The 144179-nt window shown below is 42.8% G+C and overlaps 1 protein-coding gene and 1 pseudogene across 5 annotated transcripts; both read left to right on the top strand.

Annotated features, from left to right (window-relative positions):
- Positions 1-26045: 26045 nt before the first annotated feature.
- On the top strand, positions 26046-136468 carry MID1 (midline 1; the record flags this gene model as incomplete). 4 transcript variants are annotated; one of them, XM_081080922.1, is made up of 9 exons in its annotated part: positions 26046-26591; positions 69804-69899; positions 96933-97040; positions 103992-104140; positions 113078-113205; positions 118954-119097; positions 128479-128640; positions 130055-130262; positions 135859-136468. In XM_081080922.1, the coding sequence occupies 9 exons, from the start codon at positions 26046-26048 to the stop codon at positions 136205-136207; spliced, it is 1890 nt and encodes a 629-aa protein (XP_080937048.1). The 4 variants fall into 4 exon arrangements, with proteins under 4 accessions (XP_080937048.1, XP_080937046.1, XP_080937045.1 ...); XM_081080920.1 differs by having other exon boundaries at positions 26046-26705; XM_081080919.1 differs by having other exon boundaries at positions 26046-26705; positions 118954-119101; positions 128450-128640; positions 135859-136207.
- Positions 93095-95279, top strand: LOC308536043 (lysine-specific demethylase 2B-like; annotated as a pseudogene). Its single transcript has 2 exons — positions 93095-93265; positions 94112-95279. The product of its transcript is annotated as a lysine-specific demethylase 2B-like (transcript).
- Positions 136469-144179: the final 7711 nt, after the last annotated feature.

Raw genomic sequence — 144179 nt, 5'->3', positions numbered from 1 at the left:
TTTGAGTCAGAGATTTTGCTGGTTTTGGCACGCACTCGCAAAAAGGTTGCCCACCCCTGTCCTAGGCCTTTCAGAGATGATCTGTTCACCTGTCTTCAAAACATCTTCTCACCCAACATCTGCCTCCTAACCCAGGCCCCACCGAGCCTTCAGTAAGAACATGGCAGATAGAACAAGCGCTGACCATGGGCGTCTCACACAAAAAATCAGCTCGCCGCGTATCTGCTTCATAGAAGCTCACCTTCTCCAACTCAGAAACGGGCTGCAATTCATTCCACGTTGATACGTGGAAAAATTTATCTTTTGAATTCCAGCAATGTACACACCACTGTTAAAACGTCTCATCCTGCCCTAACCGGTGTGGCTCAGTGGATAGAGCGTCGGCCTGCGGACTGAAGGGTCCCAGGTTCGATTCCGGTCAAGGGCATGTACCTTGGTTGTGGGCACATCCCTAGGAGGGGGTGTGCAGGAGGCAGCTGATTGATGTTTCTCTCTCATCGATGTTTCTAACTCTATCCCTCTCCCTTCCTCTCTGAAATCAATAAATTAAAAAAAAAAAGTCTGATCCTGTGTCCTAGCCCCGTGGTCGGCAAACTGCGGCTCGCGAGCCACATGCGGCTCTTTGGCCCCTTGAGTGTGGCTCTTCCTAAGCCTTAGGAGGACCCTAATGAAGTGAATAACAATGTACCTACCTAAATAGTTTAAGTTTAAAAAATGTGGCTCTCAAAAGAAATTTCCATCGTTGTACTGTTGATATTTGGCTCTGTTGGCTAATGAGTTTGCTGACCACTGTGCTAGCCAGTTTGGCTCAGTGGATAGAGTGCCGGCCTGCAGACGGATGGGTCCCAGGTTCAAGGTTCCTCCCTGCAGGGGCCCTGGTTAGGGCCTGTGTAGGAGGCAACCAATCAATTTCACATCGATGTTTTGCTCTATCTTTCTCTCTTCCACTCTCTAAAAATCAATGAAAAAATATCCTCAGGTGAGGATTCAAAAAAAAAAAAAAAAGAAAAAAATCACCCAACACATTATGTTTATTTCCTTCCTTCATTCCATCCATCTTTCCTTCCTTCCTTCCTTTATTTCTTTTTTTTTTGTTTGCTATTGCGGGAGGAACCCCATCCTTCTGTTTCCCCCTGCACAGCGCTGTCTAGCAAGCTGAAGTGTTTGTTTGCAAACATACCCGCAGGAGGAGGAAGAAGGGATCCCGGGACCGCGATGGGGCCAGGCTTTCCTCCCTGGCTGAGGCAGCGAGCTCCGAGTGTCCCAGGACCCAGTGTAGACTTGTGAGCATGCGCACAGGGCTGCCGCCCGGCGCCAAGGAAGGTTAATTACTCCACGGCCGAGAGCCGCCACTAGGTGCCCCGTTAGCACAATAGGCAGTGCGTCAGGGTTGTGCTCTGAAGGTGGTGAGTTCGATTCTCACACGGGGTGCAATGCTTTTGTTCGCTCTCGATTCCTCCTCCTGCTGCAAAGGGGCATTTGATTGGCTCGTCTGTGGACTGGGGGACACCAGGCGTCCTCACATTTCCGCTTGGGGGCCACCCTGGTGTGGGCTGCCCCTCAGCTCAGCCTGCCCTCTCTGAAGTACCCGAGCCTCAGAGGTTCACTGTCTACAATCTTCCTACTCTGCCCTGCTGCTCCCCCCCGCTTCAGCCCGAAGGCCGGGGCATGAGGATAAGGGGGGACGGGGACACCGGCGCAAGACTCGTCCACGCGGGGTGGGCCTGCGGGGGACGCGCAAAGCCCGGGGTTGGCGCGAAGTTCATGTCCTAGATCCACTCCCACACTCCACCCCCCGAAGCCTTGGGTGCCTTCATTCACTTCATGCCGGGGGCATTCTCGCATGTCCATCTGATGGAATAGAGGCCAACTGTTCTATCAAGGACACGGTTAGGGCACCGCAATCAGGGCCTGGACTCTGCGAGCGCTTCTCCTTACAGCGCGCTCCGCGTCAAGCTGCCAGTAGGAGGCGCTGCGCGACACGTAGGAGCCATGGGCGTCTCGGCTGCAAAGTGCCGTTTCGCTTCTCCTTGCTCTGTGTCATGGCCCCTCCGTGGTGCGAGTGAGTGGGGCTCGGCCCTCGCCGTGTGCCCAGAGCGCATCATCTCTCAGTGACTCCGCCGTCCCCGCCCAATGACCGCTGTGCTGCAGGCCTCTCAACATGGGCGTGGCGTGTTCCAGGTGTAGTGCCGGCAGCAGCGCCTGACACACTCTGAGCGCCTTGTGCCTTCCGGTGTTGGGTGGCCTGCGGCCTCCTGACATGGCCAGTGCTGGGCAGCATGCCCACCACCCCAGCACTCAGGGTCCTGGTGCCCTGACCTTATGTGCTTTTACCCAACAGCCTTGGATGGCCTGCGCCCCAGACACTGCCCTCCTGAGGCCTGGGGACTGGGGGGTCAGCTCTGGCATGGGCAACCCAGCAACCCCTCAGCTATCCAGTGGTCTGCAACCACTCCTCCAAGGAGGTCTGAACCTGACCCTGGGGGAGGTTCCAAGTTTGTCTTTTCCGTACTTGCCCTCAGTCCTACACACCCTTTAGAATTCTCATTACATCTTTAGTTACTCGCCTCTCATCGTTCAATAACTCTTTTCTAAAAATATACTTTATTGATTTTTACAGAGAGGAAGGAAGAGAGAGAGAGTTAGAAACATCACTGAGAGAGAAACATCGATCAGCTGCCTCCTGCACACTCCCCACTGGGGATGTGCCCGCAACCCAGGTACATGGCCTTGACCAGAATCGAACCTGGAACCCTTCAGTCCATAGGCCGACGCCCTATCCACTGAGCCAAACTGATCAGGGCTCAATAACTCTTTTTGAAATATATTTGTTATTGTTGATAGTATTACAGATATCTCCCATCCCCCCTTCCCCCCCTTCTCCCACTCCATACCCCCCCTTCTAGGTCTTCACTACCTTATCACCCATATCCATGGGCTGTGCATATAAATATATAAATTCTTTGGTTTATCTCTTCTCGTCCCCCCAACCCTATGTCGAGGTATGTCAGTCTGTTTCATGACGCCTGCTCTGGGTCTTATTTTGTTGATCAATTCATTTTGTTCATTAGATTACACAAATGAGTTAGATCATGTGACATTTATCTTTCTCAGTTTGGATTATTTCACTTAGCGTGATATTTTCCAAGTCCATCCATGCTGTCCCAAAGGGTAAGAGATCCCGCTTTTTTTGCCTTTTTACAGCTGCATAGTATTCCATAGTGTAAATGCCCCACAGCTTTTTTATCCATTATCATGGGCACTTGGGCTGTTTCCAAATCTTAGCTATTGTAAATAATGCTGCTATGAACATAGGGGTGCATATATTCTTTCTGATTGGTATTTTGGGGTTTTTAGAATATATTCCCAGAAGTGGGATCATTAGACCAAACAGAAGTTCCATGTTTAATTTTTTTGAGGAAACTCCATACTGTTCTCCACAGTGGTTGCCCCCGTCTGCATCCCCACTAGCAGTGCACGAGGGTTCCCCTTTCTCCACATCCTCGCCAGCACTTATTGTTTGTTGATTTTTTTTTTTTATGATAGCCATTCTGACAGGTGTGAGGTGACATCTCATCCTGGTTTTAATTTGCATTTCTCTGATGATTAGTGACTTCAAGCATTTTTTCATACGTCTCTTCACCATTTGTATGTCCTCTTTGGAGAAATGTCTATTCAGGTCCTCTGGCCATGTTTTAACTGGATTGTTTTCCTTTTGTTGAGTTGTATGAGTACTTCATATATTTTGGAAATTAACCCTTTATCGCATGTATCATTGGCAAATATGTTCTCCCATGCAGTGGGCTGCCTTTTCATTTTGATGGTGGTCTCTTTTGCTGTGCAGAAGCTTTTTGTTTTGTAGTCCCATTTGTTTATTTTCTCCTTTGCCCTAGCAGATGTCTCCATAAACATATTGCTGCATGAGATATCTGAGATTTTAATGCCTATGTCAGCGGTTCTCAACCTGTGGGTCACGACCCCTTTGGCGGTTGAACGATCCTTTCACAGGGGTCGCCTAAGACCATCCTGCAGATCAGATATTTACATGACAATCCTAACAGTAGCAACATGACAGTTAGGAAGTCGCAACAAAAATAATTTTCTGGTCGGGTCACAACATGAGGAACTGTATTTAAAGGGCCAGAAGGTTGAGAACCACTGGCCTATGTTCTCCTCTAAGGTTTTTATGGTTTCATGCCTTACATTTCAGTCTTGTATCCACCTGGCAGCATATTCTATTTAAAACAACAACTTGCAAAACAAAATGTAAAGTATGGCCCCATTTTTTGTGGCCATGATGTCCAGAAAAATGACCACTGGAAACAGAAACCTCCTGAAGGCTGTTTCTTGGTGGTTAGATTCTTCTCCAGCCCTTTCCTTTGGGGAAATGATTGTGTCAAGAAAAATAGTATTCGAAAAGTTACCCCTTCTCTTCGTTGCCGTTACCATTTAGGATTCATGGGCAGCGTAAACTCAGTCATTCACATGGAGCAAAGGGAGAAATACTTGGCATGGCCCATTCATGACTCCTGTAGATCTCCAGAGGGCTTCCTGCCTCAGAGTTTATTGACGCATTCTTCTTAATTCTGCTTGGGCGCATGTACATGATTTTCCGCAAAGAAACCCTCTTAGTCCTGTTTACTTTGGCTATTTTCGGAGTTACTGTAGGATTTAACTGTGGTGAGTCGTTAAGCCCTCTTTTTAAATTCACAAACTGCCTCTAATCTTAGAAAAATGTCAGGTTACACTTTTGAGAGGCTTGGGAACTTGACGTTTTGTAGCCCAGTTGGGGTGTAGGCTGCTGCCATTCGAAGCACCTTGTTCCAATTTGTGTCAGAGGGAATTATACACAGGTCAGGGCTGAGAGCAGGTTATAATTAATGGGGTGGACAAGTGGATTTTTAGTGTTTCATAAAATCAAATGGAAATCATATGTGCATGGAGCTGTTGTGTGTTTTAAAATATTTACATTTGTTCTAGTAAACATTAATTATAACTGATATATTTCTCCTGTGAACCTACTAACTGGGAGGTCACAAGCCATTGTTCACCGAGTAGAAAGATTGGATGACAAGCCATATATATAATTTTTTAAAAGAGTACTTGGGGAGATATTGGTGAATGAACTTGTGGAAGTAATCCAGTCTTAGGTTTTCCTCTTAATTTTCTCTCACGTTTAAAGCACCCACTTGCCAATATGATCCAGATGTCAGTTCTTCTAAGGCAGATCGGGGAGTGCTGAGCTTGTGAAATTCCTGAATGGATCCTAGTGAACACGCGTGACCAATACTTAACTATTAGTCATTTTTTAAATGTAAGTTTAGAAGTAGTGGAAACACATCCAGAATCTACAGCGCCCGCATTTTCTTTACATCCATACATCAGAAATTTCCAATTCCTTGCAGATGTAACAGCAACATGTTGCTGAGGAAAGAGATCTTTAAGAGTCCGAAAAACCCATATTCTAAACTGGACTCTGCCGTGTGCTAGCTGTGTGGCCCTGGGCAAGGTGCCTGAACTCTGAGCCTCCGTTTCCTCATCTGCAGCATGGGGCAAATGATTCCTCCTTTTTAGGGTTTGGGTAGGAATTAGAGACCATTTAAATAAAGTGCCTGACAGCCAAAGCCGGTTTGGCTCAGCGGATAGAGCGTCGGCCTGCGGACTGAAGGGTCCCGGGTTCTATTCCGGTCAAGGGCATGTACCTGGGTTGCAGGCACTTCCCCAGTGGGGGATGTGCAGGAGGCAGCCGATCGATGTTTCTCTCTCATCGATGTTTCTAATTCTCTATCTCTCTCCCTTCCTCTCTGTAAAAAATCAATAAAATATATTAAAAAAAAGTGCCTGACAAATTATAGGTACTAAACAAATAATCAGCTATAAGTATATGAGGGAATGGTCAAAAAAGGGGAAATTCAAATAAAACTACATTCATTGCATTTACATGTCAATCATTTGGGTGTTAGGTATGTTAATGCATTCTTTGTTTGGGCCCAGAAGTCTTCACCTCCCCCAAGTAAATATTCATTCTATTAAATTAATGATTTCTTTTATAGATATTCTTTGTTTCATGCAGTGAAGACTCAATATGAGCACACTGTCTATCGGGACAGAATAGTTAACTAAGTGATGCATCATGAGACCTTTTTGCTCTTTTGTAAGGAAGCTATTTAAGTATTTTTTAAAATTCTTTATTGTTTAAAGAATTGTATTACATATAGTATTACATATGTCTCTCCCCCCCCATTGACCTCTCCCGGAATTAACAGGTAACAGTCTACACTACTTCCTAATTCTGCTTCTGCAGATGAGCCAGCGGAGTGTTTGGTGGTTCTAAATGAGATGGGGCCACTTGTCCAGATGCTTGACCAAAAACATCCTATCCACTCAGTCAACCTGGAAATCACTATAAATCAGTGGTTCTCAACCTCCCTAACGCCGTAGCCCTTTAATACAGTTCCTCATGTTGTGACCCAACCATAAAATTATTTTCGTGGCTACTTCATAACTGTCATGTTGCTACTGTTATGAGTCGTCATGGAAATATCTGATCTGCAGGATGTATTTTCATGGTTACCAATGGAACATCATGAAAGCATAGTGATGAATCACAAAAACAATATGTAATTATAGATGTGTTTTCCGACGGTCTTAGACGAGCCCTGTGAAAGGGTCGTTCGATCCCCAACGGGGTCACGACCCACAGGTTGAGAACCGCTGCCCTAAAGAATACACCGCTTTAGAGTATCCCAGCTTAGGGAGTTTCTGCAGAATTCTCCATGGTTTTAGCTCTATAGTATTCTCGGGGCGGGGAGGGGTGGTCTTTAAAAATGCCTACATTTTGGGTATCACTACCCTTCTTCGGGGCAATACTTGGTGAAAGGATACTGAGAGAAGATAGTGTGAATAGACAAAAAAGGCAAGAAACCACCCCATTGTTTATGGACAAGGTGTCACTGAGTTGTGACCTGGATACAAACATACATTCAACTCAGTCTTTTCCATCTCCTCTATTTATGGTCAAAGGAAAAAGATCTTTATACTGAAGACCCCAAGGAGCAATAACATTTGGAATTACCTAAGAACCTTTAAATTACATCCACTATGTGGTTTGTAGTTGGGCAAATACAGCAGACCCAAGCGTTTTAGGAACATTTCGACAAGGATTAAAAAAAAGGGGGGGTTCTATTTGGGGTTCAGTTAACCAGAAAATTAAATTAATCAGAACTCTTCCATTTCTGAGAATTTCAATTAATTGTGATTTGACTGTACTTTTAGTGTGATCTTAGTTCCCATGCAGAAATGAATTTCATCTGACTTATTTCTTGGGAAGTGCCCAGCACAGTGAACACCCTGAATGAACAAGCCATGCGGCTTTTTGGTTTTGGCTTTTAAATATGACTGTATATCTATGTCTGTACATAGGAATACATTTGTACACTTGATAGAGATAGCGCTCACTCGCTGGCAGAGGTGGTACTGTTTAAAGAAAGGCGAGTAGTTAATGCTGTCACTATGTTTTGACTTCCAACTCCCTCTTTCAAATATATCCTCCCCCCCACCCTACTTAAACCTGCCATTAGAATTAAGAAGGGTTTTTCTAGAAACAGGACAATGCTTTGTACTCTGTTTCTTAAAGTAGTGCACAAAAGGAAATGCATCGTGGTAAAAATAACTTATGAGTGAAATTATAGTGTTTTGCTAAAGATAACCAGGAAGTGAGGAGCAAAACCCCTCAAGCAGCAGAGGCCAGATGGTCGGTCTATTTGTGTGTGATTTTTTGTTTTGTTTTGTTTTTTTGTTTTTGTTTTTTAGTGTGGCCATTAAACGGGAAATTTTGCTTGATTAAGAAGACACTGGTCTTGATTTTCATTCAGCAGTTTTGAGGGTCTTTTTAATGGAGATACACACACACACACAGCATACACACACACACACATACACACACATGCGTACACACACAGCATGCACACACACATACGTACACACACATACACACAGCACACACACATACACACACATACACACTTACACACATACACGCACATACACACACGCACATACACACATGCACAACATACACACATGCGCATACACACATGCACATACACTCAGCACACAGTTTTCACTTAGCCACTTGATCATCTGCGCCATTGTAAGCCAGGTTGTGCGGATGAGAACGTGAAGTTTTAATAATAAAGAAGTAAGTGGGCTCCCAAGTCTCAGCTATGAGAGAACGTGGAATCCGCACACTACCCTACCAACCCCGGTCATTACCATCTCCGTCTGACTGTTGCAGCGTCTGGTGTTTTGTTTTGGTTTCTTTTGCTCACCCGGAATGGAAGAAAGGCTGTGGACCACAGTGGCTAACGGGGGTTTTGTGCGATGCAGGGTAGACGCACAGGAGAAAATAGAGGTTTCGGAGTTCAACACTCCAGGGGGCCGATGCGCATAAAGGACCTGAGTTTAATCCTTGGAGCTGCCAGTCAGGATCAGGAGGAAGGAGCGTCCAGGCAAAGAATTGCTTCTGGATGCTGGGGCGCGGGGCGGGAAGGGGGATCAGAGCGCCCCGTTTGGACTGGGATGTTTTGGCAGTTGATGTTCCCGGGAGGTTGCTGGCAGTGGCTCGGGCACAACAAGCTCCCTTCTGGGAAGTCACCCTCCATTGTCTGGCACCTTTGCCCAGCGCCCCAGGAGAGAGCAATTTCCCAACCTGAGCTCTAAGGAAGAAAAGGAATAGAGTTGGGAAACAGAATCTTTGCATCCGTTGACAAGAGTCACTTGGTGGAATTCGTAATGCACAGAAGAGATGTAGACAGCTGGCAGAACTGTTTGGAACCTTGCCCTGAATCAGGTGTCTGTGGATTTAAAGAGGGTCAAGCTAAAGAAGCTATGGAACAAGGGCTAACCCAGTCTTTACCATGAAGCGATAAATCAGACAGAAAGAGGTTTTTTTCATGCAATGCTTTCTTATATAATTGTGATTCTTCCTCCAATTAACATTCATATTCCTTATCAAAATAAATATATCTCTACTTTTAAGAGCATTTAACCACCTTGAAATCTCACTGTTCTTAAAGCTAGGTATTTTCATAAGTAAATTTTTAACCCTAAATTGCATCTCAAGTCCTAACTCTTTTCATTTTCATTACTTATATTGCAAAAGCCAGCTTCTTATATAACTTGATTCAATGAAAGGATAAAATGTACATGATGAAATTAATACTTATTAGCTTCAAATGAAACTTATTTTAAGGCTCAAATTATCCTAAACAAACAAATAAGACACAAACCCAAACAACAAAAATGCTTAGAGTCAATCAAGTCAGAGCTCTTAATATTCATTTCAAGGCAATGTCTTGAAATTAATATTAAAATTTAAAGCTTCCTGTTTTATAAATCACATTTATAATTTCTCTCAAAGATACAACAGGCAAACACATTTGGATAATGCAAGAAACATTTCTCAGAGTTTAGCCTGCCCTGAGTGTATTTTTAAAAAGATGTTAGAAGCTTTCATGGAATGTATGGGATTTATTTTCATATAGATGACAAATATCTATTTCACATATTTTTGCAGATTATCAGTCCTCCATGGAAACGTCTTGAATCTTGGGTTTTAGGCCAGGAAGTCTTCGGGTTGGGGATAACTCACTCTCTGAGAATTACTTGCTTTAAACCTCCTCTGTGTCTTGCCATTCCATCCTGTCCTAAGCTTTATTTGTTTCACTGGTGAGTAGCTGGCACCCCCCACCCAGACTTCCCAACCTCTTCCCTTAGCCTCTGCTGCAGCCGCCACAGCAACTCCTTATTCTCCCACAACAATTCTCTCTGTGGTCATTTCCCTTCTAGCTCCTTCTTTAAGAAATGGCTCTAAAACTCATGATTCGGCTACGACTGCAGTTTTACCTGGCGAGTGAATGTATTTCTGGGGAGATACCTTCTGTTATTGTCATCAGGACAACAATAGCTCTCTCAGGCGATGGGATCTTTTCGCATTAATTCATCTTTGATCCTCCAGGCATGAAGCCCTGGCTGGACCTGCTCATTTCCCTCCCACGCTGTTACCCCATTTCTTTCCTTCCTGAAAGTTCTTCTCCTAAAGAGGCAAAAGCAAAACCAATGACTCTTGAAATGTCTCTCTTAATTTCCTTCACACCCTCCCCTGTACCCTTAACTGCATGTCCATGGTTACTTTCAACTTTAGGTTAACATCCTGCCATCAAACACTCAGACATTCAGGGAATTTTAAGCACCACAGTTCCTGTTTTCTTTCTTTTTTTCTTTCTCTCTGTCTTTTTTTTTTTTTTTGTCCACCATGTGATCCTGGCTTTTCTTGATCAAATTTCATTGCTACAATAAATAAAGAAGTCGCTGCCTTCCAATAATTCATCACTTTGTCTTTTCCTGTAAGAAATAGTAAAAGTTGGACTTTAATGTCCTTAAAAAGAAATCATTCCTTAAGCAAACCTGAAACTAAACATTTAAGAACTTGAACAATCAATTACAACTCTTTGCCCAAATGCTGGAAAGTTTTATCCTGAAATCAACATGTTCTTTGCTTGTGTATTGGTGGGGGAAGCCAAGTGTCAAGAAAGCCTGCACAGATAGGGGTAGAAATAGACCCATAGCAGTGATGGCGAACCTTTTGAGCTCGGCGTGTCAGCATTTGGAAAAACCCTAACTTAACTCTGGTGCCGTGTCACATAGAGAAATTTTTTGATCTTTGCAACCACAGTAAAACAATGATTTATATTTTTGATACTTATTTTATAGATTTAAATGCCATTTAACAAAGAAAAATCAACCCCAAAAATGAGTTCGCGTCTCACTTCTGACACGCGTGTCATAGGTTCGCCATCACTGACCTATAGCCACCCCTCTACCTTCTATCATGTCATCCTTTTTATTTATTTCATTTTATGGGTGGTTCTTTGAAATTATCATGTTTTCTCACCCATGTGCTGCTTTATTTTATGCTTCCCTCATTAAAACCTAAGCTAGTTTATTTTATGTTTTCCTCATTAAAACCAAAGGACAGGCCTTTGTTCTCATATACATCAGTGCATTGCTCGTGTCCAGAGCCGTGCCCGGCACACGGCAGGTACCTGTTGAATGAAAGAATAATCAGAGAAATGACCTTCTCTATGGTTTTACTCTGCGTAGTTCTAAAATAAAGATAATGCTGAGGTCCTAATGCGGTGTGGCTCAGTGGATAGAGCGCCGGCCTGCAGACTCAAGGGTCCCAGGTTCGATTCCGGTCAAGGGCATGCACCTTGGTTGCGGGCATATACTCAGTAGGTGTGCAGGAGGCAGCTGATCGAGGTCTCTTTCTCTTTGATGTTTCTCTCTATCCCTCGCCCTTCCTCTCTGTAAAAAATCAATAAAATATATTTAAAAAAATAATGCTTAGTTAAAGAAAGGCAAATTAACATATACATAGGATTTCTGATGTCATAAAAGTAACAGAACTAGCTTACTCTTCCAAACTCTTAAAATGAGTTTAGGTTAAGAGTGAAGAGTTGAAGTTGCGGACCAGATACAAGCTGATTTGGGACTAATAAGGAAGTTATTAAGGGCTCTGTTTATTTGGGCAAAATCTATGTGTGGGGCCTACCTGCTCTCTGCCTGTTTTCCCGGTTCATGGGTTCATGGGTTCATCAGCTGATGGTAGAGGATGGTGGGGATGAGGAGCATGGAGTGCTTTCTTGGGGTTCCTTTTGCCTTTGTCTTCCATGGCTCAAGGGTAACTCAATGTCAGTAAACTGCCCCTTTTGTAACTGCTAGAGAGCCCAGTGGTGATATGGTTTCCAGTGACTTCTATTGGCCAGATCTCCAGGAGGAGACAGGAACTGTCTATTGAGAAATAATTTTCCTGGATCTCTCAAGTTTCTGTACCTCTTATAAGCTGAGGTGCTAATGAATGGCCTTTGTTCCAGACTATCTTTTCAAGGATGTTTGTATAGCGAACAGCCTTGGAAGATGGAGATAGAGTGTTTCCATACTGGGTACAAGGCAGGTTTGTTTGTTGTGCATTATCATAAACACTAGAGGCCCAGTGCACGAAATTTGTGCATGGGGAAAGTCCCTAGCAACTGTCGGCTGCCAGCCAGGGCCTCCCTTCCCGCAGTTGGCCGGCTGGCTCTGCCCCCTGGTCGAACTCCTGATCGAGGGGACAATTTGCATATTGGGCTTTTATTATATAGGATAGTGTCTCTCTCCATGCAAATGTCAGGCAGGTTTGCTTGCAGTCGGTCCATAACAAAAGAGCTGGGTTTCCTAAGATCAAGGTTGCTCAGCTCTGATGCAAACCCCCTGCATACGCAGCATGCACCTGGGATGCTCTGTGGGACTTGAGGGGACAGGGGCACTGATGTGAACTTGAAACACATGATGCTTGCTGCGCCCTAACTAAGAGTGCCCTTGGTCTCTGATGCATGGAACTCGTGTATCCTGCCAGCATCCATAAAACTGGTAGACGAATGAATAATTTGCAAGTAGGAAAAATCTCAAACCCTTCACTATGTTTGATGGTCTCACTTGCCCCACCCCTGCCAGGGTCTCTTATTACCTACAAAATAAAAAAATCTGGCAAAGAATCCATGTGGGACTGGGAACAGGGCACTGAAGCTTCAAGCTCATGGGGGTATCCAATGGTAATGAATAAAGGTATGTTAAAGTCTAGGAAACAGATGTGATTGCCAATGTGAAGACAGTTTATTAAAGAGTAATTAATGTTAATTATAGGAATGCTAGTTTATTAGTCATATACTGTTCCTTCACATAAGACACTCCATGAACATTATTGAATAAATAAATGGATTTATGTCCTTCCTGTTTCCAAAAGTGGTTTGAAGAAGATGCCAATAAAAATTAAAGATAATTACTGTATTCAAAGAGGAGAGGGAAGAGGTGGTTTGGGACTAGAAGGGTAGAAGGGTGTGAGATATCCAAGTTTGCCAGGCACCTAGTGTCAAACTTCGCCTCACTTAACTCTCAAAGGACCCTTTGAAATTGCTTGCCTTGTCACATTTTGCAGATAAGGAAACAGTATAAGATATGCAGAGTATCTGTGAGTATAAGATATGTTGAGTAGCTGGCTCCTATCTGCCTTTGCTAGGAAATGGCAGGGTCAGGATTTGAACTCGGGTTTATCTGGTTTCAAGGTACATGTTTCTTTGCACGACACCACACTGATGGTCTCACCCCCAAACTAGACCAATGCCAGTTGGGGCAGTTGACCTCAGGGCCTCACTCCAAGGTTTCTGACACCACATCAAAGAGAAAGCTGGATGAAATGCACCATCTAGCCCTAGCTGGTGTGGCTCAGTGGATAGAGCGTCAGCCTGTGGACTGGAGGGTTCTGGGTTTGATTCCTGGTCAAGAGCACATGCCTGGGTTGCGGCTCGATCCCCAGGAGGGATAGCAGGAGGCAGCCGATCAATGATTCTTTCTCATCATTGATGTTTCTATCTCTCTCTGCCTTTCCCTTCCTCTCTGAAATCAATAAATATATACATGTTTTTAAAAATAAAACAGTGCACCATCTAAAAGCAGACAGCCTCTCAGTTCATCTCTCATCTCACAAAGAGGATGGGAAAGAGAGAAAAGAATAGTAGCAGAACATAGAGAAGAGGAAAAACGCTGCAATTTCAGATGCAATACAAGATAGACTATCTTATTTACTTTTCTGAACTCCATTAGCTTAGAGACTGCAGTCATAATAATCATCATCATTCTTATCATGTGATAAGTCCGATAAACTATAGGAGCTCTGAGAACCCTATTAAATGCCTTGTCATACTAACAGCTTTGGCAGACTTTGCGAAGGAAGAAAAGTAGATGATACAAACCTGACCTGACCAAACCAGTCTGTTGTATTAATGTGGTGATTGTTTCTCAATACAGAAGCCATCACACAGCTTCTCTGGGAGTTCCTGAGAGCTCTATTTTAAGGTTTTCTTTAAAGTGTAAGTTTGAGTATGGAGATTTTTTTTTCTTCTTGTAGAAAGTTCAGTATCCTTAGTCATATTTACTAAGTTAGCTCAGTTATTTAATTAAAAAAGCAACACTCAGTATCAATTTTAGATGGGGCAAAACATAGATCTGGCAGTTTCAAGAAGTGGATCCTGGGTTAAGAAGAGAGTGACTTCATGGCCGAAACCGGTGTGGCTCAGTGGATAGAGCGTCAGCCTGTGGACTGAAGGGTCCCAGGTTCGATTCCGGTCAAGGGCATGTACCTGGGTTGCGGGCACATCCCCAGTGGGGGGTGTGCAGGAGGCAGCTGATCGATGTTTCTCTCTCATCCATGTTTCTAACTCTCTCTCTCTCTCTCCCTTCCTCTCTGTAAAAAATCAATAAAATATATTTTTTTAAAAAAAGGAAGAGAGTGACTTCCTGTGATTTGAGAGCAGTTCTCATTTTATGACACCTGAAATTCCGTGTGTATTTGAGTGATCATCTAATTTTACTGCCCCACACAAAGATCTCTTGCTGCCTGGCGAGCAAGTTCATCCATCAGTGTTTCAATCTGTTCAAAGGATTTTTGCTCGAATTTCTTCCAAGAAGCTCCCGCCTTTGTTTTGTCGGAACTGCGCGTTCCGACTCTGTTCTTAATATCCTGTTTGGGTTGTCGGCGTGGCTGTCCTCATTGCCATGTTCCCAGCGTTCCCCTTCTCATGTGGTGCTTCACAATAACAGTTCGGAACAAAAGAGTCAGTCCTCTTTCTGTTGCCTTAAAAAAATGGCTTCACCGCCCCCCCCCGCCCCCTTCAGTGCTTCAGCGATCAGGGGAAATGTTTAAAGCATTTTCTTCATAATAGTTAACCAGGAGTTGTGAACAAAGGTTACTTTTCTTTATTTTCCACGATCGCAACGTAGCTTCAGGGTATTGTGAGCATGAGGTTTGTGGGTGTGACTAACTTAGAAGTTGAGAGAAAAAGTGACTTCCTTTGAGAAAAGGGGCTATCATATTTGAGAGAATTTTCCAATCGGCTCATACAATAGGAATCAGTTACTATGTAACATTGTCATTATCTCAGTGAGTCATGGGACCGGATTGGTTGTTCCTGTCATTGAACTTAAGCTTTCCAGTGTCCAGGGAACAACTGTGAAATGCCACGTGGGCCAACATCAGCAACTGTTTATTGATGCATTTTTCTCCTGCGGGATCATAAGTGGGAAGGGGGGAGTGTGCACTTTCTCTGCCTTCTAGAAAAGTCTTTTATAAAATAAGTAAGAAAGTTTCCCCAAGTGGCAAGTTTTTTGTTTGTTTGTTTTTGTTTCCAGGTAGAATCTACTTGTGGCAAAAACCTAGCTTAACTGTTCTGTCTTTCAGAGACGTCTTGTCATTTGGCTCACAGCCATGCAACCCTTTTCCCATGTGAGTGGTGGGTTTTGTTTTTTAATCCAGAAATTATTTACAGGTTTCTGGTTTCTCAGAGGAAGGAAAATGTATCTAATGCAGGAGTTCCATGAAGAGTGCATTCTATCAAGTCCCAAGTAATTTTGCAAAGGTGCTTTTGTGTATGTATGTGTATGTGTGGGGGTGTGTACATACATACACGTGCATATTTATAGACTAAAGGCCCGGTGCACGGATTTGTGCACATTAAAAGGAAATTAGTTAGAAGATGGCCAGCGGGGCGGGACTGGGCGAGAGGGGTGAGACATGCCCTGGAGCCAACCTCCCACGGTCCCTCCCTGGCCAGCCGCACCTGGGGCGATGCTGGGGCTCGAAGGGCATTTGTGGAGTGAGGGAGTGAGTGGGGTCACTCTCCAGCAGGTGGGGTCCCTTGCCCTGGCCTGTGGGGATCCAGCCGAAACCGACAGTCTGACATCCCCCAAGGGGTCCCGGAGTACGAGAGGGCACTCTGCAAAGTTGCTGTCACTTGGCAGCTCCTGCATTGAGCATCTGCCCCCTGGTGGTTAGTGTGTGTCATACCTACCAGCCGGTCAGCTGGTTGGCTGGTTGGCCAGTTGCTTAGCCTTTTATATATATAGATGGCTGCAAAAACGAATTCCATTGTAGACAGATGTAGGATTGGATGCAGCATAGAAATAGTTCTCTGAGTGTATATAGAGCTGCCTAGCAAACTTGCAAGACACTTGGAAAAGCATTCAGGGAGCAGCGTTGAAGCGCTTTTCATCTGGGGGTGGTGTCAGAGGAACCAGTGGCTTCCATTTCTGCCACCACCATGCTGTGGAGCCTCTCTCCAGAAGGTTCGCTTTAGACCTGTGTCGGGAGACTCAGTGAGACAGGTTCCTATGCTCTTCCTTGTCCTTCCAGTCTGCTATCACTGCCTTAGAACCGGATGCTTGCCTGACACTGGTACAGCATAGACCGGGGAAAATCAGTCATTTTCATTATAGTGTAACATAGGTTCCATTTGCCTTTAAAACTGGATGCTTTCTTAATGCAAGCTGTGAAAGATATGAAATGGCTGAGCCCCTCTGACAGTGGAAAGTTTCCTGTAAAGGTTGTCAGATTATGCTCCGTAGAAGATTATACGATTTGTTGTTTAGCATTTTCTTTTGTTTTTGAGGGGTGGAGTAAATGTTTGTTTCCGGATGTTTCAACTGGAGATGTTCAGGCTAATTTTCCACTACGATGCCAAACGGCTGAGAAACTGTGACATTTTAATGTTGGTTGAACCAAAGCGGCGCTTTTAAATCTGTTGATTAAAAGCTCTTTCAAATTCTGTTTGATCATAGAAGTGTGTCTCTTCCGTGGACAGTAGGACTTCTTAGGGAAGTCATCTGCATGTGAAATTGAGCAATCCTTTTGTTTATTGTTAAAAGACAAATGAAATTGTGATTTGGACAGACATCAGCCAAGAAAATAGATGTTTGCATTTTGATGTCTAAACATGGGAAGCAGGCTTTGGTTTGCCACGAGGTGTTGCAATGGCATGAAAAGTAGGCGTTGCGATTTGCAAACTGTGCAACACGAGGAAGTAGCTCTTGCCTCCTGTTTGCTCTTAATCAAGAATGTTCTTTAGACACCTTTGGTGGAGTCCAGATGTCTGGTGTAGAAATGGACGCATGCAGGTTTGCCTCAGCGTGTTTGGTTTGGTTTCGTTTTTTTCACTTTCCTGATGATTTACTTTAGTTGCGGTTTCTTGTCTTGCCTGGTGATAAGCAACATCCTTGAAGAGCTGCAGAGCAGGACTTTTTTTTTGCTTTTAGGAAGACTATTTCCTCTTCTTTCTTTAGGCAACCAATTGTTACAAGGTTGCTTGCCATTCTCAATTCACCCTTTCATTCCGGAGACTGAGATTTGGGACAGTCATCACAGATTTGCTCTGTGTGTGTTTTTTGCATATGTATTATATGCATATATACACATACGGTTTGTGTGTATGAGGTGATATATGTGCATAATCTATACATATATGTATGTGGATGCAAAACATGTGTGTGGATACATAGGTTCATATTTCATACACACATATTTTCAATTGCATATCAGGATGGTACATTGCAATCTCTGTTTTTGGAAGAAAAATGGACTGCTTTATCGTGTCTCTGTACAAAGATCATTCTTCCCGATGGAACATTCTTCAAAACTTCTTTCAGATACTGTATTTGAATTCATAAGCTAGAAAATCAGAAGTATGTTCTAAAACATAACAAACCAGCATCCAGACATGATGTGATCCTGTGCTCAGTAGGGCACTGACAGTACCACAGTGCAGGGGAGGCGTGCGCCCATCGCTGCCCCCGGGAGCTGGGCGGGCCTGCTGCTGCTGGCAGCGTGGACAGCTGGCTCCCAGGCCTCAGCTGTGGGCCACTGACCCGCTGCTGGTCCCTGTGAGCAGTGACAGTATCCGGATCCCGATGCCAAGTTGTCATTTTTTGGGAGACAAGGCAGTGGGTGTTCCCCTGACCTGAGCTGTCTTTTCATTGGGTCTCAGTTGAACACACCGAGTGGGCGAGGACCTAGGGCAGCCACGGCGGGGTCTGTGGAAAGGGCATTGGGAAAGCCAGAGGGAGTTTTGCTTCTTCAACTCAGCGGCCCTGGCTGGGTGGATGAGGTGGAGCTGGCCTTCCTGGAATTGTCGCGTCGATTTTCCTGTTGTGTTTCACTGTTGACGCTCTCACAGACACACAGAACTGGTCTCGGCGGCCTGTCTGTCATCTCGTGGGTCCCCATCCTCTCTGCCTACGGCGATGTTTCTTCAAAAAGAACGGGGGTGCTGTCCATCGGTGGGTATGCAAGGCGGTCTGTCTGTCAGAATCTGGAGAGATGCTGAAAGAACTCTTAAGGACAAATGTGCTGCTTCCTGCTTTTAACCTGCTTCTCAGACTTTCGGTAGAATAAATTGTGTTTCTGCGACTGTTACGGGGACTGTCTTCGCTATGAAGACAGTGGGATCAGTCAGTTGAGGATTGAGGAGAAGGGCGGATTGCTTTATTGCATGGTCATTTGTGTCTTTGCTTGTGTGCTCGTGTAAAGGAACTCCAGAAGGTGTGTGTAAGCATCTGTTAAGTAAACTCGGAGGCTAGGTTTCAATGTAAATAACCAGGCAGTGTGACCTAGCTCCCATTTCACCTTAATTTTTTTATCATTAAAGCCTTCATCTCCCTAAAGACATCTGCCATGCTTTCAAACGATTCTTTTCAGGAATGTTCATTCATTATTAATCAGGTTGCATGGTCAAGAGAGTATGTGATTATTTTAAAGAATGTCCTAGAGATCCAATTACTAAGAAATGAGCATGTTATAGACAGATGTGGAAGCACAGAAAAAGGGTTTGTGAACAGTTAATTCAATTTGCATGAATTCCACCAGGTGGATGTTTCGTGAAATTAAAAGCCTTCCCTGGTTCTCACTTCAGGTATCAGGTAAAACATTTTAACGTTAACACCCCTTAGACTAAAGATGAAATGACAAGTATCAAAATGATCTGTTGTCCTAATTAATTATTTTAAAACGAGGCTAGTGCCTCAGTGCTTATCTGCTTGTCATGTTTCTTTTCAATCAGTCCCTCTGGTGCCCTAAAATTTGGCTGGCAGAAATTCTTAGTCATTCGTCACTGATGAAGGGAACGAGTTTGAGTGTGTTGACAGTTGGAGGTTAACCACAATGCTATTTCAGAGGCATTGCCTAGTGAATGTTATAGGATCACTCTTTTTTTCACCAGTTCCTACTCAGTGTATATTATTTATACTGTTGCTTTAAGGACCTCTGCATGTTGACTGCTCTCTGCCGTCATCTGGGGTGGAATATAGCCTATGTTGTGACATCAATTTCCAGTCTTTTAGAATGCCATTAAATCAGCGGTTCTCAACCTGTGGGTCACGACCCCTTTGGCAGCCAAACGACCCTTTCACAGGGGTCGCCTAAGACCATCCTGCAGATCAGATATTTACATGACGATTCATCACAGTAGCAACATGACAGTGATGAAGTAGCCACGAAAATCATTGTATGGTTGGGTCACAACGTGAGGAGCTGTATTTAAAGGGCCAGAAGGTGGAGAACCACTGCATTCAATTCAATTGGAGCTCCCTCTTCCCTCTTTCCTTCTCTTCGTGGCCCTGTTTTATTGTGATTTACTGACTCACCTGTGTCTCAGATCAGCCAGGGTACTAATCAGTAGAGTAGCATTTGGGCGGTGTGTTTATTCTGTGGTTTTTATAACTCCAAGTTAAATCCTAAGCCATGACGGAGTATGGAGACATTGAGTGCTTATGTTATTTAAAATACTCTATTTGTGGTGAATTCATCGTGGATGTAGCGTCCAGTTTTGATTGAGTTTCTGTTAGATCATGTTTTGTGATGAGAGATTATGTTGATCTGAGATGAGAGCAAGTCCCTTCTGAGTTTAGTCCCTGTTGCACACCCTGCCTCCCACACTGAAGTTGATTTCCAATGTTTCACATTTCTGAAGTTGTGAGTCTGAAATGATGTTTCTGCTGATCTAAGATAAAGATATCATTCCACAGTCCTTAAAAAAAAAGAAAAAACTCCACCTATGGTTCTATAATAGGCATAATCTCATAGTGAAAATCCAGATGGCAGCGAGTCAACTAAATCTTAATTACCCATGAGAAGAAAGGGGAGAGGAAATGGACTTGATGGCGTTTCTGAAATTTAGGGCTCATACAGATGAAACTCATTCCTGGCGTTTGTGATGCTCTCCTTTTCCTGACACTCGGAGGAGTTTTCCTTTCCAAACCGTTTCTCTGTGGCGGGGGGTGACACTGCAGTTCTGACAGCGTGTTTTTCACCTCGGTTATGTTTTGGTAAAGTTAACGCCGAGCTTAGGAAATGCCTTGGGAATCATCCGGGCAGTGGCTGAGAGGCTCCTGATATTAACAATTGATCACAGGCCACCCGTGGTCTAGTGACTAATTAGCTTCCCTCACGGTGATGGCTTTTAGCACTGGACAAAGTGGGGGACTGAAAGTGAAATGATTGGTGGCCAGAATGCATGCTCTTTTTCATATACTCCAATTTAGAAAACTTATTATGATTTAATAGATTAATTACATATTGTTTTTGTGATGAATCACTATGCTTTCATGATGTTCCGTTTATAACAATGAAATTGGGGGTCACCACAACATGAGGAACTGTATGAAAGGGTCACGGCGTTAGGAAGGTTGAGAACCACTGACCTAGACTTTAATTAGCTGAAAGGAGAAGTCAGAAGTGGCGAGAGAGGACAACCAAAAAAGCATAATTTCTCTGATGCACAGGGGGAGAGAGGGAGAGGAAAGAGGAAGGGAGAGGTGTGAAAACGTGTACGTCATTGTTTTCATCCATTTATTAATTCTCCATTTTAAAGAAGTGCTTTCCTCAGAAGTGTTGAATCTGAAAGAGTTTTCTTGAAACATGTTTGGCATTCAGTGTGTCCCAGGCTGCAGGGTGTACCTTAGGGGTGTGATAAGAGTGAGTGCTGGAAGGAACTGAAGGGAACCTCTGCGGACACTCACTCCGGGACACGCAAGCTAATAAACAGCCGAGCTGCAGGTCATTCTAGATCGTCTGGTCACCCCTCCAGCTCTCTCCTTTCACTTCTCTGGACTACAAACCTTGGACAAGCAGAAGTGTGAGCTGTGAATTGTTGCCATTCCCAGTTTGCTGCCAGGGGTTCCCACGATTACCCACATCCTCCTCTGAATGAGGACCAATCAGCTCATTGAGAAAAAAGTTGGTCTATAGAATTTCCTGACAATGACATGCAAGTGTGATTTCCTTCCATTGTAGTGACAGTTAAGAAGTCCCCTCTCTCTGTCTGTCTCTCTTTCTCTCCCTCTCTTTCTCTCCCTCCTACTCCCTTCCTCACTCATTCCTTGCTTGGAAATTAAAGTATGGTAGTTCAGAAAAGAAAATACAACATTTTCTATAAAATCTACCCACACCCACCTCTATATTTTTGGTGAATCCATGTTCATCATCTAAAACCCACTTCACATGTTGCCTCCTTCAGGAATCTTTCCCATCTTCTTCTCCCCCAATCTCTGGCCTGTGCCTTTTGTTATGTTACATAATATTTTGTTCATATTTTCGCTCCCCTAGGATCACTGAGGCAGGGGCCAGATGTTACTGCTCCTTGTCCCAGGACCAAGCACCTAGAGCAGTGGTTCTCAACCTTCCTCATGCCGCGACCCTTTCATACAGTTCCTCATGTTGTGGTGGCCCCCAATTTTATGGTTACAAATTGAACATAATGAAAGCATAGTGATTCATCACAAAAACAGTATGTAATTATATGTGTGTTTTCCGAGGGCCTTAGGCGACCCCTGTGAAAGGGTCGTTCAACCCCCAAAGGAGTCGCGACCCACAGGTTGAGAACCACTGACCTAGAGGGACTTCAGTATTTCATGAAAGAATGAATGGCATTTTCATTTCCCAAAAAATATATTTTAAAGGAAACTAGAAAATAAACCGTGCTAATTTTTTAAGGTGGAGGGTGGGGGATGAAATGTATGCTTACCGGTAACATGTTGTTGAGTAATTTGAAAAAATGATGTGTATACTATGGTAAAATATGAATAAAAGTGAAAAAGATGGTATCCACTATAATGTCAAATAAAAAATCCCCTTCCTTTTGGCAGTATACAAGCAAAGATTCAGAAAATTGGCTGCACCTCACTTTGCATCTAGATATTTTGTCATCACTTAACCCAGTGGTTCTCAACCTTCTGGCCCTTTAAATACAGCTCCTCATGTTGTGACCCAACCATAAAATTATTTTCGTTGCTACTTCATAACTGTCATGTTGCTACTGTTATGAATCATCATGTAAATATCTGATATGCAGGATGGTCTTAGGCGACCCCTGTGACAGGGTCGTTTGACCGCCAAAGGGGTCGCGACCCACAGGTTGAGAACCGCTGACTTAATGCATTTAACCAGCATTTACAGTGTAGACACTTGCACAGAGCACCGTGCCAAGTGCTTTAGCAATAAAAGAAAAAGATCCCATTCTGAGCAGCTGTTATTAAATGCTTCTTACATGAATTGCCCCATAGCAATCAGCTCACATCATTTCCACTGATGTCAGGGTGAAATCCCATTGCATATCATTTCCTGATACCACTTGAAACTTGTGCGTTCTTGTCGAAGTCTTACTCTACCATGCTTGCCATTGTTGCCCTCGCAGCATTTTAGGCGTACCTGTCTGAGATGGATTTTCATTTATATTTTGGCTGGCTGCACATGTCTCTATCTTCAACACCTGGGCCAAATCCAGCTTGCTACCTGGTTTTAGAAACACGATTTTACTGGACAGCCACAGTCATTCATTCACGTATTGTATGGGACTCCTTTGGCATGCTACCAGGGTAGTTGAGCCGTTGTAACGGGGACTGCGATGCCAACAATATTTATTATCTTGCCCTTTATAGGAAAAGTTTGCTGCCCTCTCTTCTCATATAGTGAGAGAGCCTTAAAGGCGGCGGGTTACGTTTTATTCTTTTTGGTTTTAACCCTAACTTCAGTAAATGTATTAATTCAGTCAATGAATTTTTGAGCCCTACTATGTGCAAGGCAGTGTTCCAGGCACCGGTGGGACATCCCTCAAAGAGCAAAACCAGGCTTCTGCTCTAGGAGGGTTTATATTCTAGTGGCGCAGCAGTGGGGGGAGATGGCGCAGTGAACAAACTCATACATATGTCAGCGATCAATGTTCTGGAGCAAAACAAACAGATGGGGGAAGCTTGCCACCAGCGGTGGGTGGGTGGCGGTGGGGGCAGCAGGGGAACTGGCTTTATGTGGGTTCACAGAGAAGGTGACATGGGGGCCGAGAGTCATGTGCATTCCGAGACCTTGCGAGGGGGAGGCAGGACGTGCTTGGCATGTTTCAGGAATCGCAGGAGGCCATGTGCCCGGAGCCGAACAAGGGCTAGAGTGGGAGGAAATGAGGTCACTGTCTGGTCTGTGTTCTCTAGGACTGGCTTTATTCTGCTCATTTTCTCTCTGAGTGAGATGGGAAGTCCCTGGGCAGGGGTGGGAGGGGGGGGGTGGGAGCAGAGGAGAGGCATCCCTTGTCATGTTTGAGCAGGATTGCTGGCTTCTGAGTACAGGACAGGCTACAGAGGGAAGGCAAGAGTGAGAGGAGCCAGGAGACTGTTTAGAAAGACATTGTGATAAACCAGGCAAGAGGTGATGTTGGCCCATGATCATGGAGGTGGGATGACGACGATGCCAGCTCTGGCTTCTCGAGCCAGGTCAGTGCCTGGCATTCGGTAAATGTCCGTGGAATAAAATGTCAGCGTTTCCATTGGGGTCAGCAGTGGAATCACCTGTAGGAATTCTGATGGTGCCACTCCAGGATGAAGGCTGGACCTACTTGAAAACCATCAGTAGGTGTTCTTGTTTCACCTGAGAACAAAGCTGGCTGGAAGGGCTCCATTTTTACTTTAATTTACATGCGTGTGACGGGAAGAGAGAAGAAATTAGAGATAATTCTATTTTTTCCATGATTAACCAAAATAGTGATTAGTCGGGAAAACCTTTCAATCTCTTCCAGGCCACCTGTAGGAAGAGTTGGCTGGGACCAAGCAGGAGCCGTAGGTTCCTCACAGCAGCCGCCCTGGCTTCCCGTGGCAGAAAGACAAGCGAGCTTGAATATTTCAAACCCATTTGTTCTCTCCTATGTAGTTAATTAATATTAGTGAAAGGCTAAAGGGTTTTTCTTTTTTAAAGATACCAGGCTTCTGTGAAGCCAGCAGCTCTTTAATTTTTAACAAGCTCAGCACATACTCGGCACTTTTAATGAGCAGTTAGCATGCAGTTGGTAGCAAGATGAGCATGAGTTTCATCAAAGCACCGCATGGGAGGCCATTTCAGAAGGGGTCAGGGTATTGGAGACAGTGAGAATTTTGTAAATAAATGGAGGTGTGAATACATAAAAGGCCGATTGTCGGAATCACTGAGCATAGCTCTGCATGTGAAGCCGTCCCTTAAATGGGCCCAAGAAGGCCCCCCTCCCCCCCCTGCGAGGGTGATTTGAACCTCAAGTCCACGGGTGAACCGCCGTATTCTCCCACAGCCGGCAGCGGGCTGCCTCTAACGTGCCCGCAGACCCTCTGCTAATGGCCTTGAAAGGGAGAAGGTTCAAAGGACCTTGGTTCCCAGGCCTGCTAATGAGCACGGGGCCTCTTCCCCTTAATGAACCGAGAGTTCACAAAAGCACCACGTCTTCATGGCCAGGAGAGCATGCAGCTGGGCTCCCCGAAGGCGGCCTGGAGGGGAGCCACAAAAAGCTGGCGGAGGTCGTGCCGGGCCAGCAGGGCTCTGAGTGTGCGGCTGGACCTCCTGCCAGCCCGGCCCAGCCCTTGATGGGCCTTCTAGGCCAGGGGGGCTGTGCAGGGTCCCTTCGCCGCCTGGAAGCCTCTTGGGAGTCATGCGACGACCTTCAGCTGCTTTCTAAACTGTGATCATGACCCCTGTTGTCACTTCTCACATGAATATTGTAGCCACTAAAATCCTTCTTCTAATGAATTACATTGTTATTAGTCTTTGGTAGCCAAGCTCACCGCAGCCACTAAAACAGCCGCAGATATTTTTCTCTGCCCACCCACGTCCCATCGCCGGGGTGAAACAATACAATTATTCAGAAGAGCAACAGACACACGCCCAAAGCATCCCTCTCTTACAGTCATCTTTGTGGAAGTCAATGTTTTTTCTCTCAGGAACATAGATTAAAAACTGGCATCTCAGATGGAAGCATTATTTCTGCTGAAACCGTGCATTTGGTTTTGTACCCATTGCATGCCCATTTCCACAATAAGGGCCTTTCTCCTCTCTGAAGCGTCGCTTGGTGTTACAGAGTTCTTAAAAACACATACATGTGAACATGTACGTTCCTAAATCCTAAGTTAGGAAAGACTCTGCAGTACATTAATTAATGTTTCTACATTTTAATTTTCAACGGAAGGGAAAACTTGGCTGTGACACAGACTGTTGTGATGAGAGACAAACGATGAAAATGACAGTTTCAATCACTTGCCAATTTGGAGTGAGACCTTTGAAAGAACAAAATTGCCCATCACCCCCCCCCCCACCCCCCGCAGAAAAAATATTGCTGCTTTCAATGATTGGAACTTTGAGAAAATGTTAGCTCAGTGGTTCTCAACCTTGGCTGCACATTGGAATCACCTGGGAATCTGTTTAAAATCCTGATTTCTGGGCCTCATCCTCCGGAAATTCTGTTTCTTTGTTACTCATGTTGTGGCCCCACCCCATCACAAAGAAACCGAATTTCCGGAGGATGAGGCCCAGAAATCAGGATTTTAAAGATTCCCAGGTGATTCTCATGTGCAGCCCAGGTTGGGAACCACTGTGTTAGCTGGTATGCTGGCTTTGGGTTTGTCCCCGTCCTATTTCCCCAGTGAACAGAAAGAGTTATTTAGAATGTACACAGCTTTACCCGTCCATGAACTGTTTGGAATTGCGATTGAGGTGCATTCAAAGCTGACAGTCCCCCGCCAGGGCTGACCCCTCGCGCCTAATCAGACCTTCCGTTCTGTTTGCAGAGAGCTGATCAGCTTCCGTGGAATTTGCTGATGACCCCGGAGAGCTTCGCCTGAAGATGGAAACACTGGAGTCGGAGCTGACCTGCCCTATCTGTCTGGAGCTCTTCGAGGACCCCCTCCTGCTGCCCTGCGCCCACAGCCTCTGCTTCAACTGCGCCCACCGGATCCTGGTGTCCCACTGCGCCACCAACGAGTCCGTGGAGTCCATCACCGCCTTCCAGTGCCCCACCTGCCGGCATGTCATCACGCTCAGCCAGCGAGGTCTAGACGGGCTGAAGCGGAACGTCACCCTGCAGAACATCATCGACAGGTTCCAGAAAGCCTCGGTGAGCGGGCCCAACTCCCCCAGCGAGACCCGCCGGGAGCGGGCCTTCGACGCCAACGCCATGACCTCCGCCGAGAAGGTCCTCTGTCAGTTCTGTGACCAGGAGCCTGCCCAGGATGCCGTGAAGACCTGTGTCACTTGCGAGGTGTCCTACTGTGATGAGTGCCTGAAAGCCACTCACCCAAACAAGAAGCCCTTCACAGGCCACCGTCTGATTGAGCCAATTCCGGACTCGCACATCCGGGGGCTGATGTGCCTGGAGCACGAGGATGAGAAGGTGAATATGTACTGTGTGACCGATGACCAGTTAATCTGTGCCTTGTGTAAACTGGTTGGGCGGCACCGAGATCATCAGGTGGCAGCTTTGAGTGAGCGCTATGACAAATTGAAGGTTAGTCCGACCCGCCTTAAGCCAACCCCTTTCTGCCAGCAAATGTTCTAGAAATAAAAAGTGTGTTCACTGCGAGCTCCGTGGCAGGTGACGGCTTTCTCTTCACCTCTGTGATCATGTTTTCGCATGCTTTTTTGGCAGCCTCCATGTTACACGATCAGGGCATCTTGTAAAAGGTGACTGCTGCTTGTCATGTTAGCGTTGTCAAGGTGAGGGCGGATTCGAAAAATCTGGATCATTTTCAATCCTTGCAGTTGAGAGAGACAGACAGACAGAGAGACGGAGGGAGAGGGAGCCAGAGAAAGATTTGAGCGAGATCAAGAAGGAATGGCAGATAAAATCTGGCTTCGGGCACTTTGGGGGCATTTCTTTTCCTCACTCATCAGGGAAAACTAATTTCACTCGCATTGTACCTGGATCTAGTTACCACACAGACAAAAGACTGGGAGGAGGAGTGCCTGCAGCAAAGGTGGGATTTGAGGGGACATGTGACCTTCTGTTCCCCGGGGAAATGCTAGCCAGCTTATTGGGGAACAGAGCGCTCTGACCATCTCGGGTTTCACGAAAGAATTCCTTTTCGTGCAGGCTTTTTATTCGGGGAGGTTACAGGCAAGTCTGTTTGAACTTCACTTTGAACATGAAATTATTAACTTAACTGCAGCTCGGGGAATGATAATTAATAGGACTATACGTCAGATTAAAAAAATCTCTCTCTAAATATGGAGAGAATGCACCAGGGAGGAAAGAAGGCAGGTCTCCAGATGTCTATTCAACTTCAGACGACGGGTGGGTCTAATTATTGCAACCTCAGCCGAGAGAGTGTGCTCGGATAGTGAGATACTGTGCTCACCAGCTAATTTGAGTTCACAAGACGTCAATTAAAAGGAAAGGAAGCATCAATTAAGAGCTTTAAGTAAATATATATTGAAGTCCTTCCTCTCGGGAAAAACACACACCGCTCTGTTGAGCAAACAAAAAATGAATCATGTGATCCTAAGAGCTTTACCCCTCAGAGCACATCGCCACCTTTCCCAAATGGTTCCTATCACTTCTCAGCGCCCGTGGATGCTTGCACTGCCCGGGACCTCACAGTTTATTTTGTGACGCTAGCATGAACAGGCCACATCTGTGATTTGGTGTGGTTATTTCTTGTGATGATGAGGGAAGCTGATATGCTGAAATGAATCGCACGCCAAATGTCACTTGGGGAGCGATAGCATCACGTGGGCAGCGTGCCTCACTTTAAGTGTCCAATGACGACCGGTGCAAATCCATCTTTAAACATGGAGGGGAAGTTAAGCCCACGGATTGAGTGATCCAGACAAGGGAAGACAGATATGACTGGGTTTCTAGTGCGGTGCAGGGCAGCAGCCAGAAACATGACAAAGGTTAATAACAGCAAAGGCGGTGCATGTGTGAATTGTGCCTCTAAAGCAAATTCTTCAGAAATGGATATGGCTGTCAGATTTGAGAAACCAAGATGATCTCCCCCAACCCCCTATTTGAGTGGGGACAAAATGTTTAGGATGATAAAAAAATGTCCCTTGGGTTGGATCAACACTGCCTTTTAATGATCATTTGTTAAAATGCCATGATGATGTTCGCTAGTGGACAACTCCAGATTTTTAAAAATATTTTATTGATTTTTTACAGAGAGGAAAGGAGAGGGATAGTTAGAAACATCGATCAGCTGCCTCCTGCACACTCCCGACTGGGGATGTGCCCGCAACCAAGGTACATGCCCTTGACTGGAATCAAACCTGGGACCCTTGAGTCCACAGGCTGACGCTCTCTCCACTGAGCCGAACCGGTTAGGACAACAACTCCAGATTTGATATTTTAACCTGGAAGTCAGGTTTTCCTCTTGTAAGCTGTCACAGAGGAGTTATTGATTACGTATATGACATCTTCAAATTTATGAGGTGATACTGTCATGCTCTATCCCTTTATGTGATGAAAATGAAACTCTTCAATTATGAGCCCCACACACTCGTCTAATCAAGCTGGTGGGTTAACGGTTGTTGATACTGTCACCCGGAGGGCCTGAGAATTAACGATGTAGTATATATTACCTTCTAATTACAGAAATATATGCATATAAACAGCACCCAGTGCACCAACACATAGTTACAGCTGCTCAACAAAATATACTTATGAGCATTTATTTACAGCCATTTCACAAAATAAGCTTATAAGCATTTAAACAAATAACATGCTAGCATAGCATGTCTGTTCTAAAACATGCCACTTATGTTAGAATAGAAGAATCCTAAGCATATATGGCATTTGGGTGTCTATGGTATTTTAGTTATCATGTATTTATGAACATAAGTACTTCCTTGCTTTTTAAAAACCTCAGTACAATATAAACATTGATTTTAAAAAAATCTTTATTATTGAAAGTAACAGCATCCAAAAAAAGACCAAAACCAAGGAAGTGTATTTTTGTTCATTATTACTTTGGTCTAGAATAGTAAATGCATCCATAAGTGTTGTTTTCTGAGACTTTAGCATCTCATACAGAAATGGGTTTATGATGATGCGAAGGCACAAATATAGTGTGGAGAAAGCCCTGGCCGGGTGGCTCAGTTGGTTGGAGCATCATCCCATATGCCAAAAGGTTATAGGTTTGGTTCCTGGTGAGTTCACATACCTAGGTTTCGGGTTCCATCCACAAAGTCGGGGTGTGTCTGGGGGGAAACAGATCGATATTTCTCTCACATTGATGTTTCCCTCCTCTTCCTTCCTCTCTCTCTAAAAAATTAATTTAAAAAAGTCCTCTGGTGAGGATTTAAAAACAAAGAGAAAGTATAGAGAAATTAAGAGGATGCTTTCATTGATAAGATGATAGGTCGGCTTTACTGATTTCAGATATATAAGGACTTAGGTGTCCCCTGTTGGAAATGGTTTTTGTCCTTCTGTTAATAAAAGTCCATTATTTGAAGAGGGGAATTCTGCTATGATTGTGAAGAATGATCATTTCTTGTAACAGCACTAAATTTTTGGGGACTTTTTACTCCTGTCAGGTCTCAGTATAGATGCATTTATATACGGAATTGGCATACGTTTTTACAATTTTTTTCTAGGCGTAAAAGAAAAAAACACATAAAAGATTCCAGCATGTAGAATTCATGCAAATAAAATCTTTCACATCATCTGAAATAGCATCATGTCAGTAATCCAATGCCTTCAGAGACTGCGCACTGGAAAGCACTCATAAAGTCAGTGGTTCTCAACCTTCTGGCCCTTTAAATACAGTTCCTCATGTTGTGACCCAACCAGAAAATTATTTTCGTTGCTACTTCATCACTGTCATGTTGCCACTGTTATGAATCGGCATGTAAATATCTGATCTGCAGGATGGTCTTAGGTGACCCCTGTGAAAGGGTCGTTCGATCGCCAAAGGGGTCGTGTCCCACAGGTTGAGAACCGCTGCATAAAGTATTGAAGCAAAGAGAAAGTTAACCCAGCATTTCCTGAGCTGTATTCTAAGATTAAGAAGAGGAAAGTCTCCCTGCCAAATGAAAAAGCCCCTGAAATGGAGCATCTCATAAGGTGGACCTTTCCCCGTCATTTTCATTGCATTTTGAGAAGGCTGTCAGTCCCGCAAACTTGGGTTAGAAGTTTGGTTTGTGAACCGCATAACATGTAAGAGAATTTAATAGAGTGCATTCCAGAGATTTTAAGGAATGACAGTGCAGCCATTCTTTTTCTCCTGTTCCAACAGACAGCGTTGGAGCCCTTGTTTCTTTTCTCCGGTTACACCTATAAAAATACACAAACGGAGAAAGGTTGACCTTTCCTTGCCCTTCAATTTCAGCATAGCCCCACTTCAAGGTCGATGACGCTGAAGTTCCAAACGATGGCCTTGCTATTCTGACTCGAAAAGTTGGCTGCGGGAGCGTGTTTGAACAATGCTTGCTTCAATGGATCGTCCCATTGGAATGTCCTCATCGGTTGACAGAGGTTCCAGTGAAAGCTCAGCTTTCCTGTGTAGCTCTTCTCACCTGGAGGTGAAGACTTGGGATTTCCCGCTTGGGTTTCCTTTACAGATTGGAAGTTTCTATACTTTGGAAAGTCTTGTGCTTTGTTTGCAATTGGGAAATTTATAGGTGGATACCGAGCTAGACATTTTCTTGGAGTTTTCCTCAGAACGCTATAACTCATTGCTTCTTTGAAAATAGCAGCAGGTATAGTGCAGGTTCCAGTGAAAGGTGTGTGCGTGGTGCAGGGAGTGGCCGGAAGCCAGGGATGCTGCTACCTCTTACATCGTGCAGGTCGGATCTCCACCACATAGAATTATCTGGCTCCAAATATCAATAGTGCCTAGGCTGAGGAATTCTCGTCTGTGAGAAGAATTTAGTGTTTATCGGTGCATTAATTAGCCAGGGCTGCAATAACAAGGACCACAAACTAGGTGGCCTAGATGACAGAAATGTATTGTCTCGCAGTTCTGTAGGCCAGAAGTCCGAAAATCAAGGTGTCAGCAGGGTTGATTCCTTCTGAGGACTGTAAGGAGGGATGTGTTCCAGACTTTTCTCCATCGGTTGTAGGTGGCTGTCGTCTCCCTGTGTCTCATCACCTGGCATTCTCCCTGTGTGCTTGTCTTTGTGTCTAAACTTCCCCTTTTCATAAGGACACCAGTCATATTGGATTAAGGGCCTACTCTACTCTGGTATGACCTCCTAATATCTAAGTATATCTGCAATGAACCTATTCCCAAATAAGGTCCCATTCTGAAATATTAGGGGTTAGGACTTCAGCAAGTGAATTTCGGGGGAGCCACAATTTAACCTATAACAGTCACTCCAGTGCGCACCCAGTTATCTAGTCAAGTGAACACATGTTATGTCTCTTTCAAGGATTTAACCACCTCAGGTGAAGCAGAGACCTTTGGCTCACACTCTCATCACTCACCTAAGACTGAACACAGGGTCTTGTAGATAATTCTCAATAAATATTTGTCAGCTGCTTCATTAATCATCAACTGTTAGCCCTACATGGAAGTTGAAATTAAATTCATAATGACATTGCAGATATTCATTCAGATATTTGACAAAGCATCTGCAAGATAATTTCTAAATAAGACTGAGCCAGACATTATATTTTATCCAATTGGATGTGAACCATTATTTTGGTCTGTGTTGCATTTTGTTGGCTTAAGTTTAATGGTGTGAATTTGGATAAAGCTATCTCAAATAATTGTAGAATTCACATTTGTTTCATGCTGATATATGATGGACACTTAGTAGTCCCATTACACCTATTGTTTCATTTATCCTCCCAACAACCATATCTGGCATATAGGTTGTTTTGAGATCATGAAAATATATATATATGCCTAAGTGACTGTCTGACTGTTCCACCATTTGCCCGGTAGCTATGACACGCAATGACCACCAGGGGGCAGACACTCTGACCAGTAGAGGAGGGAACCCGATTCCTTGTGGAATCATCTGTGGGTTAGGTTGCTGCTGGGGCACTGTTGGCCCCAAATCTGCTTCACCCACACCCCAGACCCAGAGAGGAAAGAGGAGGGAGCTGGTGGGCATCCAGGTCCTGGGGGCTGGGCCTGCAGGAGAGATCTCGCAATCCGGGACTCCTTGGGGGATGTCGGAGAGCCAGTTTCAGCCCAGTCTCCATAGGCCAGGCCGAGGGACCCCACTGGTGCACGAATCCATGCACCGGGCCTCTAGTATGCTTAATAAATGAAGGCAATAGAAGCAGACACAGTTCCCCTCCTTCATGGAGCTTATCATCTAGTACAGAATTGCAGTAGGTAAATATTTTCCCTGTTGGTGGTGGAGATAGGCGCACCATACCCTAAGCAAGGACACCAACTCCAGACCTGACAGATGGAGAAGGCTTCCCAGAAAAGGGACCATTACACCTACCATTCCCAAGCCTTTTATTAAAAAACAGTGTCAAATTACTAGCTATCTATACATTCTCTGGCATTAGTCATTCTTTTTCACTTTTATCACATATTACATCCCTTCATGTAATCCTATATATTTTTTTCAAACTAGTTCGCAATAATTCCAGGCTAGATATTAATCTAAAATATAGATAGGTATACCTTAGTTTGTTTTGCCACATAATGCCATTGGAATGTGTAAATCACTTCGTCATAGGTCTCCTGAAGTGTTTGCTTTATATGGGGTCTCACCAATTCTAACTGGCCCCTTCACAATGCGGTTCCGCTTGTGCTCATTTCACAGGAACAATTCTTTCATCTGCACTATATGTTTTTTAAAGTTCCCGTGTGATGAAAATATTGTTTCCAGCCCGGCCAGATGGTTGGGCATTAACCTATGAAGGAGGTCAGGGTTTGATTCCAGGTCAGGGCACATGCCCAGGTTGCGGGCTTGATCCCCAGTAGGGGGCGTACAGGAGGCAGCCGATTGATTATTCTTATGATTGATGTTTCTATCTCTCCCTCTCCCTTCCTCTCTGAAAACAATAAAAATATATTTTTAAAAAGGAAAGAAAATATTGTTTCCAAATATTTGTAATATATGTTAAACCTATATTTTAAGTTTCTTACTTTTGTACAAAATTATTTATGATATACAGAGTAAAAGAAAACATCTCCAGGGATATGTTTTTTACAGGAAGCTCAAGACCACATCCTTCCTCTCTCCTTCTCACCTGTCTTTTCCCTTCTCGTGAGCCCTCTCTCTCCCCTCCTTCACCAGAGGAGAGGAATGTATTATTGTCTGATGATTTATTATTATTGGAATCATTTTTTATAAGCTCAGAGGGTTCTGGAAAAATGCACAGACAAGTAGAGAAGGTACCTTTTAGTCATGTGGATGTGGAAACAAATGTAATTCTCGGGCATGTCGCTTACAGTTCCTGTGTTGCGTTATACTCATCTGTAAAACACGGCCAATAACGTACTTACTTGCATAGAAACTTGGGAGAACAAAATAAAATATTTCATGTGAACCCTCAGCATTGGGCCTGTCACAGAGGAAGCCTGCAGTATGCGTTCGAACATTACCATATATGTCAGCAACCAGGGAGTACAGTGTGATGGTGAAGATGTGGACTTTGGAGGGAGACTACCTGCCAATTACTTTTTTAACCGCTGCTTGTATTATTTGAGTGTGAGATAAGCGTTCGTGTTGTTGCTTTCACGTGTTTTGTAGTTTTGTTTCCAAAGCGCCTGGCAAAGGACAGAGGCACAACAAGGAATAAACACTTGTTGACGGACATGCAGAATTGATGGGTTAGGAGTGTTTCGGGGTTCAGAGGAAGGAAAGATGATTCTGGTTTTGAGTAGACAAGAAACCTTGCTTCAGGGCGGTGGGGTTTAGCTGCCATGACAGATCGGTGGATTATGCATCAAAGGAGAGTGAGGCATTCTTTAGGAGTGAGGCCAGCAGAGACCTGTTGGCAGGAATCTGCAAGACTGTTTAGGGATTCTAGACAATGCTGGCTAGAGCACAGGGTGCTGATGGAGGGGCCCGGAGAGAGAACGTTAGAAGAGTCATGTTAGGAGACGATTTTGCAAGTCTTTGAATGCCAGGTTAAGGGTTTGGGTCATTTGCCCTCTTCTCTAATGGGGTGGCACTGAAATAACTCTGTTTTTGAGAGAGGATAATGTCTATCAGTATATTCTGAAGGTCAGATGAAGATATAAGAAAGATTAGGATTACTGCGCACACAGAAGAAGTAGGATGGGAAAAGACATTCACGCTACTCTAGATTGTGTGTTCTCTTTTTTAATTGGCAAAGTGAAATAGTATCATAGGTCAACACCCACCCCACTGTCAGCAGAAACATGCAAGGGTGTGCGACTCAATGTCTTGCCCATGAAGACGAAGAAGAAATAGGAGGTGTCATTGCTGGTTGGCCCCAGGCATACATGCAGTTCTGCCCCTGCTTCCCTAGGGCAGCGACACACTGGCGACGGAGCGTGCTGTTTTTTCTGGCTTTTTGATTCACTATGAGGAGGACGCTGTTCCACCCTTCGAACGCCTGCTACAAACCTAAGCAACATTTCGAGCCAGAAACAACCTTGGAGCTCATGGTGTTTCATCCCTGCTGTGCAGATGAGGACATTGAGGCTGCATGGTAAAAAGGAGTTCGCCAAATCAATAGTGAGATGATTGGAACGGGGACTAGAACACAGTTCCTCTGCTGCCCGGTTTGTTCTGTGTCTCTTTGGCTACTTCCTATTGCAGCCAATCGTGCCAGCTCGGACACCATTGCCTTTTGAGCCATCCAGTCATTTCTGATGCTTCTTTTGAGGTTTTGAGACTAAATCCAGTGATTTCAGGTGATTTTAAACACACACCCGGCTTGGCTCTAGGCCACCATCGTGGCTATAGGATTATGCTTCCAGAACTATCAAAAAAGACAGAAAAAGAAGGAAGGAAGGAAGGAAGGAAGGAAGGAAGGAAGGAAGGAAGGAAGGAAGGAGAGAAAGAGAGAGAGAGAGAGAGAAAGAAAGAGAGAAAGAAAGAAAGAAAGAAAGAAAGAAAGAAAGAAAGAAAGAAAGAAAGAAAGAAATGTCTTACATCCCCATGCTGATGTTTTCTATAGTTGAGCCAGTGTAGAGATCTCATGCTGCCAGGAGCTAAGGAAAACAAATGAATCGTAATTGCAGCTTAAATGTGCTCACTACTTTCCTTCCTAGGGTATTTTCCCCCCGAATGTCTTAACATACACATAGCTATTAAATTTCATTTAAATATATAAAGTGAGTAAACACGAGTGAGGAGTATCTGTGCGTGGTATTTGAACTTAAGTTGAAAAGTTTTGAAAGGACACACTATCTTGACCAGTTACAAAGGTAAAGCGAGTACAACTTGCTGAGATTACATTAAATATTTTCTTTTTTAAGGCTGAGATATTCAAAAGTTTCTTTTATCCTATGTCATCGACAAACCATAAATGAGGTTATCCTTGGAAAGAATGGTACATTTTTTGACACTGGCTAGGTAAATAATAAAGAGGAGATGAGTGGCCTGAGAAAGTGAATGTGGCTAAAGATTTGATTTATTTCAGTATGCGACAGAACCATTCTGGAAAAATCGGACAAAAACTGCATTTACAAAATCCAATTCAAACTTATTCAATTTATGTTTTTGACTTTTGGCTATAATACTTAAGGTATTTCAACGCCCATTAGGATAGATTTTAAGCTGACAGAGGAAAAGACATTTTATATTTCTCATCAAAAAGGAAAATGCTTGTAAAGTGTCTAGCATGGTGATTGGCACATAGTAAGTGTTCCATGAACACAGGGTATTATTATATTCGGGCATTTACTGTTATAATAAAGACTTAATTTGTATGATCCAATCATGAAAATCCTGACAGTATCATAAAATACTCACTGGTCATGTGGTCAATTGGTGTTTCTGACTGACATGGGAAACTTTGAACAACCCTCAGGGGAATTATAATTGGGTGGGAACTTTGATTCGCCCTTCTTTCTTACCAAGCTAAGTAGTAAAATGGACTTTTAAGAAGCACTGAGTGGTGGACTAAAGAAATGGTTTTACAAACAAGCACCATTTTGAAGTTCCTGGAGGATGAGCTAGCCTTTCATGTTCTTGGTTTATGGGATGGAATCAATGCCACGGGTGTTGATAGAGGAGAGAGAAGCTGGCGTTTGGGTTTATGCCATGACTGTCACATTCAGGCACAGACAGAGGTGACAAATAGAGGTGACATATGCACAGGCAGGCTGGCCCAATCACAAGCTCAGATGGTCAGCTTTCTTTTGGGATGTAGATCGCCTTTGGTGTAGGAGTGGAGAATGGACCAAGCTGGCCTTGGGCTGTGTGTTGGCAGCTGTCTTCTAGGGGAGGAGGAGAGCTCTGAAGGAGCTTGCAGAGGGAGCAGGTGTCCAGCGCCCCCCCACCCCTTTGTAGTGGCCTGGGGTGATTTGATCTCCATGCTCTTTTCTGTGCATTGGGACAGAATACATAGAACAGCAGTATTATCATCTGTCTCCTCCCTTCTATCTCCTTTACTAATTATTGCGGGAGAAATCAGGAAAATAATGGTTTTTATTCACATTGGGATAGACTAGGTTCTTATTACCGAAACGATATGGAAAGCATGAAAGCTTCTATCCCCTTTGTGCCTTTATACATCAACAATTTCCCCCCATCTGCCTTATCCAACCCTCCTTAACAAAAAAGTGGAAAGAACCCTTATTTATTCCCCCAAGGCTGTGGTCGGCAAACCACGACTCGAGAGCCACCTGCGGCTCTTTGGCCCCTTCAGTGTGGCTCTTCCACAAAATACCGACTTCTGTGCATGGGCCACAAAGTTTCAATCGCATTTTACGTGCGCACCCGCACGTGGTATTTTGTGGAAGAGCCACACTCAAGGGGGCAAAGAGCCGCATGTGGCTCGCGAGCCACGGTTTGCCGACCACGGCCACAAGGAATATTTGTGTGTAGCTAATGAGATCAGCCCTGGGTGAACTCGGGGAATGCAGACATGAATAACAATGATAAGTCATTGCTTCCATGGTCTAGACGTAATTAGAACTTGTGACAAGAAAAACGGGCTATGAGAGAGGTCCGTGGAACACACTCCATGAGATAGTTTTAACACTAGAAAGACTGAAATTTAGTATATGCCTATATTGCCCAAAAGCAGTCAAAATGACTGCATCGTGAAAGAATAATATCGGAGCACTCTTCACTTATGTTCCTTAGCTTTTCCAATAACTCACTTCTATTCGTCATTTCTTTCATGAATTTAGGGCGCAAAAGAAATAAAATAAACAACTTATTAGAACAAGTATCACTGCATAAAGATTCTAATAACAAGTGCTAGTTTAGCTTATTGAGCAACTGCAACTTATCAAGTATCGACAATTTATCATGTACTTGTATGTTATGTGACGGTAATCGAAAAAAAAATGAAAACTGTTATTTCAATACAGAGCCGAACTGGTCATATAAGAAATTTACTCAATTCAATAATAAGAGTCATTTGATTATTTAAAATTTCCCAAGCAGTCAAAATGACTGCTTTTGGGCAATATAGGTATAATATATATATATATATATATATATATATATATATATATATATACCGGAAATGAAGGAGGGGGAGGTAACTACAATTATTAATAAACGCATTTATATGTTGTACAAAAAGTCACAAAATTCTAAGACATTGTGTCCTTATGTACATAATTGTTTTTCTAATTGAAATTAAAAAGCAGTCAAAATGACTTCCTTGGGCAATCTAGTGTTAAAGATGAATAATAGTAAAAATTGCTAACTTAGGTGTAAATCACCTAATTCCGAAAGCTGAAGTGAAAAACTGATTTCAGTGCAAAGCCGTGGTCAGAGGACGCGCAGTGGCACTCACCCTGTGCATGCCTTGGGAGTGGCAGGTAAGGGAACGTAGCAGGGTTCCAATCCATGATGAGATCGGGGCCAGGCCCTTTCTTATTAAAGGTCTCCTGTTCCGGGGCTGGACGGTTCGCTCTCCTCACGTGCTTTCCTCGGGTCTCTGTTTCCTTCCTGACCAGGGCCGATAGGTCAGGTAAATGCCCAGGCTCAGAAGCACTGATGGCATGTCCAGCCTGCAAGGACCTGTGTCTAGGAAGATGTGAGCGGCAACTGGAGGAAGTGCCATTGTGTTGCCAAGCCAGCTGGTGGGCGTGCTTTATCTGTGATGGAATTTTTCCAGACTTAGGTGTTAGGATGAATAGCCTGGCCTGATACGAGAGGTTCATTTCCTCCTCCTTTGACCCTTGACGTGGCTGTCCAGAGCTCAGTTGCCCAGAGTGAAATGAGCAGGCTTTCAGACTCATGCTTGCTATGACCTGTAGCTTCTGGAAGATGTAGGAGGCATAAGGAACTCATCCAAACCCCACCAAAGAAGCTTGGAGGGACATGCTTTCCTTGCCCCTGGCTTGCTGAATCAAGGGTTAGATCAGTGGTTCTCAACCTTCGGGCCCTTTAAATACAGTTCCTCATGTTGTGACCCAACCATAAAATTATTTTCGTTGCTACTTCATAACTGTCATGTTGCTACTGTTATGAATCATAATGTAAATATCTGATAGGCAGGATGGTCTTAGGTGACCCCTGTGAAAGGGTCGTTCGACCGCCAAAGGGGTCGCGACCCACAGGTTGAGAACCGCTGGGCTAGATGGTCCCAGCAAACAATGGTCTTACCCATTTATAATGTTCAGCTCTTTAAGTGGAATGGCTCCAGTTTCTCTTTTATTCTGGAAATTCATCTGGGAACATTTCATGCTGCTCCGTACTTCTAGCAGAAAGCCTTGCAGGCCAGGGCTGGTGGTAGGAGAGGGAGGAGGAGTTATCTTTCAAGATGCCGCTTGAAGTTGTTTTGAGGTGTGGTTCAGGGGTATTTGTGGATTCAACACCAAGAACCAGCTATTACCAAGAGTAATAACTAACATTTGTAAATCTCCAGATTGACAGTTTGCAAAGCACTTTCAAGTATTATTTGATCCTTGGGACAACTGGGTATCCCCTGCAAAAATAGGAGCATGGTAATACCTGCTCATTAGGGATCTTGGGAGGATTAAATGAGATAATATATAGGTCCAAGTGTCTAGCCCAACATCTAGTGGGTGGGAGAAGCGCAGTAAATAGGAACCTCTTACCCATGCAGAACAGGAGGCCACAGGAAATTAAGTAGCTTAACTATGGTTAGAGTCATTGAAGCTTGGGAGCTCAGATCCAGGGACCCCATCTTGCCCCTAATAAATCATCACCTGTGATTAAGGTAGAAGGAACTGTGATTCAAATGTGCCACCCTTCAAAAAATTAGCATGAAGTAGTAAGAGCTTGGGTGATGGAGAGACAAAATATTTTCATATTAGCTTTTGACACCAGAGCTCCCTGGGCTGAGCAAAGAAATTTCCTTTAAAGTGGTGGTTATGATTGAAGATAAACTGTTTTCGGTTCTAATACAAACAAAGAAGTAAAAATACAAAGTTGAAGTATGGGAATCCACGTGGAATAATTTTTATTGACTTAGAGTAATGTTAAATGAAGGAATGAATGAATGAATCTCTGATGATCCCTAAATTTATTTCATCACTTGAAATGTGATTATTTATTTGCCCTGGTTAAAAAGGAAAATTCAGAATCTTGGTCTATGAGTTTGACATTTCAAATCTCTCAAGAGACCTAAATAAGTTCTTATTCCTATTTAGTTACTTTTTGGCAAAGCGTGGATGCAAATAAAAATGGTCACCATGCCCTGACCGGTTTGGCTCAGTGGATAGAGCGTCGGCCTGCGGACTGAGAGGTCCCGGGTTCTATTCCGGTCAAGGGCATGTACCTTGGTTGCCGGCACATCCCCAGTAGGAGGTGTGCAGGAGGCAGCTGATCAATGTTTCTAACTCTCTATCCCTTTCCCTTCCTCTCTGTAAAAAATCAATAAAATATATTAAAAAAACAAAAAAACACAAAAATGGTCACCACGTGTTAGTCAATAACAAAGCCTTCTGGTCTGTTACCCATCCTTCTTTCTAGGATTGCTTATCAGTGAGAATTGTAGGTTTAAATGAGTTTATTTATGTATTTATTTATTTTAATGACATTTATTAGGGTGACATTGCTGGACATGATCATATAGATTTCGGGTGTCGTTTCTGTGTTACAAGATACATGAGTTTCTTCGACCAGAATGTCTCAAACATAAATGCAGACAGGGACCACTCTGGGGTCTTGTTCAAATGCAGTTTCTGGGTCAGCAGTTCTGAGGCGGGTTTGGCGTCGGAGTTCAACTTGCACCCTGGCCTTGCCATTGTAGAATTGTGTGAATTTAGCTGGAGGGAAAAACAAAACGGACTTCTCTAAGCCCCGTTTCCTCATTGGTATAGCAGAGGTAGTCATTTAGGATCCAACCCTATGATGCTTGACCCTTGGGAAGCCGTGGACAAAAGATAGTGGGTCTTCTCCCCATTACTGTTTTTTTAAAAAATATATTTTATTGATTTTTCACAGAGAGGAAAGGAGAGGGATAGACAGTTAGAAAAATCGATGAGAAAGAAACATCCATCAGCTGCCTCCTGCACACCCCCCACTGGGGATGTGCCCGCAACCAAGGTACATGCCCTTGGCCAGAATCGAACCCGGGATCTCTCAGTCCGCAGGCCGACGCTCTATCCACTGCGCCAAACCGGTTAGGGCTCCCCATTACTGTTTTATTCCCTGAGGGCTTCCATCTCTTCCCCTCTTTATTCCAAATTTGAAGCCTTTTCTGCAATTATAAAGACAATATAGATTCTTCTAAGAAGTCAGACGATCCAAAGTTTATACAAAGAAAAGTGAATAACCTCCCTTCTCAATCCTTCCATCCCTTCCTCTTTTAACTCCAGACTGTTCTTAGTGCATGAGACAATGCTCCAACTAACTGAGCCATACCGGCCAGGGCCAGATTGTTCTTAAAAGGTCCAACTCTTGACTCACTGAAGCTACCCTAGCATAGCTTTCCATAAAATTTTCTAATCTCAGACATTCCCTATCATTGTTACCACTCCTTTATCATTCCATTCCATTCCATATTATGTTAGAAACATTCTTTGGGCACAAACCTTCCTGCCCCAATCATTTGTCCATTTCTCAAGCCCAGTGAGTGCATTTTATGTTCTTTTGTATCTGATTACTCATTTTCAGTGACTGGAACTTTTTTTTTAAACGACAAGGTATTTTATCAGCAGTAAATACTTGTTGAAACAAATGAAACAGCTCATAATAATTTAATCAGATTATGGTCTCTAATATGTCAGTAGAATTTGTCCATCAGATAAAAAAGGAAAACCGTAGTGCACCAGCCATCCTTTGGAATTTTGAATACATAAGCAAGCAAACTATTGCCTTTCAAGTCTCTGCATTCATTTTTGAGTCTACAAATTGCTCCCCACTGATTACCAATAAAGACCATTTGACATTTTTAAAACTTTAAGTTCAGGTAGGGATGGTGAACTATTTGCCATTCACAAGAGGTAGAACAAAATAATACTGTATACATATGCATACACACTGATCCCCGCCCACGCACGCACACTTTTTGTGTATATGGTTTTGTTCCCTGTGTTTCAGTGCAGTTATCTTTAATTCCATTTTGAGGCAGGATGATGAGAAATCATGAAGACCTTAGAGCAGCGGTTCTCAACCTGTGGGTCGCGACCCCTTTGGCGGTCGAATGACCCTTTCACAGGGGTCGCCTAAGACCATCCTGCATATCAGATATTTACATGACGATGCATAACAGTAGCAACATGACAGGAAGTAGCAACGAAAATAATTTTATGGTTGGGTCACAACATGAGGAACTGTAAAGGGTCAGAAGGTTGAGAACCACTGCCTTAGAGTCAACTTAGCAATACATGATTGCCTTGTTATCACAAGCTGAGGGTCAAGAGGGCTGATACTGGCATCTAGTGAGTCACGGCCAGGGATGCTGCAAACACCCTAAGGCACAGGACGTCCTCCATGGCAGAAAATCCTTTTGCCTTAAATGTCAGTGGTGCCAAGGCTGACAACCTGAATTGAACCAAAGCATTTTCGGCAGCAGCACCAAGGCAACTGCTCAACTTCCCTCTTAGGCATTGACTTGTTTGTGTGACCTCCAAACCAAATCTATTTTGAAAGGTAGAAAGCCCAGCCTTTGCAGAATCCCCCTCCCACCATCTGTGGCTGCCCTGAGTGGCAGGCGGGCAGCCACCCAAGGCTCTGTGCGTGGCAGGCTTCTCCCCCACCCCAGGCGCCTGGCCTGTCGTGAGCCGTCTGGGCCCGCACATGCCATCCTTGGGGCTGTTTCAGCAATACTCAAACCTCCAAAGGCTTATTAAATATTCTTTAATCCTTTCCCCAAACATGATTTAGGTACAGTTGATGCTATCTGCTAGCCCCAGCTTTCCTAGTTATTGCAGCTCAGGTTCAAGTCTACCTCGCAGGTGTAGCTGTCTGTGTCAGACGGCCTGAGGCTTTCTACCAAGTGGGAAGTCTGCAGAGCACAGGCTGGCAGCTGAGCTGTTCACCCAAGTGGCTTAGATTGGATATCTAATAGGTTTAATTGTGATATATTCAAAGTGAATTATTTCCAGAGATCAAAAGTTCCTCATGAAAGCTCTTAGTCTGTTTTAAATCTGTCTTTCAAAGGAACTGTTGATGTTTACAGAGCTCTGCAGCTTCATCGGTGCAAAACTGGAGATTCGAAACTCCTGAAGTTGAAGATTTGGAATGGCATAAATCAAATGCGAGTCTTCAGTGCGGAGGCCAGCGTGATTCAGGCAGAATTTCCGTGTTTGTTCCTGCAGGCAGACACTGTGTGTTTCACAAGGGTTCATGTGAAAGCCCTGAACCGGAAGGGCCTCTGTCATTGTCTGGTCCGGTGGTCCTCGCCCTGGCTGCGCAGAGGCCACCTGGAGCAGGGGCCCGGCTCCGTGGAACATACCCTCTGGGGTGCCGAAGCTCAGGCCCTGAGACCTCCCCCAAACTCCCCGAGTGACTCCCGTCTTCAAACTTGGTTGAAGACTTTAATCTTACCCAACCTCTGAATTACAAATGGGGAAACTGAGGCCCAGATTAATTCATAAAGGCAAGAGCTGACAAACGTTGTACAAGAGCCATGTACTACTAAAAACTGGTGACTTGCCCTGGCCGCTTTGGCTCAGTGGGTAGAGCATCAGCCTGAGGACCGAAGGGTCCCAGGTTGGATTCCAGTCAAGGGCACGTACCTTGGTTGCGGTCTCCTCCCCGGCCAGGGCCCTAGCTGGGGCGCGTGCAGGAAGCAACCAATCATTGTGTCTCTCTCACATGGATATTTCTCTCTGTCTTTCCCTCTCTCTTCCACTCTCTCTAAAAATCAATGGAAAAATATCCTCGGGTGAGGATTAAAAAAAAATTGTCAACTTTGCAAGCCCTAAAGTTTCCGCGGGAACTCTTTAAGTCTGCCCTGGCATTAAAGCAGCCGTAGACAATACATAAACAAATGGGTGTGGCTGTGCCAATGAAACAATAAAAACAAGTGGCTGGCTAATTTGGCCCTCGGGCCATCGTTTGCCAATCCCTGGTTGAGGCCTCACAGTTTATTAGTGGGAACCCATATGCTTAGATCGCAAATATATCAACCTTCAGTGACTGCTGTGCTTCCTGCGGTCTTCCTGTTCCAGGCAGTGTCTCTAACATCTGCAGTTTGGATAGAAATTAAATAAATACCTTTATGTATGTTAAGACAAGTATCTCAGTATAGATCCTCTTAGTTTGGAAATTTTTCATTATCTTTGTTCTTATGAGAGTTCGTCATTTTGCAGACACTTATCAAATTTAAGATAATGATATCACGATGTCTCTGTTCTAAAGTGATAAACCAATCAATAGTATTTCTGCCCGAGAGATTTTTCAGCTGGAAAATCAGAAAATACGACAACGTGATCAGAATACCAAAGCAAGAAGGGGAAAAATCCATTCTGCTAAGGGAAATGGGACCCGATTTTCTTTTGAAGTAGTGAAGAAATCAATTGTAAATCTCTCATTCTTCATCATTGTGCCGCTGACCCAGGAGGGGATATTTTATTTAGATTTCTTTTGAATAATGCTATATCTGACAGCTAAAGGTGCCTCCTCGGAGTCCTTGGAAGTGACCATAGGGTAAGACCAACATTCTAGACATGAAGCCATCACAATGAATGTGGAGAGTTATGTATTTGGCTCTTGTTAACTATTGGTGTCGCCCTTCCTCCAAAACGCAGTAACAAAAATATGTTTCTTGGAAGGTCAAAAAGCCATTGAATCTGGTCATTTTCCTTGGAGATTGATTTATCTGTATTTGGTAGTTATCTATATTTTTCAGAGAAGGTGATTTCATCTCTCCCATGTTGTGCCTAAACAATACATTTGATAAAAGTGCTTCCTCTTCTGAAAAAAAATCATGGTCATATTTTCAAGGATAAAATTGCATTGTTAGTGCTCTCTCTGAATGGAGAGACACTAGAGATGGTGAAACAAAATTTGTCTCCCAAGAGAAGTGTCTTTCATTCATCTCTGGGATCCCCCACTTTATGCTGCCCCCACCCCCCATGATGTCCCTCTTCATGCAGCCATCATTGAACTGGGTTTACTGAAGGGGCATTGGAGAATGACATCATAGGCAATGATGTTATAGAGAGAGCCATCACAGATAATAGCAGCGTAAGGGGACCTGCTAGAGGGGACACAGGAGATTAAAGTAGTCCAATACTCCATCTGATTACATAAATAATAGTGATTATACTTTATGAGGCCTACCCATACTAATCATAAGATGCATAGTATCAATATTATGGTCATTTTCATCATTTTTGCTTATATCATGTTCCCCCCCCCCTTGCCTATTTCTATGACATTCATGGTCCATTGACTTACAAGTTTTAGAAGATTCTGGAAACTGGTTGAGATGAATGGTTTCTCTTAGGCCTTGTGCAGGAACCCTCGTGGCGTTTAGTTTTTCTGAATCATATTTGGTTAGAGGCAATTTACAGCCCCACAGATTTGGGGGGGGGGCGCTTTTTTCAACATCTTTTTTAAAGAATTCTTTATTGTTGAAAGTATTACATATGTCCCCTCTTTTCCTCCATTGACCCCCCTCCAGCCCCCCTCCCTGCCCCAGGCCTTCAACACCCTATTGTCTGTGTCCATAGGTTCTGCATATTTGTATACAAGTTCATTGATGAATCTCTTCCCACCTATCCACCCTCCCCTGCCTTCCCTCTGAGATTCCACAGTCTGTTCCCACAGATCTCAGTTTGAGTTTTGTCTCTTCCTCAGATAAGTTGCTTTTGAGAAGTCTTCTGAACATCTCTAAACCCAAGTTTCCAAATTATAAAACTGGTCCCAATAACTGCCTCTCATGGTTTATGTGAGGAATACATAGATCGTGCTTCTAAAGCAGTGGTTCTCAACCTTCCTGATGCCACGACCCTTTCATACAGTTCCCCATGTTGTGGTGACCCCCAATGTCATTGTTACAAATGGGACATAATGAAAGCATAGTGATTCATGACAAAACAATATGTAATTATATGTGTGTTTTCCGGTGGTCTTAGGCAACCCCTGTGAAAGGGTCATTGGACCCCCAAAGGGGTCGCGACCCACAGGTTGAGAACCCTGTAAGGGTTGAGTAGAATGTCTAGTACTCCAGAAACCTTCCATAAACGGTGCTAAGTTATTATTCTGCTCTTTGACGTAAGGTGGCCTAGGCTGCAGCCGGGGGCTTCGTCACAGATGTGTGTGAGGTTAGGAGAAACACAAGAGGGAGGAACGCACTGGAGGATGAATTTATCCCCCATGAATGTGAGAACAGCCGTATCTAAGTTTGCTTCCTCCACTCTGCTTCCTCCACCTTAGTAACACTTGACTGCTGCCTTAATCTTTGATTCTCGAGCCTCAGGGAAAGAGTCATTTTTCCAGTGCTGTTGAGAGTTATGTAGCCCAAAGTGATTTTAGGAAATAACAGTGTTCCAAAGGAGTGTTCTAGAAGATGAGTGATAGGAGTTAATACCACACGTTTTTTCCTGACAAGGGAGTGGTAGGCAATAAGAGCTGCTGAAGGTTGAACTGATCTTTATCCAGGTAGGTTCTGCCAGTGAGGTTGTCTCTGTAGTATGGACAAATAGGCAAAGAAAATGTTGTAAAAAATGGGTTTGTTTGTTTCACCCTATTACTGAGAAAACAGCTATAAAGAAGATAGCGCAAGGTCATTAAATGCCACCTAACCCTTGAATGAGATTTCTAAATTGCTGAAATTCTCATCATTGTCATTAAAGAAAAGAAAAGCATTTCAGAACATGTTTTTTCCCCCAAATTTGAGGCAATTATTCTCCATTTTACTGTTGTTTAATATTGGTTTCTTTTGGCGGGGGTGGGGTTGCTGTTACTGCTTAAAGAATTATTATTACCTTAAAATATTTTAAAGCTTTTTCCTAAGTAATAAATTCCCTGCCATAAAAGACAGCAAGCAGCGGGTGTAATGCCAGAACATTTCAGGCATGTTCAGAACAAATGCCATGGCGGGACAGAGGACACAGCTTCATGGGTGTGGTTGTTTATAGTCGCTGAAGGACATGGTATTCTTTGGGAATTCCATTTAAAATACATTGTCAATAGTCAGTATTTTTTTTAAAAAAGTTCTGGCTATCTGAACCATAAGCTTATGCCAGTATTTATTTGTGTACTCCAGCAGCCAATTCTGCCAAACAGAACTAAAGAAGAGAATAAAATAAAGAAAAAAACTAAATGAGAGAATCATTGACTACTATATACTGGTAAACGAAAGTTTTAAAAAAGCAACCAAACCAAACAAACCCAGCATTGTTTGAGTGCAATAAACTGGCATAATTTCAGATGTGTTTCTTTTCCTTCTTTCTCTTCCCTTGCCTTCCCCTCCTCCTTCATCCAGAAGTAATCATCTTGTCACCACTGGCACAGGTCCCATTTGGAAGATGTTTACCAGGGCCCTTTCCCCCTTTGTGGCCTGAATATTGGTGGGACTTTCATCCCTTTGGCAGGCCAAAGGATTAGTAGATGCACTGAAGGAAAATATGAGCCCTTCTATGGTTGTAGACTGAGCAAAGAGTGAAGAACCAGATTTTATCTTATTTCAGTCATGTAAGACGCAAGACCCAGGCTCCCCAAAGTACCTTCAGTAGGTGTCATGACAGCCTACTACCTGTTGAAAGTCTCATTCATCTGGGCTCAAGATGTCACCTATTTTAAAGAAAGAGGGGCCGAATCTTCCCATAATATTCTCTGCCTTGGGTTACACTTATAGTCAGATATTTTTCTTGTTAAAATCCTGAAGCAAGTCAAGGTGTACATAGGTACTGATCTAATACTCATCTTTAAAAGGATAGCCTGTATGTCACAAAGTTGAGTTTATAATTATGTTGCATTTTTACTATTTAGGACAGCACCATTTTCACCTGTTCTGAGTTAGTCCATTATCCTTTCCTTTCAAATTTGGATTCAAACCTTCATCAGGGTAAACAGATCTCCCAATAATTGATAGCGATCTAAGTAAGAATTAACCCTTAACGACAGTTTGGGAGAAAACTGGGGTATTCAGAGAGAACGATAGGGAATGCTATATATATTTCTACTCCTAAGTTGGATTCAGTCCTTTATTGTTTATGAAACTCTAAAGTAGGTCGATGGCCTAGAATTGGCTTTATTTCGAGTGAGTTGAACATTAAAATGAAGCAATATTTCCCTTCTCCTGAAAAGTCTTCTAATAAGGATTTCAATTCATGGTAGCAAGGCATTTTTTGAATTAAAGTCTTTTAATGAAGCCCTGGCAAGCAGTCCCAAGCGTGTCTCTTCCCTGAAGAGTTTCTTCCACGTGGTGCAGTTAGGGTTGACTGAGGTTCAAATCCTCTGTTCCAACCAGTGTCGCTTAGATGAAGAATCTTCCTTATTTCCTTTTCTCCCTTACGTGTAATCTTGCAAATTCCAACCAACCATCCCTTTGAAGCACCGACTCCCTTTGGCATCTCAGTTTGTGAAACCAGCAATATGTTGTACTCATAAGAGGTGTTCTCCAGAGATGTTACAAGGGAGCAAAACAAATGAATGAAAGGAATTGACATTTTAGAGAACAATGCCATAAGAATCAAGACACGCACCTACTCCAGAAGTCCGATAGTATGGGGGAAACAGGCTTTGGAATCAAATGGAACTGTGCTTGGAGGCCATGCTCTAGCATTCACCAGCTCTGTGAACTTGGGAAAGTGAGCTTGAGTATGTTTCTCCATCAGTAAAGATTAGGGTAAGAATACATTCCTTATAGCATTATTAAGAGGGTGAGAGATAAAGTATGCAAAATTCTTGGCATGTAGTATCATGTTCAGGAAAAGGGAGCTGCTCTTACCGTTACTGCTATTGGAGTACTTCTACTAGGCGGCTATTACGGCTGCTACTATCATGATTCCTACTGTGTGAGGAGTTCTGTGTACAAAATGAATCGCCTTCTCCAGTTCTAAACAAATGAGTTGTTACCTCATCCTAGCTCACCTTTCCATCTGGGATAGGACAATGACCAAGTACTTTCAAATCCGATAAACTCAAGAGTAACTGATGGAGAACTTAGGACCAAAGATGAGATGAGAACACATGTATGCTCCCAAGGCTGAGTTTGTGTGGCTGTGAAAATGTATTTTCCAAAATTGAATATTGTCAAAGATGTTGAGGTTACCTCATGGTCAATATTTGATCTGTCTACGCTGACAAGTACTGAACACACTTCAAAATAGATTAGAAGTATGCAGGCTCTGCTGTGTGGATAGGATGGTGAACATTTATATACCAGTGAGTGTGTCTGTCATATGGGGAAAATTATTATGTGTGGTACATGGGAGTTGAACTGAGACTTCCACTTAATGAAATGGGATTGAATTGCACTATAAATTCTTTTTTGTAATATGAAAGAAAAGTAAAGTCGGGTGTGATTATGATGGTATGTGACATGGTTGGAGTAGCTTTGAAATGGTTTTTTTAAAAAAATATATTTTTATTGATTTCAAAAAGGGAGAATGAGAGAGAGAGAGATAGAAACATCAATGATGAGAGAAGATCACCGATTGGCTGCCTCCTGCAGACCCCACACTGGGGATCAAGCCCGCAACCCAGGCACGTGCCCCCGACTGGGAATCGAACCTGGGACCTTTCAGTCCGCAGGCCAACACTCTATCCACTGAGCCAAGCCAGCCAGGGTGCTTTGAAATGTTTTGAAGTAGAACGGAATGGAGTACTTCAGTACTCCCACCACCAATGTCCATGTATATCCTAATGCCATTCAAACATTTGTTGACACTACTCAATATTCAGATAGGGAGACACTAAGATTAGCACACAGATACCTTTATAATTAAGGAGATTACTATTCAGTAGACCTGGCTACTATATTCAATCTATGGTCATTTTTTAACTTTTGCTTCTCATTAAAAACTCATAATAGTTGAAGGAAAGAAAAATTTTAGAGCAGCAAAGGTTCAAATTCAATCCTTTTATTCGTCAACTTTTTGTGTAAACACTATTTCTGATGTTAATCACCACATTAATTAATTCTGAAGTTCCCACCCCAGCCCCCATCATGACTTTTTCATTTCTAACAACTGGCAGACATTGGTAAAGAATGAGCTACAAGATTTTGTAAGGTCTTGAGCATTTATTCCAAGAGCACAAAGTACCCTATGGAGACATTGCATATACTAGTAGCAATGACCAAATGTTTCTTTTATTTTTATAATTGTTTTGGAAAACCATGTGATTGCCAAAGACAGCAGACACATGGTCAATTTGGATTCATCCCAGCCTTAAAAAAAAATCTCCAAAACACATTAATGGTTGTAATATATACAGTGGAGGGTTTTTTTAAACATGCCTTCCAGCTGTACATTTGTAATGTTTAATTTAGGTGAAAATTCTATGAAGGATTTAATTTCTAGGATTCAGAAGTTTGTTAACTATTTTAAATGGGCATTGAGTTTGGTCAAATTCCATTCTATGTCATAAGAACATTGTCGCCCTGACCGGTTTGGCTCAGTGGATAGAGCATCGGCCTGCGGACTGAAGGGTCCCAGGTTCGATTCCGGCCAAGGGCATGGACCTTGGTTGCGGGCACATCTCCAGTGGAGGGTGTGCAGGAGGCAGCTGATCAATGCTTCTCTCTCATCGATGTTTCTAACTCTCTATCCCTCTCCCTTCCTCTCTGTAAAAAAAAAATCAATAAAATATATATTTTTAAAAAAAGAACATTGTCCACACTAGGTTCTATGAGTGGTGATAAACCTCCCCTGATAAATTTGGCTCTTAAGCCAAATGGTAAAATGGCTGCCTGGAAAGAAATGAGCCACAGGCCAGGGGAGTCTGTGTAGGCTTGGAAAATCTCGTGGAAATGCCTGACTTTGGAGGGTTGCAAAAGTCTTTGAAGTAAGGTGTTTCTCCTTTAAGGCTCCCACCCTCTCACCCACCTCCCGAATTCCTCTCTCAGACTCTTCATTTACTCTACCTGTGCTCAGAAAATTCATGTTTGGCATTTTTATTTTGTGATTTGAACTCATTTTTGCCTTTTTTTTTTTTTTTTTTTTTTACATTTCTAGGATACCTATTGAAGCAGACACTAAACTACAATTTTAGGCTTCTGTGTTTAGGAGATACTTTGTTATAGGACAAAAGGCAAATAAACTATTTTATGTCCTCATGTTTAAACCCTTATTATATTTTAGAACTTTAGGGAAGAAAGTGCTTGTCAGTGAACAACTCCTTCCTGTTTTTTTATCCTGATGCATGTAATTGGTTTTCAAAAGGGGTGGCACGCACAGAGCCTGCTTCAGAGTCCACCAGAACATTTTCTTCCGATTCAAGTTTCAAAGTGAGTCATTTCAGATATTGATGTTGCAATAACCAGCTGTAAATTACTAGAGGGAAAACCTCTTACCAGCACCTGAACTTATTCTTTTCTGTTTGTCTGTAATTCAGAAACAAGTGTCTACTCAATTCACCTGTGAACGTGCGACAGCAACTTCTTCGGTGAAGAGCAGGAGAGGTAGCCCTGAGAGTGAGGCCTGCATTTTCAGCACATGTACAGGAGAGATTTAGGGTTTGGGGCAGAGATGGAGACAAACAGGCCTATCTATTGACTTTGATATTTTCCATAAAACAGCAGAATGCCAAGTAATTAGGTCTTTCTAGAAAGCTCTCAATAGAATCAGAAGTGCCCATTTAAGAGAACTGCAAAAACTTTCAACTCCCAGGCAGCACCAGCATAGTTCTATAATCCGAGAACATTCTGCATCCCCAAAATTCATTCTCAGGATTTGGGACGAAAGTACTAGTATCATATTATTTCTCCAAACTCTGTAGGAGCCCTAATTCACCTCCCCTTTCATCCATCCATCCATCCATCCATCCATCCATCCATCCATCCTCCCACTTACTCATTCACCCATCACCCGTTTCTTTAGCACAGTGGTTCTCAACCTGTGGGTCACGACCCCTTTGGTGATCAAACGACCCTTTCACAGGGGTCACCTAAGACCATCCTGCAGATCAGATATTTACATGATGATTCATCACAGTAGCAACATGACAGGAAGTAGCAACAAAAATAATTTTCTGGTTGGGTCACAACATGAGGAACTGTATTTAAAGGGCCAGAAGGTTGAGAACCACTGCTTAGTAGATATTTGTTGAGAATCTACTATGCAGCAAGCATGGCATTTAAGTCCAATGAAGGAAAAGAGAGACAGGAGTCCTTTCCTAATGATGTTTTCCTTCTAAGGGCTTCGTGAATGTTTTCTCCTCTAACTATAAGAAGAGGCAGGGAGAGTCAGTGTGTGTTACTAGGGAACATGGGCACTGGTTGATTCAATGTTCACAAATTGACTATTGGGGTAGGGTCCTCAGTACCCACACCATGTATTCAACTTGGATGGAACCATCTCAGCTGGGATAATAGATCTTCATGATCTCTGACTCCAAGGATGGGATCTGGTCTCAGATGATCAAGGACAAACTGATTCTCATACGCTAAAGCTGCGGTTCTCAACCTGTGGGTCACGACCCCTTTGGGGGTTGAACGACCCTTTCACAGGGGTCGCCTAAGACCATCGGAAAACACATACATAATTACATATTGTTTTTGTGATGAATCACTATGCTTTCATGATGTTCAATTTGTAACAAAGAAGTTGGGGGTCACCAAAACATGAGGAACTATATGAAAGGGTCGCAGCATTAGGAAGGTTGAGAACCGCTGCTCTAAAGCAATGCATCAGGCTCTGTAACTGAGCTAGTTTAGCTCTGAATCTCTTTGGATGAACTGCAGAGCATCCTGCAGATGATGGTTAGAACCATTTGTGTAGAATACTAACAGCCCAAGAAACAGATTAAGGTCACAGGCAAAACTCTTTGGACTGATTTCATAAGTGCGTGGTGCTATGAAGAAGTTGGAAATTTTCCAGATCTTGGAACCTTGCAAAAGCCCTCTAATGGGGCCTACTCTCTGAAGTTCTTTAACACCTCGAGTGCCCAGGAGCGCCATCACGCTCCTCCTGTCTTTCGCCAAACGTGCCGGGAGCGCTATCAAAGCTTCGAACTGGCGTCCAGTTCTAAGTCTGCTTTTATTAGTGATGACTAGAAGCCTGTTGCACGAAGATTCGCGCAATACGCCTTCCTTTCCTTGGCTTCTGGCACCGGTTTTCTTCCCGCACCCGGGACCCAGGCCTTTGGTCTGGCCGCAGCAGAGAAGCCAAGCCTTTTCAGTCTTCAGTCTTCAGTCTTTACTCTGGCCGGAGCCTTCAGTCTTCGCTCCGTGCCTGTGTATGCAAATTAACCGCTGTCTTTGTTGGGTTAATTTGCATAGTCGCTCTGATTGGCTGGTGGACATAGCAGAGTGACACCAATTTGCATGTTTCTCTTTTATTAGTGTAGATGATATTGCTAAATATGTCAATGTAGTAAAGGTTTCCTTAAGTTTTTGAATATGTAACTTCATTTACTTGCGATTCATAATTGTTTTCCTAAACTGCTGTAAAATCAGCAAAAATGCCTTGGCAATTTTAGCATGGTTCCGAGGATATTGGTTGGCACTCAAAGGGTTAAGCAGAATACAGAAGTCAGTCTCTGACCTGAGCTTCCATTCCCATCTACGAAAGCACATGCCCAGCGGTGGGGAACAGAGGCCCCGTCACCCTATCTGTCATCTATGTGATAGGGGTGCGGTGCCCAATAACTGCTGGCCCTGATTTCTTCCGTGAAGTCTCAGGAGCTAAACAGTCATTAGGATTCATGTCAATGGATCTGGATTCACAAGGAGCCAGGAACCCACCTACCCACTCTCTTTCAGCCTCCGTCTGACCTCCGAGGCTGGCTGTAGCCAGAATCAAACTCTGGCATACCATCTTCGAGGGGGCTGGTAAGGGGCTCCCTTTTCCAGACCTAGGATTTTGTCTAAGACTAGAGTGCTCTTTGGAATCCAGAGACCCAAGAGCGGGAGTATCGAATTCTCCAGCAATATCAATCCATCTTGACAAAACAAAACAGATCTTTCTGATTGGTACATCTCCAAGCTGGTCCACATATATATTGTGAAATAATTATATTAATCTCTCTCAGGGCACATTGAATACCTTTGTGTCCTGAGCACCAAAGATGCTATTTTTTATTAAACCAACATGAAGGTCCCCTTAGATACATGTGTTTTGTATTTTTTTAAAAATATATTTTTATTGATTTCAGAGAGGAAGAGAGAGGGAGAGAGATAGAAACATCAGGGATGAGAGAGAATCATTGATTGGCTGCCTTCTGGATGCCCCCCTACTAGAGATCAAGCCCGCAACCTGGGCATGTGCCCTTGACCGGAATCAAACCTGGGACACTTCAGTCTGACGGCTGATGCTCTATCCACTGAGCCACACCAGCTACGGCAGATGTATGTTTTTTATTTTAAAAAATTGGATTGGTTATTGGGGAAAACTCTAGCTACAAGTAGTGTTAATTTTCCATGAACTGTTTAAATATTAAAATTCAGGAAACTATTCAAGTTTAATCATGAAGAGAAAGTTAAGTATGTGGCTCAGTTTCTTTAGTTATCATTATGTAAAATGGAATAGCATTGCAAAGAAAAATCAGATAAAAGACTAGAAATCACCGTGCTAACATGTGGTTGAAGCAGTATTGGAGGTCACAGGTAGTGTAAATTCTCTGATTATTACCAGACAGAGAAAAGCTTTATTTTAGGGAGATGGATCATTATTAAGTCATCTGTCTGATCTCGAGCCAGTAACACGATCTAATGATTTCATTCCTGGATTCTTTTTAATATATAGAATTAGAGATATATGGGGAGCATTTGCTATTTTAATAGTACAGTTTCCTCCTAAATTGCTTTTGTTAAGTAAAATAATGTTGCATTGGAAGAGAGTGTGTATTTTCTTAGTAATGCTTCACAATTCCTTGTCTTACAATTCAATAAATCATCTTACACCTGTCAGCACCTATGGTCTAAGTTTATTGCCCGATTTAGTGAGTAGTAGATAGTTCCTTGGCTGGAGAGCAATTTCTGAAACGAATTTAATCAAAGTGTTTTTATAGTATAGTGAACTCTGGCTTGATGTCTCAAACATGTATTGACGTCTTCAGAAAAGTGTGATTTAATCCAATCCAATTTTAAAATAGAATTAAGATTAAGCTTTATGCGATTTCTATCACAGACAGAAAATCTTTAGTTGCATTAATATTATTCGTGTGCTCTTTTTATTGAGCAAGTGTTTATTGGTACCTCTATTTGCACAGCTATCCTTCTGATAATTCTGAGATGCTGTAGGAGAATTTTAAAAATTCTGGCTTACCCAGCCAGTGTGGCTCAATGGTTGAGCATCAGCCTATGACCCAGGGGGTCACGGTTTGATTCCCAGTCAGGGCACATGTCCAGGTTGTGGGCTCGATCCCCAGTAGGGGCATGCAGGAGGCAGCCAATTGATTATTCTCTTTCATCATTGACGTTTCTATCTCTCTCTCCCTCTCCCTTCCTCTCTGAGGTCAATAAAAAATATTTTTTAAAAAATTCTAGGTTGGTTGAAAGATACAATGGAGGACTCTGAAGGAGCAACTGACATGGCAGCTATTGATTGATCAGGAATCCAGTGTAACTGAAGTTGAATGTTCATTTTTCAGGGCTGTGGTAATTATAGCTAGCTTCGACTGAAGAAATTCTAGATGTACTGTCATTTTGAGGACTTTGCATGCCAACTCAGGGGTTTGAATTTGATGCTTTAAGAATGAATAGCTTTTGGACGTTTGAGAATGTGTTGTTATAGTCATACAAGCTTGCTGGTGGCCACCCATGGACCCAATTGGCTGGGGGGGGAAAATAGAGGACTGAAAACCAGCAATTCATGGAAGACAATGGTTAGAGCAGTGGTCGGCAAACCGCGGCTCGCGAGCCACATGCGGCTCTTCGGCCCCTTGAGTGTGGCTCTTCTACAAAATACCACGTGCAGGCGCGCACATACAGTGTGAAGTTGACTTAAAACTTTAAGGAAAGTTGATTAGGTTAATTTTAGGGAACGTTGTGGAGGGAAAGAAGATGTAGTGTCGAGGATGGAGAAAGGTATGTGGAGATGGTGTGGACATAGAGAGGATGAACGAAAGGAGATGGATGAAACAAGTACACAAAACGAGTGTGGATGGGAGAGTTGGAAGGGGTCGACCTCAGCGAATGTCCCTCAATCAGATTGAGGACGTTTTTACCAAAGGCCAGCTTAGGAGTCCCCTAATAAAGTTAATATCAATGTACCTACCTGTATAGTTTAAGTTTAAAAAATTTGGCTCTCGAAAGAAATTTCGTTGTACTGTTGATATTTGGCTCTGTTGACGAATGAGTTTGCCGACCACTGGGTTAGAGTGATAATCTAGGGAGGAAAGGGAAAAGGAAGGCAGAAGCCAACGGGTCTTTTAATGAACAACCAAACAACCTTAGAGGGTGATTAAGGTAGAACCATGAAAAAGAGCTCAGAGTCTAAGATTGTGTTAACACTGTCTTAACTGGACAGTGTTAATATCCTTTGTAAAGATTAGAAAGTGGGAAGAAATATCATAGGGGCAGATGATGCAGCTTAAAGAAAGTTGAGTTTAGAATAAAAGGGAAGCATCAGAGCTAAAAGTTGGTATAGATGTGGGAATGAGAGACAAAGTTTAGGTCAGAGTTGAGATCTGAGATGGAAATTCGAATATTATCAGGACAGAGGAGAAAGTTGAAGCTGTAAAAGAATTCATGTTTGCTGAGGGAATATGTATCTGTGAAGTCACTATTTTGTCATAATTGCTTGGAAATGGAAAGAACACGTTCTGGTGAATAACTCACTTATACTCAAAATTACTCGGTGCTGAAGTCTGCCTTTAATTACAGTAAATGTGTTTGATTTGAAAATGTATTTATTAGCTATATAAGTGATAGTTCATTCAAATAAAAGTAACACATTGGAGAAAGACAGTGGTTAATGCAAGGCCACTGTAGCATTTCCCGTCACTGTTTAATTGCTGAGCTATCTCTGAGGTCATATGTTAGCGTTCTGCCTCTCTGGAGGGTCCTATCACAGTGGTCAACCCAGGTCACAACCATTTGAAAATCAAATGACAAAAGTCACACTAAAAAGTCCTGAGAGTCATGTTTAACAGTTTTGCTTTCAGCTTGATACATTTTGTGTCAGGCCAAATCTTGAAGAGGTGCACTGACTCCAACAAGGGGGGGGGGCATTACTTTTTCATCATAAACAGATGAGTGTGGGTCCTCTGCTGGCTGGCTGCCCTCTCCCCCTTTCAACACCACTTACATTTTTTGAAAAAAAAAAAAAACTGCATTTATAAATAATTGAGAATACACTAGGGCAACCTCACGAAGACTTTTTTTCTAGAACATTCTGAACATCTGAGTTCTATCTGTGCTTTTATTAGAAAAAGCAATTCAGAATTGCCAATGATAATGAGGTAAAAAGCATGGTTGGCTGCGGTGCGGTGCACATCTATTCCCAAACCTCCCCTCGGCCGAGACATTTGGTCACATCCTCCCTCCTCCCCAGTTCTCCAGAGCTGCCTGCTCCCCGCTGTGTCTTGGCCAGCTCTCTCTTCCATTATGCTTCCTGTTCCTCAGCAGAGACCGAAGGAACCAGGGAGAGGCCCCCTAATAGGGCCTGGTGACAGGGACTGAGTCATTGGACCAAAGGTGTCCATGAGAAAGGGAAGATGCAAAGAGCATGACGGGGCTCACTTCCCAGCCTCCCCAGCTTCTCCTCCCTTTAAAAATTGTCATCTCCCCCCTCCCCACCCCCCGCTGGAGAATGTTACAACATTCCAAGAAGTGGTTCTCAAACTTGAGCACTCAGGAGGATTGCCTGGAGGACTGACTAAATTACAGGCTGCTGGGCCCCACCTCTACAGTTTCTGATTCAGCATGTCTGGGGTGGGGCCCAAGAATTTGCCTTTCCCACCAGCTCTGCAGGCGGTGGCTGCTGCTGGCCACGCTACATTTTGAGAACTGGTCTCCACTCTAGACGCTCCGACAGGACAGGAGGAGACGTTATAATTCATAATTGTTCAAACTGGCAGGTCTGGCCCTAGCTGGTTTGGCTCAATGGGTAGAGCGTTGGCCTGCGGACTGAAGGGTCCCAGGTTCAATTCCAGCCCTGGGACAAGGGCACATGCCTGGGCTGCGGGCTTGATCCACAGTAGGGGGCATGCAGGAGGCAGCTGATCAATGATTCTCTCTCATTGATGTTTCTATGTCTCTCCCTCTCCCTTCCTCTCTAAGATCAATAAAATATATTTTAAAAAAAAAACTGGCAGGTCTCCTCCCAGTTCTCTGAATATTGGATAGTTTTCTCTCACTGGGTTAAAACCAAATGGCTGAAATTTTTTTTTTCTAAGCCACATTTATTCTTCGACTTCCTCTTTCGCAAAACATGGTACGTGTAAACCGAAATGTATTCCAGGGAAATGAGAATTAGTTCATTTCCGAAATACATTGCCCCTTAATTTGTCTGTAATCATACATACACAAACCACCTCGGAAATTACTTAATAGTTTTTGGTACAGCGCCGCAAATTAGATAATGAACTCTCCCGATTTTGATTTTGATTTTTGCTAGCAGACAGGTGGCCATCCATCACAGAAACAATGCTATGGACAAAGACGGAAGGAATGAGATGTTATCACTGTGGTTTCTATCATTGCACATCTTTGCATTTTACCGTTTAGAGTACAGGGGAGTTTCTACTTTTCGGGTAGTTGTGTTGCCTGAGTTGACTTTTATAAGTACCGCGCGCTAACCGATTGCGCTACTAGAGCTCCCTGAGTTGACTTTTAAAAGAATCTGTGTAAGCAGCGAATCTATTCTTTTGTCATCAGAGTTCTTAAATTTTTTCCCTAAATCTTTGATTTACTGTGTAAAAAAAATCTTGTTGAATTATAAACATCTGTTACATTTCTGGGGAATAACTATTGTTAAAATCAATAAACCAAATTTGTATGGGACTAACTAATACTATTGCAGAGGATAAATGGAGGGCACCATTCAGGAGTTCTGTTTAGACATTGGGAATACTTGAATGATATAACAAAGCATTCCCCTATATTTTCAAAAACAACCCCACGAACCCTCTGAGTTGCTTAACACTAATAATCAGTATTCCTTGCTAAGCACTCTTGTAAAGTTCCTGAGATTTCCTGTCATAAATTCATAAACATTCACACTTCTAGCTACTTCTACATATAATTTTATTCCTGTCCTTATTATGTACATACACTACGTTACAAACGTATTCCTTTTATTCTGTAGAAACCTTAAAGTGTAACACCAGTAAATTGAATAAATTACTAATGTTTGTTCACTGTATCACAGATCCAATGACTTAGCAACCTGATTCCTCTATTTTTGAGCAGTAGTTTTTGTACTTGGCTGCACATTAGAATCTCCTGAGGAATTTTAAAGATCCCAATCCATGAACCTCACCCCAGTCTAAGTAATTCAGACTCTGGCGGGGAAGTGGGTGTGGAGGGGGTCGACCAGATGTCCCAGCCCGGACTTGGTCTCCCGGTGGGGGCCTCACCATCCAGAGAGAGAGCGGGGTCAACCAGATGGCCCGGCCCGGACTTGGTCTCTGGGTGGGGGCCTCATCATCCAGAGAGAGAGTGCGGGTTGACCAGATGGCCAGGCCCGGACTTGGTCTCTGGGTGGGGGCCTGCAGTGTGCAGTCCTGTGTGGGAACCACTCACCTGGGTGGTCATCATTTGCTTCCTTCTTTCCATAACTTCATGTTTCTTTCATTTCAACTTAATCCAAATGACCTTGATTGGACAAAGGCAGTGTCAGTGCTTCTAAATGAGAAGGAAATGGCTGAATAAAGCTGGTTAAGTCAGGGACAAAGGATGCAATGAATTCAAGGGATTTGAGATTCAAACATCTAAAACCCAAAGAAGATTCTGTCTTTGATGGTTACTCAGGGTGAAATATGATGGCATGCCTTCATATTCATCTTTGGTTCTCTAGGCCAGTGGTTGGCAAACTGTGGCTCGCGAGCCACATACGGCTCTTTGGCCCTTTGAGTGTGGCTCTTCCACAAAATACCAACTTCTGCGCATGGGCCACGAAGTTTCAATCGCACTCTATGTGCGTGCCTCCATGTGGTATCTTGTGGAAGAGCCACACTCAAGGGGCCAAAGAACCGCATGTGGCTCGTGAGCCGCAGTTTACCGACCGCTGCTCTAGGCAGTCCCAAACGGGAATTTTCTGACATAGCATTGATTTTGCAAATTCTTAACAGACCAGACCCACTTTGGATGGAATAGAATTTTAATCTATTTTTTGAGTCAAAGAGTGTAACCTTCCGTGACTTTAATACTTTTTGCACCACCCAGATGGGGATAGGAACTTTCTGAGCAATAAGAATCTTTCCTGGGAATGCCACAAATTCAAGAGCAAAGCTGAAAATGTGTTGAATTTCAGTAATCATTTTACCAGCTGGTCCAAAAACGTTATATTCTTCTAAAACCTAAAAATTTGAGGAGATGAATATTGCTCTAGAAACAAAGCAAATCATAGTTACCTATGCAAAATTGTTAGATCAAAGACTCAACTATATTAGTTTGAAATGTATTCAGTATATTCACTTCACCCAACATGAAGTATCTGCAGTGTTAAAGTACTGACTTAGAAAATAATTTGGTCTTCCCACAGTATCTTAAAAACAAAAATGTATTTCCATTCATCGAAGACTAAGCATCCACCATGAGACATTCAAATCTGGTAAAAATGTTTGATGGTATCAATTAAAACTCTAAGTAGAAAGGCCAGGACATGTTCTTTAATGAGTATCTGGCAATGTCATCATCTACTTAAGACAGAGGAAAGGGGATACGATCAAAATTATTCAATCTCTGAGTGAGGGAGGAAGTAAAGCTTGAAGTGACATATACAAACAGCGTGTATGACGTCCATCAATATCAGGGGATTTTATAGACATTAATTATCTAGTGTTCTAAGCCCCCCTTTGAGGTGTATTTTATAATTAAGAACAAAGGAAAATAAAATTGATGGAAACAGCAATCAATGAGTAATTCCACATTTGGTGTGCACTAAGAAACCCAACACTTTATACTTACTCGCAGAAGGGAAAGAACTAACTAATCCTTGCGCTGTGCCTTCTTTACTCACTCTTGGCTGTATTGTTGCTATAGCCACCGTCATCCAACTTAAGATCCTTTCTTGCCCTAGCTGGTTTGGCTCAGTGGATAGAGCGTTGGCCTGCAGACTGAAGGGTCCTGGGTTCAATTCCGGTCAAGGGCACATGCCTGGGTTGTGAGCTCAATCCCCGGTGGGGGGCGTGCAGGAGGCAGCCGATCAATGATTCCTCTCTCATCATTGATGTTTCTATCTCTCTCTCCCTTTCCTTTCCTCTCTGAAATCAATAAAAATATTTTTTTAAAAAGATCCTTTCTTACTCTGCTTTCTTGAACAAATGTTGACAGAGGAATCTATTCAGACTTTATATTTTTCCCACGATCAATGCTATTTTTTTTCTTTGACAAGTTAAAAATTATTGTGATAGCCAGGAAAAAGAGATAAAAAGGATATTCTTTCGAATTCTGAGTACCTGAATGATTGAAATTTGAGGCATATTGCCACACTGTCATAGCATGAGTTGAAAATATTAAGTGAATTGAGTTATATTAAACAGTTTAAAGGGTTTGGACCAACAAAGAAAATATTCTGTACTAATTAAGAAAAAGTGTTTGGGTTATTTTTAAAGGACCTTATTATTTTCTCATGGTGACATCACTTTTATGGAAAGGGCCGGTACTCAACTCTAGTCATTGCAGCTCAGAAGCTGCAGCAGACAGCCCATAAGCACATGGGCATGTCTGTGTTCCCATAAAGCTTTATGGACACAGACATTTGCATTTCAGATACCTTACATGTGTCACAAAATTTTATCCTTTTGATTTTAAAAAAATCATATAAAAATGTAAAAAAACCCCCAACATTCTTAGCTGGTTAGCCAGACAAAAACAGGCAGGTGGACAGGATTTGGCCTGCAGGCTGTAGTTTGCCAGGCCCCTGGTTTAGGAAATTAAAATTTTCCCCAACCTGAAATCTTTTTTTTTTTTTTAATATATTTTATTGTTTTTTTTTACAGAGAGGAAGGGAGAGGGATAGAGAGTCAGAAACATTGATGGGAGAGAAACATCGATCAGCTGCCTCCTGCACGCCCCCTACTGGGGATGTGCCCGCAACCCAGGCACATGCCCTTGACCAGAATCGAACCCGGGACCCCTCAGTCCGCAGGCCGACGCTCTATCCACTGAGCCAAACCGGTCAGGGCCTGAAATCTTTTATTTGAGAAAAAATAAATTTCTACTAGTCTGTTTTCCGATATTTTTATTATCCTGTTGCCATCTAACTCTAGACAAATTGGTCATGTCTCTTGAGTCAGCCCCGTGAACATACTGCCGCAGCCCAGAGGGCTGTGCTGAGAAGGATTGAAGTTAGAGTCATTTTCTTAGAAACGTTCATCTACAGCAGTGGTTATCAACCTTCTGACTGTTTAAATACAGTTCCTCATGTTGTGACCCAACCGGAAAATGATTTTCGTTACTACTTCATCACTGTCATGTTCCTACTGTGAGGAATCGTCATGTAAATATCTGATCTGCAGGATGGTCTTAGGCAGCCCCTGTGAAAGGGTCGATCGACCCCCAAAGAGGTCGCGACCCACAGGTTGAGAACCGCTGATCTACAGGCATAAACTTTGTAGTGGAGATCATTATTTTTAAGCTAGATATTTTCAAAGGTTCTTAGGAGCTCAGCTGCCTTTACTCAGTATCGATTCTCCAAACTAACAAATGTGTTTATTGGCCGGTTGCTCACTCTCTTATGAGCAGAAATTGGCTGGCGATGGGGAGTGAACAGAAAAGGCCATTCACATCTCTCACACCTGCAAGCGAGTAGTTGTCATTGGAGCTGCTAAAATTAGAAATGAATGAACATTACTAAGATTTTATTTATCTCCTTTAAATTGTGGAAGCTCTTCTAGACCATCAATGGTATTTGAAAATTATTCTCTGTGTATTATTGACTACCAATTAGAATAATAAACACCAAACCCCTGACGATAGAACTTATAAACCTATGGAGCAGAGTCTGTGGAGTTAATATAGAAATATCCAATAAACCTGGCAAGGTAAATACGCTATCACATATCAAAATGGCTTTAAATTGTAGTCCCTGGAACACTAGACTTAAATTTGTATGTAGATTGGGTTTTTATTATGTTTTGAAGTTCCCTGGGCGACCTATCTTGCTGGGGCATTTGGAAACGTTAAGTATCATAACCAATGAAAAGAGGCATTAAGAAATAAAACCGACATAAATCAAACGTATTTGTGGTCTGTCAGGAGTTGAACCTGAAGATAGCCTTAAACTCCCGCAATGTAATTAAAACATCTTAAGCGTTTAGTTACATATAAAGAATTTATGCTTTTATGCAGGTGGCATGTGTTAATACGGGTGTGTTTTCATATTAAGGGCTGTGATTCAAGTTTCTTAGAAAGGAAATCTATGGCTTGTGGCACTCAACGTGTTCATATCCTGATGGTGCTGGAGCGGTGGTGTTGGGTGTCGGGGCTACAAACGCAGTTTCTGAATGTCGCTGTGAATATGATGGAATGAAACAAGCCAGATCTGTGTTTGCCTTGAAAGGTATCCAGGCTTAATATTATACTTTAAAGACATTCTGAAGCATTGACTTCGGAATAAGGGCAAACATTCTTTCAGGCCTGGACAAACCCGAAAGGAATTACTGAAATCTCCTGTTTCAGGCATACATTTTAATAGTGGTGCTCAGTGACAAGTCATTAATTCCCTGCAACCCGACTCTTAGGTACAGGTCCCCAAAGGCTAAAATTAGGGGTATTTTCGTCTGCTTACCTTACTGTTTGATTGGGTATCAGTGTATGTAGAAGTACAAAGCTCATCTGTTAAGTTCGATTTACCATTCTCAGCTGGTGTCCACATCCATGCCTAAAGGCTCGTATTGAGACTGGTCCTCCACGGATTGTTAAATTATCAACTCAGACCAACCTAAAGGAGGTTGAGTATGAAAATGCATTAGAGGTGTAGGCATTAAGAACAAACATTGTAGGACAAATGAATCATCCTTTCTGCATAAAGTAGACTGGAGCGCCTCATTCTTCAGAAACACGTGTTTTACAACTTTGTCTTTCACAACTTCGACTTTTACCCAGACTTTTGCTCAATAGTAAGAAATCAAATCTGCATCTTTGTGTTTAGAAGGATGATCTTGAATTACTTATATTCCTCTTCTTTAATGATGGTGGTGGGAAGGGCATGTTGAATTCCATCAAATAGCTACACACTTACACAAGCCTTATCCAGCTCAACAAATAGCCTTAGCACATCCTTTCCTTTTCCTTCGCAGAGTAAGACTACTGTGGGGGGAAAACACCGAAGTAGTAAATTAAGGCCAGAAGCAATGTGACTTTGGTTGTAGGTAGAGTTTCAATCAATGACCATTGCTTGACTATTTATATAAACCCCTGTTTATAAAAATCTGTTCAACAGTATAATATTGGCCTTCCCAGAAATCTTGTGGTCTGATGGAGTTACATAGTATTTAGAATGCTTCTAAACTATCAAGCCCCTCTTCGTGGGTTCAGACTCAGTGCTACCAATGAGAAACGCCCTCAGGGGTAGAAGGCACTACTGTAACAATCTATAATACTTGTTAGATGAACTAACTACAGTGTATACTCGGGTTACGTCGGAGATCCGTTCCTACCGCGTGACGTAATGCGATTTTCACATAAGTCGGAACCCACCTACATAAGCACCTACGTCACTCACATGGAGCACAGACACAGCAGTAATGAAGGGAAACAGTAAGCAAAATTGAAAAGAAAGATAACAATTCCTGACCTTTACTTGTGGTAAATAAATAATAGAAAGCATAAAGCACGTATGTACATACGTCGAAATGATGGAACTTTTTTTTTATAAATACTATGAATGGGAGATGGCGACGTATCCACGAAACGACGTACGACGTAACCCAAGGACTGCCTGTAGTTAGTTGATTTACTACATTAGATTTCAGGAGGGTTGTCCAATGAAGATTCAGCTCCCCGTGCTAGCTGTTCCAACAATGAATATTTGAGGATTTATAATGGGAAGGGACTAAGCCAGCGGTTCTCAACCTGTGGGTCGCGACCCCTTTGGCAGTCGAACGACCCTTTCACAGGGGTCCCCAAAGACCATCCTGCAGATCAGATATTTACATGACAGTTCATAACAGCAGCAACATGACAGTGATGAAGTAGCAACGAAAATAATTTGATGGTTGGGTCACAACATGGGGAACTGTATTTAAAGGGCCAGAAGGTTGAGAACCACTGGACTAAGCGGTGATAGGATACAGCAGGTACTGAATACATACTATGCTTTTGTTATGCCCTCTCCTTGGTAGTAGGATTATTCTCTGCTGTGCAGATGAATTCCAGAGGAAGAGCATGTGCCCAGGAAGGAGCTTAGCCTAGGAACCAAATCTCACTCACCACCTGTTTTTGTAAATAAAGTTGTATCGGAAGGCAGCCCTGCCCATCATTTACATATTGTCTCTGGCTGCTTTCTTACTAAAACAGTAGGTCCAGTAGTTGTGATAGTGAGCAAATGGCCAACAAAGCCTGAAATGTTTACTACCTGGCCCTTTACAGAGAAAATTTGCTGAGCCCGTTCTACACTCTAATGCTATGTTGTTCAGGGATGTAGCCATTAGCTGCAGGCAACAGTTGAGTGTTTGAGATGTGGCTGATGGAACTGACGTGTGTTATATGAGGAAAACACACAAGACTTGGTAAAAAGAAAGAAAGAAAAAGGAATGTAAAAAGCTCATCAGTTTTTAAATATTGATGACACGTTGAAATAATATTTTGGATACTGAGTTGGGTAAAATATATTATTAAAATTAATTTTACCTGTTCCTTTTTACATTTTTAACATGACTATTAGAAAATTGAAAATGTGACTTGCATTTATAGCTCACATCATAGTTTTAGTGACCATTCTGTTTAGAGTCTATAGAAAAAGGTAGAAAGAGGGAAGTGGGGAGAGAAAACAATCTGTTGTATTTGCAAATGACTTTCAAAAGCAATAGAATCTTCTATTAATTTGGCTATTACTTCTCATAAGAAGTAATACTTTAAAACAGTGGTTCTCAACCTTCCTAATGCCGCGACCCTTTCATACAGTTCCTCATGTTGTGGTGACCCCAATTTCATAGTTATAAATTGAACATAATGAAAGCATAGTGATTCATCACAAAAACGATATGTAATTATATATGTGTTTTCTGGTGGTCTTAGGCGACCCCTATGAAAGGGTCATTCGACCCCCAAAGGGATCGCGACCCACAGGTTGAGAACCACTGCTTTATAATAATGGATTGGGTTGTCTGTCGACAAGGTTTTAGTTGAGTTCTCTGAGAAGGAGACCCTGACTCAGAATTCAAATTGGGAGGTGACCTGGGCAGCATCTATCAGGGAGAAGGGGAGGGAAGAAGGCATGGTCATGAACAGGTTGTTGCTGTGGGCACCTGGGCTCCTCCCAGTGGAACTCTCTGGAAGACTTGACAGAACAGGACTCAAAGGAGTCCCTTCTGGCAGGTGAGGAACCTCAGATGTTCACCCACCAACTGCCAGTAGTTGCTGGTTGAGGGCTGGTCCTAGGGGCATCAGCCTCCCCTTGTTCTCTCTCCAGCATCCCCGCCTGCCCTGCCTGGGGCCAGATAAAGGCCTAGAGCTGAAAGGAACAGTTGTTTGCTGCCAAGAGCCACCAGCCAGCTTGAGATCAGTGACTGCCTAGGGCAGTGATGGCGAACCTATGACACACGTGTCAGAGGTGACACGCGAACTCATTTTTTGGGTTGATTTTTCTTTGTTAAATGGCATTTCAATATATAAAATAAATATCCAAAATATAAGTCTTTGTTTTACTATGGTTGCAAAGATCAAAAAATGTCTCTATGTGGCACGGCACCAGAGTTAAGTTAGGGTTTTTCAAAATGCTGACACGCCGAGCTCAAAAGGTTCGCCATCACTGGCCTAGGGCATCAGGTTGGGCCCTATAGCGTCTGCTACTGACACCAAACTGAATGTTTTATCCATGTTAAAACCCATGATTTCAACAAACATTTGTATAGTCCCCTGGTGTGTATGTATTTCTTTTCTCTGATCTTAACAATAGCACAGATAGGTAGGTTTATCATTATTCATACATTATGGATGGGAAAACTCAGCCCAAGGGTCATTTGTCCAGGATAATTCAGCTGGGATGGTAACTCCAGTCTCCTCACTCCACATGGTGGTCACTCATGCCTGACTCCTTGGATTTTTACAAAGCTCAGCTCCATAAGGAGATGTAAATATAGTGATGTTCTCAAGATGAGAACAGGAAACTCAAACTATTGGTGGGGGTACTCTGTAGAACTCCTTAGATATCCATAGGGAAATACTTATATCCACTTAGTCCGAAGGCTCTTATGCCAAAATGTATTATCTCTCTTTTGCCAAAGCACAATCACAATCAAGAGGTTATAGGACCTGCTGACCACCACACAGGATGTTAGTGATACAGCTAAATTCTAGAAAACTCCACAGAAGTCCCTATAGTGGAAGCTTATGGATGCATGGTTCATTGAGGACTGGATTTTGTTACCTTCCCATTACCCAGGCTCTCTTCAAAAGTGTTGTCAGTCCCTTTGGTATTTCTTGGAAACAGTCTCCCTCCCAGCTTCATTTCCCTTTATTATACTTCTAACTGACTCGGTAACTCTTTGCGGACTTCAGTAACACTTGTACTATTTGAATTTGAATAACCCCCAAGGATCTAGATAGGTCAATATGTTTAAACCACAGGCTTTCGTCTATATATTAGTTGATTAAAAACAGATTTTATACATGATGTATACTTAATCAAGGGAGGGGGAAGCAAGCAGATGTTTGTAAAACCGAAATGTGTTAGTCTATAGTTATTTGGCTCTCTTGCTGCCTAGCTTTAGAAAAGTCATACCTGTGACAATTGAACTGTAAACAGTTAGATGATGTGTTTCCCTAGAAATTTCCTCCTCTGAAGGGTCAGCCAAAAAGAAAAGTAAAATGATTCCTTAAGATTGACATACCGAAAGGAGTTGACAAATATACCATAAAGTAGTCATATTTAAATAAAGGACATTGAATAATGGATTGCCTCAAAGTTATGCTCTAGTCTCTGACCATAAAGTGACTAGGGGTTGCAATTCATTTAATCCAAACAGAGGGAAAACTTTGGATTTTGTTGTTGTTATTAGTAAGAGCTTTGAAAGCCAGTTTTTTTTAATGCAAATATGAAATCATTAAGTTGCACCTAAATCACTGTGTCTTCAATTCATTCTCCAGTTTTTTGTTGTATCTCATCCTTTAACTGAGAAACTTTCATTTTTTCCTCCCTTAAAATATTTATATTTGAGACACTTTGAGTGTTTCAAAGCCAAAATTGAAGATTTTGTATTGGTCTTCCTGTCCAGGTAAAATATACACAAAACCTGCCGCTGGATTCTGAACACATGAGAATTATAGATAAAATACTTTAAATGGATTTTAAAGAAGAATAACCACGCTTAAACATAAGTGGAAAGTCTCCAAAAATCAGGAGGGAAAGGAAATGCAAAGTGGTGAAGGGAGCCTGGAGCTGGGCTCCTCAAAAGAAGTAGAGATGAGCTGGGGCAGCAAGGACCTGAGGGGAACATGGGGCAGTGTATCCTGCACATGGCAGGTGCCACCCTGTCCTCCTGGAGGCCACTATAGGCTCAAAGGCTACCTCCCACCCTCTCTGGTAGAGCCAGACAGAATTCTCATGGGAGGAAGGTGAGACCCTGAGTCAAACCGGCATCTGTGACTCTATGGCACATCTGTGTCTTGTGGGAGTGCCCCCTCTGGGAAAACAACCTCAAGCCCTAACAACAGAGCGGGCATCTCACGTGGTTGGGCTGTGTCAATCCCCAAACCATAACACAGGGAACAAAATTCCCATCAGATGAGCGGTCAGACAAAAATTGCAAGACACAAGATAAAATCAGATTCATGGCAAATGTATGCAAACACAGGCAAATAGGAATTGCCTCTTCTCAAAAGAGCTTAAGAATAAGTATGTTTAGTTCTCTTGAACTTATGGAGGGACTTGCTTCCTGGGAACATGAACAGAAGGTAATTCAACAAGAAGATGTGATAAAGAACCTACTGGAAATGAAAGATGTGGTCATTAAAATTTTTAAATAGTGTTCATAGGATGAACACCAGATTAATAAGCATACCTTGTCTGGCTGGAATGGCTCAGTTGGTTGGAGCATCGTTCCATACACCAAAAAGGTTGTGGGTTCAATCCAATAGTAGTTGATTTGATGTGGGGATATACTCTTTATATTATTGCCATTTCTGATTCAGATAAAGGAATAGAAATTCAATGCTCTCCTTTCTCCCTAGTTCACAACCTAGAACAGCGGTTCTCAACCTGTGGGTCGCGACCCCTTTGGGGGGGGGGGGTCGAACGACCCTTTCACAGGGGTCGCCTAAATACATCCTGCAGATCAGATATTTACATGACGATTCATAACAGTAGCAACATGACAGTTATGAAGTAGCAACGAAAATAATTTTATGGTTGGGGGTCACCACAACATGAAGAACTGTATAAAAGGGTCACGGCCTTAGGAAGGTTGAGAACCACTGACCTAGAAGTAACCTAATCATTCAGTTAATGATGCCTCAGTTAATGCAAGACACAGGAACCAAAAGAATGAAATTTGACCATCTTTTAAGGGTTCTTTTAAACACACCTTTTCACAATCCAGTTTGAATCTATAAATACTTGAAACTGCATAGATCTCACTGAGGTTTCTGAAAAAAGTATCAGTTTTCCCTAGTAAGAGTGTTGTACAGTAAAATATTGAAAGTATGCAGAATAATATTCTTCCTCTCTTTTTTGAACAGCAAAACTTAGAGAGTAACCTCACCAGCCTTATTAAGAGGAACACGGAACTGGAGACCCTTTTGGCCAAACTCATTCAAACCTGTCAACATGTTGAGGTGAGTAGCTCTGTGTAGTGTGCACCATAGGAAAACTGCTAGGCCACGATTTTTATACCCTCAACCTTTATGTTTTTACAACTGGAATCTTCTTCAAATTGGATTTTTTTTGCAGGAGCTAAATATATAAGATGGATGAAATTGGAAGGAGCTAGAACAGGGGTGGGCAAACTTTTTGACTCGAGGGCCACAATGGGTTCTTAAACTGGACCAGAGGGCCAGAACAAAAGCATGGATGGAGTGTTTGTGTGAACTAATATAAATTCAAAGTAAACATCATTACATAAAAGGGTACGGTCTTTTTTTTTTTTTAGTTTTATTCATTTCAAACGGGCCGGATCTGGCCCGCGGGCCGTAGTTTGCCCACAGCTGAGCTAGAACCTCAGACACGCTCTTCCCCCATCAACTAATTGCTTTGTCCTGCCCCCACTCCCATCACAGCATTCCCTGATCCAGCTTTATTTTACTTAGCGTTCCTAATACTGTAGATTTTAATCAACCTTACGAAGAACAGCCAAGAAAAAGCACTATTTAAAAGGCATTGTATTGGCTGCTGTAACAAATTACCACAAACTTGGATGGCGTAAAAAAACAGGCAGGCTGGAGGCCAGAAGTCTAAAAGCAAGGAGTTGGCGTGGCTGTGCCAGCTCCCTCCGAGGGCCCTAGGGGAGGGCCCTTCCTGCCTCTTCCCACCTCCTAATGTTCTTGTGGCTGCAGCAGTCTAATCTCGACTTCTTTCATCAAATGGCCTTCACCTTGTGTGTCTCTGTGTCTGTGTCTAAATATCCTTTTGACAAGGACACCAGTCACTGGATTAAGGACCACCCTACTCCAGTATGAACTCATTTTAACTTGATTACATTTGCCAAGACCCTGTTTCCAAATCTATATATATATAAAAGCCTAAGTGACCATTCAACCGGTAGCTATGATGCACACTGACAACCAGGGGGCAGATGCTCAATGCACAGGCATGGAAACATGGAACAGACTGATGAATCTCAGAGGCAAGGGGGGTCCCTCAGCCTGGCCTGTGGGGATTGGTCCGAAACCAGCCCGGTGCACGGATTCGTGCACTGGCAGAGTCCCTCGGCCTGGCCTACAGGGACTGGGCCGAAACTGGCAGTCTGACATCCCCCAAGGAGTCCCGGATTGGAGAGGGTGCAGGCCAGGCCAAGGGACCCCACCAGTGCATGAACCCATGCACCGGGCCTCTACTAAGGTCATAGTCACAGATACCAGGGGATATGCCTTGGGCATATCTTTTGGGGGAACACAATTCAGAACACTCCAGGCATATATTAAATGCATGTTGGTTGTCAGATATATTTCTGTGAAATTGACCACAGTTGCAGTGTGTTGGGATTAAGTAAGAGTGTGTAGGCAGCAGTGACAGCAGGGCAAGTTGCAGAACCCAGATCTTTTTTTAAAGTATATTTTTATTGATTTCAGAGAGGAAGGGGAGGGAGAGAGAGATAGAAATATCGATGATGAGAGAGAATCATTGATTGGCTGCCTCCTGCACGCCCCCTACTGGGGATTGAGCCCGCAACCGGGCATGTTCCCTTGACCAGAATCGAACCCAGGACCCTTCAGTCTGCAGGCCAACGCTCTGTCCACTGAGCCAAACAGCCTAGAGCCAGAACCCAGATCTTTCTGACCCTCTGCTTAGATGGATTCGCTTTTGGCAATAATCTCTCCAGGGAATAATTAGAGCCTTGTTGATTAAACAACATTGTAAATAATAGTGAACAAGCATAATGCTTTCATTATTGTGAAGAAAGTGAATATGTATTATAGGAATAAATGGATGAACAAAATGGAGTGATCCTGGTGCTATATTTTATTTTTATGATGTGATGGCATTTGATGTTTAGGACAATAAGAAAGAATTATTTCTCTTCAGTAGAAAAAAAACAATTACCCGTGTTTTATGGGGAAATATTACAAATGCTTTATGGTTTGGATGATTATTTCATTCAATTTTACCTAGTTTTGTTACTTCTTAAAGCACTGGTGTCTGGTTTCCATTATGGCCTGTAGTCATTTCAGAACAGTTGTCTTGCTCCTAATGCAATATTAGTGTGGCTTGAATTTACAAAATGCTGCTCATCCTAACGTAAAAGTACATTCTATAATGTTCAATAATTTCAAATGATAGCTAGATGTGTCATTCAAGAAATTTACAAGCAGATTTCATTTTTATTTCAAGAGATTAGAGATTTAGTTGAGATATAGGCTTTTAAAATGAAGCTATTACTGATTTGATTGTAGCGAACTTACAGATAGACACATATAAGCTATTTGAAGTTATTCTAGACAAGGAGTAAAGAATACTCATTCCTTTCACTATTGTTGTTTCTGTATACATCCTTTGGAATAGAAAGAAATTTTTGTGGGTGAGAAATTTGGTATTTGGGAAATTTATTCTAGATAATAATGAAAGAAAATTAATTATGAGTAGAAATAATATGGTACTGGCAGTGCCTATTTTTACATGTTTTCTTAATCATACTTATTAATATTCTCAAAGTCTAATTTTCAAAAAAGTAAGCATCCAATTGTCACCTATAGCAAAACCTCCATATAACGAACTAATTTGGGGGAGGGAGTGTCCGTTAAAGCCAAAAGCCCATTATATAATAAAGTAGGTTTTCCAAATGCATATGTTAAAAATTGACAAATGAGTTAGTTTACCTGTTTTTACTTAAGTAGACACGTTTGTGTAATTAACATTAAGTGTGTATAAAAAGTTTAATTTCAAAAAAAAGTTTTCTATATGTATTACTGTGATTTTAAGTTTATACTGAATAGGTCTAGGTACAGTGATGGCGAACCTTTTGAGCTCGGCGTGTCGGCATTTTGAAAAACCCTAACTTAACTCTGGTGCCGTGTCATGTATAGAAATTTTTTGATATTTGCAACAGTAAAACAAAGACTTGTATTTTGATATTTATTTTATATATTGAAATGCCATTTAACAAAGAAAAATCAACCAAAAAAATGAGTTCACGTGTCACCTCTGACACGCGTGTCATAGGTCCGCCATCACTGGGCTAGTAGATGCATGCATTCACCAGTCACCGCTAGTAAACAAACGCACAGGTTGGCGTGTGGCTCAGTGCACTGCGGACATCAGCTAGTAGGGGTTAAAACTGCTGCAGAAAGTGAGGCCAGGCAACCACGGAATCAATTATTGCGTGCAATGCAGTGTGATCATGTGCTGATTGCTCCCTGATTTAAATATGTAGACTACAATTGTAGATATGCAATATTTATTGATGTCAGTGAAATTACTACAGTGGTTTCCCCACATATGTTCTATTCACTAAAATTGCCTAAAATAACAGTGGATTAATAACAAAAAACCAACCTGTGAATTTAATTATAAGCAAATCTTGGTTAAAAGCATTTTAAAATTAACAGGGTGTTAATGTCCACACGTGACATACATTCCAGAAATTTTGTCAGTTCAATCAGAAGTCCGTAAAATTGAGGGTTTACTGTAGTAATCAAATGAGTAATAATATGAAGATGGGAGCCGGGGGAGATAGTACACAATCTAAGGCTACCTTCAAGGGATATCTTGGTGCAAAAGGGAAAAATGTCACAACACTAGTAAAATCCAAAACAGTAGTGGAATTTGTTAGGCACCGGCATGATGGTCTTTTAAATCAGCTCAGTGGAAAAGAATTTCATAGTTCACATCCTATGTTCCTAGACTGTATTTCTTCCTTTTCCTCTTCCTGCTGGTGTCCTTGTGTTTGAGTCTGAGCACTCCTCTGGAAAATAGTCCCCATGCCAGCTGGAGCTGAAAAACGCAGAGCTCAGAGGCAACTCTCAATTGTTGGAAACGAAATCAATGAGTTCCCACCGAATCCTGAGGAAATGCCACATCCGTATAAGTCCACACCTCCTTCCTGAGCTCCACTCTGCTTTTCTTTAGAATGAAAGGAGTTTGAAGGTCCCCCCCTCCCCATTGTTTTCATAACTTGTTTTTAAAATCAGGGTAAGCAAATGACATGGTGTTTTGGAGAGTAAGTACCAACTTTTTTAAAAACTAGATATGAAGGGTATGAACGCCAAGGCAGCTTAGGACTCAGGAGGTAGAGGCATTGAAAGAGCGGTATCAGCTAGACTCCCCAGAAATGCTTGCGTGTAAATCGGCAGTTGGAATTCTAAAACCTAGTGGGTTTTTAGTCACTGGGTTTTGTTTTCTTCAGGAGAGAAATACAGTAGAAAATTCTATTGGGATGAGTTTGAAGTCAGTTATGTAGGAGATGCAGGACAAACCTATGGGAAATGATCAAAATTTGGGTCAGCTTAACATTTCTAGGTCAAATGGGGACTTTTTGTCTTCATCATCTCATCCTTTTCTTTAAAAATCAGAGGACCTGGCCAAAACCGGTTTGGCTCAGTGGATAGAGCGTCGGCCTGCAGACTGAAGGGTCCCAGGTTCGATTCCGGTCAAGGGCATATACCTGGGTTGTGGGCACATCCCAGGTAGGAGATGTGCAGGAGGCAGCTGACCGATGTTTCTCTCTCATCGATGTTTCTAACTCTCTATCTCTCTCCCTTCCTCTCTGTAAAAAGTCAATAAAATATATTTAAAAAAAATTATGGGAAAAGAAATACTATGGCAATATTTATAAAAAAAAATAAAAATCAGAGGACCTGATGTGTGCCAAATTCTTCACACCTTCTGAGAATCGAGTTCTGTCATAGGGAATACAACACCTGGGCACACAATCAATGTTCATTTTGGGAATTAGCGGTGACCAGTGACTGAATCCACAGTGAGAAAATAAGGAAAAGCTACAGAAGGGCGACTAATTGTCATAGCAGTTTGGAGAAGATCCAGGCTCAGCTGACCTCACCATCCTTGCCCGCGCTCAACCTAGAAGGCCGTCCTCTAAGCCAGCATCCCATCAAAGTCCTGGCATTAGCCCCTTTGCTTATTTTGCCTTGTTTGTAATAACTTTAAAAAAAATTCCTTTTGCTATTATTTTTCACACTAAGTTTTGAAACTATTTTTTATTTTAATAGAAAGATTGCTCTCTTACTGGCTTTCTCTGAGTTTTTTCAGTGTTAGGTGGCATGTGGAGTGACAAATTTCTTGTAGGTAAAGGGAAGAGGGTGATATGTTATGGTACCTTGTAAGAAATGGTGAAAATTGATTTGGGAAATCAGAGAGGGTCTCTAGAAAACTTTTCAGTCATTCACCAAGCCCTAAAGACATTCCACTGTAAACTTTGGAATAAGGGGGGAAATTGCTGGGAAGATGAACTTTCAAGTTTAAATTAATTTCGTTGTGCAGTTTTATGTCAAAGCACTCTCTATGGAAACCTTGGCAATTGCTTCATCTAGAGCCATTGGATTCAGACCAGCACCTGAATATCACACATGATTTTTGTGTGGTGTGGACAGGTGTCTGATCTTGGATGTTGTGTGTCCTGCTAGGGGCCAACTTGAATGTCCAAAGTTATAATCCGTTTCACTAGCAGATAAGGGTTAGGTTCCTACCCCAGCTGAGCCCTCTTGAGAAAGCTCTCAATGTATAACTTGAGTCAGACTCTGGGCCTCATTAAACCACATGAGGTAACCCACAGTCATCCATGGCTGTTCCTGTAAACAGCTCTGGGACGATGATAATGTAACAGTGCAAATACAATGGCATTTGGAAACTAGATTATGATGAGGCACTGTGGTAAAGGCTGATCTCCCAAGTTCAAGTCTTAGGATTCCCATGACAAAGGAGAAAAGGAACTCTCAACTGCACAGAAATTCATTGTCTCTGGAGAAAGTACATGTTTTGACTCCTGCCTGTGTATAAGGGTTACGTATCCAGTTTACTCCAAATCTGCTAAAATTGACAACTCATGCAGCAAATTTAGCTTTGCTCAGTGGAGATGAAATTTACTGTCTATTAAAATAGTCTGCAGCACATATTTCAATGTCTCTCCTTAGATTCAATGCTCTTGTCTTTGAAAACTTGATTTATAAAGGATGTTGGGTCCTGTTACCTTCTTAGTTAGTTTAGTCATACTTTCAGAATGACATTTCCAAATTTCAGCTTTGAAACTCTTTTCAAAAACATGATCCAACCTTTTACTATCTGCTAATCTGTCCATTTGGATGGAATGACCATTGTGTCATATTCAGAATTCTACCAGGTGACTCAGACTGGAGTATGATCACATGTATGTGCCTCTGAAGGCAGTCCCTCTGACATATTTGCATTTAGTAATGCAGATTTCCAAGGCTATGGATATGAAACAATGGGCCTTAATTGGGGGCCTAGTGGATGAGCAGTAGGGATGAAGAGAGAAGACATGGTTTTAGTGATGTATTTTAATGTGGTTTCTTCACATATTACAGGAATTCTTTATCACATCTCCCCTACACTAGTCCACACACAACTTCCTTGCCTTGAAATATTTGGAGATGCTTGACTAGAGCAGCAGGGGTGATGTTTCTGGCACAATATCCAGAATAGTAAGAATAGGTTGTGACAAATTTAAGAAATGGCCATTGTAGTACTAACTCAGCTGTCACATGAGATATTGGTAGTTGGCTGGTTCCAGGCAAGAGAGTCAGAGGTGTGAGAGGAATGATGCCAGGTGAGAAGGTGATTGTCAGGTAGGAGATTGGGTCCCATTTTTGCTCCTATGCATGCTGTTCAGAGACAAGCACAACCCCAACCAGGCATCATTTTGTTATTGAACCAACTTCTTTAGTTTCTGGTTCTCAATATCTAGTTTAAATTCTCTTTCTCAATAAATGAATATAAAATTGCTTTTTTATGAGAAGCAAGCTGAAATGACCTTTGTCACCGATTCTGAGAGAAATGGGACGCATCATCTTTTACTTTCATTCGATTAGCTTCTATTCTTAATTGCTAAATGCTGTAGTGAAAACTGAAGATCTTTGTTCCAATTTTGAAATTCCCCAGCAAAATAATTGAGTCATGCCTATAAAATGTTCGTTAACAAGAGCATAATTGTAGCACTGGTTACTTTTGTTTGAAACAGAAAGATGAAATGTTAAATTCAGCTATTTAAAAAGCCTGAGGCTACCACTGAATGAATGCGAAGGGCTTTCAGTGAGGAGCAGCACAAATAAAGATTTTTACAACCAAGTGAGGTAACTTCCCAACCTAGGAATTTATGATAGAGGTTTTAATGATGGTTTTTAAAAGTATTTTCACTAGATATAGCAAGTTCATATATATGAGGTGATGAAAACTGTCATAGTAGCTTAATCCTCTAACCAGGCAAGCTCTGTATCGGGCTGTGATCAAGTTCAAGGAAGCCATAGGTTGGGTAGATGCTTCTTTGTCTACCCTTGCAGGTGTCAGGAGATGATGACTATTTCTAGTGACTTCAGGTCCACAACAAGGTATAGCCTGTAGTGTATTGATAGGAAGAGTAGTATGACTTATGCAAATGTACACAAAAACAATAATGACCAACGTCCCGTCACTTCCTGATTTAATTAACCCAATAGCCTTTTGAGGTGGATGTCATTCAGATGACCAGAGGAATGGGACTTGAAGCAAGACACACGAATCGACCAGTGAATAAATGCTTTGAATCCACTCAAGTAGTAAAACAACTGGAGTGGTTACTGAATGTCGGCTACTCAAACCAGGTGATAGAGTTGAAAGAGATGATTAACAAGTTAGACTCCCAGGGGAATTCTCATGGCAAGAAACAATCCCATGTGCTGGGGAAGTGCAAATGCTGTCCAACCCACCATAACAGGGGCCCGATGAGAATGCTACTGTGGTACCAGTAGAACCTTGTGAATTACTCTCAAATCTTTGGCCATTAATCCTGGACCTGGTAACCTCAATTTCTTTGAGGTGACCAGTGTGCTTCCTTTAGGAAATAAAGCTCTTTTGTTCTCCCTCTCCAAGAGGTTTGAGCATTTTGTATAAAGATGGAGCCTTAAATAATATTCATAGAATTAATATTCTGTGCAACAATTTAGGACTAAAACATATGTTTGTATTTTAAGGGTTTGTAGCATTTAAGAGAATATGACATATTATAGAAATTTGACAGGTTAGCTTTGAGATTCCAATCTGAAACATGTCATTTATTTTAGACTTGCGATTTTAAGTTGTAAGCATAAAACAGTTTGTTTCAAACCAAAATTGTAATGTTCAAGAGAGCTTGAGTTTCACTACATTTGTAAGTTTAATTTATTAGATTTCTAAGAGCTACTTAAGGATTTGGGAAGGTTTACCTTGTTAGGATTTTATTTTTACCCCATTAGGCATTTAAAGTGCTTATAAACTAAATTGAATATGTTACATTTATAACTGCAATTTAAAATGTTACAGGAATTTGGTGATAAAAATCTGAATAATGATTTTTATTTAGATTGAGTGAGAATTTACTGGAAGAGGGGCTCAAGTGTACTTTCGGGGGTGATAGAAATATCTTATACCTCATCCATAGTCGTGTGCTGTGTGCTAAATGCAGGAGATACTAGGAAAAGAAAGCTACCATCCTGCTTCCCAAGGAGTCCAGCCAACCAGGAGAGGGTAGACGTGCACTTAGAGACCATGAGAATTGCTTCCCAAGGACTGTATCTATATCAGCAAATCACCATGTAGTTTTCCTTAAGCTTTTAAGTTCAAGTTATGAATCTTATTATTCTACTCATAAATCCAAGGAATTTTATAAAGCCAAGAATAATCACTCTCAAGAGTCCTTAAATCAATGTTTGATTAGCCCAAGTTGAACAGACTCCACTCCATTAAACAATCAATTCCAACCATAAATCAGTTGATTAAGTGCCCATATAGATTTTTGTAAATTGAGGTAAAATTTACATATAGGCCCTCGAGTGGCACTTTACACATTGTTGGCACTCAACAATTCCATAGGATTGCTTTGGGTATTGTCACTGGGACCCCAGTAACAGCCTCCTCATTCATGGAGAAATCAGACCATCCTTATGTCCTCTCACCGTCATTCCTGAGCTACTAAGACTATTGCAAAGAGCTCTGAAAACCAGTAGCTTTAGCCACCTACACTTTAAGCAGAGAAAGAAGTAAAACTTGACCCTGAGAAGCAGGGGCTGCATCGACAGTTTAGTTCGCTGCCAGGATCATAATAAGCACTGAATGAAAAGGTGTGGTGGTTCCCAGTGTGATAAACAGGGTTTGCAAGGGTAGAGTGTTGGCTTGTTTCTTTTTGGTGCAAAACGTTTCTTCGTTTAGCATGTTATCTGGAAACTAGTGGCCTAGTGCACAGATTCGTGCTCATTGAAAGGAAATGAATTAGAAGAAATATTTAATATTGCTATTCGCCCTTTCTCTATAATAGAAGTGTCAACCAAATTCACGATCGACAATGACAGATTGAAACACAGGCGTGTGTTTGGCGCCAGTGAGAGCTTTATATGTATCGGGCATGTGCGAGTCAACTTAGCCTTTTATAGATATAGAATAAACTTGCTTAATTAGACCTGCTTTCTGATTTAGTGAAACTTTTTCTAGCTCAGTGAAGCTCCCCAACTTCTCTTTCAGGTAATTGTAACACAGCAGTAAATATCAACTCAAAGCAGATTATTATTGTAGATCACGCAGGGAGAACAAAGGGTAAAATATTTAACTGCAGCAGTGTTTGACTATATTCTGCACAGTGAGAAAACCTGAAGTCATTTTCAAGGTCCACCATTTCTTACTTTTTAGTCGGGTCAAATTTTTAAACTTTCTAAATCTCCATTTTCCGGCTGATGAAAAGATAATAGGATTCCACTGAGTCTCCTATATACCTACTCCAGGACTTCTGTGAGGATCAAATGAGATGAGACATGGGAAAATGCTTCACAGACATTTGGTTAAAGTGTAAAATGTTTGCACCTGGATATAAAGCAAGTCATGTTCCTGAGCTGAAGAAACTCCAAGGAAGCTAGTTGCTAGGGAGAGGAAGTCAGGTGTTGCTACATGATATCATTACCTGGTGGCCATAGCAACCATTTTCAGGCTGGGCTGTGGGCCACCTGGGGTCTCGACTGTTGCTCTGGGGTGGTGGCGAGGCCCTTGTCTCCCTTGGGGGAAGCCGAGTCTTGCTTTGTTGGTGCCAGGACTGTGGTGCTGTTTCTTTGTAAATGGGCAGTGCGCATCACGGCAGCTCCTGTGTTGAGCATCTGCCCCCTGGTGGTCAGTGCACGTCATAGCGACCGGTCGAATGGTCAGAGGGAAACTTAGCATATTAGCCTTTTATATATATAGATCCTGAGGCCACAGGGATGAGATCCTAAAGAAAGGTGATTTTTTTCATATCTCTGACATGGCTTCGAGCTCATCTTAATGAGAGAACGGCTGCCTGGGGAAACAGTGCCAACAGATGCCCAGAGAACACGCGCCAGTGCTAACCTGGAGTCAGGCTCTGGCTACTCAAACAAAGGATTGCTTTAATTTTTGCAGAATAAAGTATTTTTTCCTTCTGTTTTTCATGAAATGGCCTTAAAGAATTCCTCTTGTTTGTGGTCTCCAAAAAAAATGTGAACTATGCCCATGAGGCCGGCTTTGAAAGGTTCTATTAAACAACAAGAAGGCTTTGTTCTTGGTGAGAAAATTAAAGCAAGCAGTGTTTCCATTACCTGGCAGGATGCCGTCTCCACCATCCTTATCCTGGCAGTCATAAAAGGAGCATTCTGTTTCCCAGGTAGGAAGGTGAGAAGGCAACATCTGTCAGGTTTGTATATAGAAATCTAGTTGACCTTTCAGATAATGGAGTCATCCCCAACTCAAGGTTTTTAAAATTCAATTTTACTGCAGAAACTGTACCTATGGAAGCTTAAAACTGGAAAGCCGTTGTTTTAGAAAGACAGTAATTCCACAGTGAGTTGAAATAATGGAAAAGTGTGGCGCATCTGGATAAGCAAATGTACATATTTTAGTCTGACTCACTAGATCTCGTGTGCTTTTTTTCCCAGGCAACTTTGCCTGCCATTGCTCAAATTGAGTCCCATTCATGGTCAGTTGCAAATGAACGCTTGTAGGTGGACTGTGGCCCTCAAGTCAGGAATGACCAAGGTGAGGATAGAAAACACTGTTCAATGAAAACTCTGTTCAGCGCCGCAATTAGTCCTACGTCGTTGGAGCTTAAGAACAGTGATTTTCAACCATTGTGCCTCGGGAATTTTTAACACATGCAGTACCTGGCTAGTCAGGGGCACTGACTTCCTTTCTCTTAGATTGTCAGGTAAAAAAAATGACAACAGCCAACAGAATAGCCATCTGGTGTGAATGAATAAAAATTATACCTCTTTTTTTTTGTCACATCGACAAAAAAATTTATTTTTTGGAGTGCCGCAGACTAATTAGTTCTTGTGCCATGAGATTGAAAATCGCTGTGAACTGGGCAAATGGGACCCCTGTGCCCTCTGACACCCATGAGAGCCCTTCTTAGGAAGCGACCAGATTGTAGTCCCTGAAAGGGAAGCGCTCCTGTCTGGGGCTGTCAGTGCCAGGCCTATGTCCTCTGGCCTGAGAGCTTCCAGCTGCAAACCCCTATGACTTGGCCTGGGGGCTTTTTGCCCGTCCACTGCCAGCAGCCTTCAAGCAGCCACTGATGGAGGGTATTAGCTAAGGACCACTCTTCCTCCCCATCAGCTGGTATGTTCTGCACTGTTTCCCGAAGCCAGCCACTGGGATTCATTTCCGACTGCCCACAGTGGTCTTGGGAAGGCACACTTCACTGGCTTCATATCTTTCCATCAGTGGTTGGCAAATTGCGGCTCGGCAAACTGCGCCTCGAGAGCCACATGCGGCTCTTTGGCCCCTTGAGTGTGGTTCTTCCACCAAATACCGACTTCTGCGCATGGGCCACGAAGTTTCAATCGCACTGTACGTGCGCGCCCGCACGTGGTATTTTGTGGTATTTTGTGGAAGAGCCACATTCAAGGGGCCAAAGAGCTGCATGTGGCTTGCGAGCTGCAGTTTGCCGACCATGGACTTATCTCACTCCCCCACCACCGACTGGTATTTCCTGGCAACAGCTTGTGCTTGCAGCCTAGTTTCATGCCCACTCGGAGAACAGAATCCGCAGACCTCCTCTAAAATAGGATGCTAGCACCAATCCCCTTTCCCAGCGTCACCATAGCTCACATTTCCCTAAACTCTCCTCTCTTTCACTGAATTTGAATAAATGTGAATATTAAACATCAGGCAACAGAGATATTTAAAAATCAGTCTACCAGCTCGGCTGGTACCCTAGCGCGACAACCAGGCAAGAGGTTTCAGAGCTGTCCCCTGTGGCTGCACCAGGAAGGCAGAAACAGAGCTGCACATTTTCCAGGTGTGCTTCCCAGAGCGAGCTTTCCCGGTGATTTCGTCCAGTCTGTTTCCCTCACTGTACACGTGGCAAAGAGCAGGCATCCAGTCCTCATTCTTTACGAGTTTGCGGGGAGCAGATAGATGGCCTCTATACTTAACGCAATAGGAGCCCAACTTTGTATTTTTCCAGCACATCTCTACTCAGGAATCATGGCAAACAACTAAAAGGAATGCCACTTAATGAGAAATGGCATGTGAGATTGAAATGAGTAATGGAAGGCCATGGGATAGACGCTTCCTCTTTCCATTACAAATGACTTCCCTTCCCTGAAACACCACCTCCATGCTCCCCGGCACTCATTTGACCATCCTCGCCTGTAAGTTTTTTGTGTTCTTTTTTTTAAAAGCTTTGCCCACAATGTCTAAAGGCTAAATGTAAAAATACATTTGTTGAAAATGACTTGGAAGTTATCACTTTTAGAAACTTGATGACACAGACTTCGTAGAGACAGGTGCCCATGACAGCTGAGTTTTTTTTCTGTGCGCCCAACCCCAACGGAAGGGTGTGAAGCATTTGTTTGATAAAGCGTGTCATTAATAAGAGAAAGGAAGGGAGGGAGTTATTGTTTTTGAATGAAGGATGAGCAACACCTTCCACTCTGCTGCTGCTTTGAAACTGTGCTGAACAGTTACCATTAAACACACACACACAAGTCTGGGGCATCAATGCCAAGAGTGCAAGCTTGGAGTCTGTTGAGTGTACTCAGAAAAACGCCTGGGGAAGAGCAGCATTTATGACAACTGACAGAAGTCAGCAGGACATCACGGGGAAAGTAAAAACCATACTGCAGGTGTATTTTCATTTTCAAATCGAAATCCTATGAATGCAGTCATTGCAACTCTTTGTGCCTTGAAGGAAGAAAACTAATGTTTAGCAAGCACCTACTATGTGCCAGACAGCCTACAGATATTTTCATGGAAAGTATGCAAATGAGAATCATTCTCACAGAAATTCACTTTTTTTTTTTTAATATCTGCAGCTTTTGGGCTACAACGTCCCTAATCTTTTCCTCTATGCTAGAGGTTGGTAAACGATGTCCCTAGAGCCAAATGTGACTTGTCACCTCTTTTTATAAAGAAAGTTTTATTGGAACAGCCACGCCCATTTGATTACATATTGTCAGTGGCTGCTTTCTGACTACAGCAGTGGCACTGAGCAGGTACAACAGAGACCATATGGTCAACAAAGTTAAATATTTACTATCTAGCCCTTAACAACAAAGTTTCCCAACTCCTGTTCTTCATCATGGAAGACTTTTCTCTGTCTGTCCCCCTTCCCCAATTGCACCAAGAAGGAGCTTTTAAGGGTTGTCTTTGGGATTTGAAAGTGACTCCCAAAATTCTGGAGTTAGGTGTGGCGTTGATGGTATAGTGGTGAGCATAGCTGCCTTCCAAAATTCTGGAGTTAGTCCTCATGTTATACCTTCCAAACCATTATTTTGATGAAAGCTGTAGATCAGTGGTTCTCAACCTTCTGGCCCTTTAAATACAGTTCCTCATGTTGTGACCCAACCATAAAATTATTTTCGTTGCTACTTCCTAACTGTCATGTTGCTACTGTTATGAATCGTCATGGAAATATCTGATATGCAGGATGGTCTTAGGCGACCCCTGCGAAAGGGTTGTTTGACTGCCAAAGGGGTCGCGACCCACAGGTTGAGAACTGCTGCTGTAGATGGACGTTTTGATTCTTGCTAGAAAGTCTCCAAGTAATCAACACAGGCTGACTGGTCCTAGAATCTACCAGGTTGCTTCTACATGGACATTCCAAATAAACAGAGTTTGTTAGCAATAGTGATGGTTAGCATTGATTGAGTAATTACCATGTGCCGAGCATTTTTCAATGGCGTTTCATTTACTCATTCATTTAGTTCTCACCACCTACCTCAGGGTTTCTCTACCTCAGCACGTGTGACATTTGGGTCCCACTGGCTGGATCATGCTCTGGTGTGGTGGACCGTCCTGAGTGTTGTTGGATGTTTAGCAGCGTCTCTGGCTTCTACCGACTAGATGCCAGGAGCACACCCTTCGCTCCCCTCTGCTCTGCCCCCATTTGTGACAACTGAAAATGTCTCCAGCCATTGCAAATACCCCCGGCGGAACACCTGGTCTAGCAGGTAACAGTTGGTATTTTCTTCATTATGCAGATGAGCAACTTGAGAAATGAATAGTTTAGGCAAATGCCCATGGACTTACAGTACCACGTGACATAAGGAAAACCTGGCATTCAAGCTAAGGAAGACTTCTTAAGGACCCTGAGTTCTGAGCTACTTACTGCCTTCTCTGGCCCTGTTCACGCTAAATTATTTCACCTTGTTTGACGATCCTGTTTTACTGAAAAAAATGAACATCAACAGCAGCTTGGATGGGCATGTGGTGTGTGCTACTCCTGGGAGAAAAATTTCTTGTGCGAAGCTTCACAGTTATAGGCATTAGCGGCGGCATTCTGGTTGGACCCTTTTATCGTATTGTTATAGTTGTTTTGTTTCTAAGAAGACTTTTATTGCCCAGTTCACCACAGCGTGTTGCCATTCTCAATAGCATCTCGCTCCTTAGCCAACACCCAAGCTTCATACTCTTAGAAACCTCAAGAAAAGAGGATTTATCATGAGGTTCCTGGGAACAATTTTTTTGTTCTCATCACAGAAATAGAGCAAAATCCTCTGGATAGTTAATCAATATGTACAGTTTCCACCACGTCACTCTGATAAAGGCTGGAGGATATGTAGCTTTCCATGCCCCCACTACTGCTACTTCCACCCAAAAGCATTTTATGAAGGGATTCTATTTTTGTTCTTCTGAAAAGTCTTTCTTGGACTTTAAAAGTTTTAGTCAAAAATGTCCAATATTCAATTCACATATTAAATATTTAAAAAGATGGTTCTATACTTTGGCTTCTTCTCCAAAGACAGGGACCCTGGGAACTTGGCCATTCTTCTTACTCTCATCTACTTGAGCCGGGTCCACAGATATTTGACTTTGGGGTGAGAGAGTTTCAGGGTGAAGATTACATATAAACATATTAGATGAATTACAGTAATACAGTCTGCCCTTACTCAGTTCTGCTTGGCTCCGTTTTATATACAAACTCAAGTATTAGAGTCCCTTTCATTGTTCCTTCTGGCAGCTCTGTCTCCCTTCTGCCCCAGGATCTGGAATGTTCATCTCGACTGCCTTTGGCAGTAAAACCCAAAGCACCCTCAGATCCTCATATTTCTTTTTGCACCTGGTCAGGGTCCGCGGCAGGGCATAGAGCCCACTTAAATACAGGTTTTCCCTGTCCCCTCGCCTTCCTGGCCAAACGTTTAGCTTACATGCAGCTCATTTGTATTTCAGTTGCCCCAGCCCTGGGCAGCATGGAGTGAAGTCCCCCGGTGTTTGTCTTTTTGAGGGCGATGTTATTGTTACGGACATACATAACAATATGAAATAAGAGTGCTATTGGGATAGAATAACACCAACCCCTTTATATTTGTATGCAGACAGAAAATGACATATTCTTATCAATAGAGAAAAGTGCTATTGAATTTCAACAGTAACATCAACAGATACCATATTTCCAAAGATGGTATCTGTGATGGTATGTTTGCTATATTTAGACCTTTCTCAAGGTCACCTGAATTTGAACTGTGGCCCAGCATTGCTTTTGCCATGAGGACCGATTTTAGGCAAATCTGTAACGCGAACATTTGCCTTTCAAACCCCCACTATTGTTGGTAGTGATCTCAAGGACAGCAAAGTTTGGATTCTTACACCAGAGGGGTTGCAGTTTGATCGTACAGTTTCTAGAGTGCACTAAAGGTGGGCCTGTGTGGTAGGTGCTCTCCTGGGCTGCGTGGATTAAGGAGCACCCTTCTCGAGGAATTGGAAGTGAGTGGTGGCTGGAATTATGCAATGCCAGGCCGCTCTTTTCTCACCCTGAAATACAATTTCCTTTCTCCAAGGCATCCGGATTATCTTCTCCAAGCTCACTTCAGTGTTTGCATCTGTGTATGAATAGGAAGTGATCTATCAAGTCAGCCTATCCTTTTCACAAGAGGAATGAAAAGGTTTTGTTCTGAAAATCTAGAGGTGGCTAACTTAAATGAGTTCATGGGGATTTTTAAAATGCATATGAATCAGCTCAATTTCACCGGGAGAAGTAGCCAGATCTTTTCCCCAACGATGTTGCATTCCTTCTAAGAGTTCTATAAAATATTTCCAAAGATGTTAAGGCCACACATGTCTGAAATCTAATGATGTTTATACTCTGCACTGAACATCTCCCTTTGCAGTTAAATACAAGTCAAGTGAAAAGAGCAAGTTTTTCGAAATACTTAGAAACTGTTTACAGACTAAAGAACATTTCACAGACACGTAGTCCAATTTCTAGTGTGTGTATGTAATTAAATCCCTTTAATGTTTATACATATATGACAAGAACAAAATAATAAATGGTCTGCCTCACCCCACCCCTTCTGTGAAATACTGTAATGCTATTATACCGGGAAATTTAGCAGTGGGTCTCTTTACTAGGCATCGCTAACCAACTGCTCTGGAGAAAATAGCCTACCTGTTTATGTTATCATTAATTAATCTGAGGAATGAGCACGTGTGACTGCATTTCTAGAAAAGGCAGATAAGCTGTGCACCCAGTGGCAACTTACATGAGACTGCAACTGATTATTGGTATCTGATATGAGCGTTAATGAGGCTGAGTGGCCCTAAGGGCTAGGAGAGTCAGACATTGAGTGTTGACCTTCTACGCTCACTTCATTGGTCAGCTTTCGGATTTCTCTTTCATTAGGGCTGTCACAGGGTCAGAACGTGATAGTCTGTCCAAGGGAAGCAGCAGAATTACCATAGGAATAGGAGGCAGGGGTTAGGGCTAACAGAAGACGCTGTTCTTCTGTTTCTCACTTACATAATTTCCCTTCCTGTTCTACCCTTCCTGCCCCCAAATACTTTAGAATGATTATGGACATGCTAGATCAGCCGTCGCCAACCTTTTGGACCTCACGGACCACCGGTTGGTAACCGCTGCACTAGTTAGTAGGTAAATACAAACTCTTCTCATTATTCACCGTAATTATGCTCTATAAAGTAGCCAGGAACACTGGTTAACACTGAACCATTGCCCTTAAGGGAAATACACACACACACACACACACACACACCCCTCACATAGATTACATTGGTTAACACTGAACCATTGCTCTTAAGGGAAATACACACACACACACACACACACACACACACACACACCTCACATAGATTATAATCCTAAATCCTAAAAACACATCATCCTGGATGTGAACAGGCCACAAGTATTGACTTGGGGTGGTGAGTGCGCTATGGCGATGTTATATTCTAGATTTGTACACCTGAAACCTGTATGGTTTTATTAACCAACATCACCAAATAAATTCAAGAAAGAAAAGCAGAGTCGCGACTGCCTGCCAACAAACACCCTTTGCACATCTCTTGGCTGGTTCCTTTTCATCTCCCGGCAGACTGGTCAGAGAATTTTTTTTCTACCAATAAAAAGGATCCTACTCTCAGCCATGTTCATCAGCAGAGTATGTTACCCTCTTTCATTTCCTTTATACATGTCATGGTTTCAAACTTTTATTTATTTACTGAGTTGTTCAGCCTGTTCTTTTATGCTTATATGCAAACTCTGTGATAATGAGAACTTTGTCTCTCTTGGACCGCACTGCATGCCCAGTACTTGGAACGCTGTTTGATAGACTGTGAGAGCCCACTTGCTGTTATTAGAATGGATAGATGAAGGAATCAGTAGTGTGTGTAGCTCTATCAAAGTGAAAGCCACAAGTGTTTCCTCAGAGTAGTCATGACTTGAGCTTACTTGATATCAGCTACAGCTCTTGCAGCCTCAATAAAGGTATTAGGGTGATACCTTTTAAAAGATATCATCACAACTCCTGAAAGGAGAAATAAATTCTGAAAGAATTGAGATGGGATATGACTGTAGAAGAATTAATTTAGGGCATTTTTGTAAAGAGATGAAGTTAGTACTAAGGATTAGAAGACAATGATGGGGATTTAATGATACATTTCCAGATGTGGAGAAGTATGCTATGCACATGGCTGAGGCCCAAACGGGATGTGGTGAAAGTGACTAAGTATAATTGAAATGAGAAAAAAAGTAACAGTGAGGAGCCTGGAATGGGGAAACAGCTCAGTTTTAAGCTATATTTTGTCCAGTGATGTCAAGGGCTCTGAAGGATAAGGGTCCCATTTCCACTGGGGTCCAGAGGTGGCATACAGTAGTCACCCACCTACCCCTGGCCATCATTCCTAATCTCCACTCGGCTTTAGATCAGGGACCAGGGAGACTTAAGACACAAAGGTGGAAGGATAGGCCTGTGAAAGTAGGTTTTGTGGTCCTTTCTTGCATCCTTAGATTGCCCCTACTCACTGCACTTCTGTCAGCCTTCACGATTTCTGAATCAAAAGATGCAAATCAGAAATGAAAGCTAAAATTCTAACCAGGGACTTCCAGCTTCTAAAACAAACTAGAAACACCTGAATACACTGCAAGTAACCAATAAACCCTGCCGTATTTTAATTAATACATAGTCCATTTAAGAAATGAAGTTCAATCAAATCATTAACTTTTTAAAGTGACATATGAAACAGCAAAACTGTGGAAAGCTGCTTTGCAGTAGAAGAATTTGAGAAATATAGGAGAGTATTCAGCTTCTTTTATTGTACCTTTTGGAATATAAGAATGCTAGAATTATAAAACTTGGAACCTTCATCAAAGTAGACGAAGAGATTCAACTTTTCTGGTTTCAAAGGAGAGTTACTCCATATTCCTTGAAATATCTAAGGAAAATTGTTGGCCTAAAATTAGCAGATCATGTTTCTAAATTTCTGGGAATTTATAATTTGGGGCGGTGGTGGTTGTGGTATGAGCTTCCTCAAAACATATTTGGCTCAACAAATTAGATCTCAGTCCATGTTTTTCTGTAAAACAAACCTATCCATTGTAAACATTGAATAGTCAGAATTTGGATTAAGTGGAACCCATGTTGCAATGGTAACTGGGATAGTTTATCTCCATAGAATAACCCAAATCCCAGTGATTGGAGAGTGAAATGGTTCCCAAACCAAATCATAGTTTATTAACAAAACTACTTATCAGTGCAGATAATACTACCTCAGATTTTTCCATGGCTTCATAATGTTAGTATTGCCTCACATATTATTTCATATACATATTGTGTGTATTTATCACAATAATCCCACATTCTTGAAAGAGTAGATATTATTCACCTCATTTTATAAAACAGGAAACGTAGAAGTGGAGATACTCCTTTCCTAATATTATCATATGAGTAGAGCTAGTATTCCACACATTTCATGGCACCTATTCTAGGATTACTAGTGGGGACTCATCAGGTTTAGTAAAAAACAGAGTGTCTTTAAACACAGGATATGTTAGCAACAACATCAAAACCTGAGGAGCTCACAACACAGTGAACTGATTTTTGACAGAAGTACTAAGACCCTTCAATGGAGGAAGGAACAGTCTTTCCAAAAAATAGTGCTTAGACCCCTGGATATTTATAAGTAAAAGAATAAAATTGGACCCCTACTTTGCATCACATATAAAACTTAACTCAAAATGACTCATAGACCTAAATGTAAGAGATAAACTTTAAGAGAAGAGGCATAAATCTTCATGACCTTGGATTAGGTTTCTTATCTATGATACTAAAAGCACAAATGACAGCCCAGTTGGTGTGGCTCAGTGGTTGAATGTTGACCCATGAACCAAGAGGTCACTGGTTCAATTCCCAGTCAGGGCACATGCCTGAGTTGCAGGTTTGATCCCCAGTAGGGGCCATGCAGGAGGCAGCTGATCCATGATGTTTCTCTCTTATTGATGTTTTTATCTCTCTTTCCCTCTCCCTTCCTCTCTTTAAAAATCATTTAGAAAACATATTTTAAAAAGCACAAGTGACAGTAGAAAAATACGTAAGATGGACTTAATCAAAATAAAAACTTTTGTGCTTCAAAGGACACGAACAAGAAAATAAAAAGTCAAACCACAGAATGGGAGAAAATATTTGCAAATCACGTATCTGGTAAGGAACTTGATGAATTTATAAAGAAATCATATAATTCAATAATTAGAAGACAAATGACCCAATTAAAAAAAAGAGCATAGGGTCTGATAGTCATATATCCAAGTCATATACACACATGACAGATACTAAACATTATTAGCTATCAGAAAAATGAAAATCAAAACCACAATGAGATACCACTCCATACCCACTAGGATAAATTTAAAAAGACAATAGCAAGTGTTGACAAGGATATGGAGAAATTGGAAGCCTCATATATTCTTGTTGGAATATAATATGATGCAGCCACTTTGGAAAACAATTTGGCAGTTCCTCAAGCTAAACATAGAGTTGACATGTGACCCAGTAATCCTACTCCTATACTCAAGAAGAATATACACATACCAGAAGCCTGATGCATGAAATTCATGCAAAAATAGACCTTCCTTCCCCTTGCTGCCAGCACCAGCTTCCCTCTGGCACCCAGGACCCGGGCTTCCCTCGCAGCCCTGGCTTTGTCCGGAAGGTCATCCAGAAGGACATCCAGAAGGACGTCTGGTCTAATTAGCATATTACGCTTTTATTATTATAGATGTGCACAGAAAAATTTATACATGAATGTTCATAGCTGATTGTATTTATAGTGACAACAAAAAAAGAAAAATTCAAAAAGTCCACGTAATAAAGAATGGCTAACCAAAATATGGTGTAGCCCTAAAAATGGAATATTATTTGGCATAAAAATAATGAAGAATTGACACATGCTACAACATGGAAGAATTTTGAAAACATGATGCTAAGTGAATAAGCCAGACATAAAAAATCATGTATTGTTTGATTCCATTTACATGAAATATCCAGAACAGGCAAATCCATAAAAAGACAAAATGTAGAATTAGTGATTCTGTAAGCCTGAAGGGAGGTGGATCGTGAGAATGTGAAGTTTTTGCTAATGGGTATGGGATTTCTTTTGGGAATGTTGAAAATGTTCTAAAATTCTAATGTGATGATGGTTACACAGCTCTGAATATACTAAAAACCACAAAACTATACACTTTATAAATTGATGAATTTTATGGTATGTGGAATATATGTCAATAAGGCTGTGAAAGAAAGTCAACGTCCTGCCCTCCCTCTGCCAAAAAATCCTTAGGGCATAATTTGTGTCTACACAATCCTAGAAAACTAATAAATCTAATACCTGCATATTGAGTGCTTGCAGTATATCATGATAGCTACTTACTCATGATAGCTACTTACTTCATTGCATTTTACCTTGTCTCTTCTTGGAAGATCATTTTCACTATCCATTCACTCAACAGATAGTTTCTGAATGCCTCTTCTGTGCTAGATATGCCTCTGGGTGCTTGAGATAGATGCCTCATTTAATCCAGATCCCTGCCCTTACGGAGCTTGCATCCTATCCTATTAGATTTACCTAGCTCAAATACAACTTAGTTCTCAGGGCTCATTTCTACTTTTCAAGTGTAGGGTACTACTTCCCAGAAATTCTCGGTTGTAGTCAGTTATTAATTTGAGTTTGAGGTCAAAAGCAAAGACTAGAAATTTCTTTGAGAATAGGGGAGTTTGAAGGGAAGCTAAAATGATGACAGAAAAGTAAGAAGTAAGGGAAATTGAGCATAATGATTAACTTCTTTGAAATACTAGCCTGAGTTCCACTTTCTGTACTTGTCCATCAGTGCATTTTTTAAAATTTTTCTTTCGTTACTAATCATTAAGCAAGCCTATCTATGTGCTAATCTGACAGAGGACATGGTCTGGTGGTTTGCTGCGAATGGGCAGTGACCATTATCTTCTCAATAAGAACATGTCTTGAGTAGTCTCTCTACTGTGTCTTATAATGATCAGGAATCAAAGTCAAGGAATCCTCGCCTCTGGAAACAGGACATGATTTCTGTGAACAGCCCCCAGTGGATTTGTATCCTGAACTCCTGACCCTACTTTCAGTTTATCTCATTCATAGAGAATGAAATGACTTCAGTTAAGTCAAGTATCCCGAATCAAAAGGGCTTAATGACTGGGCCAGGGCTCCTTCTGAGATATGCTAGAGTAATCAGTGCTATTGCCATTCTTTGTAACACTCCAGCTTCTCCTGCCCTGTGTTAAAAGCATAAAACGCATGCATGCTATCTCCATTTCCCACAGCTGTGGTTTCTTGGTCTCTGTGAATAAGTATTTTGGAATTGTCATGAGATGGAGGAAATAGCATGCTCAGAGTATTTCCCAAGCCCAGTTGCCAAGAATGAGCTCATCCTAACCCTCCCTGCATACAATGAGTCTTCAAAACTTCAAATACAAGCCATTCTATAATGATCTACCTTTCCAGGAGAATGACATGCTTTCATTGTTGAACCTTGGTCTTTCAGAAGTGTAACAGAAGTAACATTTCAAATGATGTCTAAGTGCCCTAGCCAGTTTGGCTCAGTGGATAGAGTGTTGGCCTGCGGACTGAAGGGTCCCAGCTTTGATTCTAGTCAAGGGCACATGCCGGGGATGCAGGCTCGATCCCCAGTAGGGGGTGTGCAGGAGGCAGCAGGTCAATGATTCTCTTATCATTGATGTTTCTATCTCTCTCTCCCTCTTCCTTCCTCTCTGAAATCAATAAATAAATATATTTTAAAAAAATGATGTCGTAAGATTAATAAAATATTTAACTATCCTGTTTTTTAAAAAAAATGTCTAGTGGAGGCACGCGGCGCAGCTCCCTCGCGAGCCTGGGCCCACCATGAGCCAAGGCCATGTCCGTGAGCGCCAAGGTCCACGACTATGAATCAGAGCCGGACCAGAACCAGGCCATTGGGAGGCCCAAAGGGAAGCTGGGCCCGGCCTCCACGGTGAAGTTGGCCGCCAACCTGGCCACAGCGGGAGCCTGCTGGCGCCAGACGAGGCCTGCCTGTGGCCCAAGAGCGGCGAGTGCCATTTCTGCAAGGACATGAAGAAGTTCGCCTTCCATTTGCAACAGCATGGATGGCACGGAGAGCATTATGCTGAGGGACATAAGCCAGTCAGTGAAAGACAAATACCACATGATCTCACTCATTTATGGATCATAAAGACCATTATAAACTGATGAACACAAATAGACACAGAGGCAGAGCAGCATGGAACAGACTGTCACACTACAGCGGGAAGGCCGGGGAGGGTTGGGGGGAGGGGCTTTGAGAGATCAACCGACGGACTTGTATGCATGCATACGAGCATAACCAATGGGCACAGACACTGGGGGGTAGGGGAGGCCGGGGAAGGTCAAGGGGGGAAAAAAGGAGACATGTAACACTCTTTGTAATACTTTAAGCAATAAAACAAAATTTTCAAAAAAGAAGTTTGGGGCCCCGGGCGGATGAAGCAGAGCTTCATCATGCCAGTGCTACCCCACGCGCCGTGTGCCTCCTGTGTGGCGAGGCGGGGGAGGCAGACGCGGTGGAAGAGGAAGAAGGCAAGTTTAACCGCATGCTCATGGAGTGAATTTCCGGAGGAGGAGGCCCAGCCATCAGGATTGTAAAAAGATCCCCAGGTGATGCGCATGTGCAGCCGAGGTGGAGAACCACTGCTCTAGGCAACAAGCCCCTCCTGCGCTTCAAGCAGGAACCGGAAGTTGACTTGCCTGAGGCGCCCCCACCAGACCAGGGGGGGGGCGACCATTTCCGCTCCAGCTCCCCCACAGCCTGCCCCCCCCCCCAGAGTGGAAGGTCACGGTCATGGTCACGAGGTGAAAACGCTCCGGAAACGGAAACGGGCGGGAAACGGAAACGGAGGCGCCCAGAGAAGGAGCTGAAGAGCAGCCTGGCCAACACCAGCCCAGCAAGTCGGAGCCCGAGGGTGAGAACGAGGAGCCCAAGCGGCCCGTGGGCCTCTGCGAGCGCCCCGATCGCTTCAGCAAAGGGCTCAAGGGCACCCTCTTCCCCCCCATCCCTCTGCCCACCAACTGCGACACCAGCCGGGGCCCAGCCTGCGCAGCCGACCCCTCGCCCTCTCCCGGCCTCCTCCTTCCGTGTCCCCCACCCCCACCCCAAGTGCCTGCAGATGGAGCAATACGTGATCCGGCCGCCGCCCATCAGCCCCCCACCCGACTCGCTGCCCCTGGGCGACGGGGCGGCCCACGTCATGCGCAGGGACATGTGGCTGGCCGTCTTCAGCTACCTCAGCCACCAGGACCTGAGTGTCTGCATGCGGGTCTGCACCACCTGGAACCGCTGGTGCTGTGATAAGCGGCTCTGGGCCCGCATCGACCTGAACCACCGCTGGCCCATCACGCCCCTGATGCTGAGCGGCATCATCCGGCGCCAGCCCGTCTCCCTGGACCTCAGCTGGACCAATATCTCCAAGATCCAGCTGAGCTGGCTCATCCACCGTTTGCCAGGGCTCCGACACTTGGTGCTGGCGGGCTGCTCGTGGATCGCGGTCTCGGCCCTCTGTACCTCCCGTTGTCCGTTGCTCCGGACCCTGGATGTCCAGTGGGTAGAAGGGCTGAAGGATGCCCAGATGCGGCATCTCCTGTCTCCGCCCACAGATAGCAGGCCAGGCCAGATGGACCATCGGAGCAAGCTCCGCAACATCGTGGAGCTGCGTCTTGCGGGCCTGGACATCACCGACGCCTCCCTGCGGCTCCTCAGCCGCCACCTGCCCCTGCTCGCCAAGCTCCACCTGAGTTACTGTAACCACGTGACGGACCAGTCCATCAACCTGCTCACTGCAGTGGGCACCACCACCCGGGACTCCTTAACAGAAATCCACTTGTCACACTGCAGCCAGGTCACTGACCAGTGCCTGTCCTTCTTCAAACGCTGTGGAAACATCTGTCATATTGACCTGAGGTACTGCCCGCAGGTCACCAAGGCAGGCTGTGAGCAGTTCATCGCTGAAATGTCTGTGAGTGTCCGGTTTGGGCAACTGGAAGAAAAACTCCTGCAAAAACTGAGTTAGTCCAAGGACTAGTGTGGAAATACGGGGTGGGTGGGGGGAGGGAAAAAGACTTTCCAGAAACGAGGGCTTTCCTTTTCAATTTGAAACTTGCAACAACAGACCACAGGCCGATCCCATTTGGCAAGTCTTGCCAAGGCAATGCCGTTCCACCACCTGTTTGGGGGATGAGGGGGCCGGACATTGGGGTTATTAGGAATAGTAACTGCGCTGCTTTATGGACCATTTCTAAGGCGGCCTTTACCAAGAAGACATTCCTGCTGGAGAGGAGGATGAACTTTGGAGAAATTCTTTTACTGAAGCATGAGCTTAGGAGTTTATCTGTGTGTTTTGTGGGTGTTTTTTTTGTGGTGGTGTTTTGTTCTGGACACCTCGTTCCTTGCAACGCCAGGGTTTTGGTGTCAACATGAAGTGGACCACACATCTGCCGTCTTGACATACTTTGTTTGGTTTTGTTACATCTTACAATATGAGGAATCATTTTTGTACAAATTTTTTCAAAGTTATTTATGCAAGGTGTGAGTGCATACCAGTGTTTTTATTGTTTTATGATTGCCAACTTTCCCGGTTTCCTGGGTAGGAGGGAACTTGCCCTGGACTTCATCAACACAAATACTCCATCTAGACGTGTGCCCAGACCTGGCAGAGCAGGCCGAGACCTTCCGGTTAAAGCATGTTTACCTGGAGGCGGAGAGCCTGCTTTGGACGTTAAGAAATTACATAAGCATGTTGTGCATATATGTAAAGTATAGTGGAAATAAGACACGTTGCCAAGGTGCCCCTGTATAGAATTCACCCTTTTCTCAAAAATTTTAAAATGGAACTTCAACCTTTGCACTCAGGGGGCTTTGCTCCAGCATGAGCTCTTGGACTCTACATCGATCTAATTTATACGGTGAGTCAAGAAGTAGAATCAATGACCCAACGTGTCCTTTCTTTTCCTTTTCTCTGTCCTTTGAAGTGTGAGCAGAGTTCTCGTTTCTGGTTTATAACATGGCTATGTCCCAGTTGTGAAGATATGCATTCATATGTGCCATAGTTGTTTGGCGGTGTTTTCCTAGACCTTCCCGACTCGGTTTTACCTTTGTTGAATTTCTATAAACAATTGTACAAAAACAACAACAACAACCCCAAAATGTATAGTGATTAAATACAAAGTTGATATCTGTGCTTAAGGGAAAAGTGAAATGAATGTGATTTAATCTTGCTCCCTTGCTTTTGGAAAATTTGTCCAAAAGATACTGATAGTAATTTGTCCTCCATAAATGACTAATATTCATTTTTAAAACGTACTTTTGGTTGACAGGCTAAAATTATACTTTCATTCAAAATATAAAAGCAGGCGTTGCAAATATATTTCAAGTGTCAATTTCTAACTAATTGGTAATAGCTATGTACATGTTGTGTTCAGAGATTTTGAGGCTGAGTCTGGCTTAGGAGAAAGACTGCTATCATTGGATAATAATTTTTTCCAGGAATGCTAGATGAGAAGTGAACATGTAAGTCCTTATGTTTGTCTTCTCTGCATATTGGAAGAAGTATTAACATTTAACTATCTTTTCAGCAATTACCCAAAGCATACTAGTCTACATTTAAAAGAACATTTGCTTAAAAACAAAGGCCAAATTAATGCTTACCATTTTATCTATCCTGTAGGTCAATGCATCACGTCAAGAAGCCAAATTGATGGAGGAGTGTGATCTTCTTATTGAGATCATTCAGCAAAGAAGACAAATTATTGGAACCAAGATCAAAGAAGGGAAGGTATGATTTCTAGGGCAGAAGATTTCATATTCTTTAGCTGGAGAAAATGTCATACTTCCATGCACTTTAGTAGCTTAAGAAATATTGAATATCTCCTTGTTCTATATTTTCTATAATCTCCTTGTTAGTCTTTAAGACCTAGTTCAAAGCCCCTCATTTGGCCATTTTTTTCTCCACCCCTTTCTTTGTGTTAGCATGGTCTCCTGTGCACACCCAACTGTAGGAGGCAGCATGAAGCTCTGGTCTATTATAGCCACTGTTTCCCATCTCTTTCCATAGAGGAAAAGTTCATTTCATATTTATTGTTATGTCCTAGCAATTAATACAGTATTAAATAAATGTTTAAATGAATCAGACATTATACATATGTAAAAACTAGAAGTGCTTGCTCATGTCCTCGAGGGAATTTAGGTATGTATAATTTCATGGTGGCAAAACTCCTATAGTTTCACTATATCACATACCTCTTTATGGATATGTTAATAGTATTTCTTTCTAATGTTTGATATTTAGTTTTTTTGTGTTTTTTAAATCTTTATTGTTTGCATTTTTAAATTTCCTATGGCTTTACAGTAACCTATATTCAAAAAGCATTTTACACATTTATATTATATTCTTTATGACCACTGTCTTTACTTTTTTATTTTATTGTTTAAAGTATTACCAAAAGTAGTACATATGTCTCCTTTTTTCCCCATTGACCTTCCCCCAGCATCCCCTCCCCCCCCCACATGCCCTCTCCCCCCCACCCCCCGCCCCAGTGTCTTACATCCATTGGTTATGCTTATATGCATGCATACAAGTCCTTTGGTTGATCCCTTACCTCCCCCCCAACCCTCCCCAGCCTTCCCACTGTAGTTTGACAGTCTCTTTGATGCTTTTCTTATTTATTCAAAATTAATTCAGAAACCATTGGTAACTTTAAAATCATCACTTTATTTTAAAATTACTTATATTTATATTGAAATACTTATGATCCATTTTATTTTACCCATTTCTCTGCCACCCTCAAAAGACAATATTGTAAATATTTAAGACAGAAACATTCATTCAAAATACAACAGATTCATGAATTTCTTTTATTATTGCTCATAATAAAATCTGTATAATTAAATCAAATTAGCAATGTTAAGTAGTACACAGCGATTACAATAGCTAATGATGTGTTCTGCTTCCTACAGAATTTTAAAGGTACTTCTAATATTATATAATGTTTAGATTACTTTTCCTATATAGATTGAAAAACACTTATACATTGTGATGGTGATCAGAAAAGTTGAAGTCAAATCAAAGCAAATAGTTGTTGAAGCTGTTACAGTGAATTAACAAATTCATATGTAATTGTTCTCTGGCCAAAGTCTGACTCAGATGTGTTGAGAAGCTCCTTATTGCTGCTATAACAGATTACCATAAGCTTGATGGCTTGAAACAACACAGATTTATTATCTATTCTTCTAGAGATCAGAAGTTCAAAATCAGTCTCATTGGGCTAAAGTCAAGACGTTGGCAGTGCTGTTTCTTTCTGTAGGCTCTGGGTCAGAATCTACTTCTTGCTTTTCCTGCTTTTAGAGGCCACGCACATTCCTTGGCTCATGGCTTCTTCATCATGTCATTCTGACCTTTGCTTCCATCCTCAAATCTCTTTCTTTGACCCTGACTCTCCTGGTTCTTTTATAACAGTGGTTCTCACCCTTTTGGCCCTTTAAATACAGTTCCTCATGTTGTGACCCAACCATAAAATCATTTTCGTTGCTACTTCATAACTGTCATGTGGCTACTGTTATGAATCGTCAGGTCAATATCTGATCTGCAGGATGGTCTTAGGTGACCCCTGTAAAAGGGTCGTTCGACCGCCAAAGGGGTCGCGACCCACAGGTTGAGAACTGCTGTTTTATAAGGACCCTTATAATTCCATTGGAATCACCTAGATAATCCATTAATATGATCAGAGTATTGAGATTTGGTAACGCTGGTACTGTGTACAAGAAAGTAGGTCATATTCCTTTTGAAACTGTCTGAAATGTATCACTTTTAAAAAAGTGTATATTTGCTCATGGACATTAGCTCAGAAGGAAATATTAGAAAGCAAATGTTACCTGGAAAAGATCAGTGCCTGGTTCAGCTTTCTCTTGAGTTACTTGGCACATGACCAAGGACTAGTTGATCCCAAACCCCAGAATTCACAGTGACTGAGTCCCTGGCCAGGGCATGTGGTATCAGTTATGTTTTGAAGAAAAGAAGAGCTGGGCAGAGAGGGTGAGTATGGATTTGGTGCCCTGTGAGGATGCCCAGGGTGGTGGCTGGACAGGCTGAGGACACTGAATCTAGCGAAGGGACAGTAGGGCCCTCTGACCAGCACTTGGGTAGCTGGAGATAGAAGTGGCAGAATCGCGGAGACCACAAAGGTGAATTTCACCTACTTCGTGAGTGCCTCCATCATCTCTGGTGCCAATCACAAAGCCATGAGGCCTGGTGGGAATAAGCTCACCACAAATCCTCGCACTGGGGAGACTGCCAAGCTGGCGACGTTGTTGCACATTAGTACATACTGGTCATTCATGCTCTCAGAACATTGTGCATTCTTTGAAATAAATAGCTCGACAGCCTTTATGCTTAGATGAACTGCATGAGAGTTTCGAGCCATGAGAAACCCTGGAAAGGAATTGTCTTATTTCTTCAGTAGTAGGGGATACATTTCATATCAACACATGAAAAGCTGATGGAAAATTCCAGATTAAGCAAAATATGCATTTTATGTTCACAGATCTAAGATAGAAGGTCGCAGCTAAAGAGAAAAAGGGTCCTTCTCTTCACTGCTTTTATGCACTCTAACTCCCCAAAATTTAAGATGATTAACTTGGACTAAATGTTCAGGCTTTTCTGAAGCCTTACAGAAATGCTGAGTATGGACTTCATTGTCGGCTCAAATATTTGTGTCAATCGAGGATCAATTATTTGGCCATAGCAATATTGGGATCGGAATCCTACACACATATATAAGCATTTAAAATACATTTAAAGAAAAATCAAGGACTACTTTTAAAAGCATATTTAAGGTAATAATAACAACCAATAAAATGATATAAATAGGTCTATGTCCCCACTAAAAGGACATTCCAACAGACAATATTTCCATGATGAGTATGGAATGAATTCCAAAAATGTCACTGTGGCAATCACGCTGCCCCAACAGTGCCAACTGAGAAAAGTTTCCCCTGCAGCAGTGATACATATATACAGAGAATCTTATGTATTCGTATCTAGTTATTTCTTTTAAAAAATGTCACCCTGGCCAGGGTGGCTCAGTTGGGTGGGCATCGTCCCATGCACCAAAAGGTTGCCAGTTCAATTCCCAGTCAGAGCACATGCCTGGGTTGCCGATTCAATCCCCAGCAAAGGGAATGCAGGAGGCAACTGATCAATATTTCTCTCTCAAATCAATGTCTCTCTCTCTCTCCCCCTCTCCCTTGCTCTCTCTTTAAAAGTCAATAGAAATCTTTTTTTTACAAAATCATATTCATTTTGTCAGATTTTTCAAATAATACATTAAAAAGTGGTTTATAATGAAATTAGTATTTTGCTAAATGCTCAGTGTCTGATTCTCAAGTGCTATACCATGTAGGATAGTGTTTCACCAAGTGGTGCAAATCAGTGCCATCTGATTAGAATCATTTAAGTCAGCAACCTTTTTTTGTAAAGGCACAAGCCAGATTATAACTATTTTAGGCTTTGCCATATGGTCTCTGTTGCAACAGCTCACGTCTGCCCAAAGTTGTAGTGTGAAGTCAGCCATAGATTCCAAAATGAATGAATGTGGCAGTGTGCCAATAAAAGTTTATTTATACAAATAGGGTTCGTGCTGGATATGGCCCACAGACCATAGTTTGGGAACACCCAACTTAGAACAATGGTTTTCTCTTTTCTTTTTTTAAATGAAACCTATAGTAAGAAATACATGTGACATCAAATTCAGCATAGGCACACAATAACAAAAAAAGGTTTTCTAAAACATAACTTGCCCTTTCTACCAGAAATGCACTCTGCTCCTTTCTTCTCCTCCTCTCTCCTCTTCTATGTAGTTTTTTTTTTAATGCTAGCCCTGAGCATACTAATGATTCATCACCTACAGTTCAAAAAGCTTTCATTGCTGGTTAAAATGCTGATTCCTGCTGCTCTGCCAATTACAGCCCCTTACCTAGGACATTGGAGAGGGACTGCAAACAACTCATTTTTCCTTTAAAAAAAAATCCCCAGCTGATTCTTGTGCACACTGGGTTTGAAAAGTTCCTGTCTGGTCTATTGGATGGAATTGTACACTGAACTAAAATTAAAATTATGCCAACAATTGTTTTCTGTAAAACATTCCCATATTTTCAAAGGAGGCTCTTATTTTGGCTTGCTTCAAATTATGCCTGATTTAAGGCTTCTTTTCTTTTCCACTTATGTCACTTTTAATTTCCAGTATCATGACTGAAGAAAAGAAAGAAGAAAATAGAGTTCAAGCATTGTTACATGTGTGAACTGTGTGGTCACTAATAGGCCAAAAGGATAAGTGATTGACATGAGGTTATTCTAAGGGAATATTTTGGCTGTCTTTTTCTTTTGTTAGAATTGTATTAAACATCTTCAATTCTGCCATATAATTGAAAGCATTCTTTATGTTGTATAATTACATATTCCATGTACTTGCTTTATTCTAGGGCAGTGATGGCGAACCTATGACATGTGTGTCAGAGGTGACACGCAAACTCATTTTTTTGGTTGCTTTTTCTTTGTTAAATGGCATTTAAATATAGAAAATAAATACCAAAACTATAAGTCTTTGTTTTACTATGGTTGCAAATATCAAAAAATTTCTATATGTGACACGGCACCAGAGTCAAGTTAGGGTTTTTCCAAATGCTGACACGCCGAGCTCAAAAGGTTCGCCATCACTGTTCTAGGGACTTGAAGTCATTTTTCCTTCCTCTGACATTTTCTCATGGACATGTTCTCGTATCTGGAATTGGACTCTGCCCTTCTTAGCTTTACCTCTGGATATAATGATGTTAGAAGCTCAGTTCTACTTGGTGGAAAATAAGTGTTCTTTCATTCAACTAATGAACACAGTTCATCTACTGCAGGGGGTCACTATAATCATAGTGAGGGCAGTCTTTTACCAGGCTTGAGACCACATCTCGGTTGCCCCAAAGTCTGGACACTTCTTTCCTTAAATCTTCACTTTCCAGAACTTCTCTCGCTCTGGCCTGAAATCTTGTGGCCGCGGCCTCTCCATTCAGCATTCATTTCCTGTTATCCGTAGTGCGGCAGAGCTGGAATTGGACGTTCCTCCGAGGCCTCCAGCTCTGGCATCCCCTTCCTTCCTTTTCTTCGATGAGACTTGCATGGGGATGAGAATGATGACTTGGAGAAAGCAGGAATTTCTTGGAGTGAGCAGGAATTCTGGAGGGAGCCTGAGCCAGCCTTGTCTGCAAGACAGATGACCTGGCCTCTTCCCTAGCCTTTCACCCGCGGCTGTTTTCCATTCCGGAACGATCAGAAAGCCAGCCAAGACCTGGCCCCGGCTGTGTGGACGGGGGCACTAGGCACCCGGCAATTCCAATTAGCAGTCTAATTTTATCTTGGCTTCTGGCCAGAGGGCTTCATCTCGAAGCGCATTGCCAACGCCAGAGCCAACGGTCAAGTGGGTTACGGTGGACTTATCTTGGCCTGCCCCCGAGGTTATGGTCAATTACGTTGGAGGGTCCTTTTCAAGTAAGACAGAATCGGGGGGTGGAATGAAGGCTGGAACCAAGCATGCGTTTTTATCCCGACTGGGAAATGCTTATCAAAATAGTTCTTAGTTATCAAGTGAGCACAAAGTGCCTGGAAATGACGTTCCCAGGGAGGGGAAATGGCCCAGCTGTGCTTTTTTTGGCTTTCTCTCATCTGCTCAACAGGAAAAATATTAATCAATGGAAAAAATGCTCACTTTCTGTTCATTTAACACGTGAGTTTTAGATAGTGTGGGGAACTCATAATACCTAATGTTTTTTATATCACAGTTTTATACCATGGGTTGCAAAGAACTTTTTTTAAAAAATATATTTTATTGATTTTTTACAGAGAAGAAGGGAGAGAGATATAGAGTTAGAAACATCGATGAGAGAGAAACATCGATCAGCTGCCTCCTGCACACCTCCTACTGGGGATGTGCCCGCAACCCAGGTACATGCCCTTGATCGGAATCGAACCTGGGACCCTTCAGTCCGCAGGCCGACGCTCTATCCACTGAGCCAAACCGGTTTCGGCTGCAAAGAACTTTTTACACTGGCTTTTACTGTACCCTAGAGATGTGATGTTTTTTGATGGCAAAGCTGAAAACGAAGACGCAGTTCCAGCATGCTCTGCGATCTTACTGTAATGGGGTGTAGTAGTCAAGGCAAGAGGCCCGGTGACCCTCTATAACTTACCACTGAGCAACACCTTCCCCCCATCAACAGGGAAGCAATTCGCAATTCAGTGTTTCTTCATAAAACAAATTAGCAACACTTCTCCAGGGAGATAAAGAATATGTAAGACAGTGGTTCTCACCCTTCTGGCCCTTTAAATACAGTTCCTCATGTTGTGACCCAACCATACAGTTATTTTCGTTGCTGCTTCCTAACTGTCATATTGCTACAGTGATGAATCGTCATGTCAATAGCTGATAGGCAGGATGGTCTTAGGCGACCCCTGTGAAAGGGCTGTTCCACCGCCAAAGGGGTCGCGACCCACAGGTTGAGAACCGCTGCTAAGAGCAGACTCCATGACAGATGGCTGTATTTCCCTATCTCCCTGAGCCTACGTTTTGACCTTGTATTGAAGGACGGCTCATACAACAAAATCCGCGCTTCAGAAGGGTCTAGCTAGCCCGATGCACTTTCACGGCACGAGGAGACTCGTGTAACGCTCTCCATGCTTCTCTCCAAGGTGATGAGGCTCCGCAAGCTGGCCCAGCAGATTGCCAACTGCAAACAGTGCATCGAGCGCTCGGCATCCCTCATCTCCCAAGCCGAGCACTCGCTGAAGGAGAATGACCACGCGCGGTTCCTGCAGACGGCGAAGAATATCACCGAGAGGTGAGTGCGGGGCCGCTGGGAAGGCAGCTGCTGAGCTGCTGTGTCTCGGGTGTGATTGGTTGGCCTTGCCCTCGCCTTGCTTTTGTTTTCATTTTCAAGGCTGAGTAGGGACAGAATAGACGCTTTGAGTTGCTTTGTCCCCACTGAAGATGCTTCCCTTTGACATGTCGGGGACTTTTCAGTAGCAGCCTGGAGTTCAGGGCCTTTGAAATAAGAGGCCACCAGTTCGAAAGAATAAAATCGGCCTGCTTTTGAAGCGGGGGAACTTATGAGGGCACAAAAACAGCACGCATTGTGACTCTCAGGCCTGATCTTATCATGCTCTTGATAGTAAAGAATCAGGAAGAAGGAAAAAACATAAAAGGGAATCTTTTCTTCCATTTCAAGGCTCATCTACTGAAGAAAAATGGGCCAGGTGTTGTTCTCTGTTAGGCCTGTTCTATTTGGTTGAGAAGTTTCACCTCCTGAAAAGGTCAAGGCCAACTCACATGGGAGAGGAAGGACCAAACTGTCAACCTCATACCTCCCGCTTTTAAAATACACTTTATTCCAGGACAGGAAACATAAAAATGATATCACGTGACTGTTTAGTGGGCAGTAAACCTGGAGTGGTCAGTGCTCCGTCAGTGCGTGTACTTGATCGGCATAAACATTACTGACCTTCACCGGTGCCAACACCTATAGCCATCCCAGTGGAGCCCAAGCAAAGCACCGAACACCACCTTAGCGACATCTCCATAACCAGTGCAGATGGCCTGGACCTTTTATTCATTCTAATTTTCACAGTCAACTGCCCTGCCCCTTAGACAAAACAATCGAATCCTGTTGCTAGAAGACGCCAGACAGCTCCTTCATGCTGGTCTTTCTCCCCGAGCGGGAGTCTGCAAGCTTTTTCTGTAAAGGACCAGAGAGTAAATACTTTCAGCTATGCTGATTATAAGGTCTCGGTCACACCTACTTAACTCTGCCGCTGTAGCTCGACAACAGCCTATATAGGTAATATGGAAATGAATGGGCGTGGCTGTGTTCCAATAAACCATTTAAAAAACGGGGGATGGGGGGTAATATGGGGATAAGGACACATATGTAATAACTTAATAAAAAATTAAAAACAAAAACAGGCTAAATTCGGCCCACAGGCTGTACTTTGCCAACCCCTTGTCCAGGAAAAAAAAAAAAATCACCATCTTAGGCCTTGAATTTCTTCAAGGAAGGAGAAAGAAAACTATTTATTAAATGCTTGCTTGTGTTGGACACTGTGCTAATTCTCAAAATATCACATAAAGGTAGGCACGGATATTTTCATTTTCATTTTCACCATTCTTTCAATGAGAGTAATGTACAGGGTTTTTACAAGTTTGGTGTAGTATACAGCCGACTTCATTGTGTTATTTCTTAAATTTCCTTCTCCGACTGGTTGGATAGTTTTCTCTTCCAAAGTATGTGGCTAAGAGCTGATTCTCATCCCTCTTATATCCGTAAAATGATCTCCTTTCTTCTGTCAGAGAAGCCAGTTCCTTCCTCATGACTTCTAAGTTCCAAGTGTTTAATTGTGTTCGTTGTTCTCATCTGAACTATATCTGATTGCTTCATATTCATCTGAAAATTAAAAACTGCACGCAGCACAAGTACTCATGTACCCAGGACACTCTCCTAGACAAGCGAGTACACTTAATCATGCTTTCTAGCTGGGATCCAAGAGTACCTTTCTCCAGCTATAAATCATGAGCTGTCCAGATGAAATGGCTATTGTGAACTGCCTTTCTCATCAACCCCTAAAAATTAGATGAAGTATAATGGAAAAAGTCTCACATAGCGAGGGGAGAGAATAATGACCCCATAATAGTGACGATAGAACATTCTGAAAGAAGACCTGCGTTTGAAGTACAGCACAAGCACATATGCGGTTCCATTCAGCTCTGCCTCTATCAGTCCACACTCATCAAGAACAGAAACATGGCCGATTTCCCTTTCTACAAATGGGTTGTATATTATATTCTCAAGCCACGCTAATGTACAATTCTTGGTGTGATTATGGACTTTTGTAAAATTATGTTAAATAAGCAAAACTATTCACTAAATCCAGGCATAAGGAAGTTGGCCTCCTACTTATGAGAAATCTAAACCAGTGGTCAGCAAACCGCGGCTCGCTACCCACATGCGGCGATTTGGCCCCTTGAGTGTGGCTCTTCCACAAAATACCACGTGTGGGCACGCACGTACAGTGTGATTGAACTTTGTGGCCCATGCGCAGAAGTCGGTATTTTGTGGAAAAGCCACACTCAAGGGGCCAAAGAGTCGCATGTGGCTCATTGGTCTAAACCACCATCAAGTTTGAATACATAGTGCCTGTAAACACGTGCCAGGAGTCTTTGTCCCTCTATTTCTTCTCTCTCTCTCTCTCTCTCTCTCTCTCTCTCTCTCTCTCTCTCTCTCTCTTGTTGATCAATTCCTGAGCCTTTTTCTTTTTCCAGCAACTGGAATGCAGTAAAAGGGCACTGGGCTTAGACTAGGAGTTGGGAAACCTGGGTTCAAATGCCAGCATTGCCACTTCATAACTGATTCTTCGCGTTCATTCATAAGTTATTTCTCCTCAGAAAATTGGGCTCATGGAAGCTCTCTCTATCAGTAGCTGCGATAACGTTGATGACGACACATATGTAAGAACAAACCTTAAGCATCATATATTTTCCATAATGTTGATTGGATTGATGTTTTCAGGTTTCAGTATGTCAGTACAACTCTTCCTGGCATGTCTTTTTTTAAAAATATATTTTATTGATTTTTTACAGAGAGAAAGGGAGAGGGATAGAGAGTTAGAAACATCGATGAGAGAGAAACATCCATCAGTTGCCTCTTGCACACTCCCTACTGGGTATGTGCCCACAACCAAGGTACGTGCCCTTGACCAGAATCAAACCTGGGACCCTTCAGTCCGCAGGCCGACGCTCTATCCACTGAGCCACACCAGTCAGGGCCCTTGCATGTCTTTACTTCAGTGCTGGTCTCTGTCTAACTGTCTCTGTTCTTCAGCACTGAAGTTCTTCTCTAGGATGTGACTTCTGGGTTCTCTGCCTTGCACTGTATCTGCCTTGGGCTGTAGCGCCTATATGCTTCTAAATCATCTTTATTTTTCTATTGAACGGTAGAAAGTCCAGAACAAACTTTTAATGCTGCAGGCCTTCCTAAAGTTAAACTTGGATGCGATTTTTCTTCATTGTCAAATCACTAAAGCTAGATTCTCCTACAAGCTAAATCACACTGTGAAAGTTTTTCAATTCAGAAACATCAATAAAAGAGAGCGAGGGGGGCCTCAAGCTTTACATTGTAGGCGATGCATGTGCTTTGGAATCAAGTGCTTGGCTCTGTGCTATTGCTTAGGACCGTGGTCAGCAAACCGTGGCTCGCGAGCCACATGAGGCTCTTTGGCGCCTTGAGTGTGGCTCTTCCACAAAATACCACGTGCGGGCGCGCACGTACAGTGCGATTGAAACTTCGTGGCCCATGCGCAGAAGTCGGTGTTTTGTGAAAGAGCCACACTGAAGGGGGCCAAAGAGCCGCATGTGGCTCGGGAGCCGTGGTTTGCCGACCACTGGCTTAGTAGAGCTTATGGATAATATTGGGCTGCTCCTTAACACTTGCGAGCACTTCTGCTCCTAAGTTCCCGATGGGCAGGACCTGCAGCCATCTTGTTTTCACCACTGTAGCCCCAGCGCATAGCCAGCTGCCTGACATGAATAAATGAGTGAACAAATCTCTGAAATAGGACCGATGACTCCTACCGAACATGGCTGTTGGAGGGAGACAATGAAATCATGTATGTAGTCCAGCTCCTGTCACAAGATGTCCGTGCAACCAGTGCACATTCTCCTCCTTCCCCCTCATGCTGTGGATGCCAGTGGACGGTGTCATATACCATATTCTCAAGCTACACTAATGTAAAGGTCTTTGGTGTGATGGTATATGTATCATTATAAAATTACATTAAATAAGCAAAACTCTTCACTAAATCCAAGCAAAGAAAAGTTGATCTACTACTTATAAGAAATCTAAAATTAAAACTACTCTTCATCCGGCCCGAGTGGCTTAGTTGGTTGAGCATCATCCTGTGCACCAAAAGGTTGCTGGTTCGATTCCCAGCCAGGGCACATACCTGGGTCTCAGGTTCAATTCTCTCTCTCTCTCTCTCTCTCTCTCTCTCTCTCTCTCTCTCTCTCTCTCTCTCTCTCTCCCTCCCTCTCTAAGCATGTCCTCAGTGAGGATTAAAAAAATAAAATAAAAAGCCACTCTTAGTAGCAAATTATCTGCATGAAGAGTATGGTAAAAAGAAAGTTCCCTCTGAGCAGTATGCATTTTTTCAGGGTTCTTAGGAGGGGCCCAACTCCAGAAGGTGATCTCTTTGTCCCTCACCAGCACAGGCAGTTCCAAGATCCATCAGACTTTCCCAGAATACAATGCCAAGAACTCCAGCTGTCAGCTCTGGGGAGATGCACTTGAGTATAAGAATCAGAGCACATCTGATGAATGGTTTTTTGTTTTGTTTTTGTTTTTTAAATCCTCACCCGAGGATATTTTTCCACTGATTTTTAGAGAGAGTGGAAGAGAGAGGGAAATACAGAGAAAAACATTGATGTGAGAGAGACACATCGATTGGTTGCCTCCTGCATATTCCCTGACCAGGGCCTGGGCCAGGGAGGAGCCTGCAGCCGCGGTATGTGCCCTTGACCGGAATCGAACCTGGGACCCTTGCGTCTGCAGGCTGATGCTCTATCCACTGAGCCAAACCGGCTAGGGCTAGTGCATGGTTTTTGAAGTGTGTTCTGCAGGGTGTTAATTGGCATTAAAACACCAAGGTCGAGGAGCCAAATGCATTTGGGAAATCCTGAGCTGACCAAAGTAGGCTGTGTTCGGTTTCTGAGACCTCATCAGGTTTTCCCACGGTAATGTGCCTTGTGGACTGCCCACCTGAGAGAGGCACAGTTAAGCGCCGTTGGCAGGGGTTGGGCAAGGAGGTGGGGATATTAGGCAGGAAGGGTAGAGCGTCTTCCCCTGACACTGGCTGTTTGGCAGAAACCTGTGAGCAGTGTAGCTCTCGACATATCCACCTTCCGGAAAAGTAGCCCCATGTGGCTGCTAGCAACTGAGTGTCATGGAGATTAGGGGCATCGGAGTAGTCAGAAACAGGGAGTAATGCGCAGCCCCCCCTATTAAGCATCAAGCTGTGACACTGCCCTCATTTGCCCCGATACGTTAAAAGCTTAGTGCACATACCCACAAGCATGCACACACATGCACTCACATACGTGCGTGCACACACACACACACACACACACACAGTCGTGAGTGTAAAAGGGAGGAATTGAGAAAGTGGCATACACTGATGGCCCAGGTGGATTTTGGCAACTTATCTGAAAGGCCAGAAGATGGGCAACAAGGATTTGGGGAATAAAAACACAGCCTAAAATGTTGAAATTGGCAGAGCTCCCCTTGGCCGTCACTCCAATTAAGAATTTGAAATTGTAGCCAAAGATAAATATCTTGCCTTCCATAAAAAAATGTGTTGGTGTTAAAAGCTGCAGGAGTCTCCAAAGAGCCTTGCTGTCAGTCTTTGCCTCCCAGGCTTAGGAACTTCCAGCCTTTCCATTCCCACTCCCCAAAGTTCCCGCCATCCACATGGCAGGCATTTTTATCAGTGTCGCTGGACCAAAGCATGTTTTATTTCATTGCGTGTGGCCCCTAGAACCAGCAGGAGCTTAGGAATGAAATCTATTTTGGATGAGCCTAAACAGAGGCTTCTGCCACTGGACAGAAAAAGTGCCAAAGCAAGATTACCTGTTGAGAGCAATTGAGATCCTCTAACCCAGCGGTTCTCAACCTGTGGGTCGCGGCCCTTTTGGGGGTCGATCAACCCTTTCACAGGGGTCGCCTAAGACCATCCTGCAGATCAGATATTGAGATGACGATTCAGAACAGTAGCAACATGACAGTGATGAAGTAGCAACGAAAATAATTTTATGGTTGGGGCACAACATGAGGAGCTGTATTTAAAGGGCCAGAAGGTTGAGAACCACTGCTAACCTGTTGAGCACAAGATCTGTGTTACATGTGTATGTCAGGGAAACGCAATAGAAAATCAGGCACTTGTTTCATAATAACTCATTGCAATTCTCCCTACTGGACATCGTGACACAGAATCAATTGGGGTTTCACTTTGAAATTTCTATTGGAGGAGTTCAGTGGGCACTATAGCATTTCTTTGTCTTCATTTATTTTTCAGTTAGAGTTTACATTCAGTATTATGTTGTATTAGTTTCAGGTGTAGAGCATTTCTTTTTTCCCCAAAAAAAAATTATTGATTTCAGAGAGGAAGGGAGGCACAGAGAGAGAGAGAGAGAAACATTAATATTGAGAGAGAATCATTGATCATCTGCCTCCTGTACACCCCCATTGGGTATTGAGCCTGCAACCAGGCATGTGACCTTGGCCAGAATCAAACCCGGGACCCTTCATCCGCAGGCTGATGCTCTATCCACTGAGCAAACCAGCTAGGGCTAGAGCATTTCTTTTAACTTTTCTGCATTGTTGCAAATTCTTTGGGCTCTTCAGTACATGGCATCCTTTCGGGCTTAGTAAGTATTTGCTGAAAAACACTAGGATCTCTCTGAGTTTTAAGGAGTTTTTGTGTTTACGGGTCATAAGGAAAACATTTTTAAAAATTATTTTTATTGATTTATTTAGCGAGGGCGAGAGAGAAACATCTATGTGCGAGCACAACATTGGCTGCCTCCTGCTTGCCTCCTACTAGAAATCGAACCCGCAACCCTACTACGCACGGGCTGGCACCCAATCAACCGAGCCACAACAGCCAGGGCAGGAAGGCATTTTTTAAATACAGTTTGACCATATCCCTTTATTCATTAGTTTACATTAGCAGTTATGACCATATCCCTTTACTCATTAGTTTACATTAGCAGTTATTAGTCACAATAATTAGTCCAATTCCCTTGGGTGCGATATTTAGCAAACAAAATCACAACTGTTATTCACTGCTTCTTGGCAAAAGGGTAAGTAAGGTGGTGAGTGTAGATTCTCCACTCTCACTCATGCACTTATAAAGGGTGTCCCAAAATTCACGCAAGAAGTAATTTTGATAGAAAACACAGGTTTATAATTAAAAATTGTAAATTGTTTATTGATTCATAAAGTATCCAATCTAGGGTTATGTATGGAATAGCACCTCACGTAAATGGCCTCCATTCCTTTGCTGGCACAGACACAAAGCCGTGGTCTTCATTGGTCTTCCTTGTCCCTGCTCCTGGGCCAGCATTGGTACTTGGTCATGCTTATCAAATTGAAGGGACTGACATCAAAGGGCAACAGATACTAGAATCTGATTCAATAAACCAAGTAAAATTGGGCTTTTATTTGTTGTTGTTGTTGTTGTTAATGCTCACGCAAAATTCAAATCTTGCGTGAATTTTGGGACACCCTTTAGCTCTTCTTTCAGATCCCAATGTCATTCTGACGATTTTTCCTCTACTTCTCTCTCACTACAGTGCTGAAAATGTGCCGGCGCATGTGAGCATTTCACAGGTGTAAATTGTTTTTATGGAGGTGAAATTCACATAACAGAATTAACCATGTTTACATATGCAGTTCAGTGGTATCTAGTCCATTCACAGTGCTCTACAATTACTACCTCTAATCAAGTTCCAAAATATTTTCATCGCCCCATAACTGCGGCCCCTTGAGTATGGCTCTTCCACCAAGTACCATGTGCGGGCGCGCACATATAGTGCGATTGAAACTTCGTGGCCACACTCAAGGGGCCAAAGAGCCGCATGTGGCTCTCGAGCCGCAGTTTGCTGACCACTGCTCCATAGCCATGAGCAGTCACTCTACATTGCTGCCTTGCCCCGGCCCCTGGCAACCACCAGCCTACTTTTTATCTCTGTGGGTTTGCCAGTTGTGAACATTGATACTTACCTGTACCTTGCTGTAGGGCAGCGGTTCTCAACCTGTGGGTCGCGACCCCTTTGGGGGCCGAACGACCCTTTCACAGGGGTCACCTGAGACCATCGGAAAACACATCTATAATTACATATTGTTTTTGTGATGAATCAATATGCTTTCATGATGTTCCATTTGTAACCATGACATTGGGGGTCACCACAACATGAGGAACTGTATGAAAGGGCCGCGGCATGAGGAAGGTTGAGAACCGCTGCTGTAGGGTTTATAAATGAGAAGTCTAACCTGCAGCCCTAAGTGAAGAGGAGAAGCAGTGCGTCCACTCAGGGCGTCTGTGAGAAAGCTCGTAAATATTTTCCATGCCATCTGCTGGGAGTATGGTGCCAGAAAATGAATACAAGGAGAATGAAAATGAGCCAGACGAAAACTCCTTTTTTAATGTTTATTTTAGAGAGAGGCTAGCTATTGATTAAACTCATCCAATATCTGGAAACATTCTTTTTTCATCTTTACTTTGCCTTTTATGCAGTTTGAAATTTTGGAGACTCCTCTTTGAAGTGGAGCAGGGTCGAGTCTGAAAGGAACAAACAGTTTCCCAGGCAGATGTGTGAAGAAATGCCTGCAGCTATGTGCTTCTCACTGGGGTTAGATGTGATGGGGCCAGGCTGTTAAATACACAGCAACATGAAATATGAATATTCTTTCTCCTCCATGGGGAATTTTCCCCCCCTCAATAGTAAAAAGGAATAGGGAAGCCATTTCCGGTTCCCCTGCCTTTTCTTTAAGCTCAAGTTCATTTGTATTGTGTCTCTGTATTATGCTGGTTCCATGAATCTTTTTAAGGCTCAGGTGTAAAACAGCACTATTTTTAAATTACATTTCTTTTCTGTGATTTTTTAAAATTGTATGTCAGTATAGCGAAAGCCATCTTAACATTGCTAAAAAGTTGTTTTGTTTAAATTACAGAGTCTCCATGGCAACTGCATCTTCCCAGGTTCTAATTCCTGAAATCAACCTTAATGACACATTTGACACCTTTGCCTTAGATTTTTCCCGAGAGAAGAAATTGCTAGAATGTCTGGATTACCTTACAGGTACTGTATTTGTGGGTGGTGGTTGTTGTTTTATATTGTGTATATTCATGATACCACACTTTGCCACCAGGTCAGTTCCCTAAAAACCAGGGATACATGTAGGCTCCTGATTGAGGAATGGAGTCTAATAATCCCAGAAACAATTTCGGGCACTCTTTTATTCTCAATGAAAATGACATAGTCCGAGACTAATTGAGGATACAGGAAAAAAGAGAATCTCCATCATTAAAAGCATACTTACACCATTCCCTTCACTCTTAGAGCATTGGTAAGGCAAATGATAGCCTTGTTGCTCATCAAAGTGATACGTAGGGAAACGTAGCTATTTTCCATTTCATGGCAGCAGGGCACCTGTCTCTTACAGTCCGTTGGCAGAGGAAAAAATGAAAGCTAACTTCGATAGCTAACATCACCCTGCCCCAACCCTTCGTATTCACAGCCCTGTCTAATCTTTGTAACATCAAATGGAGGTAGGGCATTATAACCCTCATTTTGCAATGGTGGAGGTCATCCATCTTGCTGGAGGTCAGATAGCTAGGCAATAGCAGAAGCAGGTTTTGGCTTGGGTCTGTTCAGACTCCCAAGCCCTCTGCTCTTTCTAGTAAAAGACTAAATTTCATCTTGGCCAAGGTCACCACGACAAACAGTTCCCCAAATCACGTTCGAATTCCTCGTGCCCTGTTTCAATCCTGTGCTTTCTGATAAGCATGATATTGGGAAGTCCAGCTTAAAAACCCAAAGCAACAACAAGAAAAAAAAAAACCTCAGGCGAGTCCTATTCCTAACCATGCTTCCAAATTTTTCTGTGCTGTTAACCTCTAAAGTGGGAGCTGAAAACACTGGCTGGGAGAATGTGGACTGTTTAGATGACCTTGTTTGTGTTAGCGGAAGCCACCCATGCTTGTGGCTGCAGGAAGGCTCGGTGGATCTAGTGAAGCCAGATGTGCACTGTGCTCAGGCTGTGCAGCCCCCTGGGGACCACATCCCTAACTCGGCGCGGCGGCAGCATCTCCACTCCAAAGCCATGTGTGCGTGTTTACGGGAAGGCGGAGGAGAGGGGAAGCTTTGTGTGGCGTTGGTTTTTACAGTCTGCACAGAAAGCGAGGAGTTCCGTATTCAAGGAGCGTTGTACCCAGAAGATCAGTTTTTTTCTTTGCAAGGACCCGAGGTGCTGCTTTCAGGCTTTCTGCATTTACAAGGGAGACAAGTCAGCCCACCAACTTTGTCTCATGTCATTCTTCTTTCAAACCATATCACTCCTACTAAGGAAAGAAATCAACTCACAGAGCATTTATCAGGCAGAGCCAAACTTGATTTCAAGTATTTATGAATGTAATGCTGTCCTTTTTTAACCTTTTATCGCTGAGATGTATCTAAACTAACACTATCTCCTGGCACAGCGGTTCTCAACCTGTGGGTCGTGACCCCTTTGGTGGTTGAACGACCCTTTCACAGGGGTCGCCTGAGACCATCCTGCAGATCAGATATTTACATGATGATTCAGAACAGTAGCAACATGACAGTTATGAAGTAGCAACGAAAATAATTTGATGGTTGGGTCACAACATGAGGAACTGTATTTAAAGGGCCAGAAGGTTGAGAACCACTGTCCTAGCACTTTATGCGATGAGAAAAACATTATCTGTACTTTCCAGTATGGTAGCTGCTAGCCACATGGGGCTGTGGAAAACTTGAAATGTGGATAGTGAGTTTTTACTTTTATTTAATATTATTAAATTTAATTGAAATTTAAGAGCCATGTGTAGTTTGTGGCTAATGTATTAGACAGCCCAGGTCTAGTTAAAATTCTCTTTTGGTTTTTATATCATTTAGCAATGAGTGTAGTTGCAACAGAAAATCCAATTAACGGTGACTAGAGCCATCAAAGAGTGTTCATATCATGAAGCAGGGGGACAGAGGCAGGTGCTCTAAGGCTGGGCAGGGTTCAGGGATGACCTCAGACTCCACACTTTCTCTTTTTCTGCTCTGTCACCTTCATTGTGTTGCTTTTGGCCCCATGATCGCAACAGGAGGACTCCACCTCCAAGTATTATGCTCAAGTTAGAGACAAAAAGAGAGGGACAGAGGGGAAATGATGACAAAAACTTCCGTCAGCCAAGAGTGTCTTTGTTTATCAGGAGAACAGAAAGTTTGCTCAGAAGACCCATCTAGCAAATTTCAGCTTGTGTCTTGTGGGCCAGAGCCATGTTGCAAGGTCATGTCCAAAGGCAGAAAAGACTGAAAAAATGTCTGGCTGGGCACATGACCGTTCTGCACAAAATCAGTGTTTTGTTGACAAGAGTGTGTCCTCCCCATTTCTCAATAATTGTTTAATAGTATTTCAGTGATGTCTGCCCATTCTAATCTCTCTGCGAATGCCTAAGTACTGATTAAAGGGGAACTGGGAAAGTAGTTTGCACTGACTAGTAACATGCACATCATATATCATCCCGATGGCTGTTTATGCCAAACTACAGACCATATGGGGTACCTGCTATTATGCCTTCTTAGCTGTCAACCTCAAATACAAATTTGGCCCATTTCTAGACATAACATCAATTCTGGCCATAACACACGATGCTTGGTTGATATTGCCAAGTCCAAATAGTTTATCAGACATTTGTAAGCAGGAAATGAAGTGTTTGTGAAGTATTAGCCCGCCATTTCTTGTGTCCTGTTTATGAGAGAGGCAAGAAAATTCCAGTTCTGGTACCCATGCCATGAATATTGAAATTGGCAGCATGTTCCTGTTCTCATCGACAGTAAATTGGGTATTGACTTCTCAGGACATAGCCATTGGGTTTCTAATCAAAACAGGGTTAGCCTGCCTGACTGTAAAAACAAGATTTTTTCCCCTAGACATGCCTCTAAGTGTTATGTCAAGTTAATAACCCAGAGAGGGGACATTTCCTCCCCGACGGCAGCTACTGCCATGTGTCTCACAGCTACTTGCCCATTTTGGACATAAGTTTTCTTTACATTTAATCATGTATTGCAATGCAGAAGGAACAAATTCTTTCCACAGTGGTTGATGGAGAAATAATTCGATGAACTATTTAGATTGTGGGAAAATAAGTATTTTTCCACTGATTCACGCAGGATGACCCCACAGTAACAGGGACCACATCTGTACTAATAAAAGGGTAATATGCTAATTAGACCAGGCATCTTCCCGACGTCCTTCCAGACAAAGCCACAGTGGCTGGGGCTGAGGCAGAGGCAATTAAGGGCGATCAGGCCTGTAGGGGAGCAGTTAGGGGCATCAGGCCAGCAGGCAGAGGTGGTTAGGGACGATCAGGCAGGCCAGGCAGGAGAGTGGTTAGGAGCCAGCAGTCCTGGATTGTGTGCTCACTACCCAAAGCCAAGTCTTTTCACATCTCTATCCCCTTTTTGCCCACTTCCACCTGCCCCTACCCCCTTTCTCTCTGGCAATCACTACCCTGTTGTCCATGTCTATGTGGCAGATATATTTTTTTAAATCTCTTCACCTAAATATTTCAGGCTGTACAGGACATATGGTTACAACTACTCAACCTTGCTGTTGCACAAAAGCAGCCATAGACAATACATAAATTAATGAGCCTGGCTATGTTCCAATAAAACTTTATTTACAAAACAGGCAGTGGGCCAGATTTGGCCCAAAGCCATCATTTGCCAACCCCTGATGTCAAATATTATTGCCCATGCAAAGCACTCACTGCCTACTCTTTTTCTAGTTTTTGCTCACAAACTCTTCTCATAAAACCAGTTACTGAAATCTATCCAGTAGAAGTCAACTTAAAATCATTATTTTGGTAGGATTTAGACTTCTCTGCTGCAGAATGTGTTTAAGACATAAAACAGCAGCCTTCTCCAGTGATAAAGTTAACCAAATGCCAAAGAATCATGTTTTCCTTGGGGAAGGGAAATGTACTTCTTTGATGGATTGTTAGTCTTGTTCTTAATTTGAAAGATCACCTATAAATGAGAAGAAAATAGGGCCACCTTAATACGTTTTTTTATAAGCCATCAAAACATCTAGTGGAAGAAAATTTTCAAATAATTCTTTGGGTTACCTGTTAAGGGATAACAAACTCCAGTATTTTTCCATTTGGATACAGTTTTAAATATAAAAATGTATTATGGAATTGTACACTTGAAACCTATATAATTTTATTAACCAGCTAGAGGCCTGGTGCACAGATTCATGCACCAGTGGGGTCCCTCGGCCTGGCCTGCAGGGATCAGGCCAAAAACGGCAGTCCAACATCCCCCGAGGGGTCCTGGAGTGCAAGAGGGCACTCTGCAAAGTTGCTGTTGCTCGGCAGCTCCTGCATTGAGCATCTGCCCTCTGGTGGTCATTGTGTGTCATAGCTACCGGCTGGTCAGGCAGTCAGTCGGTTGCTTAGGCATATATATATATATATATATATATATATATATATTACCCCATACGTTCAATAAAAATTAAAAATAATATACTAATAATAGTGGAGTTAGTAGCTACCCTTTCCACAGTAGGCATAATATTTACTTTTTTTAAAAAAATTAAGTTGATTGGGGTGACATAATATTTACTTTTGAACTGAGATTAATCTGCTTTATCAAGTTAGGGAATTCATTTATGTTTTATTACAATTTTTAAAAAATATGTGGCATTACGTAGCTCAGAGGTTGGCAAACTTTGGCTCACAGGCCAAATCTGGTCCTCACTTGTGTATTTTGTTGTTGTTGTTTCTTTCATTTTTTTCCCTCAACTGTTTTTATAAATGATGTTTGACTGGAACATGTCCATGTCCATTTCAATACAAATTGTCTGGCTGCTTTCATAATGCTAAGGCAGAATTAAGTTGTTGCAACAGAGCCCACAAAGCCTAAAATATTTACCATCTAACCCTTTACCAAAAAAATTTACCATCCCTCTAATATAGATGAAACTAGAGGCCTGGTGCACGAAAATTCGTGCACTTGGGGAGGGGGGCGGTCCCTCAGCCTGGCCTGTGCCCTCTTGCAGTCCAGGAGCCCTCGGGGGATGTTCAACTGATGGCTTAGGCCACAGTCTGGCCTCCCTCTGTGGGAGGTGACTGGTAGGTAGATTGGGGGCTGGCTGGCGGCCAGCAAGCGGCCTGCCCTGCCCCCCATTGTCCCGCTGCCACCACCTCCCTCTGCCCGCTGGCACCTGCCTTGGCTGGCCTGGTGCCACCCACTCGCCTGCCCTGCCCCCCCACCAACTGGTCGTTCCACTATTTGGTCTATTTGCATATTACACTTGTATTATATAGGATATCAAAAGTTTATCTTCTTTACTTTTTGTTTAATACTTTTTGTTTTCCTTCATGGATGAGAGAGTATTGTTTGTTTAACCCTTTTCGGTCCAACGTGGAGGCGACTCGACAGACCAGGTGCTAGGAGCAGGTCCAACATTGAGCTGAGGTCTAGTGAGACAGATAACTTCAACATTCAATCCCATCAATTAATTTGGACCAGACTGTTTGAATTCCAAAAATAAAATTGGACCGCAAAGGGTTAACCTCTAAACATGTTTTCAGAATAAATAGAGATAAGTCCATGCTGGCAGGTTGAAGTCACACTACCCATTAAAAATCACACTGATAACAGACCAACCAAATGTTGAGTTGGGGTCAGCATCTCGAGGACAGGAGTCCTGAGGGAGCTATTTAGAAAGGCCCGCTTTGACTGTCAAACATCTCTGAAATGTATCCCAGAGTTGAATGCTTCTCCATTGATGACCATTCTTGATGCCCACAGCTCCCAACCCTCCCACAATTAGAGAAGAGCTCTGCACGGCTTCCTATGACACCATCACTGTTCACTGGACCTCTGATGATGAATTCAGTGTGGTTTCCTATGAGCTCCAGTACACCATATTCACCGGGCAAGCCAACGTTGTCAGTGAGTATCAGACGCCCTACTGATTTCTCTGTCTGGTAACTGTTTTCTGATAAATTCTATTTCTGAACATAAACATCAAGGGAAGATGAGGAAAGAAAGAATGCACAATATTTATTGGCTTGTTTTTCCTAACCAAGAAAATGATAGCGCTAACTCGTACTGTACTAGTAAAAATAACGGGCCAAATAGCGTCGAAAATTTATGATCTCTAGCACACTGCATGGATGAATCTTACGTGGGAAACAAAAGAATATATGCAGCATGATTCCACTTACACATCCATAACTTAAAAATATACAGTTTTGTTTAGAGATGCATGCATACGTGTAAAAACTATAAATAAATGTCAGGATGATGGCTGCCTTTGGGATGGGAGGGGAGTGGCACCATTGGGAAGGAATACATGGGGGATCATGGGGTTAACAGCACTTTCTGGCTATATTCTGGTTATTTCATGGGTATATCATACATTTAATTTGATGTACTTTTCTGAGTGTTATTTCACAATTTTTAAAAAAGGATTTCATAAAATGAACAGCTAAAGAATACCAGCTACCTGGGCCCATTCAGAGGCCAGGGCCATCATTTGAAATGTCGGTAAATGGCCCCCCACCTGGGAAGAATGTCAGACCTTACGTGAAACACAGAGAGGCTCCTCTCTGACTTGGGGCCCATGAGCTATTTGATATCAGGGATAGTTCAATGATCTCACAGAGCAGTAGCTGGCCAGAGAGATGATAATAGAAACACTCCTCCCCACCCACAGAGTTACTTAAATTGACTTGAGTAAATGGCAAAGGGCTAGAAGAATGGACTTTTCAGGGGAGCAAGTTTGAAACTTCTTTAGCAAATAGAAATAGAAATATGTCCAAGTAGAATAAAATAGAAGTAACTTTTCAACCAAGAAATGTTTTGAATAAATCCACATCAGCTGAATGTGCTCTTATTGTATAAACCTATTCTCTCTTTACACTGTTCTTTCCTAGCACAAGTAAGTCTGAGGCATGTGATGCTTAAAATAGAAATTTGATTTAGGATTAGTTAAAAGGGAGATGCCGAAAGACCCCGCTTCTAAAGGACTAAAGTATAAATGACCCATACCAACAAATGGTTCCCCCTGTCTTTCTCATATCCCCCTTTTCCAGCTTCCCCTCCTCAACCCTCTGCCTTTCTGCTCCCTAATTGGCCTGCCTTGGAAGCTTTTATGAAAATGTTACCAGAGATTGTATCAAACATTCATTTAAAAAAGATGAAATTCGAAAGATGGTCAGAAATTCCAAGACAATCAGAAAAGGATAGCATGAAGGTGTGAGAAGAGCATAGACAATGGAGGGGCCCTAGTTGGTTTTGCTCAGTGGATAGAGTGTAGGCCTGTGGACTGAAGGGTCCTGGGTTTGATTCCGATCAAGAGCACCTACCTCAGTTGCAGGCTCCTGGCCCTGGTCCAGGGCATGCTGGAGGCAACCCATTGATGTGTCTCTCTCACATCCGTGTTTCTCTCTGTCTCTCCCTCTCCCTTCCACTCTCTAAAAAACAATGGAAAAATATCCTCAGGTGAGGATTAAAAAAAGAAGAAGAAGAAGAAAGGAAGGAAATGGAGGGATGATTTGTTGCCAAAAGTGAACTTGGAACAGTAAGCATTGTGTCAAAAAAACAGAGTCGGTTCTGTGAAAGCACACAGGGGATTGATAGATGCACCATTTGTTGATGAGCGAATAATGTAACCAGAAAAAGAAACATTTGGAGTCATGTTATACCTAAAGGATGCTTCTTAGCCCACGAAGTAATGTTACAGCTCTCTGAATTTGTTTTTGCTTAATCCAGGAAAAATTACATCAGTTTTCTATTGCTGTGTAAGAAATTTTCCAAAACTTAGCAGCTTAAAATAACACCCATTTATTTCAGTTTCCATGGGTCAGGATTCTGGGCACAGTTTAACTGGCTCCATAAACCTGAAAGCAAGCTATTGGCTGGGCCGCATTGTCATCTGGAGGTCCAATTAAAGAAGAATTCACTTCCTAGCTCCCTCAGGTTGCGGTCAGAATTTATTTCATTCTTGTTGTGGAATTCATGGAAGTTTGCTTCTTCAAAGTCGAGAGCGAGAGCAAGAGCTTTGCTACTTCAACTCTCTCACCTCTAAACCCTTCTTTAAAGAGCTTGATTGATTAGCTTAGCCCTGCCCTGAATATTCTCGATTTGATTAACTTGGAGTCAACGGATTACATCTGCAAACTCCTTTCACCTTTGCCATATAATGTAATATTACTGGAATGATAGATAAGACATTTGTCCTTTGCCATATCTGTTGATTAGAAGCAGGTCATAGGTCATGCCTACCCTCAAGGAGAGAGGATTATACAAAGTCATGAATAATGTGGAGTGGGAGTTATGGAGGCCACACAAGGGCATGTCCACCATAGGTGGTTATATCTCTCCTGAAATTTCTTGGATCAAATGACCATGGGCATTTAGACAGTACATATAGTCTTGGCCTGGACTGATGGGCCTTGTATCGGTTGGTTTTTGCTTAATAGACCAAACCACAGAACCTAAATAGAGTAGAACAATTCATGTTTATTGCTTGTGCATCTGGAATCAGCTGGGGGCAGCTAAAAGGTCCTGCTATTCTTGGTTAGGCTCCCTCGCATGTCAGGCTGATGATGGGAGCAACTCAACTGCTACACAGCTCTCCGCTGCAGCTGAGCTCAAACATGTTCTCCTGGTGATTGCAGAGGTGAAGGTGTAAGGGCAGGCCCCGATTGCACACGTGTTTTCAAGCCCCTGTCTGTGACATGCCATTATCCAAGCAAGCCCATGGATGAGCCCAAACGAAAGGAATATATCTATAGCTCAACCTTCTGGCCCTTTCAATACAGTTCCTCATGTTATGACCCAACCATAAAATTATTTTCGTTGCTACTTCATAACTGTCATGTTGCTACTGTTATGAATCATAATGTAAATATCTGATAGGCAGGATGGTCTTAGGCGACCCCTGTGAAAGGGTCATTCGACCGCCAGAGGGGTCGCGACCCACAGGTTGAGAACCGCTGCTATAGCTTGAAACTAGGAGTTTCTTAGATGGCTAAATGTGACTAACTTGACCTCCATGCTGTTGTCATGGAACATAATACCAAACAAGACATAAATGGAATAGATGAGAAAGGGCTGTGCGTACAGAAATCCAACAACAGCAACACTACTGAGCACCATGAACTCAAGAGTTTTACGCTGGGTGATTCTAGATAAGGGGTTTTATCCCTGGAAACCAGGCACCACAAGGAAATAAATGCAAATGGCTTAATGAAGATTAGGGACCTGCCTTATCTAACCACAGTGCCAGAGAGGCCCATTCTCCCAGGACAGGTGGAAAACAGTGACAGTGCAGGTGCTCATCTAACTGGAGTGCTCTCATCAGCTTGTTGGTATCGGGAATTGTTCATCTCTTTAATGCACATTAAACCAATGCAGTGATGTCCTGATCACAACAGAATCAAACGGCAAAAAAAAAAAGAAAAGAATTTAAGTAAAAGGATTACTGAGAATCAAGCATTTTCAGATTACTTTCTGCTTTAATACAATACATATTTGTAGTGACTGCGGGAGACCTGGATGTGAATTCCATCTTTGGACCTCACTAGCTCTATAATTTGGGGCAAATGATTTAACATCCTCTGAATGTTTTCTCATCTGTAAGAAGAGGTAATGTTTAACCTCACATGGTTAAGATAACAAAAGAAAAGGCCTTAGCTCTATATTTGCCACAATGGTATCACGTAGATATTGAAAGTTATTATTCCTACAAAAATACAGACTATATTCATTCATTATTGCATTTTTAAAGGCTGATATTTCTGTGGTATGATACAGGTCAATAATGTAATTTGCCAGGATTATCTACATGATAGCATTTTACATGATCTTCATGTGAAAGGCCTTCCTTGAATGTTGTTTGACCATCTGCCCTCTCATTTGGAGGAATATCCTTTGCAGATCTTATATTGAATGGCAAGATGTAATGTGGAACATCTGCTCCTTATGCCACTAGGAAATTTTATACTGTCTCTAGTTCATGAATCCTTCACTTGTCAGAATAAATTCTAGTTAATCCCCACAACTGACTTTAATGAAGGATAATTATATGATATCTGTGGGGCTTTTTAATCTTATAAAAAGATCCCCACTAATCAAATTCATACATTCAAATGCAAACTTAATGACATTACTAATTTTTTACTTTTCATAACAGACTCATGATTACAAGTGTTAATGAATTTATTAACACATAGATATGTATTTATTTTTACAATGTTGTCCATGATGTTTATGTAAAACTACTTTGAATGCATCATTTAAAATCTGAAATTAGTGCCTTTTACCAGCAGCCTATTTTTCATTATTAGCAAAAGTCAAGAGATTTGTTTCTTCAATATTTTATGGCAAGTAAGTTATCTGTCTTTAATTTATTTTAGTCATTTTGAAAACAGTCATGAAAGTTATTAAACATGTACTATTTTTATAGAGAGAGAGGAAAAGAATGTTCACTTCTGTCCAATATATTAGACAAAGGATGTTAGAAGCTAGTGTGTGGCCTCTCTGAAGGGTGTCCATATTGCATAATGTTTTATATATAATGTTTTATGGCAAGATGACAGTGTTATACAAGGCTATGAAATCCCCAGTGTCAGTACGATCTTGTAATGAGCAGCATTATGGACATGTTTCTGACTCATTGTGAATGAGAAAAAAATGTACCAAGTTGAAAAACTCAATTCCATTTCATGATGGTTTAATTATCTTCCAAGTCCCATAGTTGTAATACTTCAAGTGGAATTGGAAAAGGTGAATATTGGGTTACCCTGAAAGATGATTGACAGTGAATTTGGAGAAAAGTGAAGTTTCGGTCAGGATGGTTAGTGGGTGTTTCATAAAGCGATGAATAAAACCTGGTCAATAGACCTGACACAGTGGGGTATCGAGTCAGAGAAGTCTGGCGCTTGGCACCATGTGCAGGAAGTTAAGCGGTGCTGGCGCAAGACCAACGCTAGCAACGCAATAATGGTGCACTCCAAGACATCCCACTCATTCCGTCCCCCAATTGAAAGTGGCCAGTGTTGCTTTCTTGGCATTTTTAATCAACTTCTCGATTATTACCTTGGCAATCGTGATAATAGAAAAGTGAACCTAAACAGTAATAGTTGTTAGCATTCATGAAACTACATTGTCCCAGTGTAAAGCTATCCAATGAAATGTTACTGCTTCATAAACATGATGTTCTCTTCATATTCAAGGGGAAAAAATTAGTGACCTCTTCAAAGTACTGAGGAGAGTCAGGGTCCCTTTTTTGGTTTGGAAAAGGTTCGTGCAACATTACATCTTTTTTTTTTGTTGGGTTAAGACTTTGGATTGGAGGCCAAGTTGCAGTTTGCAGCATTTCCAGACATCTGCTTTATGATGTTGCTGAAAGCAGTCCCCTACCACATTAAACCCAGCTTTGGGTTGTACAGTGATGTAAAGTTTATTGAAACATTTTTACATTTGCTTTCTTGGACCACAATAGTCATTTCACTGTAACACATGCAATTAAACAGAAACAGTGACATTGATAGGATTCTCCTTGATTGCACTGAATGCTGTTACTGTTTTCATTTGGGCCTGAGTGCTGTTGACAAAGGTTTAGGAATATGAGTGGATGGATAATCCTAGGCAATAGAAAAGCTCGTTGCTTTACCTTGTTGCTACTGTAATATTATTATTAAATATCTAAAGTGAGTTACAGGCTTCTTGGGGCCCAGAGCTCACAGTTCAAAATGGCCCTTCTTTGCTTGGATCAAAAATCTACTATTTGGCTATGGCACTATCCAGAAGTATTGAGTTTATTACAGCTATGTTGGAGGAAAAGGTGAGAAATTAGCAAAAGTGATATGTGGTAAGGAAAGTCTCATGTTACTAAACTATTTGTGGACGTTTTCCTGGGTCTTACACAAGTGAAACTTTGTGGGAAAACAGAGAGCTAAGAGTTGGGGAATTGGGGGTAGAGGTAAGGGGTAGATGGTGCCTTAGCTGCCCTGCTGTATCTCCAAACATGAACACACACACACACACACACACACACACACACACACACGCCCTCTTCTCTGAGCCGCATATTCTTTCCTTGCTTCATATTGGCTTTGTCAAATCTGGCAGACCTCCTGGTCAAAATGTTCCCAGAGGAACAGTAAAGAGGTGACAGAAAATTCACAAAGTCAATTACAAAGTGTGTCTGAAAATATGGTACACCCAAGATACCAATCCCTGAGGGCAATTTTCACAATTGGCAAAATACTTTAATGTTCTTCTCAACTATGAGACTGCCAGAGCAATGTTTAACTCAAAAGCTGGAGAAAGTATTGAGTAGGACTTAAAGACAGACTTCAAGGGGTGTGAACACCTTGAAATGCAATGTAAATATTTGAGGGCTGGTATGGATACGCTTGCGTGAATTTCTACCGAAATGTTGTATTAGATACTCAAAGAGGTGAGACCAAAGAAAGATTAAGGGACTGCTGCTTGAGAGTGTGGTAAGGTATCAGTTGCCTCAAGATCAAAAGAACTAACCCTTTGACTTGCAAACCCACTGAAAGGAAAGGCTGGAGAGGTGAGTCCAGAGTCCCTCAGGAACCAGAATCAGGAAACTTCCTGACAGCCCCGTCACCAGGGAGCTGGGAAAAGGTTCTATGAGAGTGGAGATTGATGGGTAGACAGGGGAAATAGGAGAGTTGGACCCAATACCAAAGAGATGTTTTCGGCATCAGCCAGCTGCCAAACCAAATGGGCTTCCTTTTTCCTGCGTGTTCTTCCAAGCATCGTAAATTCTCAGCCTCCTCCCCAACCCACATCCTGCAGAATGCAGCCAGCGCCACAGCCCCTCTCTCCTCGGAAATCAGGCATTCTAGAGATGCAGCTGGTCAGAATCCCTGTGGATGCTTTTCTTTCCTTTTTTAAAAAAATATATTTTATTGATTTTTTACAGAGAGGAAGGGAGAAGGATAGAGAGTTAGAAACATCAATGAGAGAGAAACATCGATCAGCTGCCTCCTGCACACCTCCCACCAGGGATGTGCCCGCAACCAAGGTACATGCCCTTGACCGGAATCGAACCTGGAACCCTTCAGTCCACAGGTCAACACTCTATCCACTGAGCTGCCCATCGGTGCCGCTGTTGCAGGGTGCTCATAGGAACATGTCTTGTGGAATCAGTTAACTATGGCCACACTAATGCTACATCACACACAACCCCGGGGACCACTGTCTTAGCTCCCCTGTCAGAAGGGAGCGTGGATTGGCCAGTCTCTGCCGGCTTCCCTCCTGCATTGGCTGGGCAATAGAGCTGTTCCTCATGCCTCATCCTGTCTGGATGAGCCGACTCTGGGGAATGTTCTCCCCATGGCAATGGCAGAGGCCCAAGAGGGCAACAGAAGCTCTCAGGCCTTGTAATGCCTGCTCTTACAACTGGTACCTTGACATGTCAGCCTCATCCTATTGGTTAGAGCAAGTCACGTGGCCACCCAAAGTCATGTGATAAGGAAATATATCCTGTCTCTTTAGACTCGAATGACCCTTTCACAGGGGTCGCTTAAGACCATGTGAAAACACATATATAATTACATATTGTTTTTGTGATTAATCACTATGCTTTAATTATGTTCAATTTGTAACAATGAAAATACATCCTGCATATCAGATATTTACATGACGATTCATAACAGTAGCAAAATTACAGTGATGAAGTAGCAACGAAAATAATTTTATGGCTGGGGGTCACCACAACATGAGGAACTGTATTAAAGGGTCACGGCATTAGGAAGGTTGAGAACCACTGCTTTAGAGCAAGCATGACAAACTCAAAGGCTAACATGGGCCAAATAAACAAGGTTTAAGTTTCTGTGGGCCACAAAAAAACAAAAGCTTCAATTTTCATAGAAATGTAGGTTTATTTCGATAGAGACATACTGAATACAAAGGGCTGAAATACATGAGTAATTGTTAACATAAAATAATAGAACATTTTAATAAAAATTTTTTCTTGAACATTAACTTACCAGACATTGAATAACTACACAAATGAATAAGCATAACAGAAATAAACCTAGTTTTCTTGTTCTCCAAAAGCAAAATATTTCCTGTTGCGCACACCAAGTAAGTCAGTCCAAGACTAATGACATGGCCATCAGCTGCTAAAATATTCGCTGCTGGTATTAGTGGAGAAAAATGGTGCGTCTGTGCGTAAGGCGCATAAGGGAAGTGAATGCAACACGATGATAGTCATCAGTCATTAGCGAGCATTGTAGTTCGTTATTAATAACTAGAGGCCCAGTGCATGAGATTTGGGGGGGGGGGTAGTCCCTCAGACTGGCCTGTGCCCTCTCACAGTCCGGGACCCCTCAGGGGATGTCCACCTGCCAGCTTAGGCCCGATCCCCCCTGGGAACCAGGTCTAAGCCAGCAGGCAGACATCCCTCTCGCAGTCTGGGGCTCTCACAGTCCGGGACCCCTTGCTCCTTACCGTCCGTCTGCAGCGGAGGCAGGAGAGGCTCCCGCCACTGACCACCGGGGCGGGGGGGGGGGGGGGGGCGGGGGGCGGGCAACGCAGCTCCTGCGTTGTCTTCCCCCTGGTGGTCAGTGCATGTCATAGCGACCAGTCATTCTGCCATTCAGTTGATTTGCATATTATGCTTTCATTATATAGGATTATGTATAACAGGCTATTGTAAAAACTAAGTTATGACATTTTTATTAAAACATTTCTTGCATACTGTTATATTGGCTGGGCCACAAAAATAGTCATTGTGGGCCGCCAGTTTGACATGTGTGCTTTAGAGGAACCAACTGCCAAGTCACTTAGGCCTGGATCCCGGGTGGGGTGATGAATTAGAGATAAAAATGCAATCTACTACACCTACAGAAATAAAGTCAACTTCCCATAGAGCAATAGGGTCTCTCCTCACCTTCTGTGAGTCTCAGAATTGATGAGATGTAAATAATGCTGATCATAAGAAGAATGGGGGTGAGGGTGGGAGGAGGAATCAGTGGCGACCCACAGCACATAATCTGTGCTTAAGGGCCCCGACAGAACCCTCTTTGCTGCTCCTACTTATACTGAACAGAATTTGCAATAGAATAGCTTTAAGTGGTTTTCCCATTTAGAGCACACAAAAAGAATATATAATAATAAATATAGGTTGACTTACGAGAGGCAAGACACTGAGCACTCAAGTCTATTGTTACCTCCCTACGAAGTGACAAAGCCCGCCATTTAAGGGTCAAGTGACCTAAAATTCTGCAAACGTTGCCCTGTGCTTGCACCAAAGAACTGCACCACATCTGGTTGACTTTGCAGGTCTGTGCAACTCAGCCGACAGCTGGATGATCGTGCCCAACATCAAGCAGAACCACTACACTGTGCATGGGCTGCAGAGCGGCACCAAGTACATCTTCATCGTCAAGGCCATCAACCAGGCGGGCAGCCGCAGCAGCGAGCCCGGGAAGCTGAAGACCAACAGTAAGTGCAGTGAGCTCGGCAGAGCTGTCGTCTCTCCCTTCTCTGTCCCCCTTTCTTTTCCTCTGTCTCAGGCATCGCTCACGGCCTCAGGAGCAAGTAGAGAGCGTGAGGAGACTAGTGCATTTTGCGTCAGATACCTCTGGGTTCTAAAACTGACTCAGACTCTTAAGGGCTGTGAGGCCATTAACTTCTCTGTGCTTCAGACTTTCCATTTTTAAAATAAATAATCCTGGAGGGCTTCTTGTGAGAATTGGGGCCTCTATGTAGATATATACAGTGGGGCCTTGACTTACGAGTTTAATTCGTTCCGAGACCGAGCTCGTTAAGGAGCTCGTTAACTCAAATTTCTCTGTCAACTCAATGCAAAAAATCGGCTGAGAGACAGCTGGTATCTGAAAAAAACTCGTTAGTCGGGACACTCGTAAGTCAAGGCCCCACTGTATAAGTGTGACACATAGTTAGGGCTCTGACACAGTAAATGGCAGATGATAATGTTTTCTCTAACACAGTGGTCGGCAAACTGCGGTCCCTTGAGTGTGGCTCTTCCACAAAATACCATGTGCGGGCGCGCATGTACAGGGCGATTGAAACTTCGTGGCCACACTCAAGGGGCCAAAGAGCCGCATGTGCTGCTCTAATAGATTATTATTATATTACTGCTCTAATAGATTAGCAAATGAATACCTCTTTCTTCAGGAATCCTTTATTCAGATACCTGCCTAGGTCTGTGGCTCTCAGTCAAGAATGATTCTGCTTCCCTCCCCAGGTGGGACATTTAGGAATGTCTGGAGACATTTTGGGTTGCCACAACTGAGGTGGATGCTACCTACCGGCGTCTAGTAGTTGGAGGCCAGGGCTGATGGGAAACGTCCCACAATGCACAGGACGGCCCCACAACAAAGAATGATCTGGTTTATACACTTGTCTCATAAGCCTGTCGTCTCTCTCTCTGTGTCTCTCCTCACATGTGTTTTGTTTTATCCCCTTTTTTTACATCTTTTTGATCTAGAAATATTATGTTATATGACATGGTATTTCTTTACGTAAGACCTCCCAAGAGACAGCACATTGGAGCCTGTCAGTGCGGTGCCATGTTAGAGGGTTGGCAGCAGCCAGTGAACAGGAGCAATAACTGTTTTTCTGGGGGACCCTCATTTAACCCTTATCCTTGCCTTCAGTAGTCAAATGACGTTATTTGACGCCTGATATTTGTGTTTAAGACATGCTCTGAACCATGGAGCTAATTTCTCCCCTCCTTTTGCTGACATGTGTTTAGAGATTAAGTAGGAGAAATATGAATAAATACATACACTGAGGTTAATTCTGTGGTATATACCTTTGCGACATGTCATGACTGTGTTTTTAGTAAATAAACAGTCCTCTTCCTCTTTTTGTTTTTCTCAATTGTTTCTAGGCCAACCATTTAAACTGGACCCCAAATCTGCACATCGCAAGCTGAAGGTGTCTCATGATAACCTGACAGTAGAACGTGATGAGTCATCATCCAAGAAGAGTCACACGCCCGAGCGCTTCACCAGCCAAGGGAGCTACGGCGTAGCTGGGAACGTGTTCATCGACAGCGGCCGGCACTACTGGGAAGTGGTCATAAGTGGAAGCACATGGTAGGCAATTATATCCATTGTCTCCAATTATAAAAAGGCACATTTCACCCTATCCTTTGTCAGAGCATCCACCCATACCAGGGTCCATCTTGAAGAATCATATGCAGAAAACCTTGATCAGCCAGCTGTTGCTACAGTCATGCTACCTAACAAACATGCCAAACTCAGTGGCTTCAAACAACAATCATTTATTTTTTAAAAAAAAAAATATTGATTTTTTTTACAGAGAGGAAGGGAGAGGGATAGAGAGCTAGAAACATGGATGAGAGAGAAACATCGATCAGCTGCCCCCTGCACACCTGCCACAGGGGATGTGCCCGCAACCAACGTACATGCCCTTGACCGGAATCGAACCTGGGACCCCTCAGTCCACAGGCTGACGCTCTATCCATTGAACCACACTGGTCAGGGCAACAGCCATTTATTATTGCTCCTTAACACCCACATCTGTGGGTCAGCTGAGCAAGGCTAACTCAGCGGGGCTTTGCTTTAAGCTGTAGATTGGATTTAGGTCTGTTCTATGTGTCTCTTCATCCTGTTTGGATGTGTGGGCTACCCAGGCCATGGTCTTCTCCAGGAGCCCAAGAATACAAGCCTGACGATGCGAGCACACTTCAAGCCTTTGCTTGCATCATGTCCACTAACTTCTCATTGGCTAGTCACATGGCCAAGCCCAAAGCCAATGGTGCAGGAAGTATATTCCTCCCATGGAGAGAAGAGGGAGTGAATATTTCCCAAGCAATGATCTAATCTATTCAGCCAATAAGGAAAATAACGTGTTGTAAGTCTATCCATTTTTTATTTATGGCAAGAATGGCAGCTAAGATGATAGAGTCCTCATCCCCGGGGAGAGCTAGTAATGCTAACACGGTTCTTTCATGCCTGAAAACATGGGTCAGCAGACTACAGCTGTTTTTGTGAATAAAGGTTTATGGGGACAGTCACGCCCATTGTTTTCCATTTTGTCTGTAGCTGCCTTTGAGCCACACAGCAGAATTGAGCAGTTATGATAGAATCCTATGGTCCACAAAGCTGAAAAATTAACTCTCTGACCCTTTATGGAAAAAGTTTGCCAGTACCTGTTGTAAAACATTACTCTTCATTCTTTAAAAAAACCTAATTTCTATTGTTTTGTACATGGTGTGATTTTAGACTGGGCCCGTTGGTGCAAATGGCGGACAGCTAAAGGCTGTGGGGAAGTGGTGATCTTAGGCTGGGAATCTCTTCACAAGGCCTGGTAGATCAGCCTCGGAACTTCAGCCTAAAACCGTGGTCGGCAAACTGCGGCTCGCGAGCCACATGCGGCTTTTTGGCCCCTTGAGTGTGGCTCTTCCTAAGCCTTAGGAGTACCCTAATGAAGTGAATAACAATGTACCTACCTATATAGTTTAAGTTTAAAAAATTTGGCTCTCAAAGGAAATTTCAATCGTTGTGCTGTTGATATTTGGCTCTGTTGGCTAATGAGTTTGCCGACCACTGGCCTAAAAGGTCAGGGTGCAGTCTACGTTGGAACTAGTTTACCTTGCCCAGTTAACCTCACAAAGCTGACTTTGCCTATTCCAGAGCCATGAACTTCACGCCTTACTCTGGCCGGCTGTCTCACGAATTCCTGTTTGCTATTGCACAAAAAGGGAGCTGTTTTATTTTTATTTAACCAGCCCTCATCTAGCACAGCTGTGTGCCAGGCACTAGCCTTGGCATTTTACAAATGTTGACTCATTTACCCTAACAACCCTACAAAGGGGGTGACTGAAGCACAGGCCCAAGGTCACAGAGCGCATAGGTAGCAGAGTTAGGAAGTCAGCAGTCAGAGTGCAAGCTCCTAACCACAGGTCTGCAAGCATTGCCTGTAAAGGGCCAGAGAGCCAATATTTCTGGTTTTGCACACCAGGTGATTTTTGTCGCAATTACTCAACTCTACTTGTAGTGGAGAAGCAGCCACTGACCATATGTCCACAAATGGGTGTGGCTGTGCACCCATAAAACTTCACTTAGAAAAAGAAGCAGATGGCCAGATTTGGCCTGTGAGTTGTAGTTTGCTGATCCCTGCTCTTAACCAACCTGCTATATTTTTGAAACATTATAATTACTCTTTAGGGCAGCGCTTCTCAACCTGTGGGTCGCGACCCCCTTGGCGGTCAAACAACCCTTTCACAGGGGTCGCCTAAGACCATCCTGCATAACAGATATTTACATGACGATTCATAAGAGTAGCAACATTACAGTTATGAAGTAGCAACAAAAATCATTTTATGGCTGGGTCACAACATGAGGAACTGTATTGAAAGGGCCAGAAGGTTGAGAACCACTGCTTTAGGGCTTACAGTGGTGTGCTTAATGAGTAGTAGCTTAATCCTTGCTTTAGAAAAGGCTTAAAAGTGCATAACCTGATGATGATGAGTATTATAACAGTGCAATTTTGAGATAAAGATGCTAAAACATTTATTATTAAAAAAAGCTTTCAATTCAAATTTATGCAAATAATAGGCGCCTAAGTGCCTTATAGTATTAGCACAAGTCAGCTGACATCTAAGTGAAATCACAAGCTTGAGTGTCTCCTTTCTCCCAACGATGGTCCCTATATTGGCTAACCAAGTAGACTTTCTTCTGTTGTGAGCATCACAATTGTCTTTGCCCAGAACCTTTTCCTGTTCCAACATCCTGCTGGAGAATGGAAAACGAATCCTTCCGCCCTCCTCGGCTCTGTCCAGGCCGGCATTTACAGTTTTTAGCGACACTGGGGCAAGATAAAAGCCCAAAGGAAAATACAATGAATTTTTGCAGGTGCAAAAGAGCAAACTTTACTAGTTCATTAACGTGCTATATTAATCTGGGATGGAAACCAGTGTCTAAATCATTACAAGCCCATTAATAATTATTTATGATAAATTATACCTGATCATTATGATCTCATTCGCATTGATGAATGGTGCGGGAAATTCCACCAGACCACTTCAGTTATATAAACATAGATCAGCATTACCTTGAAAACACCCTCCAGATGTCAAAACCAACTCATGAGGGGGAGGAAATTTAAAATTAATTGCCACACTTTGGATTTTTGCAAACGTGATTCTGTCAATTTCGGAAAAAATTCTCGTGTAGAACATGGTTGAACATTTCCTGGGAGGTTTTAGTGAGCAAGGGGTGACCCTTACAATCAAATTCCTGTGACACCTTGGTTTGCAACAGCTAATGACATTTTCTCATGAAATATAGTCTTGACTTTAACATGCATGTTGTGATCCATGCAATGGGGCCTGTTAACATTGCTCTGAGAAACAGAATTTTTATCCATTTTTAATTCTCCGAGTCTCACTGTGTAACTTAATGGAACATTACCTTCTGCCTGCTCCTTTCAAGTTCAGGAGAAATATGTGCATCGGTTTCCAGATTAATGATAATATAATGGTATTTTCCTTTGCTTAATGGACTGTACACATAGTTATTTTCTTACTCTCTGATGCTGTTCATGTGCACTTGGTTTTGATGAAATGGTGTTAAGTAAACAGGGGTTCACAGAAATCAAGGGGAAGAGGGCGAGATCCTGAATTCTGCTGCTAATTTTAACCTTCTCTGTGTTTCCCCATTTGCTGAATGAAGTCAGTCATAGCTGCAGCAGCCACTTCATAGGGGGTTCAGTTAAGGTTCAAGTTGGCAATAAAAGTCCAAGTTCTTTAATAAAAAATAAAAATGGTGTGCAGCAACCAGGAAACAGTACAGGCATATGGCTATTTTGTGATGCAAATATAGGTTCCAAATTATCTAAAAAAAATTGGCAAGGGTGTCTGTCAGTGCATAGAGGCCATCTATGAGGAAAATACGCACAATTGCAAAACAAAAATATTTTCAAAGTGTTTCAGTTAGGCTTCAACAGGAAAACAGAACTCACCTTGGGTTCTTCAAGGAGGAAGGGGACCAGAGGCTTACCTGGAGCCCGGCAAGGGCTGGAAGCACAAGTCAAGGAGCCTGCTGTGCCCGTCTATGAAGTCTTGACACTCTAGGGGTGCTAGAAGGCTCCCCACAGCCCAGATTCAAGTATGCCCAGGAGCTCACCCAGAAGCTTCTGGAAACCTTGCCTCTGCTGTCTGGAAAAGAGTGTTTCCCTTCCTCTTAGGACTTCTGGATCTTGTGCCAGGGAGTTGCCATGGCAGACCCTGATCCAGACTCCTACTGGAAAGAAGATTCTGGAAAATGTAGCCCCAGGATTCTCCCTATGATATAGGGCAGGATATATGAAAGGGAAGAGGAGGCTAAATTGATGGCAAACAGGTTGGCACACTGAGATTAATGGATTGCCAATTCCATTTTAAATCAGTGATGGTGTGTTATATTCAGTTTTAAACATGCTTCTCTTAAAGTGATTGTATTTTAAACCCAACATGTGATTTTTAAAAGAATGTCATTTTATCAAAGACCAATGAAGTTTTTCTCTGCATTGGGTATGGCACCTTATGTCAACATCTAGTTAGACTAATTTCTGCTATAACATTAAAAGTTGAACTGAATCATTCACTCTTCAGATAATCATTTTAATGTTTTCATTGATTTTTTTTTTTTTTAGAGAGAGAGGAAGGGAGAGGGAGAGAGAAAGAAACATTGAGTAGTTGCTTCCTGCACACACCCGAACCAAGGATCAAACCTGCAACCTGGGCATGTACCTTGACCAGGAATCGATCCAGCAACCTTTTGGTGCATGGGACAGAGTTCCAACCACCTGAGCCACACTGGCTGGGGCTGAATCATTCACTCTTTATTAGAAGGATGGGTTTCATCTATCTTCCTAACTGAAATACTACAAATATTACGGAGCCATACCTTCGTGCGGTGAAAGATGAAGAAGCTTAGAAGATTGTAGAAAGAATTATTAACATTGTTTTGAGCAGTGAGAGGACATTTAGAATAACCAGGATATCATCTGCTCAGACAGTCACAGTTTTAAGTGTAGTAGGAAATCTAAGCAGAAGGGCTCTTGGCAGTGATGAATTCCACAATTTCTGGTGAAGGAAAGCATTAGAGAATGTTGTTTAAGTTTGTGGTCTTTTGAGTCATCGTAGGTTTAAATTCTGAATCTGTTATTTATTAATGTGTCATTAGGCAAAAATAATAAAGTAACAGTTACTGAATGTTCCAGGCCAGGCTTCGCGTCCAGGATTTTACATGTATTCTTTTTTTTTTAAATATATTTTATTGATTTTTTTACAGAGAGGAAAGGAGAGGGATAGAGAGTTAGAAGCATCGAGCAGCTGCCTCCTGCACACTCCCTACTGGGGATGTGCCCGCAACCAAGGTACATGCCCTTGACCGGAATCGAACCTGGGACCCTTGAGTCTGCAGGCCGACGCTCTATCCACTGAGCCAAACCGGTCAGGGCTATATTCTTGCCTTTACTCCTCAAATTAACCCCCAGAGATGAAGACTGTAGATGAGAAAAGTGAGGGTGAATGGTCACAGGGAACTGATCCCCGTAAGTAGAAACTATGCTCCCTGCTTGCCTTCTGCCAAGTGCACTTGAAATTGTGGGAAATGGCAGGCATGGCATCAGCTGAAAAACTCAGTGCTCACTGCTTGTGCTGTTGCTGTCTTGTTCCTACAGGTATGCCATTGGCCTTGCGTACAAGTCAGCCCCGAAGCACGAGTGGATTGGGAAGAACTCGGCTTCCTGGGCCCTGTGCCGCTGCCACAATAACTGGGTGGTGAGACACAACAGCAAGGAAATCCCCATCGAGCCCTCCCCTCACCTCCGGCGCGTGGGCATCCTGCTGGACTATGATAATGGCTCCGTCGCCTTCTACGACGCTTTGAACTCCGTCCACCTCTACACCTTCGACATCACGTTCTCGCAGCCCGTGTGCCCCACCTTCACCGTGTGGAACAAGTGTCTGACCATTATAACTGGGCTTCCCATCCCAGACCATCTGGACTGCACGGAGCAGCTGCCGTGAGCACCTGGCCATGTGGGGTGCTTTCTGGGGAAGAGAAAGGCTGTGGCCACTATTCAGGGGGCAGAGAAAGCACAGGCTTCCAGAATGTGGTGGTAAATCTCCAGTATCCAGAAATCAGCTAAGATAGGTTTCAAAACGGGCTATTTCCAGCCCCCCCCCCTTACTGTGTTTTGTATTAAGTACAGTCTTTAATACTTTCTTCCATTTTTCTTTTGTATTTACAGGAAAATTTATAGATTATTTATGAAAGAAACATAACCGGGATTACAACTCTTTTAGGAATTCTTTGGTTTTGCACATTAAGAAGCCCATACATTTATCAGCTCTTTACCTCCTTTATTTCATCACAGTCTATAACTGTGCATAACAGAACATGCAACTACTTTAAAAATAAAACGTAGTTTTGAACCTAGTAGGGAAGTAAATGGGATTTCTCTGGTTTATCTTGGGGTGTTGTAACTGTGATGGCGGAAGCTTTTATTAGGTCAACTACAATGGAGAGCAAAAGAGAATGGGAAGAGTTGACCTTCGACCTTGGAATCTGCCGTGGCAAAATCTTTAATTGCCTTCTGATGGCTGGTGGGCTAATGATGAAAAGAAAGATTCTGAAACGTTTGGCCATAGTTTGCCCTGCTCTTCCCAGGATTAAGGATTCTGGGAGAACATTAAGAATGATACTGCAATGGAAAATAGTCCCTTTGAATCCTACTGATTCAGAAACTCAAGCTGATTTGTGTTTTATCAGAAGTAGGATTCTCTTTCATGATATAAATCTATTTCATTCTTCCTTTTCATAGTTTCTTTAGGCCTGTGAAATTTCTTCACTACATTTAATAGCTGTCCTCTCCTTCCCACCCCCCAAATCATTGCTCTTTTGTCACTGGAGCTGAGGAAATAAACACTGCATTGATTTTTCTCTCCAGAACATCGACACATGGCCCCACTTGCCACTACCATCTCCAAATATAAGTCATCCCCCAAACACTATTTGTGAGTTGATAATGACAAGGGACATCGCATAAAGTACTATTTGCTAGTATACGTGCCTCCAACGTTACTATGAACTGACCGTTATTAAACACATCTTGAAAGTTGTAGAAGCCCCTCTGTATATTCTAGTATAGTTCACCATAGAGTTGTATGACACACACAGAAAGTCACATTTGCTATTCCCACACTGGAACCCGCCAATAGAATCTGCTAAGAGCCACGCTGATCTGACAGCTTGGAATGGTCCATGCAGTAAGGTCCAGTCCTTGGACCTGGAACTTGGCAGTGGTTCTTCCTTGGCCAAGGGCATGACACCTCTAAATAGTTTCATTTGCTAACATATTGATCCGGGCTACTGGGTCGGCCATCTTGCCTGAACAGACTGGTGGGTTTAGGCATTGTCTGCAGTGATTTTGTTGCAAATCAGTTGTTCCCCCGCACTCCATTCACAGACCCGCTGTTTCAGCATCACGTCACGTGATTTCGAGTCTGGACTTCACGGTGGCTTCCCAGTGCCTCTGTCCTCTTCACTGGCAGATGCTCTCCTTTTTCTTAACAGATAGAGTCTATATATTTCCTATATTATTTATACCCAGATGAATATTTTGATAGCTACTTAGGACAATTTCACATCTAAAAGATGGACACCTCAAGGGGAAAAAAATCTTTCTCTGGAAACTTAATAGGATTTTTTTTTATAAAACAATGTGTATGCGCTTTCCCAGAGTAAACTGAAAGTGTTGTCTTAGTAATTTTTACATACTGTTTTTAGTAGTTGGATATCAGATATTTTAATGCACTTTGTACATTAACAGGTTTTAAATAAAAGGGTCTAAAACTCATGGTCTCCAGGTACCAATAAATGCTACAGTTTGCCTTATGATGCCAATGGAAAGCATTTACCAGAAGGACGATGTTTCCATGAACATGATGTTTTTCAATATTAAAGCAGTTCCTACTCAAATTTTCACTGCAAGCTGTTTAGGTGATGTTTTGACTATTTTTATAAGGACCAGGAATTATAATTTTGTTGTGGAGGTCTCACTGTTTGCTAACTTAAAAACATTGTGGATAGTAGCAGTTACTATGTCCATGTTGTCATATTTACAAGAAAATATGTATATGGTGAAAGGCACATTGTTTACTTTCATTGCTGTAATGATGTAGAAAAGATTGCCGTGTGGATTTTTTTTTTGAAAGTCTGAAAAATATATGCTGTATACACTTGCTGCAGTACAATTCTTTAAATGGATTGGGGCCACGGTGTTTGTTTTTGAGGTCTGTCCTTCAGAAGAAGCATCGTCATTCAGGGGAGAAAAAGATGGCCGTGCCCATTAAATGAAAACAACAAAATTGATGCAGTACCAGCCGAGGCTGCTAGGTCCGACATCATGCGTCTGTGAACAGTGTTGTCACCATCTTGAGATTCTTACTACTTGTTGAACAAAAGCCTGCGTTTTCATGTGACACCGAGCCTCACAAATGACGACACAGCCAGTCCTCGTTAAAAAAACAACCACACAACACTCAGAAACGTGGCTACAAATGAGGAAACCTGGATCCCATGTCAGAATGGCTGGCCACGTCACGCAAGTAGGAATCTCCATGGCTTAAGATGAGAAAGGGCCTGGCGGAAGATGTTCTTTCCAGCTTTTAAAGAAAATGACTCCAAAAACTGACTGCAGATGTGAATGATGGTTTCTGCCGGAGAAGAGGAAAGGGGCAGATGAGACACAGGCATTTGATGGTGGTACTGGTGTACTGACCCTGCCCTCCCTGCGGAGCCGAACCAGCGCCCTCCAGTGAACGGGAAATCCCAGTGTGGCTCCAGGCACGTATGCATTGATTGCAGAGACACACGTGTATGCTCATTGGCATGAGCTTTTGGTGTTGGGAAGTTGATCTATCTGGTCTACCCTTCTAAAATGTGAAAAAGAATACAAAGACAATAATGGGGGAGGGATGTGGTTTTCAAGAGTGCTTCTCCCCAAGGAAATGATTGTCAATGTCTGGAGTCATTTTGGGTTGTTTGAACTTGGGAGCGGTGCTACCGGCATCTCATGAGTAGAGACCAGGGATGCTCCTCAACATCCTACAATGCACAGCGCAGCCCCCACCACAAAGAACTGTCCGGCCGAAAATATGAGTAGTGTGCCGCCTGAGAAACTCTTGTTCTTTGGGGATGGATTTTTTAAAGCAAAACACAAGTATTTTCTACTTTTTCTGTCATGGATTCAATGCCTGAGATATCAAAAAGAGAAGAAAAGGGCACCCTGAGATCTTCCCTGCAGTGGTGCCTTCACTTTCAACATGATTTACAAAATCCCCACAAAATCTGCAATCTGCAAAGCAGTCCAAGCTCGTGTCCATGGGAATCCGCTGATGAGGATAATGAAGATCTGGCAATGATTTGCTGAGTTCATAAATGGCAGGTCAGTTCTCTAGCCTGCTCCTGTCACCCGGACAAATTCAGGCCCTGGTACTAGAGTCACACTGCCAAGCCCTCACTCGGCCCAGACTATTCTCATCATGGCTGTTGCTTTCTGGTTCCAAATAAAGTCATTTTGTGGTTCCAAGGTCCTCTGTCTCTGCCTGTCTCTGTTGCCTTTTCTTCATTTTGTGTTTTCACAGTCACGATTTCCACAAATATTTATCCAACTTCCTCTGTTCTTTTTGTACTATTTTGCAACATATAATTTGTTTTTTCTTTATGCCTGAAATTTGCTCACGTCTACCATCCCACCTCTCTTCAGTCAAAAAGACCCAAAACAGCACCCAGGGATTTTAAAAAACACACACAATAACAGAGAACCTATATGGGAATTGAGACCTGGAACAAGAATAGCTTGCTTTTGAATCATAGGTGGAATGGAGTGGCGAGGGAGCGCAAAGGGCCGGTACCGTGTGGTCTGGAACAATCCCAGCAGTTGGTCCATAAATCTCTCCTCAGCCCCATCCCCTGGCTCACAGGCCTTGACTTTCTCATTGGAGATGCAGGCCCTTTTGATCCAAGTCAGTGCTGTGCAGTGTGGTCATGGGTGTGCGGCATTAGCACGACCTGGGATCTTGTTGGAAACGCCAGTTCTGCGGCCCAAGCCCAGGTCTACCATCAGAACCTCAGGGGGCAGAACCCAGCAAGGGTTCTAACAAGCCCTCCAGGGGATTCTGATACTGGCAACATTTTGAGAAGCACTGCTCTGGAGGGTTGTATCCAGTCTCGTATCCCGTACAAAAATGCACTTCGATCCTGAAATGTGTTTTCAGGGTAATGTGCTTTCAAAGCAGCTCGATGTAATGCAGTGATGCTCAACTGCCTGAGCGTTAAAACCATTTTTTTTTTTTTACAAATGCTGATTCCTAGATCCCATCCTGAAAGATTGGGGATAAAGTCTAGAGCAGTGGTTCTCAACCTTCCGGCCCTTTAAATACAGTTCCTCATGTTGTGACCCCACCATAAAATTATTTCCGTTGCTACTTCCTAACTGTCATGTTGCTACTGTGATGAATCGTCATGTAAATATCTGATCTGCAGGCTGGTCTTAGGCGACCCCTGTGAAAGGGTCGTTTGACCGCCAAAGGGGTCGCGACCCACAGGTTGAGAACCGCTGGTCTAGCGTGTGGCCTAGAACCCTGTACTTTTTGGGGGAAGTGATTCTAAAGAGCCCCCAGGACTGGCAGCCAATGCTATAGTCACAGGGCTCATCACCTTTTCTATAAAGGCCAGGCTGTAAGTATTTTAGGGTTTGAAGGCCATGCTATCTCTGTGGCAACTACTCAACTCTCCAACTGTAGAGCGAAAGCCACCATAGAGGGAATGTAAATGAATGGGTGAGGCTGTGTTCCCATGAAACTTTACAAACAGGCATGGGGCTGCATTTGGCTCATGCTGTACTTCACCAACTCCTGTTGCAGCAGATACAACACTGGACTGGCAGCACGAAGCCCTCAGCACATGCTCTAACTTTTCCTCACCCACTGACCACTCAGCCATGCCCCCTCATAGCCTCAGTGAGCTCTCAAGTCCTTTCCAACTTTCAACCACATCAATCCTGAAATCACAGAACTCATGTAGAATTAGAGGGCCACTAAGGGTTATTAGATATTCTTTTATTCAACAGAGTAGGGTGTGCCAGTTCTAATGATTAGCTTTGCCACCTTCAGAATTTTGACTTACATTAGCCCTCCTCATAAGTGACAGGTGTATAACATATATTCCCTTTACTAAGAGTTTTGAAGTACATTTTTTAAAAAATATATTTTATTGATTTTTTACAGAGAGGAAGGGAGAGAGATAGAGAGCTAGAAACATCCATGAGAGAGAAACATCAACCAGCTGCCTCCTGCACATCTCCCACTGGGGATATGCCCACAACCCAGGTACATGCCCTTGACCGGAATCGAACCTGGGACCTTTCAGTCTGCAGGCTGATGTTCTATCCACTGAGCCAAACCGGTTTCAACTGAAGTACATTTAATTTGAACTTTAAAACTGAACAGACACTGCTATAATTAATCACCTTTCAAGTCAACTTGAAGGGCATGTTATACACTCCAGAGAGTAGCCTACCCTCTTTTTAAAATCATTTTAAAATATATGTTGAAGTCCGTAGTTGCTTGTGATTATAGTAGGAGCAAAAAAAGGGAGACACGTGGAACTTGCCAAATCCTTTCCCATGAGTATCATTCTTACTGTGGGATTCACAATCAAGAAAGTAGTTGTCCTGTCTTAATATGTGTGATCCATAGAAGGAATTCAGGTCTTTCTTTGGATCTTTTTCAGCCATGTTCTAAGAGAATTATAAAAGTATGATCAAATAGGTAGTATAGTAATTAACAAGCAAATATGTCATGACTGAAAACCAGTCACCAATTAAGGAAAATGATTTAATGAACACTGATTCTTTTGCATGGTCTACTTATTCCCAAAGCTTAATTTTTTTTATTATGTTCATTCAAAGCTATTCAGTTTCAGCCAAATATTTCAGATAATAAAGCTTGTCTCACCCCTTCCCTAAACGTATTCTTCCTTCAGCATCTGCCCTCTCTCACCTCTTCTTTTCTGTCAAGTTTCTCAGAAGGTTGTTCAGATTTCTGCCTCTGTTTCCTCAGCTCCCATTATACCTCCATACCTTCCCACACTCCATCAGGCATTCTGTGTCTTTACTCAAACAGTGTGCACTGATGTGAAAAGTAGTGTCTGCATTAGTACATATTCACATCACTGCTTAGCCTCATCTTGACATACAGCAGCTTTGGGGATGTTGACCACCTCAGTTTTTTTCCTAATCTCTTCTTAGGCAATGCCATCTCCACCACCATTTTGTGCAGATGCTACCAAATTTAAATATCTACATCTAATTTCTCTGCTGAGATCAGCCCCATATACTGACCTCTAGGATACCTAGAAGCACCTCAAATTTGACATGTCCAAAACTGCACTAATGATCTCTCCCCAGAGCCTTGCCCTATCCAACCAGTTTTATGAGTCAAAAACCGGAAACTCATGTTTCATGTCTTCCTCGCCCTCCGTGCCCATTGATCACCAAGTCCTGCTGATTTTCATTATTTTTATTATTGATTTAGAGAGAGAGGGAGAGAAACATCGATGTGAAAGGGTCACATCAATCGACTGCTCTTGCACACCCCGCCCTGGGGATTGAGTCCGAAACCTGGGTATGTGCCCTGACCGGGAGTCAAACTGGTGACTTCTCAGTGCACTGGACAATGCTCTTTAACTCATTTCCACCTCTCCACATCTATACACAACCTCCAAGTTCAAGGTTTCACACCTCTGCCTCCACAGCTGACATAACCTGCTAACTGAAGTTGAACTTACATAATTGTCACTTGCTGGCTCAGCTCATCCCACATGACACACAATCCAGGTGCCGATAAAATGAGCTCTAGGGTATCACTGTCAATTTGGCCTTGGAGAAGATCCCCTCTGACTTTGGTACCCCACCTCCTTGATAGTTGCACCCAATTTCCCAGAAACAGACTCCCTGTTCTTCAAGACAGTATCACAGAGTCCCAGCCTCCTTTCTCATTTCTTCTCTGTAGCTGGATTCTGTCCTTAAACGCCCTCTGACATGATCTTCAGCATATACTGTGAACTTCATAGGCGGTAGCAGCCCTCCACTTGGAATTTTACCCAATGCCTATGTTTCCAGCTTGCTCAACTTTACCTTAAGTCATTAACTGGGTTTGTTGCCATGCTTCTTTGTGTGGGTTGATTTCTCTGTTTCCTTCATTATTTCAGAGCTGTTCCCATATTCCCAGCTCTGTTGCTGTGCAACCCCTTTAAACAAACTGATCACACCCACATTTCCCAAAGATACAGTGACTCAAGAACAACTCCAGGCTCATCTATCCTATACTATTTTTAACCAAGAAACTCACTTTAAACAATAAAGATATTATCGAGTTCCAAAATGGTAGCAGAGTAAGTGGAAGCTATAATGACACGCTCCCAGGACCAAACTGGAATTACAACTAAAATATAGAAACACTATCCTGAATAATCAACTGAAGACCAGCTGGAGAGAACCCTGAGAAGCACGGACAGAAAGTGGAGACCACATAGAGACTGGTAGGAAGTGCAGAGGTATGACGGCTGGCCAGGCTCCCACAGACAGCACCAAAAGTTCCAGAGGGTTGTCTCAGCTGTGGGGGGTTCCCATTGAGAACACTAGAGTCGAAACCCAAGCTGGGATCCCTAGCCCAGAGCACCAGAACTGAGAAAGGTGGCCACATAACATCAGGATGTGAAACGCAGAAGAACTGTTGTCAGGGAGAGATGGCTGGACATGCAGGCACTCTCTTAAAGGGCCAATGCATACCATTTTGGGTGCAGCCACTCACCTTGGGGTTTGGCAGAAGAAGGGCAAATTGGACTAGAGCTGTGTGAGCAGAATCCAGGGTTGGGATTTTTGGGGTTAGAGATCAGAAGGCAGCCGCTCTGATTTCCTGTGCTGAGTCATTA

The sequence above is a fragment of the Myotis nattereri genome, assembly GCF_964212035.1.
Source record: "Myotis nattereri genome assembly, chromosome: X".
Classification (NCBI taxonomy): domain Eukaryota; kingdom Metazoa; phylum Chordata; class Mammalia; order Chiroptera; family Vespertilionidae; genus Myotis; species Myotis nattereri.
This window is presented reverse-complemented; position numbering and strand designations above follow the sequence as displayed.